Consider the following 144,179-nt stretch of genomic DNA (forward strand, 5'->3'; position numbering starts at 1 on the left):
GACAAAGAATTTGGAGGAAGGAAAATTCCAGGCAGAAGAAAACACAATACATACAGAAGACTCTGGGCAAGGAAGAACCTGGGGTGTTTGAGATACTAAAAGGAGTCTCACGTGGCTAGAGGAGAGAGGATGAGTGTGACACAAGATGAGCACGGAGAGGCAGGAAGGGGCTAGACTTGTAAGCCTTCTTAAAGGAATCTAGACTTTACCCCAAGAGCCATGGGATGCCATTGAGGGATTTAAGCGGGAGAGTGGCATGTTCAGAGTTGTGTTCTTTGAAGATCACTAAGGCTGCCTTGTAATACAAGGTAGATGTTAGGCTGTACCTCTCAAACCTGCAAACTTTGTAATAGCCCAGCTTCAAGGTCAAAAAAAGAACCTAGAGACAACGACAGAGACATTAATGATACACTGGATAGCATGTGTTCCTGTGGGTTGTTGTGTCTGGCTCTTTTGATCCCATGGACAGAAAACTGCCAGGCTCCTCTGTCCATGGGATTTTTCAGGCAAGAACACTGGAGCAAATTGCCATTTCCTACTCCAGGGGATCTTCCTGACCCAGTGATCAAACCTGCATCTCCTGCATTGGCAGGCAAATTCTTTACCACTCAGCCGCCAGGGATGCTGTATTAGAGGAAATTGTACAAGTCCAAAGTGAAATCCTGGTGTGGCGCCCCACCATGTACAGCAGACACAGGCAGGACAAAACAGCTGTCTTCTGGTTTGGGGAGGGAACCTACCAGTTACCGGAAGCTCATCAGTTGCCAGGGACACCAGCAACTGGGGTAGGGGTAAGCATCTCAGGTCATTACATTAAGCCCTAGGATTGAATGGTCATGTGAGTAGGGTGTAGGTGAACAGGGACTGGACAGCAGGGGATGTACAAAGAGCAAGACAATAGCCATCCTGGGTGGCCTGGCCACACAGTAGAACATGAGTGGGGTCTGATGTATGCCACTGTGGTCCTAAGGATGGAGAAATCCCATTATTGGGGCATCAGGAAGCCCCTTATGGAGATGGTACAGTTGCACGGCTGGATTATTCAAACACAGGAAGACAGTGTGTGTGTATGTGTCAGTAGGCAGATAATAAAGAGTCCAGGTATGGGGAGTGGCCCTCACTCAGTTACAAGCTAGATACGTGTGAGACATATTTGGAAAATGCTTAACTGTCCAGTTTGACTGGAGGATAATGGAGGATAAACCTGGAGGTATAGCTAGCAAATATTAAGGTTGGAGGGCACACACGGATATATATATGTATAACCATTCCTCATAATGTGTGGATTCTGTATTTGCGAATTCACTTACTTGCTAACATTTATTTGTAACCCCAAATCAATGCTTGCAGCACATTTGCAGTTATGTGCAAAATTTTTACCAAAATTTTGAGTCACGTTCCCAGCAGAGGTTGCAAGTTGACCCTCTGCTTTCATATTTTAGTTTCATGCTATAAGCAAGCATCCTATTTGTGATCTATTTGGTGGTACTTTTGGGCATTTTCACGCCATTTGCAGGTGATTTCAATGTTTAAGATAGAACCACAGCAGAGTGCTAAAGTGCTACCTGTATTCCTAAGCATAAGAAGACTGTTTCTTGGAGAAGATATGTGTGTTGGTAACCTTTGTTCAGGTGTGAGTTATAGCACTGTTGGCCACTAGTATAATGTTAATGAATCAGTGATACATATTCAAAATATAATGTGTGTGTATATATATATTATTTATTTATTTATTTTTCATTTATTTTTATTAGTTGGAGGCTAATTACTTCACAACACTGCAGTGGGTTTTGTCATACATTGACATGAATCAGCCATGGAGTTACATGTATTCTCCATCTGAATCCCCCCTCCCACCTCCCTCTCCACCCGACTCCTCTGGGTCTTCCCAGTGCACCAGGTCCGAGCACGTGTCTCATGCATCCCACCTGGGCTGGTGATCTGTTTCACTATAGATAATATACATGCTGTTCTCTCAAAACATCCCACCCTCGCCTTCTCCCACAGAGTCCAAAAGTCTGTTCTGTACATCTGTGTCTCTTTTTCTGTTTTGCACATAGGGTTATCATTACCATCTTTCTAAATTCCATATATATGTGTTAGTATGCTGTAATGTTCTTTATCTTTCTGACTTACTTCACTCTGTATAATGGGCTCGAGTTTCATCCATCTCATTAGAACTGATTCAAATGAATTCTTTTTAATGGCTGAGTAATATTCCATGGTGTATATGTACCACAGCTTCCTTATCCATTTGTCTGCTGATGGGCATCTAGGTTGCTTCCATGTCCTGGCTACTATAAACAGTGCTGTGATGAACATTGGGGTGCACGTGTCTCTTTCAGATCTGGTTTCCTTGGTGTGTATGCCCAGAAGTGGGATTGCTGGGTCATATGGCAGTTCTATTTCCAGTTTTTTAAGAAATCTCCACACTGTTCTCCATAGCTACTGTACTAGTTTGCATTCCCACCGACAGTGTAAGAGGGTTCCCTTTTCTCCACACCCTCTCCAGCATTTATTGCTTGTAGACTTTTGGATAGCAGCCATCCTGACTGGCGTGTAATGGTACCTCATTGTGGTTTTGATTTGCATTTCTCTGATAATAAGTGATGTTGAGCATCTTTTCATGTGTTTGTTAGCCATCTGTATGTCTTCTTTGGAGAAATGTCTGTTTAGTTCTTTGGCCCATTTTTTGATTGGGTCATTTATTTTTCTGGAATTGAGCTGCAGGAGTTGCTTATATATTTTTGAGATTAATCCTTTGTCTGTTGCTTCATTTGCTATTATTTTCTCCCATTCTGAGGGCTGTCTTTTCACCTTGCTTATAGTTTCCTTTGTTGTGCAAAAGCTTTTAAGTTTCATTAGGTCCCATTTGTTTATTTTTGCTTTTATTTCCAATATTCTGGGAGGTGGGTCATAGTGGATCCTGCTGTGATTTATGTCGGAGAGTGTTTTGCCTATGTTCTCCTCTAGGAGTTTTATAGTTTCTGGTCTTACATTTAGATCTTTAATTCATTTTGAGTTTATTTTTGTGTATGGTGTGAGAAAGTGTTCTAGTTTCATTCTTTTACAAGTGGTTGACCAGTTTTCCAAGCACCACTTGTTAAAGAGGTTGTCGTTTATCCATTGTATATTCTTGCCTCCTTTGTCAAAGATAAGGAGCCCATAGGTTCGTGGATTTATCTCTGGGCTTTCTATTTTGTTCCATTGATCTATGTTTCTGTCTTTGTGCCAGTACCATACTGTCTTGATAACTGTGGCTTTGTAGTAGAGTCTGAAGTCAGGCAGGTTGATTCCTCCAGTTCCATTCTTCTTTCTCAAGATTACTTTGGCTATTCGAGGTTTTTTGTATTTCCATACAAAATGTGAAATTATTTGTTCTAGTTCTGTGAAAAATACCGTTGGTAGCTTGATAGGGATTGCATTGAATCTATAGATTGCTTTGGGTAGAATAGCCATTTTGACAATATTGATTCTTCTAATCCATCTGTTTGTGTCCTCTTTGATTTCTTTCATCAGTGTTTTATAGTTTTCTATGTATAGGTCTTTTGTTTCTTTAGGTAGATATACTCCTAAGTATTTTATTCTTTTTGTTGCAATGGTGAAAGTTTTTTTTCCTTAATTTCTCTTTCTGTTTTCTCATTGTTAGTGTATAGGAATGAAAGGGATTTCTGTGTGTTAATTTTATATCCTGCAACTTTACTCTATTCATTGATTAGCTCTAGCAATTTTCTGGTAGAGTCTTTAGGGTTTTCTCTGTAGAGGATCATGTCATCTGCAAACAGCAAGAGTTTCACTTCTTCTTTTCCTATCTGGATTCCTTTTACTTCTTTTTCTGCTTTGATTGCTGTGGCCAAAACTTCCAATACTATGTTGAATAGTAGTGGTGAGAGTGAGCACCCTTGTCTTGTTCCTGATTTCAGGGGAAATGCTTTCAATTTTTCACCATTGAGGGTGATGCTTGCTGTGGGTTTGTCATATATAGCTTTTATTATGTTGAGGTATGTTCCTTCTATTCCTGCTTTCTGGAGAGTTTTAATCATAAATAAGTGTTGAATTTTGTCAAAGGTTTTTCCTGCATCTATTGAGATAATCATATGGTTTTTATCTTTCAATTTGTTAATGTGGTGTATTACATTGATTGATTTGCGGATATTAAAGAATCCCTGCATTCCTGGGATAAAGCCCACTTGGTCATGGTGTATGATTTTTTTTAATATGTTGTTGGATTCTGTTTGCTAGAATTTTGTTAAGGATTTTTGCATCTGTGTTCATCAGTGATATTGGCCTGTAGTTTTCTTTTTTTGTGGCATCTTTGTCTGGTTTTGGAATTAGGGTGATGGTGGCCTCATAGAATGAGTTTGGAAGTTTACCTCCATCTGCAATTTTCTGGAAGAGTTTGAGTAAGATAGGTGTTAGCTCTTCTCTAAATTTTTGGTAGAATTCAGCTGTGAAGCCATCTGGTCCTGGGCTTTTGTTTGCTGGAAGATTTCTGATTACAGTTTCGATTTCCTTGCTTGTAATGGCTCTGTTAAGATCTTCTATTTCTTCCTGGTTCAGTTTTGGAAAGTTATAGTTTTCTAAGAATTTGTCCATTTCATCCAAGTTGTCCATTTTATTGGCATAGAGCTGCTGGTAGTAGTCTCTTATGATCCTTTGTATTTCAGTGTTGTCTGTTGTGATCTCACCCTTTTCATTTCTAATTTTGTTAATTTGGTTCTTCTGTCTTTGTTTCTTAATGAGTCTTGCTAATGATTTGTCAATTTTGTTTATTTTTTCAAAAAACCAGATTTTAGCTTTGTTGATTTTTGCTATGGTCTCTTTAGTTTCTTTTGCATTTGTTTCTGCCCTAATTTTTAAGATTTCTTTCCTCCTGCTAACCCTGGGATTCTTCATTTCTTCCTTCTCTAATTGCTTTAGGTGTAGAGTTAGGTTATTTATTTGGCTTTTTTCTTGTTTCTTGATGTAAGCCTGTAATGCCTTGAACCTTCCCCTTAGCACTGCTTTTACAGTGTCCCATAGGTTTTGGGTTGTTGTGTTTTCATTTTCATTCATTTCCATGCATATTTTGATTTCTTTTTTGATTTCTTCTATGATTTGTTGGTTATTCAGAAGCATGTTATTTAGCCTCCATATGTTTGAATTTTTAACAATTTTTTTTCCTGTAATTGAGATCTACTCTTACTGCACTGTGGTCAGAAAAGATGACTGGAATGATTTCATTTTTTTTGAATTTTCCAAGACCAGATTTATGGCCCAGGATGTGATTTATTCTGGAGAAGGTTCCGTGTGCACTTGAGAAAAAGGTGAAGTTGATTGTTTTGGGGTGAAATGTCCTATAGATATCAATTAGGTCTAGCTGGTCCATTGTGTCATTTAAGGTTTGTGTTTCCTTGTTAATTTTCTGTTTAGTTGATCTATCCATAGTTGTGAGTGGGGTATTAAAGTCTCCCACTATTATTGTGTTACTATTAATTTCCTCTTTCATACTCGTTAGCGTTTGCTGTACATATTGCGGTGCTCCTATGTTGGGTGCATATATATTTATAATTGTTATATCCTCTTCTTGGATTGATCCTTTGATCATTATGTAGTGTCCTTCTTTGTCTCTTTTCACATCCTTTATTTGAAAGTCTATTTTACCTGATATGAGTATTGCGACTCCTGCTTTCTTTTGGTCTCCGTTTGCGTGAAATATTTTTTTCCAGCCCTTCACTTTTAGTCTGTATGTGTCTCTTGTTTTGAGGTGGGTCTCTTGTAGACAGCATATATAGGGGTATTGTTTTTGTATCCATTCAGCCAATCTTTGTCTTTTGGTTGGGGCATTCAACCCATTTACATTTAAGGTAATTATTGATAGGTGTGGTCCTATTGCCATTTACTTTGTTGTTTTGGGTTCATGTTTATACAACCTTTCTGCATTTCCTGTCTAGAGAAGATCCTTTAGCATTTGTTGAAGAGCTGATTTGGTGGTGCTGAATTCTCTCAGCTTTTGCTTGTCTGTAAAGCTTTTGAATTCTCCTTCATATCTGAATGAGATCCTTGCTGGGTACAGTAATCTAGGTTGTAGGTTATTCTCTTTCATTACTTTCAGTATGTCCTGCCATTCCCTTCTGGCCTGGAGGGTTTCTATTGATAGATCAGCTGTTATCCTTATGGGAATCCCTTTGTGTGTTATTTGTTGTTTCTCCCTTGCTGCTTTTAATATTTGCTCTTTGTGTTTGATCTTTGTTAATTTGATTAATATGTGTCTTGGGGTGTTTCGCCTTGGGTTTATCCTGTTTGGGACTCTCTGGGTTTCTTGGACTTGGGTGGCTATTTCCTTCCCCATTTTAGGGAAGTTTTCAGCTATTATCTCCTCGAGTATTTTCTCATGGCCTTTCTTTTTGTCTTCTTCTTCTGGGACTCCTATGATTCGAATGTTGGGGCGTTTCACATTTCCCAGAGGTCCCTGAGGTTGTCCTCATTTCTTTTGATCCTTTTTTCTTTTTTCCTCTCTGCTTCATTTATTTCCACCATTTTATCTTCTACCTCACTTATCCTATCTTCTGTCTCCGTTATTCTACTCTTGGTTCCCTCCAGAGTGTTTTTGATCTCATTTATTGCATTATTCATTTTTAATTGACTCTCTTTTATTTCTCTAGGTCTTTATTAAACATTTCTTGCATCTTTTCAATCTTTGTCTCCAGGCTATTTATCTGTAACTCCATTTTGTTTTCAAGATTTTGGATCATTTTTATTATCATTATTCTAAATTCTTTTTCAGGTAGATTCCCTATCTCCTCCTTTGTTTGACTTGGTAGGCATTTTTCATGTTCCTTTACCTGTTGGGTATTTCTCCACCTTGTCATCTTGTTTAGATTGCTGTGTCTGGAGTGGGCTTTCTGTATTCTGGAGGTCTGTGGTTCCTTTTTATTGTGGAGGTTTTACCCAGTGGGTGGGGTTGGACTATTGGCTTGTCAAGGTTTCCTGGTTAGGGAAGCATGCATTGGTGTTCTGGTGCATGGAACTAGATTTCTTCTCTCTGGAGTGCAATGGAGTGCCCAGTAATGAGTTTTGAGATGGGTCTATGTGTTAGGTGTGACCTTGGGCAGCCTGTATGTTGATGTTCAGGCCTATGTTCCTGCGTTGCTGGAGAATTTGCGAGATGTGTCTTGCTCTAAAACTTATTGGCTCTTGGGTGGTGGTTGGTTTCATTGTAGGTATGGAGGCTTTTGATGGTCTCTTATTGCTTAAAGTTCTGTGTAGTCAGGAGTTTTCTGGTGTTCTCAGGTTTTGGGCTTAAGTCTCCTTCCTCTGGATTTCAGTTTTATTCTTCCAGTAGTCTTAAGACTTCTCCAACTATACAGCACTGATAATAAAACTTCTAGGTTAATGGTGAAAAGATTCTCCCCCATGAAGGACACCCAGAGAGGTTCACAGAGTTACATGAAGAAGAGGAGAGGGAGGAGGGAGATAGAGATGAGCAGGAGGAGAAAAAGGGGGACTCAAGAGGAGAGAGACAGATCTACCAGTTGTCTGTTCCCAGAGTGTTCTCCATAGCCCAGACACCCACAAAGATTCACAGAACTGGATTGGGAAGAGAAGGGGGAAGGAGGAAATAGAGGTGTTTTGAGGTAGAAAACGGAGAGTCAAGATTGGGAGAGAATAATCAACACACTCCTGAATAAAAATGGGAACTGAATATTGGATTCTTAAATGTCCACAATTTATATCATATACTGAAAAACAAAGATTAAAAATCTAGAGTAGAGGTTAGACTCTTAAAAATACAATATTAAAAACAAAAACCAAAAGACACAAAAAAATTTTAGAAATATATATGAAGTTCGGTTTAAAAATAGGACTTCTCTCTTTTTTTTGTAAGGTTATAGTGTAATGAAAATGAAAATTAAGGAGTAGTAGAGGAGTAATAGAGGACTTTAAAAGGAAATAAGAGAAAAAGAAAAATAGAAAATAGAAGAGAAAAAGGAAAAAAAGAAGAAAAATACAATAAAAAATTTTTTTCCTAATTAAAAAAATCATAAAAATCTATGAAAATGAAAGTTAAGGAGTAATGGGGGAGTAATAGGGAATTTTAAAAGAAAATAAAAGAGAAAAAAGAAAAAAAATTTTTTTTATTAAAAAAAAAAAAGCAAAAATATATTTAGGAATTTCTCTAGAGCTATTGCAGTCAGTGTGGGTTCGGTTCAGTTTCAGATAGCTCCTTGTTCCAGCTACACTTCTCGAAATCTACAGGCCCCTTCCGGTGTAGTTGGTGTTACCTATAGGGATTTTAATCTGTTGCACCTGTCCCTTCTGAAGCGGTTCCCTTTGTTTATTTGGCTTCTGTTTGCCGGTCTCTTCAGTGCCTCATTTCTGCCCTGACATAGGCGGGTGGAGATGGTCTCTTAATCAGGTTGCTAGTTCCCTCGCGCTGCGGGGAGGGGCTGGCACTGCTTTCCCCGTCTACGCTGCTCAGGCTCCCGGGAGTTCTATATGGAGCGTGCCTTGCGCTGCGCGAGGTTCCAGCCCTCAGGTGTTCCACAAAAGCGCGGAACAAAACGTTGCGCCTGCTTTTTGTGCCTTCCCCGTCCAATCGACTCAGGCAGCCAGGAGCTTGACTGGCGCGCTCTCCCCGGGTGCGGCGCGCCTTCTCCCCTCCGCGGTCCCAGCCCCAGTCCCCGCCCGCGCCGGTCGGGTGCCTGCGCCCTGTGTCTCGACGCGACCCTCCCGGCGGATGTCGACCATCCAGAATCTCAGGTCTTTGATTAGAAACTGGAGGCCTGTTTGCAGTGCAGTAGGGGATGCGGTCCTTGGGGCCGAGCCTGCCCCCTTTCCCCTCCCCCCTGCCTCCAGCCTCCGGCGGGCAGGGCTGGGTCGGTCCGCAGCCTGCGAGCTCTTCTCTGGACTTGCTCGGTCCCTTTGTTCTGCAAACGGCTGGCAGTGTGTTCGGCCGGTTAATTTTCTCTCTTTTGCTGTCCCACAGTTTAAGTTGGTAACTCACAAAAGCTACCTCCGATTGTCCTCAGGGCACTCTGGCCCAGTCCTTACCCTAAGCAATGCTGCCCGCTCCTCTCCGTTCTGCCCCCACTTGCTGGTGGCGGATGTGGGCATGTGGGGTACTTTTCTACTGGGAGTTGCTTTTAGGCACGTAATCTGTGGGTTTTATTTATTGTTCCCTCTCAGTCAGGTTGCCCTCCAAAATTCAAAAACTTCCCCCAGACCCACCAGTGCGAGGGTTTCCTGGTGTTTGGAAACTTCCTCTATTAAGACTCCCTTCCCGGAATGGATCTCCATCCTTAGCTCTTTTATCTCTCTTTTTATCTTTTATATTTTGTCCTACCTCCTTTCGAAGACAAAGGGTTGCTTTTCTGGGCACCTGATGACCTCAGCTAGCGATCAGAAGTTGTTTTGTGAAGTTTGCTCTGCGTTCAGTTATTCTTTTGATGAATTTGTAGGAGAGAAAGTGGTCTCCCCGTTCTATTCCTCCACCTTCTTGGCTCCTCCAATATATATTATTTAAAAAGCATACAACAAGGCTGTATATTGATCAATTGATGAAAATGTGCCCTAACCTTGTATTTCCCCTGGTATCAATTGTACAATACTAGCAATTTCAGTGTTTGCTGCCACTTTACAGAACTACCTCAAATAATGAGAATTGACTGTATCTATGCACACATTTTCCCCCTGGGAGCCAGTTACTAAACATTATCAACACACCATTGACTGGGATGTCCTTTCTCAAAGAAGGATCTGAGTACCCATCGCCAGGTTGGCTGTAATTTCCCGTCCCCCACTTAGAGAGGATTTAGTCTTTGGAGTCATCAAGACCCATGTTTAAACTCCATCTCCCCATCATACTAGCTGTGTCCTCAGGCAAGTGATACTGTGCTTCAGCATCCTTGAGAGGAGAATAACATTAATAATATTAATAGCCATTTCACAGCTTATATTACCCCAGTGAGATCATGTATGTAAGATCTTCGACCCAGAGCCTTGCAAATTCAAGGTAGATGATGAATACTTGGTAATTCTCCTACTGTGTGTCTGTGTGTTAGTCCCTCAGTCATGTCTGACTCTTTGTGACCCCATGGACTGTAGCCCAACAAGCTCCTCTGTCCATGGAATTTTCCAGGCAAGAATACTGAAGTGGGTTGCCATTTCCTTCTCCAGGGGTTCTTCCCGACCCAGGGATTGAACCTATGTCTCCCACATTGCAGGAAGATTCTTTATGCTCGGAGCCATACCTCTTCAAATTCGAGCAAAAGGTGGGGGCAAGGAGGCACTCCATTCTCTGCCTGTTGCTCAGTTCCTTGATTATGGAGCTCCAGAATCCAGCAGGGTGGTGTTTTCATTCTAAATCAGATTTTCAGACTCACTATATGAAAGGCCCAGGTTGGATCTTGCAGTGGAGATGCCCAAACCTGAGATTCTAGAAAACCTGCTGTCTTCAAGGGATCCTCTCTCCCCAGGACTGCCAAGGGTCCACTTTTTAATGTAACCCTTGTTGCTTTCCTAGTCATGACAGGAAAAATAGGCCGCGCTCTAGCCAGCATCTCTGTGTCCATGGCTTCTGATTTTGTGAGGGGCTGGGGGCCGGGGATGGATTTATTTGCTTAGTTTGTTTCTCATCCTGTTTCTCAATCTACTCTGGGATTTAGAAGCTGCGGCCGTCCCAGTTCAGGCCTTGCTTTCTCTGACTCAGCTTTACCCTCAAGACACAGTTTCATCTCTGAGTCATCAGACTGAGCTTTCGAGGACAGCAGTCTGGCACTCCAGCTTCATCTTCCCAGGAAAGGTGCTATGTCTCCACATCCTAGTGCCAGTCCCATGCTGAACTTGGCTCACAATGCCTAGAAATCAGGCAGGTGGCTGGGGGAGGCTGGGGGTGGGGGAAGGGGTGGTGGTGAAAATCTTGAGATCAGAGGATGCAGAAAGAAAAGGCTTCAAGATCAGGACTCGGACTGCCTAGCTTTCACTTTCAAATCTAGCAATTAGCTTGTGCAACCTTGAGCTACTTAGGGAAACCTCCTGAACTGGGGTTTCCTCTTGCATAAAATGGAAATAGTAATCTGTGCCAGGTCCATCCTATAGGGGCCATGGGAAGCCTAAATGAAATCCTGTGAGGTGCCCAAGGGGCACCAACCCCTGCTCCATGGGCTGGATCTGTTCCATAAATTAATTTCATTTGACTTGAACCATGTTGACCTATGGGCTTCTGAGGTGGCGCTAGTGGTAAAGAACTGGCCTGCCAGTGCAGGAGACTTAAGTGAGGCGAGTTCGAACCCTGAGTCAGGAAGATTCCCCTGGAGAAGGAGATGGGAACCCACTCCACTTTTCTTGCCTAGAGAATTCCATGGACAGCGGGGCCTGTCTGTGTCCTACATGGGCTACATACAGTCCATGGGGTCGCAAAGAGATGGACACGACTGAAGAGACTTTGTATAGCACAGCACATGTTGACCTGTAAATCAAGTGCTTAGCATTTTCAAAATGTTGTTGTTCAGTCGTTTGGTCATGTCCTACTCTTTGCGACCCCATGGACTGCAGCACTGCCAGGCTTCCCTGTCTTTCGTTATCTCCTGGAGTTTGCTCAAACTCATGTCCATTGAGTCCATGATACCGTACAACCATCTCATCTTCTGTCGCCCCCTTCTCCTGCCCTCAGTCTTTCCCAGAATCAGGATCTTTTCCAATGAGTCAGCTCTTTGCATCACATGGCCCACAAGTATTGCAGCTTCAGCTTCAGCATTAGTCCTTCCAATGAATATTCAGGGTTGATTTCCTGAGTTTTCAATAAATTGGGAAACTTGACTTAGATATCTGGATTTACATCTTCTCTGTGTCCATCTGGTCATGTTAACTTGTTGCCCTGAGTGGCAAAAACTGGCAAGAGCTGGTTAGCAGCAGCTCCTTCACTTGGGAAGGAGCTTGGAGCTGCCCTCAAGTTCACCACCCCCTATCATACCCAGTACTGAGGCCAAGACTGCACCATTTACTGTGACTCCAGGGCCATGGATTTGTTTATAAGGGCACCCTAAAGGAAGCATCATTATAACCGTGCATCCATCAAAATGTGAAAAAGAAAGTCCCAGAAGTGTCCCTTGCCCTAAATTATCTCTCCCCCTTCACAATTTCAATCTCAAAAATGAAACACCTTTGGTTAGGTTTTACCTGGCACCAATGGAGCCTTTGAAAGGTGCGCACAGTGGGTCTGTGCTGGGGTCTGAAGTCCCACAGACTCATACATTCTACCCCTACCATACTTGTTTGTCCCCACCCGCAAAATGGGGCGGTGACAGCTGCTTTCTCCTGTTTGTTGTACACAGTATTGCACTTAGTGAGCAGGTCATTCAAGGTTAGTGGCTGAAATGCAAATATTTCAAACTGATAAAAGGTGCTGTGGGCAGTGCAAGTGTGAAGTGAGAGAGTGGGGCCAAAGCAACGGCTGGAAAGCAGAAAAGCCAAAGGAAAAGGAAACGACTTAGGAGAGAGAAAAGTTGGGATACGCTCACTCCCACCTTGCTTCCACTTCTGCAATGAGAAAACCCCAGAGCGATGTATATCCCCTCGCTGTACTCCATTACCCAGATTGGATTCTAGTCCTGGTTTGGTCAAATGATTACCCTGTGTGATGGTGTCTTCCCAAACCTAAGAGGATAGAAATGCCCCAACAGTTAGTTACTGTTGTAGTTTAGATGAACTAAGATAAATACACATAAAAGCACTTTGGAAATCTGCAAAGCGTTATACACAGGTTAGGAGTTTTTGGGTCTTTTTTCAAAAAGTTTTTCTTCCAAACTCCATCCAAAAGCCTTTTGAGTTTCCCAAGGATAAGACCCTCCCCTCGGTTTCGCAATGCCGCCCCTTCCTACACACCAAAGCCCGCGCCGCGTCAGGAGTCTTTTTTTCTCCCCCTGGCGAAGGCGGGGACTCGGGTGGTGCTGGCAGCCGGAGACGCCGGGCGCAGCTTGGGCTGCCCGCGCCTGGCCAGTCCCGCAGCGGCCCGGGTGGGTGTGCCCCGCGGGGTGTGCGCCCCCGTCTCAGGCCAAGCCCGCTGGCGACAGGGCGTCCGAAGTGGTGAGCGCCTCGGACGACGAGGGTGCGCCAGCCTAGGGGAGCGCGCCCGGGACGGGGACTGTGCACCCGGAGGCTGCGTGCGCCCCGAAGCCCCAGGCACAGTCGGCGCCCCCCGCAGGACTCCCCGCGGCTCAAGGTAAGGAGCTCGGCCACCCTGGCTCTGCCGGTACCGGCCCGGCGCGACCCGGGTCTTGGCCCTGGAGCTCGGCCGCCCCTCTCTGTCTCTGTCACCCGCCTAGTCCCCTGTAGGCGCCGCAGCCCCCGCTCCCCTAAAGCAGAGGCTGCGGCAGCCTGGGCCAACCAGGCGCCCCCGCCCGAGGTCCGAGACCGCGCGGGGAGGGGGCTGACCAAGGGCAGGCGCCACTCGCCTTCCGCCCCATCCGCTCCTCGCGCCCCTGTGTCGGGGACCGCGGAGATCGGTGGGGATGGGGGAGGCCGCGGTGCCCTTGCGGCTCGGATGGTGCAGCCCCCGCCCAGCGCCTTCGAGCCCGGTCCTGCGGTCAGGGATGCAGCGTGCCGGACTGGGGCGCCCTGCCGCCGGCTCCTTCTTGTACCTGGAATCGAGCTCTTAGCCTCCCTTCTTCCGCAAAAGCTGGCCCCCGTCTCCTGCCCTGGTACCCCTCGGCCCCTGGCTGAACTTTCCAGCGCTCCTGTAGGACCGCGACCTTGGGTGGAGGCAAGGGGGCCTCTTGGGGAGCCGGATGTGCTGGCCGCCGCCCCGCTGAGGTCGCTTTAACCAAGCCTGCACGCCGCTTGGTGAGATTAACTCCCTCTCACCTCTCCCTTAAGGTCAAACTTTTGACCCCAAGTACTTTGAATCTGCCGAGTGACCAGTTGCTTAGCATGGGACTTGGAAAGTCGAGTCCCATGGCCACTACACCAGGTCTGAATTTGCACTTGCCCTGAGAGTCTGCCAGGGCTACACGAACCAGAGATTTTGGTTGTCAGCCGCCCTAGGGTTCCGGCTTGGAGGGTCAAGAGGAGAGGCAGAGGAAGGAGACCGGTCCTCCTTTGGGAGGATGACCCGTTGAAGCAGGGCAAGATCTTGTTGACCAAGTAGGTTCGAGGAGGATCGGATGCATGCAGCCAGTGACCGATTGAGGCTTGGAGAGAAAGCATCTTAAACAGGGTTCCCAGGGATCCTCCTTGGTAAACCAAATGTGGGTTCTTTTAGAGTCTTTCAAGACAGGACACAGGAGGACACAGAGCTACATTTGGAACGGAGGCAACGTTCACTCTGATATTGCCTTTTCAAGTCCAACCTTCCTGCCCCTCTTCAAACCTCCTCTTCACTGGACCAAAGTGTGAGTTATGGGATATGTTAAAGGCAGTGAGAATGGGGAATGGCTCGTGGTCCACACCAGTCTATAATTCAATCAACATATACTTGCTCTGTACCAGGCACTGGCAAGGGAGTAAGATACAGAAATGTCTGGTCTCATGGAGCTTGCGGTCCAGAGCCAAGAATAAAATCACTCAAATAAATATAGAATTAGAAACTGTGCTGAATTGGTTGAAAGGAAAGGATAAGGTGCTATGAAAATCTGTGATACATACTGGAGTCACTCACTGGGAAGGCTGATACAATGTATATATACATATAGCTGATTCACTTGGTTGTAGCCCAGAAAGTAACATAACACTGTAAAGCAACTATATTCCCATGAAAAAGAAGAAGAAGAAGTAACTACTTGAAGAGGGTGGAAAGAGCCTTCTTGGCAGAAGGAGCAGCATGTGAGAGAGCCCTGAGGCAAGTAGCAGAGTCCTTTAGATGGGTTGAAAGACTGTTTACCAAGTGATGACCTGGGGCCCAAATGGGCATGTGCTTTACTTCTGAACCCCATCACCTGGGCCAGTCACTACCTTCCTTTCTCAGCTATAATCACCAGCAGTTGGAGTTGCCCAGTCTGGGAGAGAAGAGACTGACATGCCGGTGCAGAAAAGGCATGGAGGGAGTGGGGTTCTCTCTTGCCACTGGAGCTCTGGCAGCCCTGCCTCCTGCTTCCTGCAGCAAGACACGTGCTTCAGGCAGCTGGGCACACTCAGTGCCTTCTTGTCGGCAGATCAAGGTCTTCAATGATTCACTAACTCACGCATTCATCAAAACTGCATTGAGTCTCTGCGTTGTGCCAGGCACTGTGCTGATTGCCATTTATAAGGAAGGGTCATGGAGGGTGAGTCATGCATGCACTGACAACCGGCACCTTTGCAGACAGCCCATGCTCACGCAGATTGCCAAGAGGCAGCAGTTCTTTCCTCTAGCTGTTCCCTGTTATCCACTGTGCTCACAAAGGACTAAGGCTTCTGCCAAAATTCATGAAGATTCCTTCTGATCATGGTAGTTCATCCTAGACTTTTAAAACTAGAATGAACTCATTGGCTACAATGTAAAGTTTTTTAGGTTGATTTATATGGCATTTCCTAATCTGGACCCTCCTTGCCTCTCTAGCCTCATTTCTGGCTTCTATCTTTCCTTCCACCCATCCCTTCCCTCAGTGAGCATCTTCTTTGTCCTACTCACAATTATACTTCAGTTTCCGAAACAGTTGCTGCCCTTTTGATAAGATACTCTTCCTACTTCTTCACCCAGTGAACACACACTCAACTTTCAATATCAACATTTAACCTAGGATTCCCCCAGGACTCTGAAGGCCTTTTTCCGACCAGAGTCAAATGCTCCCTCTTATTTGTTTCTTAAGCTTCTGTCACATTGAGCAGTAAATGCTCTGAGCTTCGTAAAGTCAGGACTTTCCTGTCATATTTGTGTCTCAAATACTGAATACAAGGAAGGGCACATAGAAGGTGCCAAGTAACTGCTTATTGGATGAAAACCATCATCTAGCCTAGTATTTCTTAACTTTTTAATGGAAGGTGGGTGTTGAGTGTTGCATACACCTTTGAGATTCTGATGCAAATTATGGATCTGCTCTTCCAAATGCATATAACCTAAAATGTCTTGCATATAACATCATGTGATTCACAGCCCTCCTCCCCCCCTCATTGACCCCACTTTCCAGAACTTTGAACTTCGATTTTATAGGAAATGGAGGCCCAACAAGGGCCAGTAACAGCCTGAGTACCTATAGTTGGTCAGAAGTATGGACACAACCCCCCATCCAGTCTTCACGCACACCCCGTCATCCCTCCATCCCTCCACCTCCTGACTCTCAGGCCAGCGCCCCTTCCAGCTGTCTCTGCTTCTTGTAGTCAAGTAGCCTCTTTTTGTCCCTGGCCCCTTGTGAAGGCCGCTGCTCATAGCTGGAAGATGGATATCTTGGTTTTGCTTCAGTTCAGTAGCAGCCTAAGGTGTGACAGGGAGACAAATCTTGTTATGGGCAGAGTTGACAATTAGGAAGACAGATGGGCCATCTCCCCGGCCTGTTCACTGCCCTGCCTGCAATGTTATTACATCTATTTTAGCTGGAGGAGGGTCACGTGTACGCCACAGTTGTCTTCTGGGCTCTGGATTGAGCCATGTAGGCCAGGTTTGGAAACACTTTGGACAGGACTCTTGCGATCAGGGGCCCAGCTCTCCATCTTTTCAAAGGCTTCTTCTCCGTACAGCTGGCTGGGGGAAGGCATGGAGGGAGTGGGTTCTCTCTTACTGCAACTGGAGCTCTGGCCTGCCTGCCTCCTGCTTTCTGCAGCAAGACGCGTGCTTCAGGCAGCTGTGCCCATGCAATGCCTTCTTATCTGCAGATCAGGATCTTCAATGATTGCCTAATTCATGCATTCTTCAAAACTGCATCGAGTCTCTGCATTGTGCCAGGCACTGTGTTGACTGCAGTTTATAAGGAACGGTTGTGGAGGGTGAGCCAGTGACAGATGGTGCTGGGGAAAGAGGTAGCCCTCCTAATTCAACCCTTTCCTCAGGGAATGTGGTAAGGAGGACAGTTAGGGCAGCTAAGAATGTGTTCACTTTTAAAACTCTGGTCTCACGCAGGTTAGGTCGTCTCTGGGGCTACTAAGTTTTCTTAACTGTGAGATGGGTTTGATAACAATCTTTTCTTGCTAATCTCTGGGCAGCTGTGTGGATACAGTTATCACATGTTGAATGGCAGATACACTCACTTCTGTAGGTGAGACAGGAGCAGTACAATCTAATAAGAGGGTCCATGTGTGTCAAGCCTTGACACATTTCATGCATGCAGTAATCCTAGAGATAGTTGCAGTCATAATCTCAGATATATAGATGATGCAAATGAGAGCTGTTAAATGACTTGGTATTGACAGAGTTCTCTGTTTCTGGAGGTCACTTGGTGCTATTCTGTAGTAGAGTATGTGGGAAGATACAAGCTTTCTGTAGCAGAGTATGTGGGAAGCTCCAGGACTGGAGCCTCAATCTACTGCTCACCAGCTCTGTGATTTTCAACTGGCCTGATAACCTCTATGTGCTTCAGAATGCTAATCATCCAGACCCAGAGTTTAGACTGCTTAGACTAGCTTTAGATAAATAATAATAAGCCTTTCTGTGAAGTTTCCAGTCTACATGGATAATATTTCAAAGTACGATTAAATGAAAGAAGTGCCTTCCCAATGAAAATAGGATTGTCGCAATTTCCTAAGATTTCAAGTAGATGCTTAATGTGATGCGCATGCAGTTACAGACTGGTGGTGTCTGAAGAAGCTGGCTGAAGGTTCCTTCTCCAAAGGAAAGAAGTCTGTTTTCAAAAGGAATGCCTCACTACCTTGCTGGGCCTTTGGGGCCTGGGGCTTGCCCCTCACTTAGTTTTCTGGGGATAGAGGCACTGTGGGAAAACACATAAATCCTGATTTCCTGATTCTCTTTCCCCACCCCATGTTTCCCCCAAAGTAAATAAAACTTATTGGCAGGGGATTATGTATGTATATATGTCTTCTTTTATGTTACTGTGGCTTTCCCTCCATTGTGTGGAAGGATCTTTGGTGTCTCTTTTGGTATGTTTATGTATTTCTAGCTTATTGCTTTGACGTCAAGGGACAAGGGGGAGAGAATTATGGCACTGGGGAGCATTTGCTCCATGCAAAGATAAAACAGCAGCCTTTGGTGCCCGTTCTCCTTCACAGCTTGGTTTCTGCCCAGAAGCCAGAGATGCCGGCTCTCAGTGAAATCGGTTTGGATTTTCATAGCAGGGTACCAGACGGCAGGGCTGAGTGTTTCCAGGCGCTGTCTTCATTGGCTGGTCCTTAACACCCCACTGTCATCCGCCTTGGAAAATATAGCCATCCTACACCTGGGGAAAGGTTTAAAAGACAAGGAGCTTCAAGCTGGGTGGTGGCTGAGTAGGGCCTACTGGGGTCAGGGTCTGTCCTTCTTAGGGCAGTACAGATGTGTAGCAGAAGGACATTTCAGCAGTAATGGCTATGTTTTTTAAGAGATTGTTTTCATTTATCATTTGTGAGATTTTTTTTTTTTTTTTTCATTTGTGAGATTTTAAATAGAGAAATAATAAAGGCTATCACCTCTCTCTTCCTCAGAAAAGGATTACTAGCCCTGTGGGCCCAAGCAAGCGACTCCTGTTGACTGAATTTCAGCTTCCTCATCTGTATTTGCTGTTGATGATACTGACTCAGGGCTATTCTGATACGGAAAAGAGACTCCCTTAAGCTGGTTCTAATGAAAAGAGTGAGGAACCAGGAAATGCAGTATGATGTCTAAGCAGAGGCCTGGAAGGAAGTGTTGGGGGAGTGGGGCGCGGGGGGCGAGGTTCTGAGTTTGAGGTTATTCCCCTGGTGCCGTTGGTCACTGGCCTTCACTCTGAGTGCCATTGGCTCAACTCAGCCCCTGCACCGCACACGTCTCCCCCACCCTCACCTCTCTATCACCCCATCCTCTCCTTTGTCTCTGAGTTCAAGTTTCAGGGAGAACCCTATTGTCTGACCTTGATTCTCTGAAAGCGAAGGCTTTCTCTCCAGGCAAGTCTCTGGTCAACTTTGACCAATCAGCTGGGAGGGGAGGCCAGAGGAGGGTCATATGTGCATAACTTGACCTTTTGAAGTAGGAAGGGCTGTGTGGGTAAAGATCCTTTGAGAAGGAGATGAAAACGAGCAGGAACTCAGGGATATACCCAGTACAGATACCTATTGAGTTATGAAGGCTCTAATAGAGATTCTTAACTTGGGGTTAAGAGCCTCAAGGGGCCCATCTGTGGAATTCAAAAAAGTCTGTGAACTTGGATGGGGAAAAAATATGGCATCTTTATTTAGCATTTTCTTCGATGATGAATGTAGGCAACAAAGCAGAGTATTTATAGTACCTGTGACATTGTCACCAGGAGAAATCACAGATATTTTCATATCGCATTTCAGCTGCTGCAGATATCTGGAACTATGATTTATGTTCATTGCAGCTTTGAAATTATAGCAGTTATTACACCTGCCGCTAGAGCTTGTTATTTAATGCATTAATAAAGAACATATACTACTGTATTGCACGCTCATTTTGTAAAAATTAATAGTTATATTTCATTTTAATTGGTTTCTTTGTGGTCAAGCTATGTATTTTATTTTAAATATTTTAAAACGTTCTGAGAAAGGATCCAGTAGGGTTACTCAGTATGCTAATGAAGTCCGTGGCACAAAATAGGGTTAAGACCACCCCCTCATGGAAAGTCAGTAAGCTTTAGTTTCCAATTTCCCACCCTCCCCTTCCTTAATCTTTCATATACCCATCTATCTCTGTCTAATTAGTACAGGACATTCTTGAGCAGCGGTAAATTTCATTTAATAGTTTGGCAAATTTGCAAAAGCACATAATTTGTGGTTTGGGTAGGAGGTTTTAATATATATACAAAGATAAATTTACAAATTGCAAGCACACATGGGCAAGTAGTTCAGTAATTCCTATTAGCAGACCCACCAACCTGAGCTTTGATCACCAATCCCATGCAAACCTGTCCATTGAAGCAGTCACAGAATGGACAGTTGTATTCTTGAGAAGTTAAGGAGCTTGTGTAGATTAAGTGATGAATCACTCAATCAAATGCAAGCTAGGATCGTAGGAAGAAAGAGAAGCAGTGGGAAAGATAGCTTTGAAGTGGGTTCTGAAATGGCAGGAATAGAAGAAGGCTGAACGGAGGAGGGAGGGAGTCGGTGAGGATGTGGGAGGACTGACCAGATGTTGATTTTGAGGAGGAAGCCTGGAGGGAGGAGGGTCACCAAGAGCAACATTAGAATAGTGGTTGGTTTTTTTGCTATCTTTTATTGAATGCTTACCATGTGCCAGACACGATGCTAAACCCTTTAAACAGAGCAGTGATTTAATCTTTACCAACTACTCGATAAGGGATAATTGTTATCATTCCCATTGTATTGATGAGTAAAGTGAGGCTCCAAGAAGTTGAATACTTGCTCTAGATCACAGGGGTATTAACTGGTAGAACCTGGAACTTAGCACTTATCTGCCTGATTCTACAATCCTGTGCCCTTAAAAACCGCTCTAGGCAACCATAGGAGAGTCTGTTTGGGAAAACTATGGCTGCCAATTTGTTTTGGTAAGAAAGTGCTTACTATCCATTCCTGACTTCCCCACCCTTCCCTCTGGCCTCTTGCCTGTTCTCACACCTCCTTCCTTCCACTTTCCACCCTGAATCCACTCACATGCACACATGCTCAGGAGTGAGGACAGAATAAAAATTAAGAGGAAAGCTGTGGGGTCAGGCAGAACTGTGTTCTAACTCTGGCTCTGTCACCTAGCTCTGACTGTGCCAACTATTGGTTTTCCTGTCTGTGAAATGGGGGTAATGGTGTACCCTTCCTAAATTTGCATGTCTTCTCTCTAGTGCTTCTTTTTGGCTAAGTGCCTCCTCTCCCTGCTTACAGTGGGACATCGTCCCCATCTTCTTCACATATGGGCTGTTCTAGAAGGGCTTCCCTGAAACCCCCAAACCTGGTCTGTGGGCAGCAGGCATCGCTTCTCTTAGTGGAGAATTCTTGAGTGTTACTTGGGTATACGCTCCCTTCCTCATCCTTGGTGCAGCATCTGGTGCAGAGTCCTTTTCAGTAGAGCCTTGATGAAAGCTGGTGAACATTGTCCTTCAGTCCCCTTTTCAGCATCCCATTTCCCATCCGTCACACTCGTTCTGGGTCCCATCACCTAGAACTGGTCTCTAGGAAACCTCAATGGTTACCTGGCCCACGCCCCTCTGCTTGCAGAGAGGATACTGATGACTGGTGTGGGCAGGTTGCAGGCCCGGGAGTGTGGGCCTGAGCTGGAATGAGAACACAGACCTTTTACACCAGCACACTGCCTGGTCCTGACACTAATGCTGGAAGTGTCTCTTCCACGGTGGTGTGTGGGCATGCGTGCTAAGTCGCTTCAGTCATGTCTGACTCTTTGTGACCCTATGGACTGTAGCCTGCCAGGCTCCTCTGTCACTGGGATTCTCCAGGCAAGTATACTGGAGTGGGTTGCCATTCCCTTCTTCAGGGGATCTTCCCGACCCAGGGATCACCCACATCTCAAGTATCCTGCCTTGGCAGACAGATTCTTTACCACTATTGCCTCCAGGAAAGCCCTTCCACACTGTAAGCAAGCTGATATTTTGGGGGGGAGGGGACATTTCTGGAGCACCTGGAATCACTTGCTTCTGCAGTTGCTTACTTGCCCCGCACTAGTCCCTGCCTCAGGTCTGACCTTCTGACCTCATCATCTCTCCCATTCTACGCCCTTGCCCTGGGCTTTGCCAGCTGCTGAATGGAGCCCCGTGTTAGCCGAGCCTGTAGGTGGCCGCCTTCGGGTGACGCCTTGTGGTGCCAAAAGGCTTTTGCTCTAAGAACTCTGCCCACTGGCAGAGCTGAGGCCCGAAATTCCTGGCATTAGAGTCATTTCATTCCTTTGGATTACTTTGTCTTCTCCAGAGACCTATTGTTAAAATGCAAATATGTTACCCTGAAGGGTAACCAGTTACCCCACTCCTGTGGCCCCTTGGAGGAGCAGAATGTCCCAGGGCTTTGGTTAAGTCACACTCTCCTTGGCCCTCAGTTTCTTATCTGTAAAATGGAGACAATTAAGAGACTGCTTATGGAGTGAAATGAGAATGTACAAGAATGAAATGAGATAGCACAACTAAAACGCTGGACACATAATCAATAAAATTGGGAGGTTTTTTTTTTTTTTAAGCAGTTAGGATTATCTGTTTAGCTCCCTAGCTAAAGTTTCAGCTCTTATTTGTTTGGTTTTTAAAGTATTTTGTTTTAATGTAGTCTCCTTTCATTTTAAGACGTTTTCCCCCTTTCTAATTATAAGAATGGTTTTGACCTTCATTTTCTTACTTTTAAAACAGGGTAAAAGATCCTACCTTATTGGTTTATTGAGGATTTACAGAGATAAAGTGCTGCCTGTGGATGCCAGGCCTGCTCAAGGCTCTCACTTAAACTGGAGGTGGGGTTGAAAGCCCCTGAGGGCTTGGGGAACATCTGGGTGGGTCACTAGGGAGGAGATGGAGGAGAAAAGGGGAAACAGCGGGACTCTGCTTCCTCTGCCCCAGCTGCCTGGATGTGGAGTCTGGATGGGAGGGCCCCTGGGAGAGGGCGGACCCTGTGACCTTTCCCCTCCCTGGATCGGAAGATCCTTTGCCTTCTAGGCAATTTCTCTGAGGTCATGCATTCCCAGGAGGAGTGGCATCCTTGGCCTCCCTCCCTGACTTGACTTTGGTGGAGTGGTGGTGAGGAGACTGGAGTTTATTTCCTTACCCCTCTCATCTCACTGAGTGCTATAAACTTGAGTGGATGTCACTAGGAGGTATAAACTGCTTCTTTGAGGTGGGCTTCTGGTGGGCTTTGAGGTGGGTAGGTGGGCTTCTGAAAACATCAACCCAGGTGAGATTCTCTGCAGTGTCTCTGGAGAGCAGGATAGTTCTCTTCGGGCTGGGGCAGGGAGAGGATCCAGGAGCAGAAGCAGCTTTGGCCCAGCCTCCTGGCCTGTGAATGGGGAGGGGTGAATGGGTGGGGAGCACAGGAGTTTCCCAGCAACTCCCAGAGCAGGGCGCCACACTTCCAGGGTTCTGGGAACAAAGATGGCCCTCTCCCCCTTGTCTGCCCTGGGCAGTGAGGATTGTCAGCCCTTCCCCGTGCACTGGCCTTCTCCAGTGTGCTTTCCTGCCAGCTTCTGGGGAAGGCTCATCCCCACTCTCAATCCATCAAACTCATCCCCACTCTCAATCCATCAAATCCATTATCCTTCCAAAGCAGAGCCTGGCCGATGCAGAAAATCGTTTTCCCTCGAGCTGGAGGACAGGATTGAGAAGTGGAGGTGAATGCTGGTTCTTGGGACTCCGAAGCCAAGCAGCAACCTGCCCCCTTGCCACCTGCCTGCCCCACTGTGGCAGTGGGAAGGAAGGGGCTGCAATGGGAGTCTTCCGCTTTGAGGCAGAGCACAAAAGAGCCAACGTCAATTCTAGCCCAGAAAATGGGGCTTGCAGTTGTGAAGTTCCATTACGGCTCCCATGTGTTGGTAGTCTATGGGCTGTTACTATCCTTTTTATTCTCTTTCCCTTTTTCCTCCTTCCCTCCATCATTCCTTCCCTCCCCTCCTTCCAGCCATCCAATAAATACTGATTACTTGCTCTGGGCTAGGTGAAGTGAAGTGAAGTGAAGTGAAAGGCGCTCTGTCGTGTCTGACTCTTTGCGACCCCATGGGCTATAGAGTTCATAGGATTCTCCAGGCCAGAATACTGGAGTGGATAGCCTTTCCCTTCTCCAGGGGAATCTTCCCAACCCAGGGATTGAACCCAGGTCTCCTGCATTGGAGGCAGATTCTTCACCAGCTGAGTCACCAGGGAAGCCCAAGAATACTGGAGTGGGTAGCCTATCCCTTCTCCAGTGGATCTTCCCAACCCAGGAATTGAACCGGGGTCTTCTGCATTGCAGGTGGATTCTTTACCAGCTGAGTTATTAGGGAAGCCCTAAGTACCTGGGCTAGGTACTAGGCTGGATAAGAAGTTGCCCGTTCAATAGAGACAAAGAATTAGCTAATGGCAGGACAGTTTGAAGAGTGCCCTGATGGATGTTCTTACAGGATGATCTTGGTACATAGAATTTGGGGGACAGGAACCCCTCCTGACTGGTGGGTGGAGAAGGGAAGATGCTGGTAGGTAAAGCATCTTGAGGGCTGAGTAGGAGTTACCAAATAGAGAAGGAAGGAGTAAGATTTTGTGTAGAGGGAGCAGAAGGAAGTCTAGAAGATGAACAGCTAGAGGATGTACAGAGAGCTCAAGATATTCACTGATTCACTGAGTTTTGGTTCTTTCTCCTGTAAAATGAGAATAGTACCAAAGTCATAGCTGGCATACACCAAAAAAGTCCTTCCTTTCTTCCAATTTATTTTATTTTTTTACCAGAAAGATTTTACCATGTGGGGAAAATGGCAATGAGAGGCAAAACATACTAAGTGCTGGAGTCAATAGAAATAGGATGGCAGGATGTAGCATTTTGGAGGATGGGCATTATTAATTGAGATTGATATTTAAGATTGGCAACAGTTGGCACAATCTAGGCAGATCTTTGAAGAATGGGAAGGATGCTGGTAGAGAAGGCAGAGAAGGGCATGTTAATGGGTTTGTACAAGGTGAGCCAAAACACGGAGGTGTTCAGGCACAAGGTGAGGTGTGGGTGCACTTTTCAGGGCCAGAGCAGTTGAGGGTGAGGCTGGAAAAGTGGGCTGAGGCCACTTTGATCTCTAGCTGGTGGGTACATAGATGATATCTGGTTTGCATGTGAGTTTTGTTGGATCTGCACAATATTATTCCTTTTCTTTAAAAGATCAGATTTTACATAAATCCACATTCCTGACTTCTTTTGAAAAAAAAAAAAAAAAATCAGATCTGGCAACACTGGCCCCACGTGACAACACCTGGCTGGAGGGTGAGTGGTGGACATTCAGAATGACAGCCTTCAGTCACAGGTGGCATCTCCCGCTGGTCAGTTAACTTGAAATCGCCGTCATTCCAGTCTTCAAACAGTATGTTCAGAAAGCGCCTAATAAAATGCGTTACAAGGAAAGAGAAAGAAGCTAAGCCATTGTAGTTCTTTACTAGATTAGGGAATGAATTTTACTCCTCCTTGGGTAAATTTTGATTGTGGAGTAGCAGTTAGGTGGGGAAAATGCGATGCTTGATGCATGATAGCTTGAGAAGGAAGCTCTCGGACGTGAAGGGTGGAAGTGGACACCTGGAAAGATGGAGATGGTGGGGCCCTGGTGTCAGTCATGGCGAAGTCTGTCTTTGCTGGGGAAGGACACCAAAATGCTTGTCCTTGTCAAATATTTATTGCATTTTAAGACATTTGCTACCTTATTTTATTGACTTTTAATCTTAGAAAAATTAGACTCTTGAAGGACAAGGTCAAATTTGTGTGGCTTTTTCAAGAAAAAAAGTGGAAAAGAAAAAGAAAATTCTCCTATTTTTTGAATAATTTTTGGAGTGTGTGTATGTGTGTGTGTATGTGAGTGGGTGGTTTTTATAATTTGAAAGGCTCAATAAACTCTACTGTTACTGTTGTTGTTTTTCAGTTGCTCAGTCATATCTGACATTGCTTTTTAATTAATTATTTAAAATATTATACTAGTTAGTAGCAAACATTTAAAATAATGTAAAACCATATGAAGGAAAAAACTCCATAAACTGTCAAAGAATGGTGGTTAGGACATATGGGAGAATTTGGAGTGTATTGTTCTAGACTTAGATATGGCTATATATGAGGTATAAGCTTCCCTGGTGGCTTAGATGGGAAAAAATCTGCCTGCAATTCAGGACACCTAGGTTCAATCCCTGGTTTGGGAAGATCCCCTGGAGAAGGGAATGACTATCCATTCCAGTATTCTTGCCTGGAGAATTCCACAGACAGAGGAGCCTGGCAGGCTGCAGTCCATGGGGTCTATTGTTCTAGACTTGGATGTGGTTATATATGAGCTATAGGTATGTCCTTGTATATATGTAGGTAAATGCTCACACAGATATTTGGATAGAAATTTTTAGTAAAAAGGTTTTTACATACTGTCCTGCTATGTGTTTCTCTTAAACCTCTCTCTTGATCATGTTATAGGTCATCACATCACCTCCAGGCCTGTGTAAGGAGAGCTCTGCAATGGAAAAGACCACTGGATAGAATGCACTAGTTTTGAGTCCCTGCTGTGTTCCTCTGAACCTCACTACTCTCCTCTATAAAATGGGGATAGTAATTCCTTCCTTCCAAGAATCGAATGAGGGTTAAATAGAATGCTAATGTACTCAGCACAGTTTATTGGATATTGGGTCACCAGAGCCCATTACACCATTGAGAAAATGTCTTTCATTCCTTGGATTCCTCATTCTCCACCCTTCACCCCCTTGGGAGGGAAGTGATGGGGGGTTGGGAGAGATGAGGGTGAATCTGGGGCGAATTATAGCTTTTCTCAATGGAGTTTAAAATCCTCTTTTCAGTGCTGGGTAACATTAAAATCTCAAACAGTTCATTAGCAGATGCATTCCAGTTTTGTTTAGGAAGTTTTCTCTGGACTCATGTTTATTTATTCAGCTGCAGGAAAATTCCTGCAGCCAGGTATGTTGGTAGGAGGGTATGTGACAGTCACACGAAGGCTGTGACCTGCACCTGCCCTTCGTGGGGGCGTCCTTGCTAGTGGGGAAAGTCTGCCCCTCTTGGTACGAGGAGGATTCATACCTTGTCTTTGCAAATGGCATACCTGCTACTCAGTTCTCTTCCACTTCTCTCCTTCCCCTTCCAGCATTAGATGACCATATTCTCTTTCCTTTGTGTAACACATCACTAACAAAGACTTCTTACTCCTGATATCTCATGAACCCTCTGGCAAGTAATAAATTTAGGTCCGTATGATGTGACAGATGAAGCCGCGGAGGCCCAGAGGAGCTGTGACATGACTCAAGTTCACACAGCAGAAATCGGACAGATCGGGGTTTCTTGGCTTGCAATCCAAGCTAGTCGTGCAGTATCATGTTGCCTGCTTGTCTAATTGTTGGCAGGAAGCTCCTGAAAGGTGGGGGCTGCAGGAGGGGCTCTCATCCTGGCCAGTGGGGAAGACTCTTTGGAATGCATGCAGTCGTGGGCCTTAGTGTACTGGGAGGGACTGGTGAGAGCAGATGAAGGGGACAGGTTTGGAGGTCACCCCAAGGTCAGTGGAGGCCGGGAGCTGGCGGGTTGAGAATAGCCTGGTGCAGAGCCTGGATGCCGAAAGGGAGGCTGGCCGTTGTGGTCACTTGCAGGTCTGTGGGCTTTTCCAACCTGATGCAGCCTCATTTTGGGTATTTGACCCGTTTTTTTTGCCTCAGTCAGTAGCACACCATAAAATCCTCTTGCGCATCCCACAGAGGATCCCTTTTCTAATTTACCTCACATCTCCTGGGCCCTCTATTCCCATATCCAATAGATCAAAACTTATCAGTTCTGTTTCCCATTCTCTCTGAGAATAGCTGAGAGAGATCTTCAGATAACCTCATTTGCTTCAATGAGAGTACTGGCTGGTTCCATCTATATAGCTGTGTTTAGTATCAGAGTAGCCTTATAGACCAGCTCTTCCCAATAGAAATACAATGCAAGTCACATTTAAAATATGCTAGTAGCATATTAAATAAAATAAAAAGGAAACAGGTGACATTAATTTTAAAGATGTATTTTTATTTAACCTAATACATCCAAAATATCATTAATATGTAATCAATAGCAAAAATTTAATGAGATATTTTACATTTATTTTCTCATCTTAAGTGCACATTTTACCCTCACTTACTTTAATATGTAATCAATAGCAAAAAATTAATGAGATATTTACATTTGTTTTCTCATCTTAAGTGCATTTTACATTCACATCACATTTTAATTCAGTCTGTTAAATGTTAGTCGCTCAGTCATGTCCAACTCTTTGCGACCCCATGAACTGTAGCCCTACAGGCTTCTCTCTATGGGATTCTCTAAGCAAGAATACTGGAGTGGATTGCCATTCCCTTCTCCAGAGGATCTTCCCAATCCAGGGATCGAACATGGGTCTCCTTCATTGCAGGCAGATTCTTTACTGTTTGAGCTACAGGAAAGTTTTTAAATTCAGACTAGCCACATTTCAAATGCTCAGTAGCCACATGTAGTTTGTGGTTATGGTTTTGGCAGGCATAGTTATGAGGCTTCATTCACTATTAAACCAAGAAGGCTTATTTTGTGATGGGTAGTGGGGTGCTTCTGGGCACTGCCCTATCTCTCCTGCATTCCACTGAAGTAGTGAAGAGTAGCCCCACCTGCTGCTTCTACCCTCTTGTCAACTCCGGGCATCTTCCCCCTGCTTTGCTGACACTGAGCTCATGGCTTTTCTCAAGACTCAACACCTTTGGGTTTTTAGGATGCAAGCCAAACTGGTTCTTCTTGCTCCCCTGCTCCTCACTGGACTTTTCCCATATTCCTCTCCTGCACACTTTTGCTCTTCACTCCCACCGCCTCTGTAACCATCACACCAATCACACCAATACGGATAACTCTAGAATCTACACTCTCATCTTCAAGCTTCTCCCCTGCTCCAGACCCACCTTTTCTACTGTCTGCTGGGTCATCCTTGCAGGATAAACCTTTCTCTTTGGGTGAACACACTAGGCGGACACATTCATTCCTGAGGACAAATGGTCCAGCCTCCAAATGGACCATTTGGAAGTTAACAAATGGACCATTAACAAATGGTTAAGTAGCTTCAGTCATGTTGACTCTTTGCAACCCCATGGACTGTAGCCCGCCAGGCTCCTCTGTCCATGGGATTCTCCAGGCAAGAATAGTGGAGTGGGGTAGCCATTCCCTTCTCAGGTGAATCTTCCTGACCCAGGGATTGAACCAGCGTCTTCTGCATTGACAGGCAGGTTCTTTACCACTCACGCCACCTGGGAAGCCCAGGCATTTGCTATACTTCATCCCAACTCATCTGTACAACCCTGTAAGGAGGAAGTTTGGGTATTTGCTTTTGTTTTTCTGTTTCTGTTTGTGGACACTGGGGCTAGCGTAGCTTAGGGAATTTGCTGAATGTGTGCTGGTAAGTGGCAGAGCTGGGAATCGAACTCAAGCCTGCCTTATTCTAAAGCCCACATTCCTGATCTTCATACTCTCCTGCCTCTAGCAGTTCCAGCACTGGGCTATGCTGTTTTAAGAATTGAGTATGTCCTGTGTATGTAGATACTCATCCTTAGAAGAACACGTCCTTCTGTGCCTATGTTGTTTGCGTGTTGTTCTACCTGCTGTTATCCAGGCTCATCGCTGGTTTATTTCCGAGTCTGTGCCTTAACCTTTAGTGTTAGCACTTGAAAACCATCACTGAGACCAAGTCCCCTGCTGTGAAGTGTCAGAGCCTAGAAGTAGGAATGTGAAAACATCTTCCAAGAGGTTATCTGTTTCCCTTTCTGAGGTCTTAGGCTCCTCAACTGTAAAATGAGAGAGTTGCTTCGGTTAATTGCAAGAGCTTGTCCCGCTCTTACGCTCCACGAGTCTGTTTCATGGTTCTGCTTCCCAGGGGCTGACTGTGTGCTCAGCACACGATGGATGCTGTGGGCTGTGCAGAGAGAGCCCAGAGACATCGCCCCAGCTGTCAAGGAGTCGACAAAACTGTTCTGGAAGACAAGCCAACATTCAGGAAGCTGCCAGCAGTATAAGACATTATGTAATTATGCCTGCAATCTCAGATTATATACATTTGTGATGGTTCAATAAAGGAGAAGAAAAGCGGCTGTTCTCTTAAAAGAAAAAAGAATACATACATAAAAGGAGGAGTTAGTGGAAAGCATGAAGTCTGGCCAGCCTGCTTGTCACATTTGCTCCTCTCTCTTCCCTCTTGAAATCATTCTATAAATATTTACTGTCTACTCATGGGCCAGGCTCCGGGGACACACACTCTCCCTCACTAGATGGAGTTGTATCTGAAATCCAGCCTTTATCTGGTTTCTTCCCTGCAAAAGAACCTTTGCAGGTTTCCAACTCTCTAACAGAATTAAACGAGCTGGCCTCCAGCTCTGCCTTCTTCCTTCCGGGCCCCTCACACCTGCACGTTAGGCACGGGGCACTGGTCATTCCTCAAGCCCACTGTACCTGTTTTCATCTCTGCGATAGAGGGCTGCTTTCCCAGCCTGCCTGGTGAACTTCTATTCATCCTTCAAAACCCAGCTGAGATACCACACTGTGATGCTTTCGTGGTCCTCCATCATGCCTTTGCCCACTGCTGTGACACCATGTGTGTTTGTTTAGGTCTTCATCTCTTGTTTCGAACCATGAGTTCCTTAAAGGGTCTTTATCCCCTGTTTCTTCATCTGTGACTCCACAGAACCTAGCCCTGGGCCTTTAGAATAGTTTCTGATCAGTGGCTAATTGAACATCATTCATAGAGGCTGGTGTTTGAACAGGAAGCTTCCCTTTCCTTCTCTCAAGCTGCTGGGCTGTTTAACTCCATGCCTCGTGGCCTGCAAAGCAGACTGGATGGTTGAGAAAGCATCACCACTTCCTGTCTCCACACAGTAGTGGGGACACCCCACCACAAGAGCCTCACTGTAGCCCTGGAGGGGGACTTTCAAAGGCAGCAGCTGCTGACACCGCACCCAGCAGAGGGCTGCGGTGAAGGAGGCATTTGTGTTGGGCTTGGCAGGCAGGGGGCTTTGTGCTCCAGAGCACAAGTGGGTAAGTATGTCGGGCAGGCTTGAGGCTGCACACGCCCGCCCAGGGCCTGGGCCTCTAACGCCTCCTGCCCTGGGAAGAAAAGGAGGCATTGTGTGCGCTGGCTGCCCTCCAAGGGAAATATTCCTGTTGTTCTTCTATTTTGAACTGCTCCCCTTTTAAAGGGGAAAAGTCCAGAAGTGAAAATCTCTCTCCACTCTAACACATCCTGTCTACCAATTCCAAATCAATTGCTGCCTTTGAAATATTAATTCGTCCATTGATTGATTCATGTCACTGTGACATCTTCAGGGAGCACGGCGATGGGTCATCAGTGTCCTGGGCATGAGGGACACAGCCCTCATCCCTTTGAGGCTCTATTCCTGATTGAAGTGACGTGTTAGTTGCTCAGTCATGTCTAACTCCTTGTAGCCCCATGGACTGTAGCCCTCAGGCTCCTCTGTGGGCTTTCCCAGGCAAGAATACTGGAGTGGGTTGCCATTTCCTTCTCCAGGGGATCTTCCCGACCCAGAGATTGAACCTGGGTCTCATGTAATGCAGGCAGATTCTTGACTGTCTGAGCCACCCGGGAAGCAAGTTCCTGATTGCTGGGTGTCCACATCCTTGTGACGCCCGGCCCCACTCCTTCTCTGGGGCCCGATGTCCCTCTGCAGCTCATCACTCCCATCTCGAGGATTCTGTCTGCCCTGCCTGTCCGCCCCCTCTGCCACCTAGTCCTGCATAGTATCATCCCCCAGAGGTATGTGATTTCAGCTCACCACTCTTCCCTCCACTTAGGCCTTGTAGGCAGGTGTGGACAGAACCATGCCTCAGTCTGGGCATAGAAACTTAGCAGGAAGACCTGATTCAGCCTTAGCTCTGCCTCTCACTGTCTTTGTGAGTTGAACCAAGTTCCTCAAGCTCTCTGGACTTCAGCTTCCTAATCTGCAGAACAGGACAAACGACACCTGACCTTGTACACAGAGCCGTCGGGGAGGAGGAAGTGATATGGTGCTGTTGGCACAGGGCCTGTCCTGCCACATGGCAGCTCTCGTTGAATAATAACCAAACAGGGAACAACTACTGAGCACTTACTGGTCCCTTCCTTCCCTCGGACGCCACAGCAATCATGGCTTATGTTGGAGTGTTTTCTGCCTGCTAATGCTGTGTTAAGTCCAGGCATGTTGCCATCAGGCCATCAGCCTCTAAGGTGTGTGCTACTTTCTGTAGCCTTTCACAGCCGAGGAAACTGGCTCTGAGATACAGTGACGTGGCCAAGGTCACACAACTTGCAAGCATGAAGCGAAGAATGGTGCCGAGGTCTGCTGGATCCCTTTCCATCCCTTCCCAACCAGACAGACACCCATCACAGGCTGGCTTCTTGGTGCTGGGATCTGCAGCATCAACATCTTTTGAGAGCGTTTTGGAAATGCAGACTCTCAGGCCCTACCCCACCCGCACTGACTCAGCATCTGTATTTTATCAAGATCTATCGGTGTTGGATGTGCGTCATGCAGTTTGAGAATCTCTGAACTGAGTCCCAAAGTGTTTTTTTTTTAACGTAAGTTAGAGCAGGACTTCTCAAACTATAGAGTGCCTAATGATCACCTGGAGGGCTTGTAAAACATTGATTCCTGTCCCAGAGAGCCTGATTTTTGTATTCATTGTTTGTTCTAGTCTTTAAAGAAATTTTTTTTATTGGAATATAGTTGCTTGGCAATGCTATGCCAGTTTCTACTGTAGAGCACAGTGAATCAGCCACATGTACACACAAATTGCTTCCCTTTCGGATTTCCTTCCCATTTAGGTCATAGAACATTGAGTAGAGTTCACTGTGCTATACAGTAGATTCTCGCTGGTTATCTATTTTATACATAATATTGATAGTGTATATACACCAGTCCCAATATGCCAGTTCATCTCACCCCCCCCCCACCTTCTCCCTTGGGATCCATATGTTTGTTCTGTATGTCTGTGTCTCTTTTTCTTTAGAAATAAAACTATTTATACCATTTTTCTATATTCCAAATACATGTGTGTTAATATATGATACTTGTTTTTCTCTTTCTGACTTACTTCACTCTGTATGACAGACATTAGGTCCATCCGTGTCTCTACAAATGACTCAATTTCATCCCTTTTTAAGGTGGAGTAATATTCCATTGTATATATGTACCACATCTTTATCTGTTCCTCTCTGGATGAACATTTCAATTGCTTCCATGTCCTGACTATGGTAAATAGTGCTGCAGTGAAGATTGGGGTGCAAAGTGCATGAGTCTTTTTGACTTATGGGTTTCTCTGGGTATTCGTTCCATTCTTATCTATTGCCTTCACTTCGTGGGTTCCTCAGAATAGGTGTAGTGGATGTGAGTAGGATCCAGGCAAACTTCTGGCTCATGTCTTGGCCCAAGGCTGCTCCTGGTTTATATATGTGGAGCCGTTAAGGGGAATCGGGCTGGGCTTGGGTCCTGCACTGAGTCTTTGGCAGCAGCATCCCTCTGTTTTGGGGGGAGCTGTTCCACTCTCAGGAAGGGCATTTCTCTCCTGAGTTATATGAGGCAGGAGCTGTGGAGCCCTGCAGCAGCCACATCACCCCCACCCCTGTGAACAAAAAGGAAAGGAAATTAATTTGTAACCTAAAACTCTGAAAATACATGTTTGTAATGGAAATTTTGACAAAGCAATAGATATGCAAACAGCATTTTCTCTAAAATTGACATCTGTGTAACTTGACTGCTGCTATCTGATTAAATGACAATTAAATGTTTCAAGACTCCTTGGAACTTTCAAAGATTATTTGAAAAGTAATTGTATTGTATTGATTAACTAATTTTAAGTTAAGCAGAAAGTCACTGCATTTCTTAGTCTATTCCTTTGCAAATAAGTGCATCTTATTTATAGACCTATTGCATGTCCCCCAAATGTTGTTTATATGTTAATAATCATCCAATATTTAATGAGCATTAGTGGTGATGGAATTAAACTGTAAATTCATTCCTTTGCTAAATCCTGTCTTGTTCCTTCTCTTTCTATTCTGACTCCACCGGCAACTCACTTCACAGACAGCTGTAGAACTAAAACGTGAAAGGCAGAGAACGCTGTGGTTAAGAGCTTGGTCTCTAAAGTGAGACATACCTCCAATTTGAATTCCAACCTGCAGCTTACTAGCTTTATGTTCTGAGCCTATTATTTGTGAAAAGGATATAATAGTACCTACCAAATATGGTCATTGTGAAATTGAACATTATCATTGTACAACATTGGACAGTGTCTGGCTAACAATAATTTTATTATTATAACAATAGGAGTAGTGACTATTATGATGATGATGCCTCAGTTTTTGAATCTGTAAAATGGATGTGACAGGGAATTAAAAATGTAAATGCATGAGTATTCTAAACTTCTTTGCCCATAGAGACTTCAAGTAATTCCCTTCTAAGAAAACTTCTGGCATAGCTTGCTTGGCTCTTGCCCCTCCATTATTATGCCAACTGGGGTCATCCAGTGATGAGAAATCTCTGGACAAATGGAGCCAATATTAGGACTGTGACAAGGAGAGAGAGAGATGGCAGAGGATGGGAGACTGGATGCCAAAGGTGAGGGAGGGGAGAGAGGGAAGGGCCAGGTGGAGCGTTTGCTAAGGGATGCTGGGGAACAGAGCACACGGCTGCTAGAGCAGTTGCTTCGCTGGAAATAGATACTGAGAATAGCAGAGACAGGAAAGAAAAACTTTAAGACTTTGGCTTTGTGCTAAGAATGCACTTCCCCTTTCGTGTTTTCTCTAGAGACTGCAGTGAAGCTTTGGACTGCCTCCAATTCATTTTTTTCTACTTAACTGCTATTTCTTTGAATACATCCTGAGCTGAGGCCAGGCCATGAGGTGACCATCTTTACTTCATTTACAGGGGAGTTGAGTTAGTACCATTCCAGGGCTGAATGAGGATGGTTTGAGGACCCAGTACACAAGAGGTGCCTAATTGCCAGTGGCAACTATTTCCATTGCTGTGCATCACACTTTGCCTGTGCCCAGAGGCTGTAAGCAAAGGTCACCAATAGGAGTAAGAGCAGTTCACCTGCTCAATTTGCCCACATCAGTGCATTGTCCTCTGTTTAAACTGGGGACACCAGCCACATTGTTTGTTTTCAAAGAAACCATCAATGTGGTGTCCTACAATGCTACACTGCAGACCAGGGCTATCAGCACGAGGTTTATAAAGGAAAGCAGGAGGCTAGGAGGCAGAATCTGACCTTGGCCTTGCTGTATGGTATGGGCAACTCCTTGAGCTGCAGTTTCCCCACTAGTAAATGCAGATCGGTCCAAGGTCCTGTGTTGTGTTTCTCAGCTTCAGGTGCAGACAACGGTAGATCATCAGAAGGACTAATTGCACACTCCACCACCTGCATTGCTCTAAGCTAGTGCCTAAAGGAGACCCAAAAGTATAAAAGAGGGGCCTCAATTGGGAAAAAAAAAAACAAAACCTAAAATCTGACTGGAAGAAAAAATGTGAACATCTTTGTGTGTTTTTTTTTTTTTTAATTGGAGTTACCTAATCAAAGTCCAACCAGTCCATCCTAAAGGAAATCATCCTAAAGGAAATATTTGTTCGAAGGACTGATACTGAAGGTGAAACTCCAAAACTTTGGCCACCTGATGTGAAGAGCTGACTCATTTGAAAAGACCCTGATGCTGGGAAAGATTGAAGGCAAGAGGAGAAGAGGACGACAGAGGATGAGATGGTTGGGTGGCATCACTGACTCAATGGACATGAGTTTGAGTAAACTCCGGGAGTTGGTGATGAACAGGGAGGCCTGGTATGCTGCAGTCCATGCAAAGAGTCGGACATGACTGAGCGACTGAACTGACCTGAACTGAATGGAAGTCTGGGCTTCCCTGGTGGCTCAGATGGTAAAGAATTCCCTGCAATGCAGGAGACCCACACTCAATCCCTGGGCTAGGAGGATCCCTTGGAGAAGGAATGGCAACCCACTCCAGTATTCTTGCCTAGAGAATTCCTTGGACAGAGGAGCCTGGTGAACTGCAGTCCATGGGGTCTCAAAGAGTCGGACACAACTGAGTGACTAACACTTTCACTTTCAATGAAAGGCTACTTGTCATATGCTCCCAATGTGTAACCATTTTGTGACACCTTTGAGCTGCTATGGGGTGATACAAACATGGGATGTCAGTTCTGGAAACACCTTTCCTTAGTGACTTTAAAACAAAACACATCAAAACAAAACCTAAACCAGAATAGCGTAAAGCCTTCCTTTGTATCGCCGTGTGGCACACTGGCAATGAACCAATCACCAAGGAAAACTGAGGTCGATAGAAGTTTCTTGAGCCTTTCTTCTCTCACTGCCTCTCTCTGGTTCATCTTTAATGATGCCCAACCTGTCTTCAGCCACATGCTTCTGAGGTTGAATCCTCATCACCCTTGTCTGATCCACATCACAGGTGCCAGCTCCTTTTGTGACTGTGTTAGCTAGAGGGCCAGGCGGGACCTTGTGAAATAATAATAAAAAGCCTTCCAACTTGCCTGAAAAGTTTGGAAACATCGCTGGCTTCACCTGGGTATCTGGAGATGACTTATCAGGTTCAGTTTTGTTTAACGGACTTCCTTGTGCCAAGAAAAATCTTCCTCCCAACCCAGAAGGCAGATGCCGCAGCCCACACGAGCCCGAAAGTGTCTGCACCTGCAGCCGTGTTCTGAAGCCAGCCTGATGCCTGTGAAGTCTTCCGCTGGACCCTGATCAAGATCGTGATGCTGGGAGTGGGGGCTGTCCAAAGAGGGTAGTTCAGGGGCACCCCACTGCAGAGGGTGTACATGTGCTTACTCTTAAGATGCTTTCACTGAAGTGACCCAGGAGGGAGGAGATGAGGTTGAATTCCTTGATTTACTCCCAGCTGTGGTTCCAAGCTCTTTGGACTGTGGCCCAGTTTTGCCAAGCAAAAAACTCTGTGGCCCACTGAGCCCAGTGATTCTCACTTTTGGGTGAGAAAGAATTTGGTAATAAAGGACAAGTGGGAAGAGAAAAATCATCGACATGGTCATGCAGTAAATCCTCAGGACAAAACAATCAGCAGGAACTCTGAAGAGGAATTCTCCAAGCAATGTAAATTAATGGAATAGAACAATTAAAAACCCAGCCAACGCTGATGCCTCATTGTAGCAGTCAAGGGTCACAGTTGCAAACAACAGAACTGATTCTAGCAAGTTTACATCAAAGAGGAATTTATTAGAGGATGTCGAGTCACTCCGCCACCCTCCCCAGAACTGCTTATCTTCAGCCCTTGATTTTCCAGGGCACTTTCTTCTAAGCTGAGGCCTGGCCTGGGTGCCTCTGCATGTTGAGCGCAGGTCTCACAATGGGGTCCTAGCTGTAAAAGAGGCTGGCACTGTAAATTCTGTGTTCTACCTTGAAGACGTGGAACTCCTAAGGAAGGAAATAACCCAGACATAGGAAGGGTGTTCACATGGTGCTGGGTAGCCCAAAAAAACACGGCAAATATCTTTTGCAGTAATAACAAAGCACCCTTCCTGAAAATTGCAGGATTTCCAGCTCTTTGCCTGCACACGTACACCCTAGTTCTGCAGTATTGTTTACTGATGGATGGAGGTCATAATCTTTTGTAGAACAGAGAATTAATATTCTCAGTAAACTCTTCTAATAAACTAATTTTCATGTATGAATGTCAAGGTTTATTAATTCTCAATAATTCATTATGTTCCTAATTCCTTATAAAGATGAAATCCCATGTATGAAATTTCCTTTGAGGGTAATGAAAATGTTCTAAAATTTGATTGTGGACTTTTCAATAATGAGTCCTGGGAATATTTGAATATTCAAATTCCTCAGATTGAAACCTTTATCTTAAGCCTCAAAATGATTCAAAATGACCTCAGAATGGTTCAAAATCCTAAACTTAAGAGCTAAAACTATATAGCTCTTAGAAGAAAAAATTTCTATGGCAGTGAATTTGACAATAATTTCCTGGACATGATACCAAAGCACAGGCAACAAAAGAGAGTATAGATAAATTGGACTTTATAACCTTTGTGCATCAAAGAACACTGTCAAGAAAGCAAAAAGACATCCTATTTGCAAATCACATATCTGATAATGGGTTAATGATGTTAGTGATACTAACCCATTACCAGATATGTGATAAAGAACTCTGACAACAAAAACAAACAACCCAATTAAAAAATGGACAAAGGACTTGAATAGACATTTCTCCAACGAAGATATACCAATGGTCAATAAGCACATGAAAAGATGCTCAATAATCATTAGTCATTAGGGAAATACAAATCAAAACCACAATGAGTTAACACTACACACCTACTATACTTACTAGGATTCCTATAATGATTTTTTTTAGTTAAAAAAAAAAAACATGTTGGTGAAGATATGGAGAAACTGGAACCTTCATGTGTTGCTGGTGGGAATGTAAAATGGTGTAGCTGTTTTGGAAATACTTCGGCAGTTACTCAAAATTTAAACATAGAATTAACATATAACCCAGTAATTTCATTCCTAGGTATATATCCAAAATAAATGAAAGCAGGAACTTGAACAAATACTTGTATACCAGTGTTCACAGCAGCATTACTCACAATAGCCAAAAGATGGAAACAACGCAAGTGTCAACTGATAGATGAATGGATAAACAAGGTGTGGTATGTACATGTGATGGAATATTACTCGATCATCAAAAGAAATGAAATTTTGATGTATGCTGCAACTTGGATGGGCCTTGAAAGCATGCTAAATGAAATAAGCCAGATATAGAAGGAGAAATACGACATAATTCCACCTATAGAAGGTACCTAGAATAGGCAAGTTGATAGAGACAGAAAATAGAATGGGTCTTATCAGGGCTGGGAGCAAGAGGGAATGGGGAGTTATTGTTTAATAGGTTATAGATTTCATGTTGGAGATGATGAAAAAGTTTGGGTTATAGATAGTAGTGATGATTACAGAGCATTGTGAATGCCACTGAATTCTACATTTACAGATGGTTAAAACAGTATTATTTTATGGTATGTATTAACATATTTTGGGCTTTCCTGATAGCTCAGTTGGTAAAGAATCTGTCTGCAATGCAGGAGACCCCAGTTCAATTCCTGGGTCGGAAAGATCCCCTGGAGAAGGAAATGGCAACCCACTCCAGTATTCTTGCCTGGAGAATTCCATGAATAGAGGAGCGTGGGCTACATACAGTCCATGGGGTTCCAAAAGAGTCGGACATGACTTAACGACTTAACAGTATTTTATCACAATTTAAAAAATTGGGTTGTGGCAATGTTTCCACAACTCTGAGTATGCTACGGCTATTGTATAGTTTTTATCAGTAAATTGTATGGTATGTAGATTATATCTAAATAAGTCTATTAAAAAATGCTTTCCAGCTCTGGCAGTCTCTATGATGTATCCATTAATCTGTTTATTTATTCATTAATTCAACACATTTTTGTTGCATTCCTGCCATGCCAGCTGTTAGGAGTAGGGAGATAAATAAAATAAATGCAATTCCTGGCCTTTCCTTGCTTAAAACACTGTGGGTTTTAAAAAGTAATCATAGCTAACATTTATTGAGTGTTCACTAAATCTTGAGCATTGGCAAAAGCACTTAAATATACCTTGTCTCATGCGGTTCTCCCAGCTGTGTACTGAACTGGGCTCTTCTTGAATAAGGAAATTTGCTCAAGATCACACAATCAGAATTTGAACCTGGTCTATCTTACCTTGAAATCCTTGCTCTTAACCATTCACCACCACATGTGGCAGCTGGGTTCCAGCCCCCGAAATTGGGGTATTCCCTGGAGACCTGCCCATAGGCCTGTCTGACAGGCTGGCTGATCTGGGTAGCATTGCAGGGAGGGTTAAACTTAGAGATGAAATGATCTCTAGGAGGAAGTGGGTTTGGAAAATAAGGCCTAAGTCCATGGAATCTTGCACAGCCATTTACAGTAATCACTATAAATCAGGTATCACTGTATTTTCTAAATGTTACATGATAAAATTTTAAATACAAAATCAAATTCATAATTAAATTTGTATCACTATGTTAATAGATAATATATTTACTATTTATTAAACACAGACTGTATACCAGCCTCCAAGTTGTTGACCATCTTATTTAATCCTCCTGACGATCCATGATGTGTACAGCGTGTTACTATTCCTGTTTTACAAGTGAGGCGGCTAAGGCACAGAGTAGTTAGTAGTTTAGTCGCTAAGTCATGTCCGACTCTTGTGACCCCATGGACAGTAGCCTGCCAGGCTCCTGTGTCCATGGGATTCTCCAGGCAAGAATACTGGAGTGGGTTGCCATTTCCTTCTCCAGGGAAGACAGAGAGTTGAAGTAATTTGTCCAAGGTTGCACAGTCATTAGCAGAGCTGGGATTCTAGCCATGACTTCTTGACTTAGACTCCAGACTTGTAGCCACCACAGAAATTGCTCTTCAATTATGTTAAGATATGCAAAATAGATGGACATGAAACGAGCTGTATCAAGATGGGGGGATGTTGGTGATTTCCCACTCCCCCCCAACCCCAGTAATTTATCGTTTTCCAAGAATACGTCATAATAGTGATGACTTTTTTAGACCAACAAAAGAAATCGCAGGTCACCGGGACCGATTTCTTCTTCTTACTTCACGGTTTCATTTTGTTGCCTTCGACTGTGCAGTTGCCTGTGCGCATGCGCAGACTAAGCCGGCGCAGTTGCACGCACACGCCGGGGCTGGGAGAGGCTGCGCCTGCGTGGGCTGCCGCTGCCATCTTCCGGGGAGGGGAGGATCACACTCTTCTCAACACCGAGGACCTCTCTTTAAAACAAGCTTGTTTTTCTAACTTGTGAGGGAGTCTGCGTCATACTGTGGTTAAAAGCAAAACGATACCTGGATTCGAATCTCGGCGCTGGTGGTCTCAGTCTCTGGGCAACTGCTCAAAGCCTCAGCTTTGTCTTCAAATAATGGAAATAACCAGTACTACTGTATGGGGTCATTGTGGGAATTAGACTAGATGGTTTCGAGATGGACCTGGGGTGCCCGGCACAGTGTAGGGTAGATAAATAGTATGCCGTTCTGATGTTTCTCTGGCGTCTTTTTGATGATTGATTCATGTGGTTAAACATTTTTCTAACAGTAAACACTGGTATTTCTTCTTTTCTGAATTGGTTGCTTGTGCCCCTTCCTCACTTGTCTACTTTCTCATTTGTCTCGATTTTACAGTGTGTTTGAGTCAGAGGCTAAGAGCATTCTGGAAGGGTCTCAGTGAGGGGAGGGATGAGGAGTAGAAGTCTTCCCTGGGACCCTGATGCCTTTCTTTTTCTCCAAGGAGCACTGTTTACTGCAGCCTCCTCACTCCCTGCAACTGGCCCTGTTTCCTCCCTGAGAAATTTTCATCTGCCTTAAAGGGTTATCATTTGAACAGCTCATTCCCACTGGACTGCTACACCCACCGATCTCTCACGGGTGATTTCTTTCTGCGTCCAGTGAAATTGTGTTCCGTCAAAATGGCTGTAACCAGTCTGCTCTGAGGCTGTTTCAGGAGCACGTGTCCCTAAGCAGTGCGCTGCTCCCCAGCCCCGTGTAATCGCATAGACTGCCAAATAGCTGACCTCTCTGGGCAAAGTGCAAAAGCCTAAGGAACCGCTTAGATAAAAGGCACATTCTTCAGATAGTTCCACGTCTTTTCCTGCTTGCCTGGTGCCATCTTGTCTGACTTAGATGCCTACCTTTTCTTCATCTGGAGCGAAAGGGACCTGGGCCATAGAATTTGGAGCTTTCTAAATTGCAAAAGGAGTTAAACCTCCCCCCAGACAAATGATTCCTGATGGAAAGGTTTTCTTGGATAACTGTGTCTGGTCCAGGGGAATTTTCTGGGTAGCTTGGTGGTAACATGAAATTGGCTACTAGTCTTAAGATATGTGTCTGAATGAGGTGTAGGGGTAGAGACATGCCAGTATCCCTACATGGTAAAGGCCAGAGGCTATGGAGAGGAAGCTCAGATTTCCTCTCCAAAGTTGCTGGCTTTTCCCATGAAGATCTTCCCTAAATGTGAGATCACCTTCTGCCTTGAGAGCACTAGCATTGAAGCTTACATCCTGGAATCCTATGCCTCCTGAATTCACCTGCATGCCCAGTTCAGGCTGTGTGGTTTAGAGGAAAGAGTATTAGAGTGGAAGACAGAACATCTGGGTTTGAATTGAGACTTTGCCTTTTCTTAGCATTGTAACCATGGGAACCAACTTTGTTTTCTCATCTGGAAGATGGGGATAAGATTCCTGTTTCTGCGCACCTCTACACTTGGCCATGGAGTAAATTGTGTGTAGGGCAAAAGACAGAAAAGACAGAAGAATCTCCTCTCCTCTTAGAGACATAAGCAGTCAGCACTGTGCCTGAACCAGTAACTTGTGTGGAGCTCAGAGAACTGAAAGTGCTACCTGTCTTCAGGAAGAGATCTGAAGGAGGAAGGGAGACTTGGTTCGAGGTGTATGTGTGTGCGTGTATGTATTTTCCTGTGACTCTGCTGTCCTGGCACCTGAGCCAAGCTGATCTGTGGCACTGCTAGGGACTACTATTTCCTTCCCTCATTAGGCTGAGTTTTTTTTTTTTTTTTTATTCCAGTCTGATGAGAGGCCTGGCACCTGTTGGAAAGGAGAGGCACTTTCTTGGTACCTCAGGGAGTTTCTGAAGAGGTCACCTGTGTTTATAGCCATTGGTATCGTGGATAAGTTCAGTTTGGCAACCTTTATGGAATGTTGAGCTCATGATGCTGGTCTGGGAGACAGACACAGAGGCAGCAATTAGAATTCAGGTGAACGCTGCAGCAGTCGAGGGCCGACAGGAGCAGTGGGAACAGGAAGGCTGGCTACAGCACTTGGGGGGGTGGGGGGGATGCTGAAGAGGGCTGGAGGGGACAGATGGGAACTGGCTAGTGTTCCCTGAAGAATGTTGGTTGCTTCAAGAAAGGCTCAGTTCTGCGAGTAAGCCTCTCACCATTTTGTCTTGAATAAGGAAGAATTTATCTTGGGAGAGGAAATGGGAGGGCTTACCTCTGTCACATAGAGAAAGCAGAGAGGCAGAGTGGGTGGCTAGAAAGTCATGGGACCTGGGGAATGGAGCGCTCTTTTTAACTCAGCTTCCTGGTGAAATGGCTTATGCTTCTAACCTTTCTCTAGCCAGTTCTGAGGGGATGGTTGATGGTCATTTAAAATCTATCAGAGATACAGTTTGCACCTCTGTATATTTTTTCCTATAACGGCAAAGTGTATTTCTGATTTATTTTTAAGTTTTGATGATTTGGTCTGCATGCTAGTTAAATACTTTTAAGAGTTGAAACAAGTGAATGTTGGCATTTCCTAGCCTCTTGCATCACATCATCCCATGCGCTACAGTAAGTTTGTTAACCTCTGCCTTGAGCAAGATGCTCTAAAGTCTTCCAAGGAAAGTAAGAAGTGTGATCCAGTGAAGTGGGAAAAACACAGAATTCTATCCCAGGAATCTTCATTTTAATCCAGATTCACTCATGGGTGAGCCAAGGGAAGTCACTCTCTCTCACTTTCTTCACCTGTCCGGTGGGGTCACTCAGCCCTGCCCCGCTGCCTTAAGCTGGAGGTGAAATGCTTTCCCAGTGTCCTGGACTGGATGCAGTCAGCACTTCAGGGTGACACTCAGCTCTGGCATCAATTTCAGTGTCAGTTAGACAGGAATCTGCCCTGGCCTCTGAGAACACATTTTGACAGGCAGTGTCTGCAAAGGTCAGAGCTGCTTCGACATGTCTTCCTGACGGGGCTTTATTTCCAAGGACAGCCTCCTTTGGCCAGAGCCACGGAAGGTCAAGGGGATAAGGTCCTCTAATCCTTTTGCTCAGACTGTATCCGGGAGCCCAGACGCTTTCCTGGCCCCGTTTGGACTGCACCCACCCCCTGTATCCCCTTCCAGGTCCAGTGGTGGTGCGAGATTTGCAGAGCGTCTGTGCCTGCGCCTCACACCTGCCTCAGCTCCAGAGAGCTGCGGCTGCAGTGGGCTGGCCGAGCCTCTTCACGGCGCCCGCCTGGGACGCCCTGACACCTTGCTCTTGCACAGCTGCCTTCTCCCCGGCTCCTGCACCCGCCCCTCTGAAGTCGCTGGTCTGCGCTACAGTTGGAAGCCCTGCCTGGAGCTGGATCCTTACAGAAGGTACTTCCTTGCCTTTCTCTTTCTGCCAGAATTGGGTGCGTATTGGTGCTGGGGCAGCAGATTCGTAGAGCGGCAGGGAGCGGGGGCTGCCTGTCAGGCCCCAGGAGCTCACTGGTCATTGTTTCTTCCAGTCGCTGATTGATGGGGGCAGTGAGCAGTCTGGGGATTGCTCACAGAAGCCTTGCTCCGCTGTGGGATCTAGGAGGTGGGTGGGCGGGGGAGGAAGTTTCTAAGACAGAGCCTGGAAGAAAGAGATGCACCACTGGAGGGTTTCAGCTCTTTAGGATGCTGTGTTCTCATTAGGAACAGTTTTATTAATGAGCCACTCAGCTGGAGGAAGGGAGGAGGAAAAGCATAATTAATTATGACCCCTGTCCCAGTGGAGCGCCTAGCTCTGGGAGAGTCCAGGGAGAAAGGTGTGTACCATTTCAGCATCTTTAGATGCATCCCTCTAAACTGCTAGCAGCTCTGAGAATGAACTTTCTAATCGAATGATCTGTGCTTTTTCCTCTTTCTGCGAGATCTAGTATCAGCTTATTGAGCATCAAATTCCTTTCTGACCCCAGTCCCCTCTTCCTGAGAGCCAAAATGAAGTCAGTGTTTGCTTTTCCAGCAAGGTCACAGATCACCTGACCAAATCTTTAACAGCTAGGGAGCCAGTGCTGCCGTGCTGAACTCAGGAGCGATCAGCTCCGGTCCAGCAGCAGAGCCCCGGAGACGAAGTGACTTCTCTGGCTCCAGGCTGGGGTGGGGGGAGGATGCCAAGGGAAGGTACTGTGGTCACTGCTTCCCTCCTGACAGTTTTCTCTTCTTCATGAAGCTCCAGATTCAGCTGCTGCAATGCAGGCAAAAATGACAGACACGTGCAGAAAAATGTGGGAATGGAGTTAATGGGATTGTGTTAATGAGATTGTGTTAATGTGTTATTTATTGAGCGTGAGTTATCTTTTTGTTTCCTGGGTCGGTGGGAAGCGAGCCCGCTGGAGAACTCGGTTGGTGAAGCTTTTCCAGGAGTGCGTCTCACTCCCCGGGTGCCTGTGCTTCAACCCTCTTAAGCAGCTCTATCAGATGCCTCCGGATTCTTAGCACAGGGGACATTTCCACTTGGGGGCGTGGGGCCCTGGAGCGGGGAAGCGGGAAGCTCTAATCATTTGGGGAGATTGGTACCAGGTATAAGTAATATTTTTTCCTCTTTTGGAAAGAGCGTTTTTGTCTCTGCAAGAGGTCGTGCAGGGATTGACAGATCGCTGTTGGTGCACTACCTTGCTAAATATTTGACTTTGTTAGGTTGAATTCTCCAAGAATTCTCATGGCAATAAGACTGTGCTTTGAGCCAAGTTTTCTTTTTAAGGAAATCCAAGGTGCTATTTATTTTGGCATGCAGCCTGTTCTGGGATGAAATATGGCATTTTTATTATTGCAGAATAAAGAGACGTTTGAAAGGAACACAAGTACAGAGCTAGGTTTCAGTTTCAGGGCTAAATAGAGGAAGGTTTTTTTGTATTTGGATTTGGGGTTAAAAATGGTATCTTTAAAAAGAATCAATGTGGAGGGAGAGGGTGTGGGGATATACTGAGGAGTTGGATATACTGAGGGAGTTGGGCTGACCCAAGGAAATCCATGCTCCTGGGCATGGGCTGTGCTGGAACCATTTCTAGCGTGGCCTGGTAGTTACACGTGGGCCATCACTGCTGTCTGCCAGTGACTGCCTCTTTGGTCGATTTTGAGCCGAAAGCCTCAGTCCTCATCTCTTCACTGCACATTGACTTTGAGAGGCAAGGTGGACTAATGGAGTCCTGCCCCTAATTAACTGGATAAATTTGGATTGGCTGCATAGCTTTTTTGTGTCTTTGTTCCTTATCTGTAACTTGGAGATGATCTGCCACGTGTTAGGATGGAGGTGGATAGAAGGGGTGGGGAGTGTCTACAGAAATGAATTGTGTACGAGTTCTGACCTTCACAAACCTAATAGGGGAGAAAAACTAGAAAAAGATAAAGTTGTATATACTTAAAACATCTAGAATATGATGAGCTTGTGAGAGAGGTTGGGAGCTAACTGGGCATACTTGATCCTGGCATAGGCCATAAACAAATGAAAAATTACATAGCACCACTAGGTAATACAAGGTTCGAACACTGGGCAGGCAGTTTAACAGAACATGTAATAAATTGCTTCTATGTCAAAATATTAAATGCTCCAGGAGGTTGCAAAATTCCATTTTAAAGGGGAATTCTGTCCAACAAAGCTATTTTTCGTATTCTGTTGTATTGCAAACAAAGTAGCATGTGTTGATATAGCATTTAGTCTTTGATTCTACTCCCCTAACCACATCAAACATCCACTCAGTCGAAGAAAACTCCCTTAGCTAAATTCTGAGATGTTCACTGTAAGGACCCCGGGCCAAAGGGGAGAAGGCTGGGGTGGGTGGGGCTGGAAGTGGCATGATGTGGACATGACTGTCCCCCCTTTTCTTTAGAGCTTTAGAATGAAAGCTTGCTTGGCCCTTTTCTTCAGAGAGTTGGGGTATCAGCTCCATTTAATTTCTCTTGCCTTGGAATGATTAATTTTAGCGAAATTCAAGTCTAACGGAATGATTAGAGGTCTCTATAGAGTTCTTTTTTTTAATGAAATTTGACCCCAAAGGTGCTGCAAAGTTATTTGAAGCTCTATGATCTGGTATATGAAGGACTGAATTGTAACTCTAACCAAGGGCAGTGGGTGTGACTGAACTCCCTGAGGTGACGGTGAGTTTCTGCAGCTGGAGGTTCACCTGCACCCTCTTTCTTAGGAGGAGCTTTGTTACTTGGCGTCCAGCCTCAGAGAAGCAGATCGCACTTGGCCAGAAGGACTTACAAAGGGAGCCGTCCTCCTTGTGCCTGCCCAGAAGATGCATCATCTGCACTGGAGGGAGAAGCAAAGAAGCAGAGTCAGGAACTTTTTCCCTCACAAAAAAGAACTAGGGATCAGTCATCAGGCTTGCTTACATTAGTGGACAGATGTTTACAAATCACTTTCGTTCCCAGCACAGACTTGGAGTCGACTTGACTTAAGAGCAAATCCTACATCCACACTGGCTTGTTATGTAACTTGGGGCAGCCCTTCAAACTCTCTCAGCCTCAGTCTCCCATCCAAGTACTAACCGGGACCAACCCTGCTTAACTTCTGAGATCAGACGAGATCGGGCGCATTCAGGGTGGTATGGCTGTAGATAGCCTCAGTCTCCTTATCTGTAAAATGGGGACAATAATAACCCTCTTGGGGTTATGGTGAGGCTTGCATGAGGTAATTCGAGTATGCCAAGTGCTCCGAGCTCTGCCTGTTACTCAGTAATGTTATGAGGTGGGAGGAAGAGGGATACAGAGGGAGAGAAGAGGCCGTAATGATGAAGGGGCCGGGTATAGGGTTTTGTCCCCACCCTTTTCCTCCACGCTTTTCACCTTGAAGCTGCTGGGCGTCTCCTGCCCCACCCCGCCTCACTGCATCTGGGAGTCCCCATCACTGGCTGTGGACTGCAGAGCTGGGGCACTGAGGTGGGCAGCAGTGTCCTCTGCCCAGGAACCTTCTCTTTCTTTTTTCAGTTGAATTATAATAGACATCTAACACTGTGTAGTTGTATAATTGACATCTAATACGGTGTCCAGCATAATGATTTGATATTTGTATATGTCGTGAAATGACCACCATAGTAAGTTTAGTTAGCATCATTATGTCACCTAGTTTTTTTTTTTCTTGTGATAAGAACTTTTAAGATCTACTCTCTTAGCAACTTTCAAAAAATATAATACAGTGTTGTTGACTATAGTCACTATGCTATACATTATATCCCCAGGTCTTATTTATCTTAGAACTGGAAGTTTGTATCTTTGGAGCCCCTTCACCCATTTTGCCTACCCCTCACCCACCCAACCCCTGCCTCTGATAACCACCAGTCTATTCTCTGTGTCTATGAATTCTTTTTTTTTTTTTTAATGAAGTTTCACGTGTAAGTGATACCATACAGTATTTGTCCTCAGATGTACCTGAGGGCATTATGGTCAGTGGACTAAGTCAAAGACAAATACAGTACATGTTTGTGTTATCACAGATGGTAAGATTTCCTTCTATTTATGGCTAAATAATATTCCACTCTGTGTGTATATACCTGTACACACACACACACACCACATCTTCTTTACTCCTTCATCTGTTAACGGACACATAGGTTGTTTCAGAACTTCCTCTTTCTAGCAAGGCTGATCCTCCCTCACCCCTGCTTAGGACCTTCCATGACTTTCTATTGTCTGCCTCCTTAGTGGCCACTCTTAGCCTCCAGGACCGTGCACATTTATCTTTCTTCTCCCTAATTTCTCTACTCCAGCTCCATGCTGCCCCCCAGTTCAAGTACTTGTTGCCACAAGGTAAGTGGCTTAGTTTCTGTGATCGTTCTGTAAGGAGTGCCTCTGCCTACAGAAGCCCTGCCTGCCCTTCCAGGCTCCATCACTCTGCAGTGGCAGAGGCCCTCTGGCTGCTGAGTGGACTGTGGTTATGGGAAAACCAAGACAGGAGCAGGTGATGGCTTTGGAGACAGTAGCCTCGCTTACAGAGAGGGTGTACACCAAACTTTCCATCAGGCAGGCTTCAGACTTCCTTTAATTTGGCAGGTCTCATATTTCCCAGCCTTCTTCTCCAATTTGCTTGTTTGTTCCCCATTTTTTATCCCAGGTTGCTGGGGGCTTCCTGTCATCCTTCTCTCACTTCCAATTCCCCCCAGCCTTTCCCTCATCCCCAGTACGTTTTTTTGATCCAGAGGTTGTGGTCAAGCACATCGGAATTCCTAAAACAATCCTGCTTCCACTGCTGAGGTGTCACAGATTATTTATTATTCTGATGTGTGTGGAGTTAGAATCATAAAAAGTCAGTTTCCTGGGTGATTTATTGTATTGGGGGCAGGAGCCAGGTTGTTTAGCATTTGAAGAAATAGTTCTGGAAAAGGATTGAAACTTTGGGGAGAATTTATGATCAAACCTCAGGGGACTCTAATTCAGAGTCAGGAGAATATTCTGTTTTCATAGTCACCGATGTCTTCTGGCCACCTAGGTCCAATGAACGCCTCCTTGTTCTGCCCATGGTTAGAAATCACGCCGAACTATCAGCTCCTTATCAGTCCTTCCAGTTAGTTCATCTTTTGTCTTGAGTCTGATTGGGATGCCACAGATCATTTGAAGCTTCTCTGGTTCCAACTTTTCCACAAAATGGTTTAGAATTCGTTCTCTGTGATGGAAGTGAGTAGATATCAGCTCCTGATATTGTGGAAAGCGTACCTAGCTGTTTGTTGGAGCCCCGGGCCCAGTTTCTTCACTAATATGCTGAGAGGTGTTGCACAGAACAATTAACTTCTAAGTCTCAGTTCCCTCATCTTCCCAGTGAGGGAGTCGGACCAGAGATTTCCTTTGGTGTCAACCACTGCTAACATCCCATGAAGACTCACCCAAGATTGGACTCTAGGTATTGTGTAAAGGCTTTTAATCTCCCAGGGCTAAGAGCTCATGGGCACTCTGGGACAAAGGTGAGGAGGGATCCTCTATACTTATTCTAACTGTAATGAGATTCTCCACTTTTCCTTCCTTCTTCCTTTCAGAACTGTCCAACGAATTTTACAGACTTATTGGATGAAGAGTGCCTGAGAGACTGGTGGTCAACAATCCCTAAGATGGAGAAGACGGATGGTAGGCAGGCTCCTTTGTAGTCCCTGGTCTACAGTGAGCACTTGGGTTGGAAAGAGATTATTACCATAAATCCTGGATGGCTTAGGGGAAACATGGGAGACCTTCCCCATATTGGCAGTGCTGGGAAGCCCAAACCATGTATTTCAGGCATGAACAAGAGAAGGTGGTAGGGAATGAAAATGAAGCCTTATGTTTATATTGGACTTGTGTAAATTTTGTAGTGTTTCTCATCCTTTCTTGGCACCAAGAAGGGAGCAGGATGACCTCCCTCATTAACCTCATTTTAGAGATGAGGCATGATATGGTAAAAGAGCCAACATTCCTACCTGAGTGATCCTCCAAGGCATTTCACTTCTCTGAGCCTCACTTCCTTCATGTATCAGTTAGCTTTGATGCATAACAAACCACTCAAAAAAAAAATATCGACTTAAAGGTATTTATTATTTCTCAAAAGATTCTGTGGGTTGGCTGAGCCTTTGTTCTGAGCTGGGCCAACGTGACTGATCGCTGTTGGACTTGTTTGTGTGTCTGTGGTCTTCTGGGCAACTTGTCCTGACGGTTTAGGATGGCCACACTCACATGTCTGGTGGCTGACTCCACATTACCTGGGGCATTGGTGATGATTTGGCCATGTCTCTTTTGTTGTCCAGCAGGCTGGCTGAGATATGTTCACCTGTTGACAGAAGGGTTCCCAAGCACAGTAAGAATAGACAAACTCCTGTGTGCAAGCAACTTTCAAGTCTCTGCATGTGTCACATTTGCTGTTGACCCACTGGGCAAAGCAAGTCCCAGAGCCAAGCTACGATCAGTGTGGGAGGGAAGTACACAGGGTGGGTTATAATTGTGGCTATTTTTGTTAATAGTCTGCTACACCTCATCTATAAGCAGATACTAATACCTACTTCACAGGGATGGTAAAGGGCTGAATGAGATAATGCATGTAAGGTTGTTGAGTAATCACTATCTAGCCCAACAAATGTCTCAAAGAGTGTTCCTCCTTTTCCCTCTCTAGGAAATTTGCCAAATGTCATGGACTAGACCCCGATCCCCTGACTTCTAATGAAATGTTTTTTCCCAAATCACTGAATGACAGGAAACAGGAGAGCCTAGATGGCCCTTCACTGGTGCAGGGCTTAAATTCTGGACAGCAGCTCCAGCCCCTCCCTACCCTCCTTTCCAAATGCAGTTACCATCTATTTCAAAAGTCTGCCTTTCTCCCCAGAGAGCTGCCTTTTCAGTGCATCCCTGGAAGTGGTCCCACAGAACACCAGCTAATTCCCTTAATGCCCCGGGGGCCTGTCATTTCTGCTTGCCTCATTTGTCCCTGCTCAGCATCCTCGGCCCAGCTGCTTGCCACGTGATCACCCACAACCAGCTAAGAAAGGCAGCCCTCCCTTCAGGCCCACACATCTCACAAAATAAAGGCAGAAGAGGGAAAAGAGTTTCCGCTGTCTTGGCCTTTTGAGGAGGCTCATTTAATTCCTCTTCTTTCCGGTTGTAGTTTTGGCCATTTTCTCTCTTGTTTCTGTTTTTCCCATTTCCTTCAGAAACCGAGTATAGGCTTTTGGACTTGTCCGCATCATTTTAAATGCCTCTAAAGGATTCACTTACCCGCGCTGCGCTTCACTTTGTCCCTCAGGGCAATGACTGTGGCACCTCCCTCCTTTCCTTGTCTGTTTCTAATCTCCTTTCTCCTGCCTGTGTTTAACTTCCGCTCATGACTGCGTCTGCAGGTTCCTTTTCAAGGTCTGGTGATCTAGGGGCTTTCAGACCAAGACTCTAGGGACTTCTAGGTGGTTCTGAGCCTCATATTTGTTGCCATTTAGGTGCTCAGTAGTGTCCGACTCTTTTGCGACCCCATGGACTGGAGCCCACTCTGCTCCTCTGCCCATGGAATTCTCCGGGCAAGAATACTGGAGTCTCGTATATCCTGCTTTTTCCTTCTCCCCTGACTCATTTTCCCAGTTTCTTCCAAGTTGGTTTCTTGGACTCTCACTCCCTCCTGAGGCTGTCATCCTAACACAGAGTTAAATACTCCAAGAGAGAGCTCAGGCTCAGTGAATACCCGCTGCCCCATTCGGAACCAGCGCATCCTCGTTTTTTGGCCCCTTTGCTGAGTCCCTGTGTTATGTTCTCTGCTGCATCAGTGCCTACAATCACAACAACTCTTTGAGTTAGGTATCATTATTGCTGTGTTACAAATGGAGAGATTGAAGCATAGGGAATTTAAGTAATTTGCCCAGAATCGCAGAGGTAGGAGATGACAGAGGCAGGATTCAGCTCCAGCCAGTGTGGCTGTGTGTTGGTGTGTCTGATCTGAAGTTCATTTCAAGAAGACAGCCCTCCTAATTAATTCTTGCCCTGGCCCAATGCCTGGAATTCTGAGCTCCTGCATACCTATCACCAGGTAGAATTAAAAGGGGCAGAACTTAATGTGAACACAGATCTCCCAGTATATCAGATCAAGATCCTTCATTCAAGGTCCAACATTCCTCTTGCACTGGGAGAAAGAGAAGGAGCATAGAGTGGTAGGTGGCAGGCACAGCAGCGCAATGTGCTTGTGTGTGTGTGTGTGTGTGTGTGTGTGTGTGTGTGAAAGAGACAGAGAGAAATATAACCCTACCTTGGGAAGCACCTAGTAAAGCCATCATCGGGGTAACTATTCACTCTTACAGACTTCTTTGGTTCACCTCAATCTCGCTTGTGGAATACTTCTCCTTTGAATCTGCTGTCTTTCATTTGATGCCTTTTTTGTATTTGTGCTCTGGCCCTGCTCCCAGAGGCTGATGGGCAAATCACTGCATTTCTACCGAATTGAGGCAATAAGCAGATAAATAATGCAGTCTCTCCTTTGTAGTGTTCTTTGCCTTCTGGGTCGTAAATCTGCTCCCTGTTTAACTTTAGACAAATACCTCCTCTCTGATTTGGCTTGTCCCTGAAGTCCAGGAGGCTGCTAAGTTGACCAGCAGGCTTCATAGTATAGCGGAGTGCAGCTGGCGAACTAACAGAGAACAGTTGCTGTCATTTATTGAGATACCAGTGTGCCCTTTGAGGAAAAGCATGTTGGTGAAAAAATAAAATAAAATAAAATTAAGTGGGTGAATGGGAACTTAGTTGGAATTTTTTGGATATTGGAGGAGTGTTTACTCCTTTTCTGCCTGGAGTCCAGGTATTTGCACAGAAGCTCTGGACCCCAACTTGGACCCAACCCTGTAGATCAGCACCAATGCCTTGTTCTGGTCCCTGTTGTGACTTAATCGCCCACAGGCCCTGAGATTTTACTTAGCATGGAGGCTGCTAGGGTCAACTGTGTCAGTGTTCAAGGGTTCAGACTTCGTGTGTCTACTTGACTTCTTTAGTTCTTTGGAGATAATTGTACTTCCATAAGCACAGTTCCTGTGCCTCAAGCATGTGACACTGGCCAGAAGGATAGATCACACAGGCAAGTGGGAAGAGCTCAGCCCTAATATGTCATCACCTTTAGGCAAAAGCAGTCCTATGTGCCCCAGGTAATGCCATCACATGCACCTCTTCTTGAACATGCCCCGTCTCTCCATTCCCTTAGCTTGTTTCACCTGGATCATGTCAGCAGTCTCCCAACTGGTTCTTGGATTTCTGGTTTGTCCATCTTATAATCCTCTGAGGGAATGATCATTGTGAAGTCACATTTGATCAAGTCACTCCCTTGTGTAAAACTCTTTGATGGCTCCCACTGCCTAGAGAGTAAAGTCAAAGCTTGGTGGCAAGCATACAAGTGGCTTCTTGATCTGGGTCTTGCTGACCTTCCAATTTTGTCTTTTCCTACTCTTCACCCTTCTCTTCCACATTTTAAGTCCCAGCCATATGACTGCAATTACAGAACCCTGAATTACCGTGGATTTTCACACAAGGGGCTTCCCTTGTGGCTCAGAAGATAAAGCATTTGCCTGCAATTCAGGAGACCCGTGTTTGATCCCTGGGTTGGGAAGATCCCCTGGAGAAGGAAATGGCAACCTACTCCAGTATTCTTGCCTAGAAAATCCTATGGACGGAGGAGCCTGGTAGGCTATAGTCCATGGGGTTGCAAAGAATTGGACACAACTGAGCGACTTCACTTTCTTTCACTTTTTACACCTCAATGCATTTGCTCATTTTCTGACATATATCTGATCTGTCCTGGCTATCTATTGCTGCATAACTAACCATCCCAAAGTTCAGTGGAGTAAAATAATCATGCATTATTAACACAAGCTCAACTGAATGGTTCTCACTTGGAGTCCCTCCTGTCAATGAAGTCAGATGAGGGCTGAGGCTGGAGTCATCTGGAAGTTCTTTTACTTATACTGGCACCTGAGCTGGGATGTCTGGAACAGCTCAGGCTGGCTAGGCATCTCTCCCTCTCTCCACATGAACTCTCTATGGGGCTACCTGGGCTTCCTCACAGCATGGCAGTCTCAGCGATGCTGGATCCCTTTATGTGGCATCTGGCTTCCCACTGAGTGTGCATTATAAGAGACCCACATGACACTTAAGAGGCTTCTTATGAGCTAGCCTTGGGATTCTCTCAGTGTCATTTCTGCCATTTTCTTTTGGTCAAAGCACTCACAGGCCAGCTGAGATTCAAAAGGGTGAAGAAATAGATGCCACGTCTTCATATGGGATTCCCTTGCCTGTCTAGAGAAGGTAGGAATTGATAATGGCCTTCTTGGAAATATACAGCCACAATGTCCTTCACTCTCTTATTCTCCTGGCAAATTGCTGTTTATTCATTTAATACCCAATTACATGGCTTCACTCTTGTGAAGTCATCGCTCTCCAACCAAGGCAGAATTAACCTCTAAGTCCAAGAAAGTTGTTTTGGAGAAACTTGGAAAATAAGTCAGGAAGGAAGACTGACCCTTGAGCATGTATCTGTTGCCATCCATGTCACATTGCATCATACTTGTTGGTGTTTCTCCTACTTGATCATACTTTTTTTGAGAGCATTGCTATACCTGATTTATCTCTAGTGTCCTTACGATCTATCTTAGCAACCAACACAGGTGCTCAATAAATTAGTGGTTGAGATAAGTGAACTGAATTACTGCTATTTTGTCATTTTGCCCCCAGGGCCTATCATTCTTAGAGTCAAGCAACCAATTAGATACAAAAGAATTTGAGGATCCCCTCCTATGTACCCAGCAAATCAGCTTCCATTTAGAGGGCTTCAGTTCTCTATGATTTGGGATTCCACAAAGAGAGTAACTAAAATATTGAGTGTGTATTGAATGTTTATCATGTGATAGGCATTGTTCTAAGCGTGTTATATGTATTAATCAATCAGGCCACACAATCTCATCTTCCCTATTATTATTCCCATCTTATGGATGATTAGATGTAGGGAGGCTAAGTAATTTCCCCAAAGTCACAAAGCTGAGATATAGACCAGGCTCCAGGGTCCATATTCTTGACCTCTGTGCTCTTCAATAATGTTCTCTCCTGAGCTCAGCATTTCCAGAGGATGTTTAGCAGAATGTCACAGAGATAATAAGGGGTGTCACATGAGGAACATCAAAAGAACAAAGACTGTTTAACCTGAGGAAGAGGCTACTTCGAGACCAGTCCCTATGGATTCAGATAATCAAAGAACTGACTTGTTCTCAGCATCCTCTGTTGCAGTCAAGATCAGTGGTGTTTTGGTATGATAGAGAACTTTTTCATTGTGCTATTCCCTGATACTTTGGGCTGCCCTGAAAAATCACGAGTCCCACACCTCTTGGAGGATGTTTGCCAATGTCTCTTTTTACATTAATTGTCCCATATTCCGCCACCACTTTTTTTTTTCCAGTTTGTGAAAAACGTGTTATTTCCTTACCTGGCATAAGCTTTTGAAAGTAAAACTTGTTTGTTAAGCACCATGCAGTTTTCTGGTGAAGAGAGTATGTAGGCTGAGTGTAACTATATGTTCCCTTTCCTTCTGAGCTTCACATACCTAGAGGCTCAGCCATCAGAGGAAGCTTAAATAATGTAGGAGGCATGACTCCTTGATATCTCTGGCTTTAGCAAGATTTACTAGTACCTATTGAATAATGCAAGGTTCTCTTTTTAATGTTGAGAAAATTGTGTATCTCATCCTGCGAAAACATCCATATTCACAATTACCAATTAGTACCCTGATTTGGCAAATTCCTGGCTACTTCAATTCAGCAATTACATGACTCAAACCACAAAAAAATGGTATGAGACTATTTTATTTTTCTGATTTGCAGGCCGATTCCACAGTCATAGCTGAGATGACAGAGTGCAGATTGGAAACTATTCCCTTCACCTATTATGTTGCAGACAGTGACTAAGTCCACACTGATTTAATAACAGGGTTTCTCAGCACAGCCAAAAGTCCCTGAACATCTCAGCATAATTCAGAGGCTGGAACATTTAGGAGAACACTCATGCAAGAGCATTAAGTCAAAACCACACATATGAGGTCTCACCGTCCTGCATTTCTTATTAACTTTGTGCTTCTTTTTTTACGCCTTCTGCCTCCCAGCCAAAGACCAGTCCTCTCAGGGGGATGAAGAGAAAGACCCTCCAAAGAGCCACCCCTACTCCGTGGAGACCCCATATGGCTTCCACCTGGACCTGGACTTCCTCAAGTATGTGGATGACATCGAAAAGGGAAACACCATCAAAAGGATTCCTATCCACAGAAGGGCCAAGCAGGCCAAGTTCAGCACTTTGCCCCGAAACTTCAGCCTTCCCGACAGCGGGGCTCGCCCCCATGCTGTTCTTTCCCACCCGAACTGGTCCCCCATGGTGTCGAGGAAATTGCTGGGGACAGAGGCCCGGGCCCAGCCACTGTCCCTCGGGGATCACCCCCAAGCCCCACAAGCCGCCAGCGGCAGTGAGGTGAGCTACCACCGGAAGGCCCTGTTGACGGAGACGGCCAGACAGCTGGAGGCTGCTGCTGCTCCCGGGGAGGCTGAGCTCACCCCCGGGAGTGGACGGCCCCAGCTTCTGAGAGCATCCAGCATGCCAGCCACGCTGCTGCAAACCAGGGCCTCGGAGGACCCAGGGCTAAACTCAGGACCCCCCGCCCTGCCCGCCCTCACCCCACTTCAGGGCGAAGGCGTTGTCTGTGATGGTGCCTTTGGGCCCGCGGAAGGATTTGCAGGTTTTTCCAACTCCACTCCACGAGCAGCAACCCAACGGGAAGTCAGAGAGTCTGGAGACCTAGCGCCAGGGATTCCGGAGCTGATCCGGGAGGGGCCTGAGCCTCCAGAAGGCGAAGAAGACGTTCCAAATCACCTGTCTTTCCCGAGTCCACCTTTCTCGTCCCAGAATGCACTTGTAGTTCTAGAGGATGCAGAAGAGCAACAGAAAAGCAGAGAAGCCCAGGTGGCGGTCACAACCCCTAGCTCTCCAACACCAAGCCCCCCACCTCTGCCGTCACCCATGCCTGAAAATGAGCTCCCCCTGGAAGAAATCGAGCTCAACATCAGCGAAATCCCACCACCACCACCTGTAGAGGTGGACGTGAGAAGCATCGGGATCCGCGTCACGGAGGAAAGCCTGGGCCTTGCCTCCCTGGATCCTGGCAGCGTCTCCAGCCTGAAGCAGCAGATCTCGGACCTTGAAGGCGAGCTGTCTGGAAGAACTGAGGAACTGGCCCAGGTCAGAGCTGCCCTCCAGCGGCAGGAAGAGGAAATCAAGGCGAGGGGGCAGAGGATTCAAGAGCTAGAGTGCACTGTTGCTCAACTGGTAGAAAAGCTTAGCGGTGGGAACGCCAAAGATGCTCAGGGCCAGACTGATGCTGTGGTCAACACTGACCCTCTGCAGGAGCTCTTGACCAGACCGTCGTGTGACAAGAGCATTGGGGTCAGCCTTCTGGGCAGCATGGACTCTGAAAGCTGGGGAGCCAGGGGAGAGGGGAATGGCCTCCTGTGGGGGTGGGAAAGTCACAAACGAGGGGATGGGAGCCCAGCAGGACTTGTGTCACCACCCCAGCCATCACTGCCACAGGGATCTGAGACAGTCCTCATGCCTTCTTTACACAGCTGCGTCTCTACTGAGCTCAGGATAGAAGAAGGAGGTTCTGAGCAGGCAGGAGGTCCTTCGGTGGGAATTAAGGGTCTGGGCCGGGGAGCAGGAGGATCTCCAGGGAGTGGCGAGAGAAAGGCTCCCCCAGCAGGGAGGGAGGAGGCTGGCCCAGAGCTGTCGGGGAAGGAGCGCCCTGGAAGGCCACCAAGCTCCCCCACCGATGCCACTATTGGGCAGTACGTTAAGAAGATCCAAGAACTCCTGCAGGAGCAATGGAGCTGCCTGGAACATGGGTACCCTGAACTGGCCCGCGCCATCAAGCAGCCTGCCTCCAAGCTCAGCAGCATCCAGAGCCAGTTACAGAGCTCCCTCAACCTGCTTCTGTCTGCCTACTCGGCCCAGGCTCCACCCCAGAAGGAGCCCCCAGGCCCCTCCTCCTCCCCACCGATGGGTAAATACTGGTGCCTGAGACTGGGAACCATTTCTCCTTTACTTGAGGAGTCAAAGGGGAAAAAGGGTTTTAATTGCATGCATATGTTTTTTTAAAAGATTTAAACACATCTGGGAGCCCAGTGGAATAAAAACTGATCTCTGTAACAGTGGAGGCTTGCTACCCCTCCTCTTGTCCTTGCTCTAACATTGGGACTGACTGCAGGGCCACCACGTACAGCTGTTCAGATAATGCAGGGCACAAAGATACCAGAGAGTAAATGGGAGCTGAAACTCAGCCCACACTTGCCAAGCCCGCAGCACTGTGTCTGCCCAGAGGGGTGCCTCATTCTCATTTGCATTGTGTGCAGGCAGCCCTGGCCCTGGCTTTAAACCTCTGCCTTCCTTAACTGTGTCTTGGGCTCTTGCATTCCTGTGGTCCTCCCTAGCTCTTGCACATTAGAGGTTTTTTGTAGCCTTGTTTTGAAAGAACATTCTGTTGAGATCTGAAATATTTAACTGAATTTCAGTGTGTGTGTGTGAGAGAGAGAAAGAGAGACTTCCATACTCACATGTGCAAGTCGACCCTTTGGCTGAGCAGCAGTTCTTCCTGTAACAGATCACACACTCTTCCCTGTTAAGTGGAACCATATTTTGCTTTGCTTAATGGGCAGCAACGTGTTAGTCTGCTTCCTGCCGCAGAGCACAAATTGGCTTTCTCATTATTTCGGTGCTAGTTCTAGTCTTAGCCCTTGTGAATTGCCCCCTGTACCTTTGAGAAGAGCAAAATAAGATGTGTGCTCTTGCTCATGTGTTTTCCATGCCTGCCCCACATCGTAAGGATTAACCGACTTGTGAGCCAGGAAGGGCCTCTGAGGTGCAAAAGTGGGTGCTGGATCCGGGGTCGGGAGGCCTAAGTCCTGCTGCTCTTCTGTCATTCATTCAGCACATCTGAGCCTCAGATTTCCCCACGCTGAGATAGGGACAACAGTGGCACCCAGACCACATGGTTCAACAACTCTCCAATAACCCTCCTCTGTCATCTACATGTAGAGGGTTTATATACAGTAACAATTTGACTAGCATTGACCAGAAGGCCAGCGCCCCTCAAAGACCCTCAGAATATTTGATTTATATTGTCTAGTTCCTGTTCTACCCCTTCACACACCTCCAGCCTGTGTCCCCTCAAAGCAAGGGTCAACAGTTGTGTTGCACTCAGGGGTATTCCCAAGATCGTGCTAACCTGTGATGTTGTGTCTGCCTAGAGATCTCCCCGTCGACCAGCCTTAAATCCATAATGAAAAAGAAAGACTATGGCTTCCGTGCAGGAGGTAATGGGACCAAAAAGAACCTTCAGTTTGTTGGGGTTAACGGTGGGTAAGCATCACTCGTGAAGCCCAGACTGCCCTGCACACCACCTCTCCCACTGTTGTCCTGAACACTCTTTTCCTAGGGGGAAGCATCTGGTTTTCATTCTTCTTCAAGGGAATTAATCTCAACGGCCCTTTAAAACTCCCTCTCGGGTTTGCATATGTTTGGCTGCCTGCCAGACGTGGTAGTTCTGTTGGATCCTGTGTTCTTAATGTGTCTTGGCTTTGGTGTCCCGGGGCCAGGATTCAGTACCTTCTGGGAGTCGGGGGACACATGAGCCCTTGAAGGAAGACATTTAATCTGAACCACAACACTGCGTCGACAAACCCTTAATTTGTAGAATTTAAAATTTCATCCTTTTAATTTTTTCCTTCCTTTAACTAACTTAGGGCAAATCAAACTGACGTTTTTTAGGGTGAAGAAAAACAACCAATGTCTGTGGATTTAGAACTTGAACCAGACCTTATAGAGGGTAGACAGTAAACTGCTGGATTTAGAATACTTTCTCAATCAGTCATTTAGAGAATATTTATTAAATACCAGTGATGTGTTTGGTGGTAGGGATAAAAAAATTCAAATAAATCATGGTCCTTGCCCTTAACTAACAGTTTGGACCTGGGCAGAGTTGAAACAAAAGTAAAGAGAAAACTTGGACCGGCTGAGCTGAACTCTAGTTGAGAAGGAAGCAGAGGATAGTAGGAAAACCCAGAGCCGGGCACCAGGCCCAGCCATGGATGTGCCTGCAAAGTGCCCGGGAGGGATTGGAACCCTGGCTGATTTGGGTCAGACCAGAAGGAAGACTCCAGATTCAGACAAGGGTGTAGTCACTACTGTTTCAGGTTCTGTGAGGGAAACATCAGAAAAGATGAAATGGGGTCATAGGTGGGTTGCTGTTCCCACTCCTGCAGCTGTCAGATATCGTGGCCCAGGAGAAACCACTTTTTTCTTTTACCAGCTTGTATCCAGAAAGGAGAATCAGCCTAATCTCAAAGCCTAAAGCAGGTCCTGCCTCTCTCCTGCTTAAATACTTGCAAAAGTGCCAGCTTTGTACCAAAACCTGGAAGTCTGTCTTGTGACTATAGCATGCCTTGTCCACCTCCACAGGCTCTGGCCTTTCTTCACTCAAACAGGCCGGGTCAGGCTGAGCTTGGGGACTTTGCATTTGCCTTTCCCTCCACTTAAAGAGGAGGAAGTGGCAACCCACTCCAGTATTCTTGCTTGAAAAATCCCATGGACAGAGATACCTGGTGGGCTACAGTCCATGGGGTCGCAAAGAGGTGGACATGACCGAGCAACTGAGCACATACACCATTTAAAGTGCTCCTTTCTTTTTTTTAACACATATATTTAAATTATTTTTTATGCATTCTTTTTAAAATATTCTTTTACATTGTGGTTTATCCCAGGATATTGAATATTGAAAAAAAAAGTGCTCCTCTTGCAGATAACTGTCAGTACATGTCACTCTGGTGTGATGGTTCTCAACCTTGACTGAATCTAGGAAACCCTGGGGAAGCCTTGAAAAATATCAATGCCTGAGCCCCTCCCAGATGGAAGACTCTGATTTAATTAGTCTCAGTTGCAGTAAAGCTATTGGAAATTTTAAGTACCCTCAGATGGCTCTAGCATGCAGCCAATGTTAAAAAATTCTGCTCTAAATAAAGTGGCTCCTCCTCCCACCACAGTATCCCATGGCCCATTATTAGTTTATTCATTGGTCTTACGATTATCTGAATGCATTGTTCATGTGTTTAGTTTCTCCCACCCCTTACTTGGAGTTTCAGCTCAGTTAGGACAGGGATTTTGGGGTTTTCATGGAAGCAATTCTAAGATAAAGAACTGTCTGGTAAATTTAATATGTCCCCCCACTTTCTTAATCACAAAAACAAAAGGTTGTTCCAAGCACAGTAGAGGAAGAAATATCTGGGGTTTGAACAAGACAGAATGCGAGCATACCAGTGAGCAGGTTGGGTTTGCAAATCCAGTCAGCATAGGGGCCTTACATAGGGACCACTATTCAGAGAAAGAGCATGAGGGGGTTCAGTAGAAAGCATGGCACTGGTCTCACCTCATCTCTGTGGAAGTGTCCAGTGGGCCAAGAATCTGAAGTCTTCCTCTTATCTGGAACATCCTCCATCAGAGGTCTCTTGTTGACCATCAGCAGAGAGATCAATAAGTCTTTCAGAACTTTCCTCCATGGTGTCTGGTCTACCACCTCAATAGATTTGCATATAACTGAACATAAGGATTATTGCCACGAGTGACCTACACCCACACCTTTGCTATTCCAAGCTGTGGATGAAATAGCAACTGAGAAAGGCAGGTGCTGGTTTCAGGATTCCCAACTGTGGCTCAGGAGTAGACGCAGTTCTTCCCTTGCCAGGGGTGAGCTAGGCTAGAACAGGGGTCTAAAGGGAGGCTTCACTATCACCCGGAGATGTGAGGATTTGTCAGGCAATTCAGAGAATTCAGGGTAGGGGTGGGGGCTGTTTGCCTAGATCTGGTTCCCTCTCTGTACAGTACATTAGGATTCCAGAATCAAATACTTTCATGAGAACCTTGGATTGCTTGTCTGAATCATCTGATTGCATCTGAATGCATGGCCAATTAGGCCATGGGCTATTTGTATGTTTGTTGCAAAAAGCTTAATTACCTTTACTCCCCAAATGGCCTCTAGTGTTAGAGCTCTTAAAAGCATGTTCCACTGACAGTAAATTTCTTGGGAGTCCCCTTGCTGAGGCCTGCAGGTATAGACAATAAAGGACAAGGTTAGTGAGCAGACCAGTATTATCTAAAATCCACCGAGTTCTCACCTGTGTTGACACGAGCACTGGGCAGGAAGCACAGAATGAGTGACCCTGTCTCCTTCCGCAGCTATGAGACCACCTCAAGTGAGGAGACCAGTGGTGAGGACAGCTCCCCAGAAGACTTGTCTGATAGCGAGGCTGAGAAGAAATGTGATGGCCCAGAACCCAGGCGGGGCAAGGATGCCCATCTCAGCTGTAGGGTGGGCCAGGGCACCCCTGAGGGCACCCGTGACACAGACCAGGAAACTGGGCCTGGCGAAGAGCTCCCCCATCCCAAGACTGAGAGGTAAGTTAGATGGGGACCAGTGGGGCACATGATCCTTTGAGAAAGAGCAAGCATATTTATTCACCTTTTTATCCACTCATTTGTTTATTCGTTAACTCCTTTATCCCTCTCCCTGGTGGCTCAAACGGTGAATTGTCTGTCTACAATGCGGGAGACCCGGGTTTGATCCCTGGATGGGGAAGATCTGGAGAAGGAGATGGCAACCCACTCCAGTATTCTTGCCCAGAAAATCCCACAGATGGAAGAGCCTGGTAGGCTACAGTCCATGGGGTCGCAAAGATTCAGACACTACTGAGCGACTAACACTTTCACTTTCTCCATCTATTCAGCAGTATTTATTTGAGTTTCAAGTCTATGCCAGGTACTATGCACTGGTTGAATGAAACAGATCTAACTCCTGCCTTCATGGATTTTACTGTCATAGACAGAGCTCTGCCTATAAAGCTAACATGGTTCTAGCACTGAAAATGTAAAGGACTTGACATGCATTTTCTTGATGTAATCTTTTTAACAATCTGTAAGGTAGTAATTATTAGAAGACCCACTTTATAGTTGTAGAAAGAGAGGCTTAGAGAAGTTAGGTAACACAACTAGCAGAGTGAGTATTTCAACTTTGGTTCTTTCTTTTGGGCTGCTCTGGGTCTTTATTGTAGCATTGGATATTCTCTAATTGTGGTTAGGCTTCTTCTATTGTGGAGCACAGGCTCTAGAGTGCACAGGCTCAGTAGTTACATGGCATGGGATAAGTTGCTCCATGGCTTATGGGATCTTCGTTCCCTAACCGGGGATCAAACCCGAGTCCCTTGCATTGGAAGGCAGATTCTCAACCATTGCATCACCAGGGAAGTCCCTCAATTTAGGTCTTTCGTAATTCTCCCACATGTTTTTCTGCCTCTCTCATTGGCCATGCTGACATAACCTGGACTTTTAAAGTGATGGGAGGTCATTTGGCATGATGACAAGAGTACTGTCTTTGGAGTTGGATATACTTGCTTCAAATCCTACATCTGCCACAGTATTACTTTAGACAAGGTACTTAAGCTGTGGTCGCCTCAGTTTCCCCATCTGTAAAATGTGGATAGTAGCGACCTGATAGATTTGGTCTGAGGACTGGTTGAGAAAAAGTATGTAACATGCCTAGTGCAGTGCCTGCCACAAAGTAGACTCTGTGTAAATGGGAGAAATGAGAGTAGTGAGTACCATTAATTGTCATTATCACCATCCCCAGCCTGGTTGCTGAAGGAGAGACAGGAGTGAATGGCAGCTGACTGTCCAGCAGGGCCACAGGGCTGCTCCATCATAGCAGCGCTGTAAGGATTTGATGAAAGTGGAGCTTCATGGTGACCGATGCCATTGACTCCCAGCCTAGGCCTCTCAGTGCTAAGCCTGCCCTTTTGCCAGTGCAGCAATAGTGGGTATCATTGAGAGAGCCCTGGTACTATCAATTTTCACGTGATTGACTCTATTAGTGCTTACTATATCCTTCATGGAAGAATAACCTGAAGAAATTTGCTGCTGTGGAGTGGGTCCTTTGGATTTTTCAAGTCACTCAGGCAGAAAATGTTTGCTCCAAATTCAGGAAGATAACCCTCCCTTTCCCAGCATGTCAGGAATGACAGTGGGGCCCGTGGCCCCCTAAAATGCTTTGGTGATCTGACCTTGTCCCCTGAAAACAGCAGGATCCTAAGGGAAATATGCTTGGCTCATTCTTCAGAAGCGTTCAGAAGTCAGCCCTGTTCGACAGGAGGCTGTATTCACTCAGTGTTTCTGAGGAATGCCCCTGACCCTGAGAAGTTGCCTAGTTTGGATGTCTGAGTTGCTGAGGAGTAAAAAATGAGAGTGAAAGTCAAGGTAGGGGACTTTTTTTTTAAATCAAGTTGGAGACTGATATATATATATATGAATTAATTTTTTTCTTTAGATATAAACCCTCAGAAGAATTCCTTAATGCATGCCGGGCATTGAGCCAACATCTGCCAGAAACTGGGACGACCACTGACCAGCTCTTGGTACTCTGATTTGTCACCATCATGTAAAGCTTTCCGTACTGTTTAAGCTGTTAGTTCCACCCGAGCGACTTGGGTCCTGCAACTGAGGCAGCTTTGTGGGTGTGCTTGGGATCCCTCTTTGCTATGTGCTGTCTCACTTGCCCAAACTCTGCTGCCCAAGGTGATGGATTGTGTTGAGAAAGTGGAACCCGTGCATGTGCACGGGAACCAGGGCTGGGGCTCAGAGGCATTTACCAAACGTTATCAGGCATCCCACCCTGAGTATGTCATGGAATCATTTGTGGCTTAGGCTCAAAATTACCTCACAGTTTGATAGAACTGCGGGTAGAGAGGAAAAGAGCAGGTGGAATGGAAACCGGGGTTCTATTCCCTGGACTGCCACCTGTGAGATGCTGAGTGAGTCAGTTCAGTGGTGGTTTCCTCATTAATAAAATGAAGGTGGTGAACTGCATGTCTCCACTTTCTCAGGCCCTGGCATTTTGTTCTGTAGTCTTGACTGTTTTTCTTGAAGTTCACCTGTGGGTCAAGAGGCCAAAAGCAAGCAAATACATCTGTTTGCTCCCTAACACCATCATGGCCCACAGAGATTTAAACATTTAAGAATTAATTTCTGCTTGAATCAGGAGGTACTGATACAGATGCATTTTTCCATGTCGTGAGAGCCACAGATAAGCCCCAATATGTAATAGTGTGTAAGGATTTTTAAAGCCCATTTTGTTCTCCTTTGCAGAAAAGCCTTAGGAGTAAAAATGATCGGTTAGTCCATTTTCGTTAGTATTTTATCTTCGCTGATTTGGCAAATAACTTGTTCCCAGACTATTAAAGAACCAATATGTGATGCGGATATTGATTAAAACTCCTGCTACTTATTCTTCAATGAATTACAGAGCTAAGTTATTTCCTAGATCTTCAATTAAAATCTTCCACTATGTTCCTTAATATTAGGATCTTTCTCCAGATTCTCCTGAAGATCCCATGGGTAAGGGAGATATTCTGATACATAAAAACTGTTTCAGTCACAAAAGAGTCTACTGTTTCTGCGTAGAAAAGGAATTAGAGGACATGCAAACTTGACATCACACACATGTTAGGATCAAAGCAGAGAACACCCCTCCCCACCTTAGAGACAAAGCAGCGTGTGCAGGGACCTCATTTGGCAGAGCCTGCGAAGTTGGAAACCAAGCCCTTTTTTCACCCTTATTTTATAGATAGTACGAGAAGGATTCAAAATGTATTAGGACTTCCAAGGTCCTGCGGCTGAGCCAGGACTTAAGCCTGGCCCTATAAGTTTAGTGACTCCCAATCCAGTGCCCTTTCTGGAATGAATATGAATACATCTCTTACAAGCACAGGCCCATTGTTTCTCCTCCCCTTTAGGAAAATAATCTAATCACATTCCATTTAAAGCACTTAGGTCATGTCACGTGCAGAGTTGGTGTCGTTTGCTCTGGGATTCTCCTTACCTGGAATACTGCAGATGATGGGATCCTGCCATGGGCTGTTTAACCATTTTCTCTGAAGGTCCCAGCAAAGCTTCAGAGCCAAAACTATTTCAAGCACGTCTGCTTGGATTTTACTTCATGCACATGTTGGGCATGTTGTTTGTCTTAGCTTCAGTGTGCATTTTCCCCATTAATGTGACTCTCCAACTATGCCTGTTAAAAACGTGCAGGTGCCCCAGTGGAGTCTGGGCTAGAGTCAACACGGGCTGGTGTAAATGTGTGAAAGAGCAGGCCGTGGTTATTCTGTGCTTATGGGGAATGTGATCTAAATGAGCAGTGGACTCAAGCTGTCCCCAAGTAAAGTGTCAGGTTACTGGCTGTTGGGCTGCTCTCCCAGTCCTCCTGTCTACCTCACATGATGGGGGAGCCAATCCCACAGGTTCAAAGAGTGGTGCTCTGTACCCCATACGCTGCTAGCTCTGAGCCCTCCAGGAGTAAATCTCAGCAAGAGGAGGAGGGAATTAAAGGGATATACGTGGAGGGAACCTAAGCTGACCTTTCCCAGTGGAAACTGACACTCCAGCTGGAGCACCTCGGTAGGTAACCTTCTGGAATTGGAATGTGTTGGTATTTCAGAAGCAGAGCTTGAACACCATCAGTCAAGAGTGGTTCCGCATCTCCAGCCGGAAGTCATCCAGCCCTGCGGCAGTGGCCACCTACCTCCGCGGGGTCCAGCCTCACTCCCCACACTTGCTAAAGCTGCTTGTCAATCTGGCTGATGGCAATGGGAACACAGCTCTTCACTACAGCGTGTCCCACTCTAACTTCTCCATCGTGAAGCTGCTGCTGGAGACAGGTCAGGAACACTTGCACCTCTGCTGACTGGGTCCCTCTGTGAAGGGCAGTTCTTGTTACCACTTCTTTGCAGCAAGGAGCTTTTTTACTGTTCTGAATTCCTCCTGTACTCTAGGAGCTGGGCCAGACCATTTTGCCTTTTATTATATCATGTATTCATGAGATCAGCCTAGCAAGCTGCTGAGATATTTATTTTTTCTGAGATGGAAGCAAAAGGAAAGGAGGTGAGGTGGGTGAAGATCCAGAGAGATGTTGAGGAGGAGAAAAGGGAAGTGAGCATTAGGTTCTTAATTGTTCAGGGTTTAGAGAAAGGGAAGACTGTTCCCTCTGGTGGAGAATCATTGCAAATGGCCTTGACCCTCTTAGGAGCTGGAAAAGGCGGTTAAGAGTCAAATAAAGACCTTTGTGTCTGCTGATACGATACCCCAAGGCTTGTAGTGGAGTTTCAACAGATTGTGTGACAATATCAAGCAGTCTAGGAGTGGTGGTATGAGTGCAGGGTGAGAGGACTGATTGAAGGTGTGCGGGTCCCAGTCAAATGTCATCTGTGAGTTTAGGAAAGCTGTATGAAGGATATTTAGGATGGTACCTACAAGAGATATAAAACCCCAGATGATCTCCATGGATTAGGCCCTCCCTCTACTAAGCATCTGGCACCTGAGATCTCATTTAGTCTTCATAACTATCCTGTTAGTAGAATGATTATCCCCTTTTTTATAGACAATGAAAGTGACGCTCAGAAAAGTCAACAGATTTGCTCCAGATCACGCAATTACTAAGTGCACTGCTGGGGTTTGAAGTCCATACTGTGGAATCCAGGAATCAGAGCACATGCTAGATGTGTAATCCTAATTTAGAGGCCACAGGGAAAGTTTAAACAGGCATCAAGAAGTCCAAATTCCAGATCCAGCAACTTTCCTGCAATGTGGATCTTGTTCCCCTCACCCCTCCACCAGCTTACATCCCTCCCATGACTTCCCCTTGCTCTTGGAACAGAAGGTGGCTTCCTCAGCCAGGGCTTCAGGTATCCCAGGTGCCTTTCCTTTCTCTGCAGTCACCATGTACCCTCCTTCGTTCCATTCTAGCCACATGGCCTCAGAGTCACCACACTCATTCCCTCCTTGGGACTTCTGCATTTTCTTTCCATCTGGATCCTTTCACCTGAAACTCTTCTCATGACTGGTTCCTTCTCATTGTTCAAGTCACAGCTCAGATGTCACCTCAGAAGGTGATCCATCTAAAGTGGCTGCCCCATCTCTCTCTAGTGGAACATCCTGTTTCTTTCTTTAGGTGATCTCTGCTTGTCACTTCTATCTGAGTTCTAACAGAACTGAGCTAACCCAGGAGAGGCTCTGCCTGTCTCATTCCTTTCAGTATCAGCAGCACTTGGTCCACTTCCTGGCTCATGGTGGCTGTTGAGTGAAAATATTTGTTAGATGAAAGAGTGGATGGATGACCCCTGGGAGTTAGATTAAATTCCAGTAAGTTTCCCATTCTTCAAAATTCTCTTAAGTAGCCTTGAGGCTCTTTATGTGTATGGAAAGGTGATGTATATCATGATAACCTAAAGTTCTTTCTGCATCCCATGTCATCAGAGGAAGATAAATTTACATTTCTAACATTCTTCATGGATTCATGGATACCATCAAAATGGTAGCTCAGTTGAGAAAGACACCCACCTCTGCCTCTGGGTTCCATTTAGTGTGTTCAGTCTTAGGACCTTTCATTATGTATAACAGCAACACTACTGCTTAAAAGGCTTCCTGGGTGGTGCTAGTGGTAAAGAATCCTCTTGCCAATGCAGGAGACTCAAGAGACGCGTGTTCAATCCCTGGGTCAGGAAGATCACCTGGAGAAGGGAATGGCAGCCCACTCCAATATTCTTGCCTGGGAAATCCCATGGACAGAGAAGCCTGGTGGTTTACAGTCCATGGGGTCGCAAAGAACAGATCACCTTTGATTTGGTGGTTATAAATTTCTGCTGATGTTTTTTGAGATCCAGTCAATACTTATCAACCATAAAGTGGTTTGGAAGCTTTTCCCTTTAACATGCTGAAATAGCTAAACAGCCACAAGCATAAAGAATGGGGTGGGTTGGTTGGGAAGATGGTCTGAAAGTCCCATTCCTTTCCCTCACTGTAGAAGGGGTGTTGAGGAGGGCAGATCTGTCCCACTCCCAACTGGGCTCCCTTCCCAGCCATTTGTGCAGAATCTGGAAAGCACGTTACAAACTGTAAAAGGCTGCACCGAAGTGACTCATCGTTATTGAGAATAGAGTCATGGGTGTATCTCCTTTGTGAACTGTGCTCTATTTTACCACGACCCCTCTGCGGAGGAGAAGCTGGCTGACTCGGAGAATGTTCAGTCAAGAGTCTGCCCCTCACCTCTGGAGAGGGTTGGTTTGCTCAGTGGAGCTGCTCAGAAGCATTGCTTTGAAAGTGGGATGTCCTCAGTCCTTTTTCAGAGCCCCTGGGGAAGAATTAGTCATTCTGCTGAGTTATAGGTCACATTTCTGAAGAGAGCATAGAGAGTCGTAACCTGAGGCTCATTTACACATCTTAAAAGTAAGCATAAAATAGTCATGGGGTAAAAATTTTAAAGTCATTAACCAGGCAATGCAGATAGCTATTCCCATCTTTATCAGAACAGGGTTATAAGGCATTGAATGGAGCTGATATTTGCCTTTCACAGCTCAGCTGGTCATGACAGTGGTCAGAGAAGCTTCAGTAAGGAAAACTGCTGATTCATGAGCACAGCTGTATCCATTGGCATCCCGGTCCATTATGACACATTTCTGAAGAGTTGTTTGGGGTGGAGGGACTGTCAGCCAAATATTATTTTTTTCCCCTTGCACAGAACTTATGAGTAAATCTCACTGACATTTTGTCATAAACCAGATTTGTTTTAATGAATATTTGAGTCTTCAAGAGCAAGTAGCAAGGATGTGATGATAAGAATACCATTCTGGACAATAATAGCAGTAACAGTTAATGCTCATTGAGTGTTTATTATGTGCTAGCTGCTGTTCTAGTGCTCTTAATATATTAACTCATTAAATTTCACAGTAACCTACAGGTCCTTTTATTATCTCCCTTTTATAGAAGAAATGCTAAGAAAGGCTCAGACTTTTTCTACTGAGATAGTTTTATTACTGGCCTAAAGAGACACCTAGTTTTTTCTCCTGAGCAGTAGTACAGGGAAGATTTAGTTTTTCATGCTGTGTGTGTGTGTTAGTCACTTAGTTGTGTCCGACTCTTAGTGACCCCATGGACTGAAGCCCACCAGGCTCCTCTGTCCATGGGATTCTCCAGGCAAGAATACTGGAGTGAATTGGCATTTCTTTCTCCAAGCTGTTTACCCCTTAAAGGGCTTCCCTGGTGACTCAGTGGTAAAGAGTCTGCCTGCCAATGCAGGAGACGTGAGTTCGATCCCTGGGTCAGGAAGATCCCCTGGAAAAGGAAATGGCAACCCACTCCAATAGTCTTTGGCGGAAAGTTCCATGGACAGAGGCCTGGTGGGCTACAGCCCATGGGGTCACAAAAGAGTTGGACACGACTAAGCAACTAAGCAGCAACAACTGCCCTTGGAAGGTGGGAGCCTTCAGACAACAGGCTGATGATCTCCTCCATCTCCTTTGGTGGGGAAGGATGTGAATGCATATCCCCAGGGTTATGAAGCAGAAATTTCCCTTGAGTACTCATGTAATACTTCATCTTAAAAATGTGCCAGTTTTTCATTCTCTTGTGAAATGTATATTCTTACTTGCTTTAATATAAACATTTGTGAAGTGTTTTTCTATTGAGCTTCTCAAATGAATTGGTTATTCCCAGAAGATTTCTGGGTTTATCCTGGGGTGTTTTTCATGTCCTCTGATCCATTTCACAAGATATCACTAGGCCTTTGAAAGGACCTACAACCACAGCCAGTAATTTATGAGTTATACGTAGACACAGAGCAAGACCTGACATGCACACCTGAGGGTGACATGAGGCTGTGTGAGTGATGGGCTCTAGCGTCAGATAGACCTGACACTCTGAGTGAGTCCTGCCCTCGATTCTCCTTCACTGGGGCACTGATATAGTTTTACTCACCTTCAGTGTCCTCATCTGTAAAATATGAATAACAGTGCCCCACTTTAGGAAATAAAGTAAGATCATAGGCCTTGGTCATCTCTGATTCTCCTCTGTGCCTTTTTTGCTAGGTATCCTCAGAAAACTTGTAAAGAAAAGTAGCCACTGTTAAAGGCTGCTAAAAATGTAGAATACAGATTCTACCACTGGGAAAGAATTGCTCTATTCTGTGGCCGTTTAGCCAGCAGGAAGCCTCCTGTTGAACAGGCTAAAGCCTGGCTTCCGGCATTTTAAGAGCTCTTCTAGCGTCAGTGTTTCTCTTGCAGGTGTCTGCAACGTGGACCATCAGAACAAAGCTGGCTACACTGCTGTGATGATCACTCCCCTGGCTTCTGCTGAGACCGATGAAGACATGGCTGTCGTCTGGAAGCTCTTAAGAGAAGGGAATGTGAATATCCAAGCTACTCAGGTAGGAGGAGTGAACATGATCTCCTCTTTGATGAATGCAGGCTCCTCCTAGTTTTATTCTGCCAGTGGGGTGAGGAACTCCATGCAGATCCAGTTTTTAGCTTGAGAAGTCTGGGCCCTCCAAGTGGCATCTATCCAAAGATTGGACTTCTTGTTTCCTTGGAGCCTCTTGAGACCCAGACAGGCTGGGACAGAGGTTGTGAACTTGTAATCTATTCTGGGCTGAAACTGGGCAAATTCCTTCTGGGCCAGACTCCTTGAACTGAAAGTTCCCACAGATAGCATCTGGACAAGGCATTTGCTAGTTGTGATCTAGAAAGCCCCTGGAGGTGATACATAGAGGGATCATGAATCACAGAGCAGCTCAGAGGGTTGGGTTGTCTCTGTTCAGCTGCAGGGCCCTTCTACTTGAGAATATGGAACCAAGGTGTAACCCTTAGCCAGTAGGGCTTTGAGTCAGAGGGAGCTCCATATGGAACAGTGGGAACTCTTCAAAAGGCCACTTGCCCATCTTTGACCAAGAGGAGAATAAGTGGAGTGCATTCCACTCTCCTTTCCCCCTAGAATGATCATGGGTGTAGCCCCACTGTCAAGAACTATGAAGGGTCTGAGATTGTACTCTCCCTTAAAGCTAACAAGTTAGCTGCCACAGTGTCATGGATGCTGGCAGAAGACACAGGACTCCTATGCCAAAGGCCAGTGTGGTACTCACAGTGGTAACAGTAGTCAGAGCATCGCTATTTATACCTGTTCCTGGAGTCCCACTAGCTACAGGGCGGTGTGAGGAGGAGCAGACCCCTGTGCACAGAGGGGGTGTGTTACTAGAGAGAAACCCTGAGCTTAGGGGAACCTGAATCTTCCATACTGGATAGTGAGCATGACTGCCCTCTGTTCTGAAGGAGACACTACCTCTGTCTTCCAATGCTGTTCACTGTACATTCTTCCTTAAAAAGACAGTGAAATAAAAGGCCAGATAGTGCCTCACTCACCGGATTGCAGCAAACCAAGACACCATAGACAACGGTCTCCCAACAATCCATTTAACTGCTATCCACCCCAGCCCAAAGTGATTGCAGCTAAACCTGATGGCAAAGTCATTTTGTCTGCTTCGCATAATAGCAATCCTATTGGTGGCAAGAATCAGGCATTTATAGCTTACTTTCTGGTTTTTAAAGTGTTTTCACTCACCTATAGCTTACACCATAGGACTCAGTAAAGCTGTTTTCACTTCAAATAATGTTTTCCATAAACATAGTAAATCTTTTTTTCTCAATCGGCCCTCTTGAAGGCAGAATGCTCACTAATGATCAAAATATATGCCCTTCTTGTAGAGGAGAAACCGATGCTCTAGGAGGGTAAGGGACCCATGCCACGTTGCCAAGGGAAGGAAGGGATTACACAGCGTGGCCGTGCTCTTCAGCGCCCCCTCGGGGTTTTAGGAATTAAGGGAGCCACAGGCATCAGGGGAGATAGGAGTGAGCTGGGAGGCCAGGAGTCTCTTGGGCTAAGGTACCTATTTCTCTCTTTATCTCCAGGGTTGGCACTGCACCGCAATGATAACAGTATTCTGTAAATGTTTGTTGAATTACATTGTATGGAACCAGACCAGGAGGGAAGTGAGGAAGGAAAGGGTCCCAAGTCAGGCAGTGGGCAGACAGGAAGACATCTGTATATGACATCTGGCTTTCATATCACTCGGAGAGAGGGGCCTGGAGGAAAACTGTGGTCTGGTTAGTACACTCAACTCAACAATTACCTCAGGACTAGGTATAAGCAAACCAAAGAGCAAAGAGTCTTCTCTGGAAAGATCTGCATTCCAGAGAAATGGGGAACCAGGACACCTAACGGTACATTCCCATGGTGGTCAGACATTATCTCTAACACTCATAAAGACAATAATAGCTAAAATGTATACAACATTTGGGCTTCTCTAGTGGCTCAGATGGTAAAGAATCTGTCTGCAATGCAGGAGACCTGGGTTTGATCCCTGGATTGGGATAATCCCCTGGAGAAGGGAATGGCTACCCACTTCAGTATTTTTGCTTGGGAAATCCCATGACAGAGGAGCCTGGAGGGCTACAGTTACAAAGAGTGGAACACAACTGTGTGACTAACACTTTCACACACATAACATTTGGGCCTCATGCAGGTCCCACAACAGCCCCAGGGGGTAGGTAATATCCTTAAGCATTCCTGTTTTACCAGACCAGCAAAAATCAACAAGAGGTTAACTTATCCAGACTCACATAAGCAGTATGTGACAGGGCCAGCCTTTTTCTGATTGCAGCCCCCTTACTTTTCTCTAAGCCCCAGCCTTCTGGGCAGGGAAACATAATCTATCAGTGACTGCACTTTGGAGCCTTAATCAGTGAACACATCAGCCAACATGTTTTACTTGTAAAACACTGCGCTCAGAGCCACAGGGGATCTGAAGGGAGAGAAAACAGAGCCCTTACCTCATTCTTACAACCTTACAAAGCCTGACATTCAGTCAGAGAGACCCGCCTGACCTGCCTGGAACCCAGGAGAGAATCATGAGTGCAAAATATATAATCAAGCTGTATAAGAGTACTGGTATATACAGGAAAATCCAGGGGAAATGATGATCAATTTGTTATCAGAAAAAATATCTGCCACACATTTTTATATTTATATCCTTTATTTCATTTGACTTTCACAAATACTCCGACCAAGACTGACCAAGATTCTGGGACACCAAGTGACGTGGCCAGGGTCACGCACTGGGAGACAGCAGACCCAGAGCTTTGTCTCACTCTCTGACTCTGATCCATTGCTATGTGCGCTGATTATTACAAGCAAGTGAGAGATTGTTGTCAATGGCTGTGGGCTAGCGATGACCATAGTACCACGCAGAGAGCTTGGTGAGAAAAGAGCGTTCTGGGTATCATTCAGCTGAAAATATCAGAGGCGTTCAGAGCAACCCCGGGCTTCCTAGAGGAAGTTAGGCTGGGGCAGGCAGTCAGATGCTATGCTCCTGACTTTTAAGCCCCTCGTTTATTCCATCATTCAACATTTATCAGCACGTACTTGGTACATGGTGCTGGAGAGAGAGATGACAAAGACTTAGTCCCTGCCATCAAAGGTGTCACAGCCCATGAGAAAGACAGAGGTTGACATGTTGCAGAACCAAATGGTAAGTGCTGTGTTACGAAAGCTGTGCTTGGAGTGTAAGTCGAGGGCTTTACAGAGGATGTACATTTGACTAGTGTCTTGGAAGAGGAGTAGAAGTTTGCCAGGCTAAGGAAGATGCGTCCCATACCACGGAGATTCAGATCAACTATCATTTTCCAGAGAAGTCTTTCCTGCTTGCATGTAGGCTATAGAGGGGGTCCTTCCCATCAGCCACAACCTGACCACACCCCTGCTGTCTGTGTGCAGGGGGGCCAGACGGCGCTGATGCTGGGAGTCAGCCACGACAGGGAGGACATGGTCCAGGCGCTGCTGAGCTGCCAGGCAGATGTCAACCTACAGGACCATGATGGATCGTCAGCCCTCATGCTGGCCTGTCGCCATGGCAACACTGACATGGTACGGCTGCTCCTGGCACATCCAGCCTGCGACAGCAGCCTGACTGACAAGGTGAGACTTACAGGCAATTAACAAGTGGGTGTTTCACTTTTCTTCCTGAAAAGTACCTTGCCAGCCAGCAGGATTCAAGGAAGCATATGGCAGTAGCAACAGAATTAATCTCATAAGGCTGTTCTTGGGTTTAAGTGAGATGACCCATGTAAAAAAATGGCTTGGGTTTTTGCAAGTCCCTGAGAGGCTTGGGGCTGGGAAACCCAAAACTCTAGCCTTTTACACCATTCTGAGGGGTTATGTCCAGGCCTGCTCTCAGCCCTGAAGCACATCTGATCATGGCAATAAGTGTGTGTCCTTTGAGGCAGCAGCTTGAGCAGGGAAGCTCTGCTGTCCCTGGGGCTCCCAAAAGGCAGGAGGAAGGAACCATGTGCAAATCATGTCCCCTCTTGGAAGTGGCCCACCTTACAGAGTGGCCCGTTTCATGGAGACAGCCTGCCTGAAGCTGCATCGCCAGACACAGTTTTCTTGTGAGGCAATGGTGATGGCAGTGGTGGTGACCATAATGAGATAAGAGTAGTGAAGAGTTAACCCATACCAAGCAGTTACCTCAGACCATCTTGTTTAAATCCCATAACTACGTTATGAGGTTGACCCTGTTGACTCTGTTGATGCCACCCATTCGCTTATGAGGAAACCGAGGCACCAGGTGATGAAGTAACATATTCAAGGTCACACAGCTAGCTAGTAGAACCAGCTCCATCAGACTCCTAAGAACACTCATAGAAACTAACTCTTTCTGTGCATTACCTCATGAATCATCTCAATAATCCAGTCTGGGGACTTCAGTGATCCCTGGTGATCCTGTAGCTAAGACACCATGCTCCCAATGCAGGGGGCCTGGGTTTGATCCCTGGTTAAAGAATCAGATCTCGCATGCTGCCGCTAAGAGTTTTCCTGCCACAATTGAAGATCCTGTGTGCCAAATGAATAAATAAATGAATAAATCAATCAATAAATATCCAGCAGATCCAGTGAGGTAGAGCCTGCCATCCCTGTTTTGTACCGACAAGGATGCAGAGGTCTTGAGCACTTATGTAGCAGTCATAGGTCACAAGCTTCTTATTCTTGGAGTGAAAATTCAAGCCCAGGTCTGACTCCAGTGTCCTTAATGCTGGCATTATAATTTAATGCTTTAAACAGACTTCTCTGTATTTTCTTAGCATCCACAGTTCAAAAGGGACAAAGGCCTGGGGAGGGAAAGAGCGCCCCCTTCCCACCCAGGGACAGCCTCTCTTACTAGGCCACCTCTGAACTCCCCACCATTATTCCATCAGTGACTCAAGCTGCCAGGTCCTTCCCACCACACTCAGGCAGCAGGCAGACCCACCCCTTGTCTTCAGGTCCCCTGAACCCCAGCTCCGTCCAAAGTCATTTCTGTGATCAGTGGAGAGCACAGACCCTCTTGAAATGCATGTGGAAACAGTGGTGGGCTCTGAAAATAAGAGCCTCCTTTTCTAGATGGGATACAGTCAGACTAAGGCTCTGTGTCAATGAGCTCCCTGCAGGGTTGGCCTGGGGCTGAAGGAGGTGGCCCCTTAACCTGGAACAGGTCCAGGACCCTTTCACAGGGTAACCACGGCAGTGCAGGAGGCCTGAGAGGGCAGGCCTGCAGGACGGGGGACAGAAGCTTTGCAAGTCCCTGGTTAGCGGGCATCATCAGGCAGTGAGACTGAGGGTCTCTTGCGGAGTCTGCCACAGACTAGAGAGCTCAGTGGCTGCTTTCAGGAGGTGGAGGAAGAGCCATGGCAGGAAGACTCCATGGTTCTTCCAACAAATTGAGTGATGGTTAGAAGCATGGACTTTTAAACACCCATGAGTTTGAAACTGGGCTGTGTAACTGTGCCTTTGGGCAGGTCACCTAACCACTCTGAGCCTCTGTATGCTTGTCTGTAAATGAGGATAGTAATAGACCAGACCTTAATATGGTAACATTTGTAAACCTATTAGATAGCTAAGAAATATTTAGTTAATGGCAACTGTTATTGTTGTGAATAGGTGAACCGTGTTAGCAAATACAAAACAGCCACTGCATGAATGAGTAGGAACCAGGGCATTTGCGGGCCGTGTCTGGAGGGAATAGGGAGGATGAAGGTCTGGAGTTAGGAGGGGCCAATCAGAGAAGACTGGTCCTCAAAGGGAGACACGGTTCTCATTCGGAAGTGATTTTTCCCTCCGGGGAAGATCCCACAGTGTCTGAAGACATTTTTATCTGTTATAAGTATGTGCAGGGGTCAGTCCTGGCATCTAGTGGGTAGAGGCCAGTGATGTTGCTGGACATCCTACAATGTACGGCAGCAGTGAAGAATTACAAATTATCTGGCCCAACATGTCAGTGGTGCCAAGGCTGAGAAACTCTGGTATAGGTTAATACTGAAGGACTGAACTTCTTGGATGAGAAGCCATCCAAGTCAAGTGCTGGATCGGGAAGAGCCTGACCAGGGTTGAGGACCAGGCTGGCTGCAGTTTGGGGGAGGGCTGGAAGCTGGGGAAGTAGGAACGGGGCAGCTAAACCAGAGATGGTGACGGAAACCCATCTTAGGGGAGGGTGGAGAGGGTTAGGTGATGCCCAGCAAGTACAGGATTGCCCAGGCAGTCAGTCAGCAGGCCCACAGAAGGTTCTAGACCCCAGCTCACAGAGGTCAATCAATCACTGACTGCCTGCTGAGGTTTCCCAGCAGGAATTTCCCAAATTGACTTGGGTGAGAAATGTCAGTGGGAGATAGGGACAGCTGATTGGGGACCCAGCAGGCACCAAGCCCTGTGCCTCCTGCTGTGCATCGAGGGGTGGAGTCCAGCCTTTATCATGATCACCATCTCGTTTCAATGTTCAGTTTCCTATGGAGACTTAGGTATGCCAAGTTGGAAAACTGAGAGAGAAATCGTGTCTTGAAATTGGGTTCTCTCATCCTGCCAACATTTAAAGGTTGCTGTGAATGCAGAACCCCCAGAACAGCCAGCGAGGTGTCTTCCCCAAGTTTGGAAGGTAATTGGAGAAATTGATCACCCAACCTCTTAGGGCAGCCAGAGTGATAAGGATGCAGAGGTGGTGGTGAGGGTGGAGGCCTGCCCCCAACCCCGAGGCTCACCCTTGGAAGGGCTTGTTTGGGCAATGCCTCCAAAACACTTATTAAATTGAGAGCTTTTAGAAAGCAGAGACTATGCCTTGCTCATCTTTGCCTGATATGCAGTGGCTTCTTGCTGAGTTCTTGTCATATTGAAAGATAACCCCCCACCAGACACACACACACACACACACACACACACACACACAGGTGTGCTGGCTGCCCGAGCCCCTGCCATCTCTCTGGGCCTGCAGTGATGCTGAACAGGGACCTGCCATTCCTGACTCCCACCAGAGCTGTGTGCCATGGACTTGTTCCCAGTGCTCGGGCAGAGGCATCTCAGGGACACGCCCTCCCCAGGTGGTCTCTCTGGCCACCCCTTCTGAACTGAATGGGGCCCTCCACTTTCTATGTCTGCAGTTGAAGAGCTCCTAGATGTAGGCTGTCATCTCCAGGTGGGCCCTGTCAAAGCTGCACGTCTCCCCTGGGACTGGCTCTGTGACTCTTGCCCGGTCAATCACACTGTGTTTGTGTTATGTGGAGCCTTCGTGTTGATGAAGTGCGGCAGGGGACAGGCCTAAATAAACCCCGGATGCCTCTGTGGGGCTTTCACAAGATGCCTCTGAGGAACATCTTTGCTTTCTTCCAGACTTGTCCAGTCTAGGAGCATATTCATTAGGATTCAGGTGGCTCAAGTTATTGATCAACTTGAATACTCTCTGTTATAATGTCACTGGCATCCCCTCTTTCAACAGTGCATATTAGGACCGACCAGACCACAGGCATGGGGCCAGGGGCTGGGCCAGCAGAACAGGCCAAATCCAGTGTCTGACCTCGTGGGGACTGAGATTTGTCAAATAACCCCACAAATATCAAGTTACAAAGACTGATAAAAGCAGGGCACAAGGAGTCACGAGGCCTTTTCAGGGAAAACTTCATCTTTGTCTGTTTGGGGAAGCCTGTTTGCTGAAACACCACTTCCTCTGCTTGTCCCCCGCCCTTCCCCCATACACACAAGGTGATCATCCTCTCTGGAGCTCACTCTGCTTCTCTGCTGCTTGTTTGACCTCTGGCCATGCGTTATAGTTATTTACGTGTGTGTGGGGCCCTGGTGGCAGCTAGACTCCGTCCTGAAGCTCAGAGAAGAGACTGAAGGGGTTTTAGCTGAGTGTGAACACTTCCCACCTGCTCCTGTGGAATTTCCACATTTTAGGAAGTAGTTTCCCCCATCCGCAGTAGAGAGTACTCTACTGAATCTTGGGTGGCCCCCATGTGTCAACCTATTAATGTTTATGCCACAAGATGTAAAAATATTCACACATTTAAATGGGCTAAGTAAGGACCGGAGATAACCTTTGGTTGGATTTTGCCTCTAAACGAGTTGCCAAAAAAGTGGGTTTTGGAGCTGTTTTGGTTTCATAATTCTGGGTATGGGCTGGAGCCCTCATGGAGCTCAGCGTTTACTGCATCATGGCAGCCCTTCACCTCATCTCTGTGCAGAGAAGGGCTGGTGCTGCCTACTGAGAGTTGCTCTGCCTGCAGCTTCTTTAGATAGCAGGATGCAGCTCCTTGCACTGCAACTGTCACGAGAAAAGTTAGCGTGGTATTGAATATCAAGAGGTAAAAATGAGTGTGCCCTTCCTAGTTGCAAGCCCATTTCGAAGAATTGATCCTTAGGAAATAATTAGGAATGGGAGCATGCTTTCTGCGCTAAGTTTATGATGGTGAAGACTTGGAAACAACCTAAATCTCCAGTAGAAGGAAAATAGTTCAGTAAATAATGGAATATTATACAGTGGATAAGAAAAACGATATGTTCTGATGGCTGTGTAAGAGCAGGGAAAGTCTCATAGCATTTTATGGTGAGTTAAAAATAAAGGCAACATTCAAAATTGATACACATGATCATTCCTCTACATCGAAACCAACAACACATTTGCACAAAAGAAAAGATTGGAGGGAAATTCACCAAAAGGCTGACTCTCATTTAGGTGTGTGTAATGAAATAATGGAAGAGTTGTTTTCATCCCTGTGTTTTCCGATTTTAAAAGAAAAAGTGTTAAAAACCAAGTGACACTTCTTTATTTTCATCGGAACAGATTTCCCAGGAGTGAATGCTGTTTCCACAGAAGGGAGCCCGTTTCTCTGACCCTCATGTCATTGGAGTCTCCTCCTCTCTCTGAGAATGCTTGAAACAGACTTCCATGCCCTGTATATATCTGTGGTTCCCAACTGACCCTTCCTTTCTGCGGTGGGAAGCAGATGGGATAAAAATTTGTTTTTCCTTTTCTTTCTCTCTTGTAGGCTGGCCGAACAGCTTTGTCCATCGCTCTGAAATCGCCCGCCCATGTGGAAATTGCAGGGCTGCTTCGGGCCCACTCAAAGCAGGGCAGGTCCCTGGGGCCATAGGGGCTGTGGAAGAGCTGGCAGCTATGAACAGAAGAAGCATTGTTTGGACTCTTCCCTCGCCCTTGGAGAGGGCATGGGTCATAGCCAGAGGGCTGCGCCTGAAAAGAAGAAACAATGTCAAATATGCACATACATTCCTGTTGTATAATTTTGCTCATTAGGATGCTTTGTAGTTTTTGCCTTAGGCCAAGCCCCAAAACTCTGGGCTATAGAGGGGTGCAAGGTGCAGGGTGCATTGGTGTCGGCTAAAAAAATTCCCAAACATCTTCAGCCTCGAATTCCTCATGACTCTACCCTTTGCCGCACCGTGTAGTGAGCAAGCAGGCAGGAGCACAGTAGCAAAGCAATACTTTTTACATGGAATTTTAAAGTGTACCGTCTTTTTGTTTTTTAATCAATTATATATGAAGATGTCCCATTGGACATGCATGTCTAGAGAGGAGGGGTGGGGAAGGGGTGGGATTTAAGCAGCTGCCCTGGCAGTCATTCTCTGGAGGACCTAAGGAGAATCACCGTGCAGGCAGGTGAAACTGAACAAATCCCACTGAGGCCTTTGTTTAGTTGGGGTTGACAGAGAAATCTTAAATTCAGATGAGGTAGGAAGAAGCACATTGGTGTCAGTGTCAGATACACAGTCTTGACCATTTCCAAGTCATCAGGTGGCTCCACTTTGCTCCAGGGAAATTGAAATTAAATAGAAAATTATCCAAACTAATGAAGCACATCACGTGTGTTTAGGCAGAGCCCAGTTACATAAGCTCTTTTAAATCTGTGAAAGAAACAAATGAATCAGAGTGAGCATCCTTCTCAGGGTAGGTTCATGTCATCTAGAAGCCACCTTTTCCTTCGTAGTAGTATCCTTGCTGGTTTAGTTGCTAAGTCCTGTCCGACTCTTGTGACCCCATGGGCTGTAGCCCACCAGGCTCCTCTGTCCTTGGTCCATGGGATTTCCTAGGCAAGAATACTGGAGTGGGTAGCCATTTCTTTCTCCAAGGGATCTTCCTTACCCAGAGATCGAACTGAGGTCTCCTGCGTTGCAGGCAGATTCTTCACCCACTGAGCTACCTGGGAAGCAGCAGTACCCATGGCCCTCACAGTAATCCTGGATCATTTCCACTCCACCTTTATGAGCAGGCTATGAGCTCTCATGAGTTTCTGAGGTTTCCAAGGCTCCTGGATGCAGAACCTGCCAATGTGGGCTGCAGCAGGAATGTGGAGGCTGGGCCCAGTAGGGCCTGTTCTGCACAGACATATATCTCTTCTGAAAAGCTCCTTCTTAGACTTCCACAATCCCAGGGGCCACCATGTGCATGGCTTTAGCTATGAATTTGTTCTTTTTAAAAAAATCTCTCACGCAAAAAAACCCCTCTTGTATAAAAAGGAAAGACATCATAGTTGGGTGAGCCTCGCACTGGCAACTCAAAAGCTTGAGTTCTCATCTGATTCAGATACAAATTTGCTTAATGCCCCTTGAGTGAGTCATGGTCCCACTTTCATCATCTCTAAAAACGGAAGTTATCATACAACCTAACTCCTGGGGGTGCTGGGCAAGGAACAGCTGATGGAAGTCTTAGAGTCCAATTTGTAATCCATGAAGACTGTCTACAAAAATGGCACAGCAAACGTCAGTACAACTTGTGATTCAAAAGAGAGGCTCAGAAGTCCTAGGGCAGGACTCTGATGTGTGACAGTGTTGCTCAGAGAGAATGAAGCAAAGTATGATCTAAAATGCTTTAAATGGGTTTGTTTTGACCTCAAAGCGCATTTTAAGAGCAGAACCCTACATTAATAATGTGCTAGCCCAGTTCTTCTCAAACTTTGATGTGTGTACAAATCACCTGGAGATCTTATTAGAGCTCAGTCAGTCTGGGAGGGAAGGGGGCTGGAGAGTCTACATTTCTAACCAGTTCTCAGGGGACGCTGACACTGCTGGGCCACACCACACCTGGGACAGCAAGACTCTGGCCTATCCTGACTGTTTATATATTAAAATGCTGCCTCTCAATCTTTTGTCTCAAAATTTCTTTGCATTTCTTTGCTCTCAGCCTTTGGGAACTTGCAGTGTGAGTCTTATCTTCTGTTGTGGTTCTACAGAGAACAGTAAGGGGTCCGTGTCTCATGTTGCCAATTTAGAGTCTGTTTCTGCATCTCATGTTGGGTGGCAACTTGCATTTGGTCACATTTTAAAAAATTATCTCATTTGAGTCCAGCTATTATATTAAGTATAGCGTATTTACCAGAGAAGTCAAACTGGTTTTCTTAGTTTGAAGCCACTGAAACATTATCGAAAAAATCTTGTCCACCCTTTCTGAGATTTTAAATGTTTCTTTCCCTCTTGGGTCTGGAATGTGAATACATGACCTCAGCCCTTATAACCATGCCCTTCCGTTGAAATGTCTGAGCCCAGAACATGGTGAGATGAACAAGCACAGCTTGCCTCTTTACATTGTCACTGCTCTAAAATTCATTCCTCAAATATCTGCAGAAACTGACCAGGTGCCTGGTCTGTTTCCAGTATGAGCTGTTAGAAAGCAGCTGTGGTCCCCTGTTGAAAACCACTGTCTAAGGTTACCATGATCCCAGTCTCAGGTTTTGGAGGACTTTAAGCCATGGATCCACTGATTAATATAATTATCAAGTATCTGATGGCACAACCTCCAAGCAGCATAAATCAGGCTCCCTGGAGACAGATATTAACCTCCGGCCTAGGGAGAGACCCACAGGTACTTCGGCTTCCCTCACTGCAATGCAGGAAATTCTTGCAGTCTACTTTTGAAAGACAAGACATACTTGCTAATAGTTCGTTTCACAAATAATTCTGGAGTGCCTACTGTGGACAGGAGCTGGGCTCAAGTTAGAGACACTGGGGACACAATTCAGATGGTCATTGCATCTACTTGGGGAAACAGTGGTGAGAAGGAAGCCCAGAACACTACAGGGTACCCATGAAGTGCACCAGAGCTGGTCTTAGGAAGTCAAAGGAGGCTGCTAGAGAAAGAGGAGTCTAATTGAAAATAAATTAGTGAATATTAGTTAGAAAAGGAAGAGGAGTGAGTGAGAGGTGAGGAGAAAACCGAGCCTGGCAGTTAGACTAGGGTTGCCAGGGCTGAAAGATTTGAGAGCCAGCATCAAGGACCTTCATTCAATTTGATCGAACTGCTGTGTAGAGTTTGAGAGAGACCCTGAGACCAAAGGGTGGATTTGGAAGAGATGAAACGGAAAATACATGGTAACCGGATCATAAAGGATCCTAAAGCTGTGATTTCTTTGTACATAAATCATGGAGAAATTAATTTGTCTAACTTTCATTTGACACAGATTTCTCAGGTACTTACTCCCTTCCAAGCCTGTGTTTGGGGTTAGGGACATGCTGGTAGGCAAGTTAGGCACAGGAACTTATAGATTAGTAGGCAAGAGAGACAAGTCATTTTGACCCAGAATGATGCATGTTGACACTTGGAAAGTACAAGGTGTGATGGGGACACAGGTGGGACCCTCAGCCTAGTCCGCGGGTGAGGAGGGGATCAAGGAAGCCTTCGTGAGGACTGTGTAAGCACTCTGAAGAATGATTAGGCATTAGTCTGGCAAAGAAGAGCTGAGGAAGCGTGCATTAAAGGCTCAAGACAAGGGAGAACACATTTGGGGCATTAGAAGAACTCCAGTGTTCCTGGAGTAGAAAAAAGGAGGGATCGCAAGATGAGACCAGAGAGAAAGCCACTATAACAAGACGTGAAGGAAATAGGGACATAATACACAATGCTCAGATTTACATTTTAGAAAAAATATTCCAGGCTTGAGGGCATGAGTGACATTGTCTCAACAAACATTTGTGGACTATTTATGCTGGGTCCTAGGCTCCAGAGTTCATGGTTTGGTGGAGGAGAAAGACATAGGCTGACAGCAACTAGGATGAATACAATGGAAGTCTAAATAGTGCTGGGGTGACTGACTTGACCAGACCAGAGGGAGTGGAGAAGACTTCAGAAGGGTCAACTTTTAAGCTAAGACATAAGGATGTGTAGGAGTTTGCCCAGGCATTCCAGTTAGAATAGTAGGCACAAAGACGTGGAGTGTGAAAGAGCATGATCTGCTCTTTCAGAGTCATTTCAGGGGGTCTTGGGTTTAGGTTGCACAGGACAAGTGTCCAAAGAGGAGAAGTGAGAAGAAGATTGGTGGACACATCTCACTTTTTCATTGATTAGGGATTTAAACTTGAGGCTATAACTTGAGGGGTAATCATGGACTCCTTGAATCTGAAGCTTTTTTTGGAAAAATGCACATGTGTGCCAAATATGTATATAATTTCAGGGGTTCAGAAATCTGCAGTTAAAATCTCACTTCTCTGAGCAATGGAGCCTTTAAAGACCTTATCACCAGTGGAGCCACACAATCAGATTTTCTCTTTAGAAAGATCACTGGAGGAGGATGGAACGAGACTGGAGGCAAAAAGATCTGCTAAAAAATTCTCTTAAGACAAAAGTTATGAAGCTGTAAGGGCCATTCCGTTGTGGTATCAGCAGGGATAAAGACTAGGGAAAGGCATCAGGACTGGTCATGGGCCAGGATGTGATGACAAATGGATTGTGGAGAAAGGTCAAAAATGAGTTACAGGGAAATGTTGGTGCCTCTGTCCCCAATATCTATTCTTCCCATCATTCTTAGTAGTAGAATCCCCAACTTTTAGCTGGACACATCACTATCTAGAACAGACTCCATCTCCCAGTAATCCTCACAGCTTGATGTGGCCACATAACTGTTAGTTGTTCAGTCATGTCCAACTCTTTCCAACGCCATGGATCGTAGCCTGCCAGGTTTCTCTGTCCACAGATTTTTCCAGACAAGAATACTGGAGTGGGTAGCCATTTTCTTCTCCCGGGGTTCTTCCTGACCCAGGAATCAAACTGGGGTTTCCTCCATTGCAGGAAGATCTTTACCATCTGAGCTACCAGGGAGCCCCTGCAAACCCTGGCTCCTGCATTTAAAGAAGAGTGGGAATGCATTTCTCCCTTCTCACTGGCTGGAATGTGGTAGCGATATATGTTGATCCATGAAGGTGAGGCCAACAATCTAGGGATCATAGAATAACAAGTCAGAAAAAACTTAGGCCCCCAACACTATAAAGCCATTGGATGTGCTCCTGACTATTTATTCCCCATCTGCTATGTGAGTAACAAATAATTCTCTAACTTGTTTACACCATTGCACATTTCTAATCTGTTTCAGGAGAAATAGGACAAGTCCACTCAGCATCCCAGGGCAGACTAAAGGGTCTAAAATGAAACAGGCTGGGAAGAAATATTTGCAAGTGATACTATCAACCAGGGCTTAATTTCCAACAAACAGCTCATACAACTCAAAGAGTCAGACACTACTAAGCTATTAAGCACACATGTATACAACTCAATAACAAAAAAATTAAAAATTGGCAGAAGACTTAAACAGACATTTCCCCAAAGAAGACATGCAGATGCCCAATAGGCACATGAAGAAACATTCATCATCACTAACTGTTAGAGAAATCCAAATCAAAGCTACAATGAGGTACCACCTTACACTGATCAGAAAGGCCATCATAAAAAAGTCTACAAATAACAAATGCTGGAGTGTGTGGAGAAAAGGAAACTTTTATGCACTTTTGGTAATTATATAAATTGGTACAGTCACTGTGAAGAACAGTATGGAAGTTCCTCAAAAAGCTAAAAATAGATTTGCCATGTTATAAAGCAATCCCACTATCCAGACCAAACTATAATTAAAAAATACTGAACCTCTATGTTCATAGCAACTCTATTTATACTAACCAAAAAATGAAATCAACCTAAATGAGCATTGACAGATGAATGGATAAAGACAAATGAGAGATAAAGAATATATATGAGTGTGTATATATATATATATATATATATATATATATATATATATATATTTATTTATTTATTTATTTATTTACATACACAAAATGGAATAACTCTCACTCAGCCTAAAAAAGAATGAAATAATGTGATTTAAAGCAACATGAATGGACTTAGAAATTATCATACTAAACAAAGTAGGTCAGAAAGAGAAAGACAAATATCATTTATCACTTGTATGTGGAATATAAATTATGACACAAATGAACTTATCTACAAAACAGAAACACAACACTATATGATATCACATTTGTGGAATCTAAAATATGACACAAATGAATTTATCTATGAAACAGAAACACAACACATATGATATCACTTACATGTTGAATCTAAAATATGACACAAATGAACTTGTCTATGAAACAGACTCACAGACATAGAGAACAGATATGTGGTTGCAAGGGGGTAAAGGAGGAAAGGATTGGGACTTTGGGATTAGCAGATGCAAACTATTATTTGTAGGATGGATAAACAACAAGGTCCTATGTGTAGCATAGGGGACTGTAGATCCAGAAGAGGGTGGGAGCAAAGGCCAGGACCTGTCTCTGCTCTGCCTTCCCATAGAGAGGATGCACACAGGTCTGCTTTCCATCCACTGCTGGCTCAGCAGGATAGGCCCAGCTATGCCTCACTAAGGGAATAAGTTTCTGTTAACCAGTTCCAGTGTGTGGGATGTTCCCCTCATCCAAACCATTCTTGGGCACCAGTGGGTGTCCTACCTTTCAACTTATCTGATACTATGTACCTGGAAATGGAACCAGATATCAAAAATTAAGGGTTCAGTCCCACAAGACTGCCCTGCCCTTCAGATGCCAATCACAAACTCAGGTTGTCACCTGTGCTTTTGATTGAGCGGTTGTAGCTTAGGGGCTCTCATGACCTCCTCTTGGGTTCTATTAATTTGTTACAGGATCTCACAGAACTCAGAGAAACATTTACTTCCTAGATCACAGGTTTATCATTAAAGGATATGACTCAGGAACAACCAGATGGTAGAGATGCATAGGGTAAGGAGGGGGAAAAGGGCATAGAGCTTCTTTATCTTCTCAAAGTATGCTACTCTTTGTATCTCCATGAATTCACAAACCTGGAAGCTCTACCAAGTCTGATCCTTGGATTGTTATGGAGGTTTCAACATAGGCATGACTGATTGAATCATTGGCCAATGGTGATTGATCTCAATCTTCAGCCCCTCTCATCTCCTCGGAAGTCAGGAGGTCAGAGGAGTATGATTGAAAAGTCCCAACCCTTTAATCACAATGTGGGTTCTCCTGGCAATCAGTCCCCATCCTTAGCTGCCATCCAGAAGTTGTTCATTAGCATACAGAAGACCCCTTTATGGCTCTCATCACTTAAGAGATTCCAATGGTTTTAGGAACTCTGTGCCAGAAATGGGACAAAGTCCTATATATATTTCTATTATAAAGGACAATATCATGGGAACACTAGACACTGAGGTCTCTGCCTGTGACCAGAGTGAACATGGGATTCTGGGTTCAAGTGTGAGGTACTCACTGTGTACATTTAAGTCATGTCCTTCTTTCTAGCTGTGATCAGTAATAAAGTTGACATCTCTGCTGTCTCATCTCCAAGTCATTTCCCTAACTCCTGCCCCATGTACCCCACACTCACTGGTCAGCACATTGGTCTTGTGGATGGGTCCAGTCTCATCCAGCTGGTGAAGTGGGGTGGAAAAGAAGGGCAGGGGTCCAGGAGCAGAGAAGGAATCTTGTCTGAAGGAGGCACTGCCACACTCAAAGGATGTTTGAGCCTACAGTGACATAGTCACTTCTCTTGCACAACTCCAGGGGGTGTCATCTCAGTGTCCTAGTAACCAACACTTTCTGCCCCTGTGTGCCAGGAGCTACCATTCACAGAAGGCACAATGTTTTCCTGGATGGCTGGATCACGGTGCTTTGAGTCAGGGAAAGGCAGAGCAGAGCCTCACTGGTGGGTAATTTGGGGTGTCTGGGTCTCAGGGTTCAGAGGTCTGGTCAGGATGTGGCAGAACTGAGATATAAGTAATGAAGACTCTACCAAGGAGCAAGGTTTGCACACCAGAAGCCCATCCAGGACTCTGGAGGAGACAGTCAGCAGTCCAAGGGAGGGCTCAGCCAGGGAGCAAGGAGGGTGAGAATTCAGGCTGGCACAATTATAAAGCTACCTGGGTGCGACCCCCCAGTCAACACAATCTAGATTTAAAAGCAGTAACAGCCCAGCAAGGAAGAGACATGTGACCCAAGGGATCAGGTCAGCCAGGGCTTCTCTCCCAGGTTCTGAGGGCCCCAGGCACTTCTTGGCATCTGACAGCATGACTCCAATCTCTGCCTCCTCCTTTATGGGGCTGCCTTCTCTCTGTCATCTCATTATCTTCTTTCTATGCATGTCTATTTCTGTGTCCAAATATCTGTTTTGTTTTGTTTTTTATAAGGATGCCAATCATACTGGATTAGGGCCTATCCTCATTACCTTATTTTAATGAACTGTTATATGAAGACCTACAATCCTTCTAGAACTAACACCCCCAAAAGATGTTCTTTTCATTTTACAGGATTGGAATGCAAAAGTAGGAAGTCAAGAGATACCTGGAGCAACAGGCAAATTTGGCCTTGGTGTACAAAATGAAGCAGGGCAAAGGCTAACAGAGTTTTGCCAAGAGAACACACTGGTCATAGCAAACACCCTCTTCCAGCAACACAAGAGAAGACTCTACACATGGACATCACCAGATGGTCAACACCAAAATCAGATTGATTATATTCTTTACAACCAAAGATGGAAAAGCTCTATACAGTCAGCAAATACTGGACCAGGAGCTGACTGTGGTTCAGGTCACAAACTCCTTACTGCCAAATTTAGGCTTAAATTGAAGAAAGTAGGAAAAACCACAAGACCATTCAGGTATGACTTAAATCAAATCCCTTACGATTATACAGTGGAAGTGACAAATAAATTTAAGGGATTAGATCTGATAGACAGAGTGCCTGAAGAACTATGGATGGAGCTTAGTGACACTGTACAGGAGGCAGTGATCAAGACCATCCCCAAGATGGTCCACTGTATAATCGTACGGTCAGCTCCCAGTCCAGTTTTTGCTGACTTTATAGAGCTTCTCCATCTTTGGTTGCAAAGAATATAATCAATCTGATTTCACAGTTGACCATCTGGTGATGTCCATGTGTAGAGTCTTCTCTTGTGTTGCTGGAAAAGGGTGTTTGCTATGACCAGGACTTTCTCTTGACAAAACTCTATTAACTTTTGCCCTGCTTTGTTCTGTATTCCAAGGCCAATTTTGCCTGTTATTCCATGTATCTCTTCCTACTTTTGCATTCCAGTCCCCTATAATGAAAAGGACATCTTTTGGGGGTGTTAGTTCTAGAAGGTCTTGTAGATCTTCATTGAAGTGTTCAACTTCAGCTTCTTCAGCATTACTGGTCAGGGCGTAGACTTGGATTACTATGATATTGAATGGTTTGCCTTGGAAACGAACAGAGATCATTGTGTTGTTTTTGAGATTGCACCGAAGTACTGCATTTCGGACTCTTTTGTTGACTATAATGGCTACCCCATTTCTTCTAAGGGATTCTTGCCCACAGTCATAAATATAATGGTCATCTGAGTTAAATTCACTTGTCCCAGTCCATTTTAGTTCACTGATTCCTAAAACGTTGATATTTACTCTTGCCATCTCCTGTTTGACCACTTTCAATTTGCCTTGATTCATGGACCTAACATTCCTGGTTCCTATGCAGTATTGCTCTTTACAGCACTGGACCTTGCTTCCATCACCAGTCACATCCAAAACTGGGTATTGTGTTTACTTTGGCTCCATTTCATCATTATTTCTGGAGTTATTTCTCCACTGATCTTCAGTAGCATATTGGGCACCTACCAACCTGGGGAATTCATCTTTCAGTGTCCTATCTTTTTGCCTTTTCATACTGTTCATGGGGTTCTCAAGGCAAGAATGCTGAAGTGGTTTGCCATTCCCTTCTCCACATTTTGGACCACATTTTGTCAGAACTCTCCACCATGACCTGTCAATCTTGGGTGGCCCTATACAGCATGGCTCATCATTTCATTGATTGAGTTAGACAAGGCTGTGGTCCATGTGATCAGATTGGTTAGTTTTCTGTGACTGTGGTTTTCATTCTGTCTGCCCTCTGATGGAGAAGGATAAGAGGCTGATGGAAGCTTCCTGATGGGAGAGACTGACTGAGGGGGAAAACTGGGTCTTGTTCTGGTGGGCGGGGCCATGCTCAGTAAATCTTTAATCCAATTTTCCGTTGATGGGTGGAGCTGTGTTCCCTCCCTGTTGTTTACCTGGGACCAAACTATGGTGGAGGTAATGAAGGTAATGGTGACCTTCTTCAACAGATCCCATGCATGTACTGCTACACTCACTGCCCCCAACCCTGCAGCAGGCCACCACCGACCCACGCCTCCACTGGAGACTCTTGGCCCCTCCCGGGCAAGTCTGGGTCAGTCTCTTATGGGGTCACTGCTCCTTTCTCCTGAGTCCTGGTGCACACAAAGTTGTGTTTGTGCCTAAGAGTCTATTTCCCAGTCCTGTGTAAGTTCTGGCAACTCTATGGTGGGGTTAATGGTGACCTCCTCCAAGAGGGCTTATGTCATACCCAGGTCTGCTGCACCCAGAGCCCCTGTCCCTGCGGCAGTCCACTGCTGACCCGCACCTCCACAGGAGATGCTCAGACACAGCTCTGTCTCAGTCTCTGTGGGGTCCCTGGGTCCTGGTGCGCGCAAGGTTTGTTTGAGCCCTCTGAGTGTCTCTGGCAGGTATGGAGTTTGATTCTAAATGCGAATTTGCCCCTCCTACTGTCTTGCTGGGACTTCTCCTTTGCCCTTAGGAGTGGGATATCTCCTCACAGCCGCTCCAGCACCGAGCAGTCACCGGTCCAGTGCCTACCATCTTGCTGGGGTTTCTCTGACCTTGGACATGGAGTATCTCCTCATGCTGCTCCAGCGAAGTGCTGCCACAGCTCCTGACCTTGGACATGGGGAATCTCCTCACGGCCACTCCAGTGAAGCACAGTCGCCATTCCTGACCTTGAACATGTGGTATGGGGCAATGTCAAAAATGTTCAAACTACCACACAATTTCATTCATCTCACATGCTAGCAGAGTAATGTTCAAAATTCTCCAAGCAAGGCTTCAACGGTACATGAACCACAAATTTCCAGATGTTCAAGCTGGATTTACAAAAGGCAGAGGAACCAGAGATCAAATTGGCAATATCCGTTGGATCATTGAAAAGGCAAGGGAGTCCCAGAAAAACAACTCCTACTTTATTGAATACCCCAAAGCCTTTGACTGTGTGGATTGCCACAAACTGGGGAAAATTCTTCATGAGATGGGAATACCAGACCACCTGACCTGCCTCCCGAGAAATCTGTATGCAGGTCAAGAAGAAACACTTAGAACTGGACATGGAACAACAGACTGGCTCCACACAGGGAAAGGGGTATGACAAGGTTGTATATTGTTATCCTGCTTCTTTAACGTATATGCAGAGTTTATCATGCAAAATGCTGGACTGGATGTAGCACAAGCTGGAGTCAAGACTGCCAGGAGAAATATCAATAACCTCAGATGTGCAGATGACACCACACTTATGGCAGAAAGTGAAGAAGAACTAAAGAGCCTCTTGATGAAAGTGAAAGAGGAGAGTGACAATGTTGACTTAAAACTCAACATTCAGAAAACTAAGATCATGACTTCCAGTCCCAACACTTCATGGTTGATAGATGGGTAAATAATGGAAACAGTGAGAGGGCTTTTTGGGGGGCTCCAAAATCACTACAGATGGTGGCTAGAGCCAGGAAATTAAAAGACGCTTGCTCCTTGGAAGATAAGCTATGACCAAACTAGACAGCATATAAAAAAGCAGAGACATTACTTTGCCAACAAAGGTCTGTCCAGCCAAATCAATGTTTTTTTCAGTAGTCACATATGGATGTGAGAGTTGGACTATAAAGAAAGCTGAGCACCAAAGAATTGATGCTTTTGAACTGTGGTGTTGGAGAAGACTCTTGAGAGTCCCTTGGACTGCAAGGAGATCCAAGCAGTCCATCCTAAAGGAAATCAGTCCTGAATATTCATTGGAAGTACAGATGTTGAAGCTGAAACTCCAGTACTTTGGCCACCTGATTCAAAGAATTGACTCATTGGAAAAGACCCTGATGTTGGGAAAGATTGAAGGCAGGAAGACAGAGGATGAGATGGTTGGATGGCACTGCTGACTCAATTGACATGAGTTTGAGCATGCTTCAGTAGTTGGTGATGGACAGGGAACCCTGCCGTGCTGTATTCCATGGTGTCGTGAAATGCTGGACATGACTAAGTGACTGATCGGAAATGAACCGACCTCTGTAAGAAACCTATTTCCAATAAGGTCACATTGTAAGGTACTAGGGGTTAGGACTTCCATATGTGTTTTGAGGGGGGAAGGGATAACACAATTCAAAATATAACATACTTTTTTCCCTCTCTTCTGAAGATGCTCTTACTTTAACTCTCACTCTTCCTCACAGCTAATGCCTACCATTTCTTAAAACTATGCCTCAGTGTAACCTCCTCTGGGAAACCTCAATGACTTCTGTGACCTCCTGGTGGCTGCTGGATCCCCATAGATACTCACAAGTCTGGAGGGATGATGTGCATCTCTCATGAGCTCCACATCAGTGCCATTCAAAATGTGGCTAGAAACTTTACAACAATTTAATATTGTGCATTCTGTGGGCTCCTATTGAGTTTGTCTTTAATTTCATTTTCCTATGTATTCATGTTTTTGGATAGTGCGGATTGAATGGTAGTCCTCAAAGGGGTTGAATGGTAGTCCTCAAAGGGGTGTTCCTGTCCTCTTTCTTCTAACCTGTGAATGTGAACTTTTTTGGAAAAAATCTTGCTGATGTGATTAAATTAAGCATGGCAAGATGAGATCATCCTGGATTTTTCAGGTGAGCCCTAAATGAAATGTTTAGAGTTCTTAAGAGAGTTACACATATTGGAGGCAGAGGTTAAAGTAATGCAACCACAAGACAAGATGATGCTGAAACTGAAGTTCCAATACTTTGGCCACCTAATGGAAGGAGCCAACTCATTGGAAAAAACCCTCATGGTGGGAAAAATGGAGGGCAGTAGGACCAGGGGGTGACAGAGGATGAAATAGTTGGATGGCATCACTGACTCCATGGACATGAGTTTGAGCAAACTTTGGGATATAGAGAAGGACAGGGAAGCCTGGCGTGCTGCAGCACATGGGGTCCCAAAGAGTCAGACACGATTTAGTGATTGAAAAACAACCACAAGCAAAGGAGCACTTGGAGCCACAAGAAGCTGGGAGGAGCAAGAACTGATCCTCCCGTAAAACTTCCAAAGGAGTATAGCCCTTCCAACAACTTGGTTTCAGATGTCTGGTCTCTAGAACTGCCAGAGAATGCATTTCTGTTGATTTAAGCCACTCAATTTGTGCTAATGTGTTATAGCAGCCGTAGATAATGAACACAATGGCATTTTATAATAGCACTGATCCACAATGGATTTGGAGGTGGAGAGGGATTTCTTCTTAAATACACATTGTTTAAGAAGCATCATTCTCATAATATCATTGCACATAATACAATGTACTTTGTGTTAATTTCTCTTTTCTCACTAAGAAGATGTGGACTGAAGGCAGTCAGGGAAACTCCATGTAAATTCAGCTTTTAAGTTCCATTGCCTAGCCTCTGACCTGACAAACAGCAGACAATAATACATTGACTAGAACTTTGCAGGTGGTTCTGGTAAAAAAAAAAAAAAAAAAAAAACCCGCCAGCCAATGCAGGAGACACAAGAGACCCAGGTTTGATCCCTAGGTTAGGAAGATCCCCTGAATAGGAAATGGCAACTCCCTCCAGTATTCCTGCCTGGAAAATTCCATGGACAGAGTAGCACGGAGAGTTATAGTCCTTGGTGCGCAAAGAGTCAGACATAACTGAGCGACTGAGCAGTAACAAGAGCAGCAATACATTGAATACACATGTAGGGCCAGGCATATCACCCTGGGCTATGTATGTTGAAGGCAAGACTAAGATCTTTGTACTGCTTGAACTGAGCACCTCTAACCCATATCCCCTTTGAGAGAATTCTGGATGGGTTCCAGAACTTGTGGGGAGGTGGAGATGACAGATGAAATTGTCAAATGCTGCCTTTCCCCCAAATAGCACCAGGACAACCTGTTGTTAAGACAAGCCTGAGTTCATTCTTTTCTCAGTGAGACAGAATCTTAGTAGTGTCTTGGAGAGGAGACGGCAAAGTCAGGATGTCTATATGATGTTCTGGAGTCTGTTTCAGAAGCTCTTTCAAGGAAGGGTTTGGTTAGGATTGGGTAAAAATCACAAAATAAGAGTTTAAGATGGCCTCAGCAGGAAAAGCAGCAAGGATTCAAAGAATTTTGGAAAGTAAATTATCAGTTGATGTTTTCTGTTGAAAAGTTGAATAACTGAGTGTTCCTTTAAATCTTTTTTTTTTTTTTTAACTTGCAGGAAAAAGCAATAGTTTCAACTTTCATCTTCTGGGCAAGAGTTCTCTGAAATAATCAACTCTTGAGGCAGAAAGTAGAATAGGAAAATTCCGTTACTGTAGATAGTCTCTGGGTGGTTGTAGATGGTTTCAGTTCTCTTGAATCAGGTGACCCACCTGAGAGAGAAGACAGTAGGGGATGCTCAGAGCTGGAGGGCCCAGACATGATCAACTGCTTATCAGGATGCTAAAAAAAAATCTTGCAATGGGAAACCTTTGTCCTCGTAGCCATGTAACACAATAATGTGATTTGAATGTATGCTCACTGTTCTCTTGGCATTGACTTTTCATCACTGACTCCAGAGGAACCGCTTTGTTCTCTCTCCTCCACCTTCCCTCTCCTTCTGAACAAGGTGTAACCTTGACTCAATTATGGGGCTAGATAGGTGTCTAAAATCTGGTTAGGCTTCCCCTTTTTGTCCCAGAGCCCACCATGGCCAGTGTGAACATTTGCTGGTAGGTAAGTCACAAAAGACTGTATGGGTGACCTTTTCCATCTCTCTCCAGGGGCAGGAGATCTTCTCAGAAGCTTCCAATGTGATTATCCTGTGGCAGACATCAGGCAAAATGAGCAGGCCTAGAAGGGGTAAATGCTGTGTCTGGCCCCAGACAAGAAGATCTAATCTGATTTGTAAGCAGGGAGAAAATAGCTCCTCTGAAGAAACACCAGGCCTGATTTGTCTAGATTTGTATTGGGAGGGGGACATGGGGCGGGTGGGGGGTGGGTGGTGGTTGTAGATAACCAACATTGATTGAGGGCTTGCAAGCCATTTTTATACACAGCACATCATGGAAAACTCAGCATATCCACAATCTTTGAAATCAAATAATATTTTAGTATACTGCGAGACCTCTGTTTAAAAGAAATTTGTAGCAAATCTTTTCTAAAATTAGAACGTCTGCTTGGTTTTATTTTATTTTTTTCTAATTGACTTCTCTTTGACAAAAGACATCGGTTAATATCTTCCACTGAACACATGCTACCCAGATAGGTAAGGTGAAGTTTGACCTCCTAGTCTCAATAATAGCAACAACAATTCTCTAATATTTTGTTTGTTAATTGTGAATAAAGTGAAATTATCTGAAGGGTGAAGAGTACATTCTCTTCAGAATTTACTTCCCATCAGTGCTTCCATTTGGCTCTCTAACCCTCGCTAGTTTAGTATTAGCAGTGAGGGCATCCTCTAGAAAGGGGTGTCTTCACCTCCACCCCACCCTCCTCCACCAGTGTTCAGGCTTGCTTCCTCGTAGCTCAATGCAGCTCTGGCCCTTGGCTTCTGTGACTGCTCTCATGGTCTCCTCCTCCAGATCCCTTTCTTGGGCTCCTCTGTTTAAATCCCTTTATATACAATTTCAACCTCAACACCTCCTCTCTTCCCTTCTCTCCCTTAGAACATCAGGACTCCTGTGATTACTTTCATGCAAACCACCTCAGTCCTGCTTCTCTGTCCTGACCCTCTGAGCTCTGTTCACCCATTCATCTCACCTGACTTGAGTTCTGATCATGCAGGTGTCCCTGGCATCTTGCCCCATCCACTGCATCTGGCATCCTAGTCCTCGTATCTCCAGAACCCCTTCTGAGCTTGTGGCATACTACACTAAAAAAACCTACCATCAAGGACTTCCCTCAGACTACAGAAATTCTATAGCCTTGTAGTCAACTTTAGCCTTGTATTCAAGATCCAGTTGGTCTGGCTTCCAAATGTCTACATGCGTGCTAAGTTGCTTCAGTCCTATGTAGCTCTTTGTGACTCTGTGGACTGTGACTTACCAGGCTCCTCTGTCTGTGGGATTCTCCAGGTGAAAATACTGAAGTGGGTTGCCATGCCCTACTCCCCCTACTCCAGGGGATCTTCCTGGCCCAGGGATGGAACCTGCCTCTCCATCAGCATTTGCATTGCAGATGGGTTCTTTACCACTGAACCACCTGGGGAGCCCCTCCAAAGGTCTACCACTACCCTATTGCCATACATTCCAGCTAGACAATACCCCTAATCTTTCCCTATATCTGAGAATTTCTTACAATTTTCCCTCAGTTATTACAGTCTTTCATGTCCAATTTCTGCATGCTCAGATCTCACCCAGCATTCTTATCTAGTCCTTTGTGTTTAAAGTCTCCTGGAAAGTACTTATAATAAATATAATAGACATGCACAATAAATTCCAAAAGCTATCTCCAGTGAGTGTAATATCTTGGAAGTTAAACTGAAGATGCATATCCACTACTTCACTGGAAAGCCCCATTATATTAATTGCCACTAAAGAGAAAAAATACATGAAGGGACCTCTCATGGGAGTCCAGTGGTTAAGATCCTGCACTCCTAATACAGGGAGCATGGGTTTGACACCTGGTTGGAGAACAAAGGTCTTGCACACCCCATTGTGTGACCAAAACAAACAAAATAAAGTATAAAAGGACTCACCTATTACTATTTCAAGAAGTTAGAAAAAATAAAATAAATTCCAAAGAAAGTAGAATAAGGAGACAGTAAAGTAAAATCAGAAACTAATGATTAAGAAAACAAACAAGAAAATGTAACTCTAAAAGCTATAACTTTGTAACTCTAAAACTTGAATAGCTGAAAAATATGGATGGTGTTACTACCTGTAAAGAAGAAACAGGAGGGGAAAAGCACAGCAACACAAAATAATGACAAAGAGAACCTTGCCCACATGCAGAGGAAGGATAGATAGATGTGAGACTATTATATACTAATATAATTAGTATATTTGAAAATGCAAATAAAACTGATGTTCTTCTATGAAAACATCCCTTACCAAAATTAGATTAGAAAGACATGGAAATCCTAAAAAAGTTAATGACATAGAAGAAATTAAGAAAATTCTCTATGACCCACCTTCCAGAGTAATGGAAATAAAAACAAAACTAAAGAAGTGGGACCTAATTAAACTTAAAAGCTTTTGCACAACGAAGGAAACTAAGCAAGGTGAGAAGACAGCCTTCAGAATGGGAGAAAATAATAGTAAACAACTGATGAAGAATTAATCTCCAAAATATACAAGCAACTCATGCAACTCAATACCAGAAAAGTAAATGACCCAATCAAAAAATGGGTCAAAGAACTAAACAGACATTTCTCCAAAGAAGACATACAGATGGCTAACAAACACATGAAAAGATGCTCAACATCACTCATTATCAGAGAAATGCAAATCAAAATCACAATGAGATACCATCTCATGCTGGTCAGAATGGCTGCCATGAAAAAGTCTACAAACAATTAATGCTGGAGAGGATGTGGAGAAAAGGGAACCCTCTTACACTGTCGGTGGGAATGCAAACTAGTACAGCCACTATGGAGAACAGTGTGGGGATTCCTTAAAAAACTGGAACTAGAACTGCCATATGACCCAGCAATCCCACTACTGGGCATACACACCAAGGAAACCAGAATTGAAAGAGAAAAGTGTACCCCAATGTTCATCGCAGCACTGTTTACAATATCTAGGACAGGGAAGCAACCTAGATGTCCATCAGCAGATGAATGGATAAGAAAGCTGTGGTACATATACACAATGGACTATTACCCAGCCATTAAAAAGAACACATTTGAGTCAGTTCTAATGAGGTAGATGAAACTAGAGCTATTATACAGAGTGAAGTAAGTCAGAAAGAAAAACACCAATACAGTATATTAACACATATATATGGAATTTAGGAAGATGGTAACAATGACCCTATATGCAAGGCAGCAAGAGACACAGAGGTGAAGAACAGACTTTTGGACTCTGTGGGAGAAGGTGAGGGTGGGATGGTTTGAGAGAATAGCATTGAAACATGTATATTACCATATGTGAAAGGAGAAAAAAAAAAACAAGAACCAACTCCAGATAACCACAACTTGGGACCACATCAAGTACCTTGGAGCAACTGTGCAATACTTGACAATCCTAGACTTGTGTGCTTATCTGTGTGTGATGGTCCTGATAACCTAGCTAGGAAGTAGTAAAATCATAGTTCAAAGAAGGTCCTGGCATAGGGTCAAATTTGGTCCTAGAAACTGTAAGTTGAAATAAGTCTACATGAGCAGACAAAACAAAGTAGAATAAGCAAATGCAGGAATAGATAAGATTCAAAAGCACCAAGCTTTGTGGTGCTTAATTTTAAATAATGAAACATTTTAATTTTAGCCATAAGGAAAAAGACAACATTTCCCAAGATGGAATGATGATCTACTATGGAGTCTATTACTGGAAATTGAGGTGAGGAGCACCTTGGATTACCACCTGAGCAAATGTCTAGAGTTTATCAGCCCATTGCACCAAAAAGCTGGTTGAAGCCAGTAAGTCAAACATGCAACAAATAAAAAATAGATAAAAACCAATGTTTTTAGTTATTGGCACCTAGAGAATGTTTAAGTATTATTTAAGGTAAAATAATGGTGCCACAAAAAGAAGAGACATTTTAACTTTGAACTTTAATAAAAGAGTAAATTCAACAAGGACCTACTGTACAGCACATAGAACTCAATGTTATGTGTGAGCCTGGTTGGGAGGGGGGTTTGAGGAAGAATGGATACATGTATATGTACGGCTGAGTCCCTTCACTATTCACCTGAAACTACCACAACACTGTTAATTGGCTATACCCCATAACAAAATAAAAAGTTTAAAGTTTGGGGAAAAAAACGTCACCTTCCAGTGCAGAGGACCTGGGTTTAATTCCTGGTCAGGAAACTAGGATCCCACATTCTTCCCTAAGCCTGCTCCCCTCAACTAGAGAGAAGCCCAAGGGCCACAATGCAAGATCTTGAGTGCTGCAACTGAGACCAAAAGTAAGGAAATAATAATAATTTTTAAAAAGGCAAGAAGAGGGGATTCTCTAGGTGTTGGATATAGAGCAGTAGCTGAGGTTATGTAGCCCTCAAGAGGGCCAGTGATGGGCTGTAGAGGCTGAAGTTTAAAAGCCCTGGCATTTAATAAGGTCTGGCATTTAATAAGGACTTGGAGCTGGAGCCAGGACCAAGCTGCTATCCGCAAACAGGAATCTGAGTGTCCTTACACCCTCTTAGGTTCTCAGTAAGAAAAGAGTTAGTTCTTCAAGACTGGAATCATATAATAGGAATCTTGGATCTGTACCACATACATGTGGGACCTACATTCTCAAAGTAGCAAAATCCAAGCCAATCTACAAACATAAAAAACGGTCTTATCTGAATCAGGGGACTCAAAATGGTACCTCAGCAGAGGCAACCAAATGGAGCTTCCCCAAATGGAGACCCTCCCTACAAGCCAAGTCACATGAGTAGAAATCCCTTGAGCAAGAATTATACCTGGGAGGAAACCCAATGCCATTTAAGTACAATCTATACACTCCTGAAGAAGTAAATCTACTAGAACAATCTAAAAGAGAAATTAAAATAAATACAAAGGAGATGTGAGGATAAAGAAAGAATAGCATCATTAAGCATAAATAGGAGGCAATGTTCTACGTCCTGGTAGCTCAACTAGTAAAGAATCCGCCTGCACTGCAGAAGACTGAGGTTTGATACCTGGGTCAGGAAGATCCCCTGGAGAAGTGATAGACTACCTGTTCCAATATTCATGGGCTTCCCTGGTAGCTCAGATGGTAAAGAATCTGCCTGTTATGCGGGAGACCTGGTTTGATCCCTGGGTTGGAAAGATCCCCCGGAGGAGGGCAAAGCAACCCACTCCAGTATTCTAGCCTGGAAAATCCCTATGGACAGAGGAACCTGGTGGACTACAGTCCATGACATTGCAAAGAGTCAGACAGGAATGAGCAAATAAGCATGATTCTACTGTTGTAGTCACTCACTCAGAAAGACAATGCAGATAGTGGAATGCAGTTTATTACACCAGCGGGCCCAAGGAAGAGTCTCCTCTTAGCCAAGGACCTTGACCAGTTTTTCTGAAAACCTTATATACCTTAAGTATACATGCCCAAACCCATCTCTCCAAATTCCCTGAAACTAGTCTGAACAAAGGAAAAGAAAGATACAATCAAAGTTAACCCGTGATTCATATGCCTTAAACCTAGGTAGATAACAGTGGACAATTATCAATAGGCCTGTGGTCATACCCGAATAAGCATAATAGAATGTATGATTCTATACAGTTACACAGATAATTAGGGTATTCTTTTAGGCAACAGAGAGTCTAGCTACAAGTCCTGGGGCTCTTCCATCCAGGGGGCCTGGTTTTCCAGTTGGTATGTCGTTTCCATAGATACTGGGCATATAGCTCAAAGTCCACAGTCTGGTCCAAGATGGAGTCCTGATTTCAAGATGGAGCCTGTTCTGTCCGTTTCCTCCTTCATTCCCCGCTCTTGATGCTGTTAACTCATAGTATGAGCATCATTCATAGAGATATATTGCACCCTGACTCTCCGACCTCCAATTTGGGATAACGACATCAACCTTTGGGTTACAAAGTTCACAATACACTGTAAAATAAAGGACCCACAAAGCAGAACTATCAAGGCAACTATAACAATGGTAAATATAGTTTTCCACCAATCACCCTTCACCCAAGATAGGACTGAAGTCCAAAAAGGAAGATTATCATCAGACATAACTTTTACCTGACCTTTCATGTCATCTAGGGTGGCTGATATATAGCCAGATAAATCAGGAATATATACACAACATTCAACTTTAATTATAGCACAGGTCCCTCTTTGTACTGAAACAATGGTTAGTCTCAAGATGATACCAGCAAGTCCTTGTAGCAGCAGTTGATTGTAGAGCTTCATCTCTTTTTCTTCTTTAAGATGATCTTGGTTTCCCGGGGATCAGTGGGGTCCTTTGTGTAGTCCACTCGGCGTCCTCCAGGTCTGCGTGGTATGCTGTCTTCACCCTCATGTGGTGGATCCAGGGGAGACACCTGCAACTGTAACTGCAGTAGGACAGGTTAGAACAACAGTATCCGGACCCATCCAACATGGGGCCAAGGAGTCGTGTTTCTAGTCCTTGACCACACCTGATCCCCGGGCACACATTCATGAATCTATTCCCCAAGGGGGAATGGCAGCCTTTCTTGTACAAACTTAGTTACCTGATTTATTACCTTACACAGTTGCTCCATCTGCTGTGAGATCTCATCTCCCCTTACTTGAGGCAAATTTGTTGACACCTGTTTTACTATGGGAGGGGGGCCCCCATACACAATTTTGTACGGAGAAGAGCCATGGGACAGAGGGGTCATCCTGAGTCTGAGCAGAGCCGTCGGAAACAAGTCCGTCCAGGAACAGTCAGTCTCTAAGACCCACTTGGAGAATGTCTCTTTAAGTGTCTGGTTGGTTTCTCCCATCATCCCAGAACTCTGAGGCCTATATGCTGTATGTAATTTCCACTTGATGTTTAAAGTTTTGCTTACTTGTTATACTAAACCAGCTACAAAAGCTGGGCCATTGTCCGATCCAATGCTGGTAGGAAATCCAAATCTGGGAACTATCTCTCTAAGCAAGCCCCAGGCTACTTTTGATGCTTTTTCAGTCCAGGTAGGAAAAGCTTCTACCCATCCTGAGAATGTACATACTATGACTAGCAGGTAATGGTAGTGTCAGTGAGGTTTCATTTCAGGGAAGTCTACTTCCAGGTGTTCAAAGGGCAGCGTGCCTTTTAGCTGAAGCCCTGGAGGTTTCTGTCTGTGACAAGAGGCAGCATCAACCTGTGAGCAGGCAGTGCAGTTCTGAGATTTTCTCCTTTTGACAGCTGGAGGGCCTGGATTAGAACATATATTTCAGCCTGTTGAGCGGACCAGTGTGATGTCAGAGAGCTAGCCTCAACGATGGTTTATTCCATGACTACTGCATATCCCGACAGTCATTGTCCTTGTTTCATCCAGCTGGTGCCATTGGTGTGCAGGAACAAATCTGTGTCTGGGATTGGCTGATCTCTCAAGTCAGGTCTGCTGGCATATTTCCTTGCAAACATGTGAGGGCCCACCTTCTCCCACAAGAAAGAGAGTGGCCAGATTCAGGGCCTGACAAAGCTCAGTAGTAACATGGGGGTTCTCACATAACAGTCTCTGGTATTGAGTAATCCGGGATGTTGACAGCCATTTATGGGGGTCCTCTCGCAGGAGAGTGTTGACCTCATGCAGGATTTTTACGAACAAATCTTGGCCCAAAGTCAGCTTGGTTGCCTCCCGGACCAGTAAGGCAACTGCAGCAACTGCCCGTAAGCATCCCAGCCACCCAGTGGCAACGTTGTCCAGCTGATTCGAGAAATAAGCCACAGGTCTGTCCCATGTCCCCATAATCTGGGACAACACTCCCATAGCCTCCTTGTCCTTTTCAGTCAAGTAAAGAGCAAACGGCTTAGCAAGGTCTGGCAGGCCCAAGGCGGGTGCTGACGTAATTGTACCAGGTTTGAGTTCTATTGCCGTGGGACTTGTTTTGCAAGCCTGGGGCGGAGGGGGGGAAGTGGGTCGTCTTCCACCCAGACCTCAGGGAATTGTTGTTAACTCTCTCTGTCGACTATTTAGCCCATCTGGTTTCCTTTCCGGGAGATTGTGCAACCTCCATTCATCTTGAGGGGTTACTGAGAGGAAGAGTAAATAGGTGGTTGAGCCCACTCGAACAGTGGGTCTTTAGTGGGGAAAGGTCACTTGTGCCCCCAATTTAGACAGCAAGTCTCTTCCTAACAAAGGTACTGGGCATGTATAAAAATTCATGAGTCACTTGGTGTCCCCCCATCTGACATTTTCAGGGTAGGCTAGAGACACAAAGGTTGCATTTATCACCATCTGAGACCCAGCAGTCTCTGTCTGGGTCTATTGGCGTATAAAGTCTATAGGCCTCGTACAGTCTTTCCCAGACCTCAGAGGGTGATTTAATGCTTTCCCTTTGAATCACTTTGGAGGGTTTTGCGATACTCATAGCTTTTTGGACCCACCTCTTGAGACCTTGTAAAGTAGCCGCCCGATATCTCTCCAGGTGGCCCCGCCCTTCCTCTGTGTTACAGCCCCAATTGGGCCCCTCTTCACGGGTGGCTGGTTCTGCCCACTGCTGCGGGTTTGCAGTACCCTCAGGCGCCATTTCTCTGAACCATTTTCTGGCCTCAGTTAGGATCCTATGTCTTTCCTCAGTGCTGAAAAGGGAGACTAGTAGTTGGACTGTGTCATCCCATGTAGGGCTGTGGGTTTGAAAAATAGTCACCATTAGCCTAATCACAGCTTGTGGCTCCCCCGAGTATGGTGGATCGTGTCTCTGCCAGTTTGATACATCCTAGAGGAAAATGGCTGGTAATAATAGGTTACAGGGGCTGATGCTACTGCCCCATGCGTCCTGAACTGGAGGCTGTTGTAGCTCTCTGAGGGGCATCTGTTGTGGGGTTCTTTCCCCCTGTTTCTTGGTGGAGCGCCGCCTCTGTCTAATTGTTCACTTTTCTTCCCCCTTCCCATCAGTACTCACCGGGAGAGGTGGATACAATCTAGGAGGTCCAGCTGAGGTGGAATTCTGGGGGCGCTGACCAGAGGTCTCCATTGCTGGGATTGGAGCCTGCCGAAATGGCGGCTCTATGAACTCCCAGAAAGCTGGCGGAAGAGCAGTGGCTGCTGCAGGAACTTCACCTGGCCCTGGATTGGGCATTAAGGCAGCCTCTGGTCCTGGTAGAGCACTGGGAGGCAGGCGCGTCATTATCCAGTATGGGGGAGGGGTCAGGTCATCCCCATCCAAATCCTGTAGAATTTTCTTTTTTATCATCAGTCAATTTTTGTGCCATTAATATTTTCCCCTTTCCTTTCTAGATACAGAACCTTGTCCAAGTAGGAGGCTCTTGAGCTAACCCTAGCCATGAGTCAATATATGGATATTGATCCAGGTGTCCTGGTTCTCCTGTGACTGCTGTATAGACTACTTCCACAATTTTTTTTTAATTAAAATACTGAGCTTATTTCACATGTATATTTTTGTCTCCCCATCATTTCCATCTGTCTGACCACCACTATTACTATTTGTATCATAACATTCCATACATACTTAAAACCAAGCAAAGGGTGGAGTTCCATCTTTAAAAACTAAACAGGCAATTTGGACAACACATTCTTGGCAATGGAACGTGGACTACATTTATCAGACACCGTAGGGAAAGTTCTCATTCTGCATTATAAAAAGGACAGCCAGATATCAACTGTTACAGAAATGAAATAAGATGGAAAATTTTTAACTGTTAAACTATTTTCTTAAAGAGACTTCCTCCACTGCCAGAGATCTTGAATAGCCTCCTGGTCAGTCATTCGGAAACAATTCTTCACATAATTGATAAACGTGGCTTCCACTTTGGGAAGGGAACCACTTTTTCCTATACTTGCTTGCATTTTTGCTTTAATGTCTTCTACAGAGCTAGGTCCTTTTGGTGTTTTAGGTGTTTTTCCTGTTTTTTGAAGGATTCTTGACCTTTTGTTTGATCTTGGTGTTGATGGTTTTGAGTCTTTTCCATTTTGGTTCGATATTTGTGCATTTTTGGCTGGAGTATCTTGTACAGATTTCTTTACTGGAACTTTTTCTTCAACTTCGTCATCAAAATAGTCATCATCATCATCATTGTCATCTTCATCATCATCGTCATCTTCATCAGCAGCAAGCTTTACTTTTTTCTGGGGAAACTTGCTACCACTTCCAGGGGCAGAACGCTTTCCAGATATACTTAGGAGTTTCACATCCTCCTCTTCATCTTCTGACTCTGCATCTTCCTCCACAGCTACTAAATGCTGCTCACTGATATGCACAGGCCCTGAACCACACTTCAACTGTAAGACCACAGGTCTTAATTTCAAAGCCCCCAAGAGAAACCGTTGGCTGTACATTTATAAAGTTGCCAGTGTTACTTTGCTTGGACTGCCTTCATAATCCATCGCCTCTGATTCAACGACGTGTAACTCATCCTTTGCTCCAGCCCCTAAACTGACCGTTCTTAAAGATAACTGGTACTCATTTTCATCATTATCCACCTTGAAGTGATAATCTCTGTCAGCTTTTAGTTCACAACTGAAAAGATAGTTCTGGGGCCTCAAGGGGCTCATGTCCATGTCCATTGAATCCTCCATGGTTGGCGGCACGAACTTATGTAGGAGAGAAGCCGGGCGGAATTAAACGACTAATAGTCGAATAAGCAGCCGTGCAGGACGGAATCACACCAGGGGGCTTCCACTATTTTTAAGTTCATGGTGTGGCCATCCTACTCTCTGGTGGCCATCCTACTCTCATAGGGGGCCATTTGACCTCACAGAGTATGTGGAGGCGGTTAGGCTTCATCTTCACCCCATAGTCTCCTCCAAATCCCTTCTTTAAATTTTTAATCATGCACTCCAATATAGTTGCTTAGATTCACTTCCCCCTATCTTGCTTACCTCCTCGGACCTTCTTCTACTTTTCCTTTTCGTTCTGTCTATGAAGTTCTCAGTACCCTATGTACTTCTGATATTTCCTCTCAATGACACTTAAATTGCCATTCTGCCTCCTTCCTAACTGGGATGAGAAGAGCCTTACCTGCCAGATCCCAGAGGGAGAAGGGGGATCAGCCTGTCTTCACCTGCCAGTCAGCACAGTCGAACCAGAACACCACGCAATCCAAGACTATTTCTCCCTTAACTTTTAAAGTCCATTCTGCCTTGGTGGGCTTGATCAGGTGCAGATGAATATACAGATGGGTTAAATATCCCATGTCCCATTCTGTCTCTGGAAAAGCCAATTGGTACTCACTTATGTATCCCCTTCCTTCTAACCTGACAATTCTGAGGGGGGTCAAGAATTTCATAGCAGATGGGACACCTCCTTGGGAAGGGCAGAATACGAGCACACAAAACCCAAGTTTATTCTCCTAAAAATCCCCTGGCAATTGCTTGGTAATAATTTTCCCCAAGATGGCATGGACACTACCTCCTAAATGCCCTTCACAAATTTCCTTCCTAAGCCCTAACACGCTCGTCAACCTGTGTACCAAGCAATTATTGCCACTTGCTTATTCCAGGCTCCTGTGGGTCTGTGCCCCTTCTAATCTCTCCCAGGGGGGTGATTAGGCCCCCTCTTCCACCCTACCAGGTGGGTTCCTCCTCACCTGAGCGCTCAGTTCCCCTGCTGCCGTCCACTACCTGCTAACGTGAAAGGTCCGGGCATTGAGAAGCAGACTCCTTCCAGAAGGGTGAAGTGCCTTCCCCCCTCTAGAAGATTCGAGCCACAAGGCCTCAGAGTAGTCCCAAATGGGACTTGTCTCCTCAAAGTGAGGAGTTTCCTGGCCAATGTACTAAATGTTGTAGCCACGCATTCTGGGAAACAAACTCACTCAGAAGGACAATGCAGATAGTGGAATGCAGTTTATTACACCAGCGGGCCCAAGGCAGAGTCTCCTCTTAGCCAAGGACCCTGACCAGTTTTTCTGAAGACCTTATATACCCTAAGTATACATGCCCAAACCCATCTCTCCAAATTCCCTGAAACTAGTCTGAACAAAGGAAAAGAAAGATACAATCAAAGTTAACCCGTGATTCATATGCCTTAAGCCTAGGTAGTTAACAGTGGACAATTATCAATAGGCCTGTGGTCATACTCAAATAAGCATAATAGAATGTATGATTCTATACAGTTACACAGATAATTAGGGTATTCTTTTAGGCAGCAGAGAGTCTAGCTACAAGCCCTGGGGCTCTTCCATCCAGGGGGCCTGGTTTTCCAGTTGGTATGTCATTTCCATAGAAACTGGGCATATAGCTCAAAGTCCAGGGTCTGGTCCAAGATGGAGTCCTGCTTTCAAGATGGAGACTGTTCTGTCTGTTTCCTCCTTCATTACCAGAATGACTCAGGCCAATAAGGCTTCCACCTTTAGTCACTTGCACTGCCAGAATCTTTTCTATCTGAGAGTTTTCTATTATATTTTGTCCAACCTCCTTTCGAAGACAATGGGCTACTTTTCTGGGTGTCTGGTGTCCTCTGCTAGCGATCAGAAGTTGTTTTGTGGAGTTTGCTCAGCATTCAAATGATCTTCCAATGAATTTGTGGGGGAGAAGGTAGTCTCCCCGTCCTATTCCTCCGCCATTTTCTCTGACAGTTTTCTAAACCAGATCCCCATGGACTCACATGCCTGGTCCCAACTCCTTCCCTGGTGGCTCAGTGGTAAAGAGTCCACCTGCCAATGCAGGAGACGTGGGTTAGATACCTGGGTACTGGGTACCAGGCTCCTTTGTCCACGGAATTTTCCAGGCAGGAGTACTGGAGTGGGTTCGCCATTACCTTCTTCAGGGAACCTTTCCAACTCAGGGATTGAACCCGTCTGAGCCACCAGGGAAGCTCATATAACAGTAAACGTACTGCCTAAAAGCTGAGTCTGCCTTACAAAATCAAGAAGAGTGGCGTGGTGTTATCTGCTGACTTGAGGAAGCCACAGTTCTATTCCCAGGACTGGCACGAGGATTCAGCTCTGCAAGCTGAGACCAGACCCACACTGACTCAGCACTTTCCATTTCCTGGGAACCGTGGCTGGCAAAACCTTCCTCACTCTAATTTTATTAAATTCAGTCTTTTTTGATAGAAAATTGTCTCATTGGTTTCATCCAAGCCCAAGATGTCCAGTGCCCTCTGATTTGGTATGTGTTCTGCTGGGTCAGCTTGATTTTTCCAGCATTCATTAGCACTCACCCTAGCCAGTCCTGCTCGTTTCCCAGACAAGTGGCAGGTTTGGAAAACGTTACCAGTGTCCTCTCTACAACTGCCTCCTCAGGCACACAAAGGGTACACAGACTCTACTGTGACACTTTACTTGGTGCTAGTCTGATTTTTGTTTCTAGCTTTGGTTCTGTGAGTTCTGTGAGATGGAATTAAGGCTAAGCCGGGAGGTGTAGAAGCTGCGAAGGGACCATATAGTCTTACAGTTCAGCACAAAGTCATTGCTCAAGAAAATTAAGCACTCCCCAAAACACCTCTGATTGTGTGTGTGTGTGTGTGTGTGTGTGTGTGTGTGTGTGTGTGTGTGTGTGTGTGTGTGTGTTTTCTTGTGGAAATTAGAGAAATCAGATTGGGAGTGCAGATGAGAGTGTGGACTTTCGGTTTTCAGGAAGTACTTTTTAAAAGTGCTTCTCTAGGAAATTGATAGCTTGTCACTAATCAGACCCTACTTGGCTGGCAGGCTTCTGATGGGGCCAACTGGCTCTCAACTGCCATCTCAGCAACTTGCCTGGTTGGGGCCTATCCTGACCTCAGACAGTAGTAAGAAATTCCAGCCGAGTACCCTGCTGTCTATAAGGGACCTTCAATCTTTCAGGTCTCTTACCACGGCCCTTCAGTTACTGGTGTCAGGGAAGGGGAAAAATTCCCTTTCCTCTCTTCTTGAGTTCTTACAGATAGGCTAATAATAAAATTGACAGAACATATATTCACAGGAGAGAAGGAAACAAATTTTAATTCACATGAATGGAATCTCATGGAAATAAGAACTAAGAAGTGGCCAAATTAGGCAACTTTCACAATATTTAGCCAAAGAAACAATAAATTTGTGAGGAATGTTAGTACAAAGAAATTTAGGCTTTGGGTGTTTAATTATTAATAATAATGAATCTGAACAGTTTTGCTTTGTTGTTGTTTAGTTGCTTAGTTGTGTCCAACTCTTTGCAAACCCATGGACTGAAGCCCACCAGGCTCCTCTGTCCATGGGATTTCCCAGGCAAGAACATTGAAAGGGTTGCCATTTCCTTCTTCAGGGGATCTTCCCAGCTCAGGGATTGAACCTACATCTCCAGCATATCCTGAATTGTCAGGCAGATTCTTTACCACTGAGCCACCTGGGAAGCCTGAGCAGAGTTTGGGCTTGGGTTAGTAAATTTAAATAAGTAACAAGATTTGTCTACACAGGCTTCTCAGCTATGAATTCCCTGTCTCTGATGATAAGGGTTTCCTCCTACCTCCAGATGGAGGGAGTGCACCTTTCCCAGGAGAGATTCATTTCTTGCTTTTCAGGGAGACAGCAGTCAGAACTTCCTACTTGCATTATCTGCTTCTCAAGCAAGTCCAATTAGAAATGATCAATATGCCATTGTGACAGATTTGGGGATGGCCCACCCTGAACCCCAACCTGTGTACTTGCTTCCAGCCTGAGGCTTAAAGAAAATGGAAGGGCCCTATGATCTTAGGCCTCGGGTATCAGGTACAGCTTCCTGGAGGAGGTGAAGCTGGCTACTTTATAGAACTAATTTCCAGGTAATGGGAACAGTTTTTCAGGAGTAGAAATAACTTATAAACCAGGCAGAGGAAAAGAGAATACAGCACATTCAGAGAATTGCTGGTTCTGAGAGGCTGTGAGACAGAAAGTGGGCAGGGAGCAACTTTTAAAAAAATGATTTAGACATTGAAGACACAACACAAACTGACTAGAACCAGCTGGGTCCAAAATGGTGGACAAGTCAGCTTCCACTAGACCTTGAGCCACAGTATACACTCATTGTAATACATCATCTGGTAAATGACATACCCACAGGCACCATGACAGTTTCAAGGGTGAACAAGAGGGTCAAAGAGTGGGCATTGGCCCCAATTCATGGCAATCTCTGCCCCTTCCTAAAATAACTGGAATACTCCTCTCACTCATTAACCTATGAATTTATCCACCCTATAAAAAACTGACAACTTTGCCCCCTGGTACCTCTTACATCTGAGATGGCCCACACTCTGTCTATGGGGTGTGTATCTCCCTGAATAAACCTTTTGCTTTACTATGGCTTATTCTTGAATTCTATCCTACATGATACTAGGAACACACACTTGAGATGTGTTCAGGGATGTGCCTGAGATCTGGGATGTGACTACCCTCTCACACCCTGCTTTGTTTGCTTCTGCAAACAGTTGGATGGAGAAGGACAGGGAAGAAACAAAGAGGTCAAGTAGTCTCTTTTAAAGTCTCTGTTGTCTTAAGTTTTACAGTTGTTTTAGCTGTCTCATCAGCACATATAATTTTTTAAAGACCCTGTTGGTTAGAAAGATTGAAGGTAGGAGGAAAAGGGGATGGCAGAGGATGAGATGGTTGCATGGCATCACTGACTCAATGGACATGAGTTTGAATAAGCTCTGGAGATGATGAAGGACAGACAACTCTGGCATGTTGTGGTCCATGGGGTTGTAAAGAGTCTGACACGACTGAGTGACTGAACAACAATTCAGCCTACAGCATCCATAAACATGAATACATAGGAAAATGAAATTAAAAACAAACACAATAGAAGCCTACTGACTGCACAATGTCAAATCACTGTGAAGTTTCTAGCCACATTCTGAGTGGCACTGATGTGGAGCTTATGAGAGCTGTTGGTCATCCCTCCAGGTTTGTGAGTATCTGTGGTGGTCCTGGGGGCAGAGGTAATGGAGGCTTCCAAGAGGAGGTTACACTGAGATGCAATTTTAAGAAATGGTAGGCATTAACTGAGGAAGAGTGAGAGCTAGAGGGAAGAGCATCTTTAGAAGAGAGGAATAAAAATATGTGTTATATGATTAATTGTGTCCCCTCTTCTCCCCCAAACAGATACATTGAAGTCCTAACAATTAGTACCTCACCATATGACCTTTTTGAAAATAGGTTCTTTACAGAGGTAGTCCAGTTAAAGTATGGTACTTAGGGTGGGCCCCAGTCCAGTATGACTGGCGTCCTTTAAAAACAAACATTTGGACACAGAGATAGACATGCACAGAGGAGGCTGATATGAAGACACAGGAGAAGACGGCCTGGCCTTTGTTTCCACCCTGTTCTGGATCTACAGTTCCCTGTTCTACACATAGGACCTTGTTGTTTATCCATCCTACAAATAATTGCATCTGCTAATCCCAAACTCCCAGTCTTTTCCTCCCCTACTCCCTTGCAACCACATATCCGTTCTCTATGTCTGTGAGCCTGCTTCTGTTTTGTAGATAAGTTCATTGTGTCATATTTTAGATTCCACATGTAAGTGATATCATATGGCATTGTGTTTCTGTTTTGTAGATAAGATCATTTGTGTCATGTTTTAGATTCCACATATAAGTGACATCATATGATATTTGTCTTTCTCTTTCTGACTTTCTTTGCTTAGTATGGTAATCTCTAGTTCCATCCATGTTGCTACAAATGACATTATTTCATTCTTATGACTGAGCAGTGTTACTATATATATATACTATATATATATTATATATATACACCACATTTTCTTTATCCTTTCATCTGTCATTGTTTCCATATCTTTTGTAAACAATGCTGCTATGAACAAGAGGTGGATATATCTTTTCAAATTATAGTTTTGTCTGGATATACTCCCAGGAGTGGAGTTGCTTGATAACATGCCAACTCTCAGGTGGTGCTAGCGGTAAAGAACCTGTCTGCCAATGTGGGAGACGTAAGAGATGTGGGTTCAATCCCTGGGTCATTACAATCCCCTGGAGGAGGGCTTGGTATCCACTCCAGTATTCTTGCCTGGAGAATCCCATGGACAGAGGAGCCTGGTGGGCTACAGTACACAGGGTTGTATGCAGTTGGAGATGACTGAAGTGACTTAGCATGAATGCATGCCAACACTATTTTTAGTTTTTTGAGGAACCTCCTGCTCTATACTGTTCTCCATAGAGGCTGTACCAAGTTATAGTCCCACCAACAGTTTAGGAGAGTTCCCCTTTCTCCACACTCTCTCCAGCATTTATTATCTGTAGATTTTTTTTGAAGATGATCATTCTGACTGGTGTGAGGTGGTACTTCATTGTAGTTTTGAATTGCATTTCTCCAGTGATTAGTGATGATGAGCATTTGTTCATGTACCTATTGGCCACCTGTATGTCTTCTGTGGAGAAATGTCTATTTAGATCTTCTGCCCATTTTTCAAAAGGGATTTGGGGATTTTTGTTGCTGACTTGTATGAACTGTTTGTATATTTTGGAAATGAAGCCCTTGTTGGTCACATAATTTGCAAATATTTTCTCCCACTTGGTATAGTCTCAACTTTAGACTGTTGAGACTGCCATGGGATGCTGAGTGCATTTTTCCAGTTCCTCCTGCAATAGAGTTCCCAAACATGCAGTGGAGTAAACAAGCTAAAGAATTATTTCTTGTTCACATATCAAATGGGGAATAAACAGTCAGAAGCAGAATCAATGGCTTTACAATGTTGAGGGTCTAAGCTCTATCTGACTTGTCATTCTATGATCCCTAAACTGTTGACCTAATCTTCATGATCAAGATTCATTACTACTACATCCCAGCCAGTGGGTAGGGAGAAATGCATTTTCCTTCTTCTTTAAATGCAGGAGCTAGGGTTAACATGCATATATATCACTTCACTCATATTTTATTAGCAGGAGCTTAGTTACACGGCCATGTCAAGCCGTGAAGGAGGCTGGGAGATGGAGTCTCTGTTCTGCGTGGTGATGTGTCCAGCTAAAAGATGGGGATTCTATTACTAAGAATGATGGGAAGAGCAGATATTGGGAACAGTAGCACCACCATTTTTTACCCTTCTCCATATCCATTTGCCATCACATCCTGGCCCATGCCCACTCCTGATGCCTTTCCTTTTCTTTATACCTGCTGACACCATGATGGAACGGCCCTTACAGCTTCATACCTCTTGTCTTATGAGAACCTTTTAGCAGAACTTTTGCCTCCAGTCTCTTTCCACCCTCGCCCAGTGGCCATTCTATTGTGCAAATCTGATCATGTGGCTCCACTGTTTGGAAATTCTTCAAAGGCTCCTTTGCCCAGAGCAGTGAGATTGTAACTGCAGATTTCTGGTTCCCTGAAATTATATGCATATTCAGCACACATGTGCATTTGTCCAAAAATAGCTTCAGATTCTTCAAGGGGTCGGTGATTCTCCCTCAAGTTATAGGCTCAAGTCCAAATCCTTAATAAATGTACAAATGAGAATGTGTCTACCAACCTTCTTCTTAAATCTCCTCTCCAGTCACTTGCCCTGTGCAACCGAAACCCAAGACCACCTGAAATGACTCTGAAAGAGTGGGCCATACTCTTTCACATGACACGTCTTTATGCCTGCTGTTCTAACTGGAATACCTGGGCAAACTCCAATGCATCCTTATGTGTGTGTGTGTGTGTGTGTATGTGTGCTCAGTCACTTCCATTGTGTCTGACTCTTTGTGACCCTATGGGCTACAGCCTGCCCGTATCCTCTGTCCATGGACTTCTCCAGGCAAGAATACTGGAGTGAGTTGCCATGCCCTCCTCCAGGGGATCTTCCCAACCCAGGGATTGAACCCATGCCTCCTGCATTGCAGGAAGATATTCTTTACCCCTGAGCCACCAGCTAAGGCGCTTGCATCATTAGGTGTGTGTGCTAAGTCACTTTAGTTGTGTCTGACTCTGCAACCCCGTGGACTGTAGCCCACCAGGCTCCTCTGACCACAAGATTCTCCAGCCAGGAATACTGGAGTGGGTTATCATGCCTTTCTCCAGGGGAGCATGCCAACCCAGGGATCAAACCCGTGTCTCCTGCATTGACAAACGGGTTCTTTACCAAGTGCCACCTGGGAAGCCCCTTATGCATCTTTATGGCTTAGCTCAAAAGCCACTCCCTCTGGAGGTTTCTCTGACTCCCTCTTGTTAAGTCAGTCTGTAGTGTAATTCAGACTTCTATTATTTAATTATTCCACTATTGCTGTCAGCTTTTCTGTCTCCTCCACCAAACCATGAACTTTGGTGCCTAGGACCCAGAATTGATAGTCCACAAATGTTTACTGAATAAATGTCATTAGTACTCCCAAAACCTGGAGTGTTCTTTCTAAGATGTAAATCTGAGAATTGCTTCCTATATTTCTATTTCCTTCAATCCAAACTTGTTATATAGTGGCTTTCTCTCTGGTCTCATCTAACAATTCCTCCTTTTTTCTACTGCAGAAACAGCTGAGTTCTTCTAATGCTCCAAGTGAGCGTTCTCCCTTATCTTGAGTCTTTAATGCACACTTCCTCAGCTCCTCTTTGCCAGCTAATGCCTAGCCATCCTTCATATAGCTTACACATCCCTCTTGAAGCCTTCCTTGGCTCCTCCTCACCCACAGTCTAGGCTGATGGTCTCACCTATGTGTCTTCATCATACCTTGCAACTTCCAAGTTGCTACATGCATCATTCTGGGCTAAAATGACTTCTTTGTCTCTCTTGTCTGCTAACCTGTAAGTTCTGTGCCTAACTTGCCTACCACCAAGTACACCCCCAGCCCCAAACACAGTGCTTGGAAGGGAGTAAATACCTGACAGATCTGTGTCAAATGAAGGTTAGATAAATGAGTTTCTCAATCATGAATCAAAACCTTTTCATTGCCTTTACAACAAAGACATCACAGATCTAGGGTCCTTTATGATCTGGTTCCCATGTATTTTCAGTCTCACCTCTTCCAAATCTACCTTTTGATCTCAGGGTCTCTCTCAAACTCTACATGGCAGTTCTATCAAATTGAATAAAGATCTCCAAACGCCGGCTCTCAAATTTTCAGCCTTGGCAACACTGGTCTCTCTAACTGCCACACTCCCTTTTCCCTTCACCTCGCACTCCTCTTCCTTTTCTGGCTAACAACCCTTGTCTTTGCCTTTTCAATTAGACCCCCTTTCTCTAGCATGATCCCTTGACTATGATGAGCTCTGGTGCACTTTGTTGATATCCCTATCTGGACTTCCCACTAACTGTTCTGTTTCCCCTAGTACACGAAGTGGCTGTCTGAACTATTTCACTGTGATGTCTGTAATTTGAGCCCAGCAACTGCACACAGTGGGCACCCTAAAAATATTTGTGAAATGAACTATAATTATCAGGTCTTAAGTGTTTACTATTAGCAAGTGTGTTTTGTCATCTTAAAGCAGATTGCGAGCTCCATGAAGGCAGTGAGGGAAGTTGAAATACCTGTGAGTCTCTCCCAGGCCTGAGCCTAATACCTGTCTCCAGGCAGCCAGATTTATGCTGCTTGGAAGCTGTCAGGCACTTGACACATGTCTTAATCAGTGGAACCTTGACCCAATGTTCTGGTTAACCTGGAATTCAGATCATGGTAACATTAGACGTTGGTTTTCTAGAGGGAACCACAACTCCTTTCTTCCTTTGTTTTTTTTTTTTTTTTTTTTTTAATTTTTTTCATTTATTCTTATTAGTTGGAGGCCAACAATTTCACAACATTGCAGTGGGTTTTGTCATACATTGACATGAATCAGCCATGGAGTTACATGTATACCCCATCCCGATCCCCCCTCCCACCTCCCTCTCTTCCCGATCCCTCTGGGTCTTCCCAGTGCACCAGGCCCGAGCACTTGTCTCATGCACCCAGCCTGGGCTGGTGATCTGTTTCACTATAGATAATGTTCATGCTGTTCTCTCAAAACATCCCACCTTCGCCTTCTCCCACAGAGTCCAAAAGTCTGTTCTGTACATCTGTGTCTCTTTTTCTGTTTTGCATATAGGGTTATCATTACCATCTTTCTAAAGTCCATATTTATTTGTTAGTATGCTGTAATGTTCTTTATCTTTCTGGCTTACTTCACTCTGTATAATGGGCTCCAGTTTCATCCATCTCATTAGAACTGATTCAAATGAACTCTTTTTAATGGCTGAGTAATATTCCATGGTGTATGTGTACCACAGCTTCCTTATCCATTCGTCTGCTGATGGGCATCTAGGTTGCTTCCATGTCCTGGCTATTATAAACAGTGCTGTGATGAACATTGGGGTGCACGTGTCTCTTTCAGATCTGGATTCCTCAGTGTGTATGCCCAGAAGTGGGATTGCTGGGTCATATGGCAGTTCTATTTCCAGTTTTTTAAGACATCTCCACACTGTTCTCCATAGTGGCTGTACTAGTTTGCATTCCCACCAACAGTGTAAGAGGGTTCCCTTTTCTCCACATCCTCTCCAGCATTTATTGCTTGTAGACTTTTGGATAGCAGCCATCCTGACTGGCGTGTAATGGTACCTCATTGTGGTTTTGATTTGCCTTTCTCTGATAATGAGTGATGTTGAGCATCTTTTCATGTGTTTGTTAGCCATCTGTATGTCTTCTTTGGAGAAATGTCTGTTTAGTTCTTTGACCCATTTTTTGATTGGGTCATTTATTTTTCTGGAATTGAGCTTCAGGAGTTGCTTGTATATTTTTGAGATTAATCCTTTGTCTGTTGCTTCATTTGCTATTACTTTCTCCCAATCTGAGGGCTGTCTTTTCACCTTACTTATAGTTTCCTTTGTTGTGCAAAAGCTTTTAAGTTTCATTAGGTCTCATTTGTTTATTTTTGCTTTTATTTCCAATATTCTGGGAGGTGGGTCATAGAGGATCCTGCTGTGATTTATGTCGGAGAGTGTTTTGCCTATGTTCTCCTCTAGGAGTTTTATAGTTTCTGGTCTTACATTTAGATCTTTAATTCATTTTGAGTTTATTTTTGTGTATGGTGTTAGGAAGTGCTCTAGTTTCATTCTTTTACAAGTGGTTGACCAGTTGCAGTGACAATGTAGAGAGGCAGGCTGTTCTTGTTCATCTCACCTTGTTCTAGGCTCAGACATTCCAATGGAATGGCATGGTTATAAGGACTGAGATCATATATTTATGTTCCAGAGTCAAGATAAAAAGAAAACTAATTTAAAATCCCAGAAAGGGTGGGAAAAGTCTTTCTGGTACTTCCTCAATGGCTTCACATTCTAGAAAAATAGTTCCCTTCTATAGTAAATAATCTATATTTAATAACTGGACTCAAATGAGATAATTTTTAAAAAATGTGACCAAAAACAAGTTACCATCCAATGAGATGCAGAGTAGTTCTAGTTCAGTCACTCAGTCGTGTCTGACTCTGTGATTATATGAACTGCAGCACGTCAGGCTTGCCTTTCCATCACCAACACCAAGTCCATTACTCAAACTCACGTCCATTAAGTTGTCGGTGCCATCCAATAGTCTCATCCTCTGTCATCCCCTTCTCCCGCCCTCAATCCTTCCTAGCATCAGGGTATTTTCCATTGAGTTAGCTTTTCACATCAGGTGGCCAAAGTATTGGAGCTTCAGCTTCAGCATCAATCCTTCCAATGAATATTCAGGACTGATATCCTTCAGGATGGACTGCTTGATCTCCTTGAAGTCCAAGGGACTCTCAAGAGTCTTCTCCAACACCACAGCTCAAAAGTATCAATTTTTTGGTGCTCAGCTTTCTTTATAGCCCAACTCTCACATCCATACATGACTACTAGAAAAATCATAGCCTTGACTAGAAGGACATTTGTTGGTAAAGTAATGTCTCTGATTTTGAATATGCTGTCTAGGTTGGTCATACCTTCTGTTGCAAGGAGCAAGTGTTTTTTAATTTCAAGGCTACATTAACCATCTGCAGTGATTTCTGAGCCCCCCAAAATAAAGTCTCTCACTGTTTCCATTGTTTCCCCACCTATTCGGCGTGAAGCGATGGGACTGGAAGCCATGATCTTAGCTTTCTGAATGTTGAGTTGTAAGCCAACTTTTCCACACTCCTCTTTCATTTTCATCAGGAGACTCTTTAGTTCTTCTTCACTTTCTGCCATAAGGGTGGTGTCATCTGCATATCTGAGGTTACTGATATTTCCCCAGGCAATCCTGATTCCAGTTTGTGCTTCATCCAGCCTGGCATTTCTCATGATGTACTCTGCATATAAGTTAAATAAGCAGGGTGACAAGATACAGCTTTGATGTACTTCTTTCCTGATTTGGAACCAGACTGTTTTTCCATGTCCACTCCTAACTGTTGCTTCTTGACCTGCATACAGATTTCTCAGGAGTCAGGTCAGGTGGTCTGGTATTCCCATCTCTTGAAGAATTTTCCACAGTTTGTTGTGAGTCACACAGTCAAAGACTATTGTGTAGTCAATAAAACAGAAGCAGATGTTTTTCTAGAACTCTCTTGCTTTTTCAGTGATCCAACGGATATTGGTAATTTTGTCTCTGGTTCCTCTATCTTTTCCAAGTCCAGTTTGAACATCTGGAAGTTCATGGTTCACATACTGTTGAAGCCTGGTTTGGAGGATTTTGAGCATTACTTTGCTAGCATGTGAGATGAGTGCAATTGTGTGGTGGTTTGAGCATTCTTTGGCATTGCCTTTTTTTTGGGTTTGGAGTGAAAACTGACCTTTTCCAGTCCTGTGGCCACTGCTGAGTTTTCCAGATTTGCTGACACATTGTGTATAGCACTTTCACAGAATCATCTATCAGGATTTGAAATAGCTCAACTGGAATTCCATCACCTCCACTAACTTTATTCATTGTGATGTTTCTTAAGGCCCACTTGAATTCCTAGGATGTCTGGCTCTAGGTGAGTGATTACACCATCATGGTTATCTAGGTCGCAAGATCTTTTCTGTGTAGTTCTTCTGTGTATTCTTACCACCTCTTCTTAATATCTTCTGCTTCTGTTAGGTCCATATCATTTCTGTCCTTTATTGTGCCCATCTTTGCATGAAATATTCCTTTGGTTTCTCTAATTTTCTTGAAGCGATCTCTAGTCTTTCTCATTCTATTGCTTTCCTCTATTTCTTTTCATTGATCACTGAAGAAGGCTTTCCTATCTCTCCTTGCTATTCTTTGGAACTCTGCATTCAAATGGACATCTTTCATTTTCTCCTTTGCCTTTAGCGTCTCTTTTTTCCACAGCTATTTGTAAGGCCTCCTCAGGCAGCCATTTTGCTTTTTTGCATTTCTTTTCCATGGGGATGGTCTTGATTCCTGTCTCCTGTACAATGTCCCGAACCTCCATCCATTGTTCATCAGGCACTCTGTTTATCAAATCTAATCCCTTGAATCTACTTCTCACTTCCACTGTATAATCATAAGAGATTTGATTTAGGTCACACTTGAATGGTCTAGTGGTTTTCTCTACTTTCTTCAATTTAGGTCTGAATTTGGCAAGAAGGAGTTCATGATCTGAGCCATAGTCAGCTCCTGGTCTTGTTTTTGCTGACTGTATGCAGAAACAGACTCTAATTTGGCAATGTGGGACATGACCCCCTACGGCTCTCTTCAGAACCACAACAGAAAATAGGACCCACCTTGCAAATTCCCAAGAACCAAGAGCACAGAAAGGCAAAGAAACTTTTGCAGAAAAGATTGAGAGGCAACATTTTATTACATAAATGACCAGGTTAGGCCAGAGTCTTGCTCTCCAGGTGTGCTATGGCCTAGCAGGACCAACTTCTCCTGAAAAATGATTAGAAACAGAGACTGTCCAGTCCCCTTCACTTTCAGATTGACTGAGCTCTAACAAGATCTTCAGGTGATTCATATGCACATCGAAGTTTCAGAAGCACTGGACCAGCACATTATAAATGTGGGGTTCTGCTCTTAAAATGCACTTTGAGATCAAAATGAACCCATTTAAGTATTTTAGATCATTCTTTGCTCCATTCTTTCTGAGCAACACTGTCACCTGTCAGTATCCTGCTCTGGAATTTTGAGCCTCTCTTACGAACCATAGAGTTGTGCTGACATTTGCTGTGCCATTTGTGTAGACAGTATTCATGGATTACAAATTGGAATCCAAGACTTCCATTGGCTGTTCTTTACCTAACACCTCCAGGAGATAGGTTGTATAATGGTTTCCATTTTGAGAGATGATAAAACTGGGGCCCAGGGAGTTTCCATGACTCACCCAAGGGGCATCAAGCAAAGTGGTATCTGAGTCAGTTGAGAAACCAAGGTTTTGAGTTGCCAGTGTGAGGTTTGCTCAACTTTGATGTCTTTCCTTTGTTTATAAGAGAATAGATGTTTAAGAAATTCGTAGGTAAAGTCATGCATATGTGAGCCCCTGGGACTGTAGAAGTTTTAGAACAAATTTCTGAGTGAGAGATATGTCAGTCCAGAGTGGGCCCTGCCCAGCCCAGCTTCCACATTCCTGCTACAGCCCAGGAATGCTCTGTCTCCAGAACCACCAGCCTAGTCCAAGGCACCATCATGTCCTGCCTGGAGCTATTTTTAATTGCTCTTTCAGTTTTCAGTCTCTCAAACTTCAATTCATATTCCATTGAATTGAATAACTTTTTGAAATGTTCATAGACTCTAGTAACTTCTTCCCCATCCCTGCTTCAAACCCTTCATTGACCTTAGGATAAATTCAGTTTCTTTTAATGTGACCTAGAATGATTTGTTCTCATCAACATTTTCCTTGCTGTTGCAACCACTCTTTCAGTTCCTCTTGTCCAGAATTCCTGACTCAGGACCTGCATTCAAGGTCTTCTTCCCACTTTTGAGCCTGACTAACTTCTCTTCTTCCCTCAGCTCTAGATGTCATGTCTCTTCAGTGGGATCATTCATAACACCAGCATAACATCCTTACCCTGGTATTATTATTTTAATATTAATCCTTGGCTCTTTGTCATTACTACGTGCATGCATACTCAGTTGCTTCAGTCATGTCTGACTATGGACTGTGGCCTGTTAGGCTCCTCTGTCCATGGGATTTTCCAGGCAAGAATACTGGGGCTGATTGTCATGCCCTCCTCTAGGAGATCTTCCTGACCCAGGGATCAAACTCGTGTCTCCTGTGTCTCTGGTGTTGCAGGCTTACCACTGAGTTATCCGGGAAGCTTCTTTTTGTCTTCAGTACACTCAAGCAGTTGTGTATTATTTAGTGTTTTTGTTTGTTTACTGTATGGCTCCCCTGCTAGATTGCAAGTGTGGTGGGTGTGGCTTAGTCGCTGTCATGTCTGATTCTTGCGACCCCATGGACTGTAGCCCACCAGGCTCCTCTGTCCATGGAATTCTCCAGGCAAGAATACTGGAGTAGGTTTCCATTTCCTTCTCCAAAGGATCTTTACAACCAGGGATTGAACCTGGGTCTCCTGCATTGCAGGAGGATTCTTTACCGACTGAGTCACTAGGGAAGTCCATATTTATACTGGCCTCTAGCCCTTCTTCTTTGGAGAAGCTCCTCAGAGCTATCTGAGGTGAGGAAACAAAGTAAAAAGACCATCTCATTCTTCCAAATATCTCCTAAAGTGGCAAGTCTCAGGCAGGCAGGAGAATGAGTTCCTTACAATCCTTCACAGGTGGGCAAAGTCAGGCTCTCTCCCTGAAGCAGGCCATTATGTGTGCCTACAATAAAAAAAGGGGCAAGATAAAGGATAAATTCACAGAAGCAGATCTGGTATGAATTCAAAATTACCCTTCCCTCATTACACCATCCTTGATATTATAGAGGGACATTACTGTGTAGTTGTTATGTGCAGGGACTCTGGAGCAGGAACACTTAGATTAACATCCTGGCTCTTACATCTTTGAGCAAATTCCTCTGCCTAGTGTTTCCATCTGTATATTTGGGAAGATGATGATGATAATAATAACTACCTTATAAGATAACATAGGTGCTAGTGGTAAAGAACTCGCCTGCCAGTGCAGGAGATCTAAGAGATGTAGGTGCAATCCCTGGGTAGGGAAGATCCTCTGGAGAAGGGCACAGCAACTCACTGCATTATTCTTGGCTAGAGATTTCCATCCATGTACAGAGGAGCCTGGGGGTGGGAGTGGGGGCAGGGGCTATGGTCCCTATGGTTGCAAAGAGTTGGACACAACTGAAATGACTTTGCACACACAACACAGGATAACATAATAGAGAATAATTAAATGAGTTGATATAGATGTAAAAGTAGCTGTGCTTGGTGTATAGTAAAATTAACTATTATTACTACATCTGTACCTTTGCATTGCTTTACTAGTGTGTGCATCACTTTGTAATTATTTTCATACCTATGTCATTCTCTAGGTCATGAATTAGATTGCTGCTCACTTCATACTCATGATGTCTAACACAGTGCCTGGTCAAGTCAGCACTCAATAAAACTGAATTTAACTTGGTATATTATATAACATTCAGTTATTAAAAATGAACATTATATCTTTTTCTCATTATACTCTCCTATTACTAAACCTCTTCATTAAGATTAGGCTTATAATGAATAACAAATCTTCAAAATGCAAGATTATTTTTACCTTGTGGAAAAGAAAAAGGGAAAACAAAGAACACAAATAAAAAGTATACATGGAGAGAAAATAGCTCTTGGGTCACTAAATTCCGCTAAACATTTGGAAGGACAGGCTTTATGATTCTAATTAGAAATTGCGGTGTTTGTACAGGAATTGACTCCTTTCATCTGTGCAATTCCATGTTTTTGACATTCTGCCTAATATATTAGATCAGGAAACAATGCACTGACAATATTATTAAGAGTCCATCTGTACCACAGTCATTCCTAGTGCACCCTAAAGAAATGATCAAATTATACACAGAGATTAATGTAAATGGAAGGTCATACAAATACCATGCTATGATTTCTAACAGTGAAACCAGCCTAATGGTCTTCCATAACTCAAGTAGGAGCAGTTAAACATTACATGGCACATAGTCACCAGCAGAAAATGATGCAGTTAGTTCAAGCCATATTTTCAAAGGAGTTTTTGTTGGAGACACAAAGTAAAAGGCAGAAAAAGGCAGAAAAATTAAATTAGAAAGTGATAATTTTATCTGGTGTTACATGTGATTTTAATTTTCATCTATAATACTGCTGTACTTTCCAAACTTAAACATTTTAATGAAAAAGTGTGAGATTTTTTGTTTGTTTGTCTTGCCATGCTAAGCGACTTGTGGGATACTGGTTGCCCCACCAGGGAACAAACCCAGGCCCAGAGCGATGTAAACACTAAGTCGTAACCACTGGACCACCAAGGAATTCCACAAAAAGTGTTTCTTTTAAAAATCATAAAATGATTTGAAAGAGAACCCATTATTAATTTACATTTGGCATTCGTCCCATTATTTTTACTGTTTCTCAAGAGTGTTGTCCATGAACAGTTTACATGAGGATCCTGGTGAAGGCAGGTGCACACTTAGGAATCAGAATCTGACTTTTCACCTAATTCCACAGGTGAGCCGTCATTGAATACATGTTGAAGGTCACAAAACTTTAGATTTAGCAACTAGAAAAGAAGAGAAAAACCTGTATTTAATATTCAGTTCAGTTCAGTCGCTCAGTCATGTCTGACTCTTTGCGACCCCATGAATCACAGCATGCCAGGCCTCCCTGTCCATCACAAACTCCCAGAGTCTACCCAAACCCATGTCCACCGCGTTGGTGATGCCATCCAGCCATCTCACCCTCTGTTGTCCTCTTCTCATCTTGCCCCCAATCCTTCCCAGCATTAGGGCCTTTTCCAATGAGTCAACTCTTTGCATGAGATGGTCAAAGTACTGGAGTTTCAACTTCAACATCAGTCCTTCCAATGAACACCCAGGACTGATCTCCTTTAGGATGGACTGGTTGGATCTCCTTGCAGTCCAAGGGACTCTCAAGAGTTTTCTCCAACACCACAGTTCAAAAGCATCAATTCTTCAGCTCTCAGTTTTCTTCACAGTCCAACTCTCACATTCATACATGACTACTGGAAAAACCATAACCGTGACTAGATAGACCTTTGTTGGCAAAGTAATGTCTCTGCTTTTAAATATGCTATCTAGGTTGGTCATAACTTTCCTTCCAAGGGGTAAGCATCTTTTAATTTCATGGCTGCAATCACCATCTGCAATGATTTTGGAGCCCCCCCAAAATAAAGTCTGACACCGTTTCCACTGTTTCCCCATCTATTTCCCAGGAAGTGATGGGACCAGATGCCATGATCTTAGTTTTCAGAATGTTGAGCTTTAAGTCAACTTTTTCACTCTCCTCTTTCACTTTCATCAAGAGGCTTTTTAGTTCCTCTTCACTTTTTGCCATAAGGGTGGTGTCATCTGCATATCTGAGGTTATTGATATTTCTCCCAGCATTCTTGATTCCAGCTTGTGCTTCTTCCAGCCCAGCGATTCTCATGATGTAATCTGCATATAAGTTAAATAAACAGGGTGACAATATACAGCCTTGATATACTCCTCTTCCTATCTGGAACCAGTCTGTTGTTCCATGTCTGGTTCTAACTGTTGCTTCCTGACCTGCATACAGGTTTCTAACGAGGCAGGTCAGGTGGTCTGTTATTCCCATCTCTTTCAGAATTTTCCACAGTTGATTGTGATCCACACAGTCAAAGGCTTTGGCATAGTCAATAAAGCAGAAATAGATGCTTCTCTGGAACTCTCTTGCTTTTTCAATGATCCAGTGGATGTTGGCAATTTGATCTCTGGTTCCTCTGCCTTTTCTAAAACCAGCTTGAACATCTAGAAGTTCATGGTTCACGTATTGCTGAAGCCTGGCTTGGGGAATTTTGAGCATTACTTTACTAGCATGTGAGATGAATGCAATTGTGCAGTAGTTTGAGCATTCTTTGAGATTGGAATGAAAACTGACCTTTTCCAGTCCTATGACCACTGCTGAGTTTTCCAAATTTGCTGGCATACTGAGTGCATCACTTTCACAGTGTCATCGTTAAGGATTTGAAATAGCTCAACTGGAATTCCATCACCTCCACTAACTTTGTTCATAGTGATGCTTTCTAAGGCCCACTTGACTTCACATTCCAGGATGTCTGGCTCTAGGCGAGTGATCACACCATCGTGATTGTCAGGGTCATGAAGATCTTTTTTGTACAGTTCTTCTGTGTATTCTTACCATCTCTTCCTAATATCTTCTGCTTCTGTTAGGGCCATACCATTTCTGTCCTTTATCGAGCCCATCTTTGCATGAAATGTTCCCTTGGTATCCCTAATTTTCTTGAAGAGACCTCTAGTCTTTCCCATTGTATTGTTTTCCTCTATTTCTTTGCATCGATCATCGATGAAGGCTTTTTAAAAATCTCTCCTTGCTATTCTTTGGAACTCTGCATTCAAATGGAAATATCTTTCCTTTTCTCCTTTGCTTTTCACAGCTATTTGTAAGGCCCCCTCAGACAGCCATTTTGCTTCTTTGCATTTCTTTTCCATGGGGATGGTCTTGATTCCTGTCTCCTGTACAATGTCACGAACCTCCATCCATAGTTCAGCAGGCACTCTGTCTATCAGATCTAGTCCCTTAAATCTATTTCTCACTTCCACTGTATAATCATAAGGGATTTGATTTAGGTCATACCTGAATAGTCTAGTGGTTTTCCCTACTTTCTTCAATTTAGGTCTGAATTTGGCAAGATGGAGTTCATGATCTGAGCCACAGTCAGCCCCTGGTGTTGTTTTTGCTGACTGTATAGAGCTCCATTTTTGGCTGCAAAGAATATAATCAATTTGATTTCACTGTTGACCATCTAGTGATGTCCATGCGTAGAGTCTTCTCTTGTATTGTTGGAAGAGGGTGTTTGCTATGATCAGTGCGTTCTCTTGGCAAAACTCTGTTAGCCTTTGCCCTGCTTCATTCTGTACTCCAAGGCCAAATTTACCTGTTACTCCAGGTGTTTCCTGACTACCTACTTTTGCATTCCAGTCTCCTATAATGAAAAGGACATCTTTTTTGGGTGTTAGTTCTAAAGGTCTTCTAGGTCTTCATAGAACCGTTCAACTTCAGCTTCTTCAGCGTTACTGGTTGGGGCATAGGCTTGGATTACCGTGATATTGAACGGCTTGCCTTGAAAACAAACAGAGATGAATCTGTCGTTTTTGAGATTGCATCCAAGTACCACATTTCAGACTCTTTTAATATTAAAGAACCATAAATGGAGCATAAACTGTAAAACTGTGAGTCACTATACTGTACACCTGTAACTTACATAATATTGTACATCAAATATATTTCAATAAACAGTGTTTTTAAAAGAAAGTTTCAAGTAAGCTACTCACACTCATGACCAGAAGATGGTGCAGATTTTCCATTACCTGATTCATGTCATCAGAATGAAATCTCCTTCCAAAGAAATTGCTTGATCTAACTACATAAATACAGGAGAGCAGCCTCACCCTGAAATGAGAAACTAGAATATTTAATACAATATGGAATTAGGCGTCCTTTCTTCAGAGAAACCACGTTCCTCTAGAGAAAGATTACTAGGTTAGAATATGTCCACTATGCTAAAACAGTGCTATACCCCAAAAGAAAGCTCTGGGTTAGCAGCAAAGTTAGGTGGATTAGGATAGGGTGGGTCTCTGTGGAATTTTGGAGCAACAGGAGTTAAATGCAAGGGACAGGGTCTCTAGATAGACTAGACTCTCTGCCCAGTCCCCGGAAGATAGAGATGGATGCAACAGACTCTCTAACCTGTTCTCTTCTTTTGCCTCCACTTTGACTCCTGGCATCAGTGGTATAAACCACCACCTTGGCACCTCCACTGAACAGGAGTTAGGCAGTGATGGGAGCACAGTTCCAACAACAGGTGCAAAATGCTTTTCCTTGAGGACCCAGCCCCCTATGACCACTTCCAAGAAACTTGCCCAGACACTCTCTGCAAGTATGGCTGGCAGCCTTCTCTGCCATTCACAGAACCCATGTTTGCCTTTACTTTTTCAATTAAGGTGTTATGTCAATTTAGTCTGTTTACAAGATCTGTCTTTCCCAGGAGATGCTAAACTATGAGATACTAGCCAAGGGTGTCAGCTATTTCTCTCCAATTTATCAGCCATAGATTGGGGTGTGGGAAATATCATTCACATTGCAGTGAAAATAATATTTACCTGGTAATAATATTAACTGAAAAAGAAAGAAAATATGTGAGACCTACTTGAGAAAAAAAGTGGCCAAGTTTAAACAAATGATATTAATGAGACTAATAGATGATTATAGGAGGCTTACATAGCACTATTCTAGCACTTTTTCATATTTCACTTCTTTTAATCAACAATCGATGAGGTAGGTACCACAATGTTTCTCATTGTATAGGAAACAGAAGTATGAAGAGCTTAAATAACTTGCTTGATGAGATTTCATCTTCACTGTTGAAAAGCTTGAATAATATCTAACTATTCCTCAATTGTTTTTTTAATATTTAACTCAAGTCTCATGAAAATCCCTAAAGAAGGAGAGTTCACTGTTATAAGAGGTTCATATTTTATGCAAGTACAAGTCCTAGAAAAAAATCTGAAAGAACATGCGTCAAATGTTGAGGGTACCTTTGATTCTTTATACTTTCACATATTAACGAATGTTGCAATATCCATGTATTACTGAATTCTAAGCATCATGAAGGGCACTTTACCTGAATTATGTCAAGTTCTCCCAACACCATGAGGTAGGTACTATTTTGGCTACTTCATACATTTTAGAAATGGAAGCACAGAAAGGTTTGTTAACTTACTTCGGGTCACAGAGCTGGTACAGTGGTGGTCTCAGCCCAACAGCCTGAATAAGGAAGGATGAGTGCCTTAATAGCAGAAGCCCAGGGTGCTGGGGCTCAGAAGAATTGGAACATATGGAACCTAAATCCTGGAAACTGAGCCTCTTAAACTCTTTGGGGGCCATAGCACAGGGGTGGGGGCCATAGCATTGGGTGGGGGGGGGGCATAGTATAGGGGTGGGGGGCCTTGGCTTCACATTCTTTCCCTTAGTTTTCCTCCCTCATGCTCTCGCACAGACTCAGAACTGAGAATGTACAAAGCCAAGGAGAAAGTGGGAGAAAATTCACTATGTCTGTTACTAGAAAGGGCAATTCATAAATGCTCTGTTCCTTTTTTAACCTTCCAGTTTGGCACCATACTTTATCTTGTGTAGGCTTTTTGTTCTTGAATGATGGATAAACTTCATAGACTTAACCTACAGGCCTCAAAAATAATGGGCAGTTGCAATACCTGTCTACCTGTCTATTATTATAATTATAATAATTTGCTTGTGCATTAAAAAAAAAATTGACATGAGAAACCCACCACTCATATAATTCATATATATATATATATATGTGTATATAACTCATTCCATTCATATAATCACAGAAGAAATACCTAGAAGAAGCCAACTCAGCCTTAAGAGCAAATTCTTATCAATGGCATGGACTAAATGTTCTTTTTTATAGTCAAGGAACTTTACAATGAAAACTGAATGCAGACATATGAACATTAAATATTTATAAATTTTTGGCATTATACTTTTGACCACAATTAATTTGACTCTCTTTTTGAGATGCATTGGGATGTAAAACAAAATGCAAATTGAACTTTATATTCAGTTCAATTCAGTTTAGATTCAGTTCAGTTCAGTCACTCAGTCATGTCCGACTCTTTGCGACCCCATGGTGTGCAGCACACCAGGCCTCCCTGTTCATCACCAACTCCCAGAATTTACTCAAACTCATGTCCAAGTCGGTGATGCCATCCAACCATCTCATCCTCTGTCATCCCCTTCTCCTCCTGCCTTCCATCTTTCACAGCATCAGGGTCTTTTCCAATGAGTCAGTTCTTTGCATGAGGTGGTCAAAGTACTGGAGTTTCAGCTTCAACATCAGTCCCTCTAACGAATACTCAGGACTGATTTCCCTTAGGATGGACTGGTTGAATCTTCTTGTAGTCCAAGAGACTCTCAAGAGTCTTCTCTAACACTACAAAAGCATCAATTCTTCAGCTCTCAGCTTTCTTTGTAGTCCAACTCTCACATCTATACATGGCTACTGGAAAAACCATTGCCTTGATTAGATGGACCTTTGTTGACAAAGTAATGTCTCTGCTTTTGAATATGCTGTCTAGGTTGCTCATAACTTTTCTTCCAAGGAGTAAGTGTCTTAATTTCATGGCTCTAGTCACCATCTGCAGTGATTTTGGAGCCCCCTCAAAATAAAGCCTGTCACTATTTCCACTGTTTCCCCATCTATTTGCCATGAAGTGATGGGACCAGATGCCATGATCTTAGTTTTCAGAATGTTGAGCTTTAAGTCAACTTTTTCACTCTCCTCTTTCACTTTCATCAAGAGGCTTTTTAATTCTTCTTCACTCTCTGCAATAAGGATAGTGTCATCTGCATATCTGAGGTTATTGATATTTCTCCTGGCAATCTTGATTCCAGTTTGTGCTTCATCCAGCCCAGCATTTCACATGATGTTCTCTGCATATAAGTTAAACAAGCAAGTGATACAGCCTTGACATAGTCCTTCCCCAATTTGGAACCAGACTGTTGTTCCATGTCCAATTCTAACTGTTGCTTCCTGACCTGCATACATATTTCTCAAGAAGCAGGTCAGGTGGTCTGGGATTGCCATCTCTTTAAAAATTTTCTAGTTTGTAGTGATCACCCAGTTTGTGGTGATCCGCACAGTCAAAGGCTTTGGCATAGTCAATAAAGCAGAAATAGATTTTTTTCTGGAACTCTCTTGCTTTTATATTGCTTATAAATTATGTTATGATGTAATTTCTTTTGTGCTATATTTCCTATTCATCTTGTGTGAAACTTGTAGGAATTTAGGCTATGTTAAGGACCTTACCATCACTTCATGGGAAATAGATGGGGAAACAGTGGAAACAGGGTCAGACTTTATTTTTTGGGGCTCCAAAATCACTGCAGATTGTGATTGCGGCCATGAAATTAAAAGACACTTACGCATTTGAAGGAAAGTTATGACCAACCTAGACAGCATATTAAAAAGCAGCGACATTACTTTGCCAACAAAGGTTCGTCTGGTCAAGGCTATGGTTTTTCCAGTGGTCATGTATGGATGTGAGAGTTGGACTGTGAAGAAAGCTGAGAGCCAAAGAATTGATGCTTTTGAACTGTGGTGTTGGAGAAGACTCTTGTGAGTCCCTTGGACTGCAAGGAGATCCAACCAGTCCATTCTAAAGGAGATCAGTCCTGGGTATTCATTGGAAGGACTGATGTTGAAGTTGAAACTCCAATACTTTGGCCACCTCATGCAAAGAGTTGACTCATTGGAAAAGATCCTGATTCTGGGAGGGATTGGGGGCAGGAGGAGAAGGGGATGACAGAGGACGAGATGGTTGGATGGCATCACCGACTTGATGAACATGAGTTTGAGTAAACTCTGGGAGTTGGTGATGGACAGGGAGGTCTGGCGTGCTGTGATTCATGGGGTCACCAAGAGCCGGACTCAACTGAGCAACTGAACTGAACTGAAGGACTTTAAATCTCAGGGACAAGGGTGAAATAAAATGTTCATATTTTTATATGAATTTTTACTTCCATATTTTTGCTCTTGAAAAGGCCAAGGTGCCTTGGATATGTTAGTTGCTTAGTCGTGCCTGACTGTCTGTGACCCCATGGACTGTAGCTCACCAGGCTCCTCTGTTCATGGGATTCTCCAAGCAAGAATACTGGAGTGGGTTGCTACTTCCTTCTCCAAAGGGTGTCTTACAGGAATAAATGAGAGAATTTTGATGGGTGACACAAGTTACAGGAACAGAAGAAGCAACTGATGAGTCAAGGTCCCCTCCCCAGGGGTAAATGTTATTCCTTAAAATGAGATGTTTCACTGAGGACCTTACTCCACCTGTTGGGAGCTGCTGCACAGGGACACTGCCAGTGGCCCTGTCAGAGCAGAGGGCCACTTCCCACTCACACTTGTCTGGAGACCCACTGCAGACAGCAGACCGCTCCTGCTGACCTGTCTCCTGCCCAGACTTCTCCTTGGAGAGGTTCCTTACCCTCTTTTCTATATTCTCTGCTTCAGTTAATGTGTCCTGAATGCTAATTGCTTGCAATAAACTGAGTGATTTGTGAACTGAATATTTGCCATATTTCATTTATCTCCAACCCATGATGTGTATTTGTCCTTACTGCTAGGCCTTGTGACAAATTTTGGGAGCTTTTACTGAACTAAACTTGGGCCTGCTTGTCTGCATGCAGTAAACCCAATTTACTAACACTGGGTTGTAGTGAAGGAAAGTGTAGGTCATCAAGCAAGGAGTTCAAGGAAGCTAGTGCTCAAAATACTTGAATGCCCTGGTGGGTTTCAGGAAAGGTTTTTTTTTTTTTCCCTTTTTGAACAGCATTTCTAAAGGCCAGTGAGGTAGTGGAGTCACAAGGCATGTGATCAGTTTGTGTGTATAAGACTCTGATTTCTTGATGGTGAGGTAACACGACTGTATCATTTTATCAGTCCTCAGGCACCAGTAGGTTTGGGAAGGCTATGTGTTCATGGTCATCAAATAGTTAACTTTATCAGCTACGAATTGGTACTTGCCTACTACCTCTACAAGGATTAAGTCATGTGGTGCTGCAGCTGCTGGCTTTCAACACTCTGGGAAAGGAGTGTAGGGTGGAGAGCTGAAATGAGGTACACTAGTCAGGGAAAAATTTGTAGGTTTTCAAACAGATATTTTCAGTAACTGATTTTATGAGGCAAATTCTTGCATCTTCTGATAATCTAGAAACTTTCATAAGACTTGCAGAAACCTCCTGCAAAAATGATGTGCTTGATTGCATGAACTCCCCCTTCACCAAAATCTCAACTATGCTACCTTCCCCCATACCTCTGTGGAGCAGTTTCTCAGAGGTATCTGAGGTGCTGTCTCCCAGGCTATAGTTCTCAGTTTGCTCCCAATAAAATTTAACTCACAACTCTTATGCTGTGGATTTCTTAAAGCCAATAACTTCTTCCGTTGTGGGGGGTGGATTTTAGCACCTGTACAACAGTTCAGGAAATGTACATCAAATATTGTTTTCTGGGGACCTCAGAGAAGAGTTAAAATGGAAGACATGGTGGGAGTACTCTGTCCCAGAAAGGCTGCATAGAATCCCATGTGATTACAGAGCCAAAGAGAGAGATAAAAAAGTGGACAATTCAAATGGCTTGGGAATGACTAAATGTGGGGATTGAAGAAAAGAGGGAAGTCAGGTTTGACTCCTGGGGTCAATTATAGCTGAATAACTTGGTAATTAGTGTTCCCTTTATTGCCTTGAGGCAGCTTCCCTGGTGGCTCAGATCATAAAAAATTCACCTGCAATGCAGGAGATCCAGGTTCAATCCCTGGGTCAGGAAAGTTCCAAGGAGAATGGAACAACCACCCACTCCATTATTCTTGCCAGAATTCCATGGACAGAGGAGCCTGATGGGTTATAGTCCATGAGATCACAAAGAGTCAAACAGGACTGAGAGACTAACTCTCTCTCTCTCTCTTTTTTTAAATTGCCTTGAGAGCCTGGAACCCTGGTAGATGTGGGGTGGGAGAGAACAGGCGCAGCCAGAGGTGCCCAAGAATTGGAGCTGAAGATGGAGTTTGGTAATTATACTTTGAAAGTCAATATTGGAAGTCAGCAGTGCCTTCAGGGCTGCATGAGATGTCAGGAAAGACAGGGAAGGGGTGGGATTGGAAAAGGATTGGGCCTAGAGATTTGCAAACTCTGCAGGGGGAGGGAGGAGCCAAGAAAAGACTGTGTCAGCCCTCCAGGCTCCTTCCTCACTCTGCTCAGGGCTGTGTCTTTGGCCTGTATCTCTTCTCCAGGTAAGGCTGGCAGAAGTGGGAGGCATGGGGTGGGCATTGTCCTGGGGTCCCAAAACTACACAATCTGCTCTATCATTGGCCCATGAGTAGGCACCTTCCTAGGTGTCTCTTACCCTGAAACTGGGGATATTAAAACAGTACTGCCATGAGAGGAGAAAATGAAAACTGGGAGGGAATGTGGAAGGACTAAACTGCTGGCTTTACAAAGAGTCAGAAGGTGAAATTGGCAGTGTCTTTGGAGGCAATGGCATAATTGAGAGCTTTGGAGCTTAGCAGACCCAGGCTTTGATTCTGTCTCCTCCATTCCCTCAACGTGAGGCCTGAACTTTATCTTCAACCTATTTCTTCAGAGTATTTCTGGATGAGGATAGATTTGGAAGTAGTAAACTTTTCTACATTTCCTTCATTGTTAGAAAATGGAATTCTTTTTTCTAAAAACAAAAGGAATAACATGTTTACTGTTACAATCATATAAATTTAAGTAAACATATACCTAGAAAAGTATCTTTTTCTTTCCTAAGTAGAAATGGAGTACTTGTCTACATACTAAACCTAAACTGTGAAATATGTATTAATGGCTTTGCTTTAATTCTAGGCCCTGAGACAGCTGCACAGGAGACCAAGTCCTGCTCTGCAGAGTACTCATCTTCCTTCCTGGACAAGGACCTCTGTGGGTGAGCAGTGGTAAAAAACATAATTCAGCCAATTTGAAGGTGAAATTGGGGGGGGGCATCCCCTCTAGCAACCAGAAGTGTGCGCCCAGAGATTCCATATATTAGTTCAGTTCAGTCACTTAGTCATGTCCGACTCTTTGCTACTCCATGGACTGTAGCACATCAGGCCTCCCTGTCCATCACCAACTCCCAGAGTTTACTCAAACTCATGTCCATTGAGTCGGTGATGCCATCCAACCAGCTCATCCTCTGTCGTCCCCTTCTCCTCCTATCTTCAATCTTTCCCAGCATCAAGGTCTTTTCCAGTGAGTCAATTCCTAACATCAGGTGGCCAAAGTATTGGAGTTTCAGCTTCAGCATCAGTCCTTCCAATGAATATTCAGGTCTGATCTCCTTTAGGATGTACTGGTTGGATCTCCTTGCAGTCCAAGGGACTCTCAAGAGTTTTCTCCAACACCACAGTTCAAAAGCATCAGTTCTTTGGTGCTCAGTTTTCTTTATAGTCCAACTCACATCCATACATGACTACTGGAAAAACCATAGCTTTGACTAGACAGACCTTTGTAGGCAAAGTAATATCTCTGTTTTTGAATATGCTGTCTAGATTGGCCATAAGTTCCATAAAGGGAAGGTTTTTAATAAGAAGGGAAAGAAAGGATTATTTTAGGGCAGAACATCTTTTGGGGAAAAAGAATTGGCAGTTGTATCAGGTAGACTGCTTCTTCCTTTGAGGGCAGGCTATGGAGAGGGCACGCATGAGAGATTACCTCCTTGGAGCCAATTGGAAAATCCCAAACTGGTTGTCTAAAATTAGATCTCTGGGGAAGGTGGAAACTTCAAGTAGTTCAAGTATGAAGTCTAGGTCTGGTGTCCTGGGCTTTACCATGAGTGATGCCATTTTGGGCTTGTGATTTTTCTTTAGCAGCAGCTAACACTAGGTAGTTGAGTGGCTTGGTAAGTGGACAAGTGGAGGGGGTATGGGAGCACACATATTTTAATGAATGGGGGAACGGGACCTTTTGGACTGATGAGAAATGAGTCAGGATGGGGATCCTTAATCTGGAGCTTTGGTGGTCTGATATTATTAGCAGAACCCATGAGTTTGTCACCACTAGAAATCATAGCTTTTTTCATTTCATGTTACAGTTTTGTGGGTATTGTGAAACACAGCTTTATATTAAGTCAAAATTCAAAACTAGTTCAGATCTACCACTTTAATCTTGTTAAATAATAGGTTAATAAGCTCACATATTCTATATCTCAAATTACCATTTTGAGAATTATATCATGCTAAATTCCACTCAGATATGTACGAAAACAGGTGTGGTCTTTCTTGCCCAAGATCTTAGGTACCTTTGAGATTCTGTCCACTCTGGGTTCAGAATCCCTAAATTTTGATGGAAAGCAAAGTTTAAACACCCAGGGTGGGGCAAACTTAGCAAATTTCGGGTCAGGTTTGGAGGATCATTAAAGGAATTTAGTATATAGAAAGATTCCAGAGTGTTGACTTTAAAAAAATGCACAATGTAAGATGTTCCAAGCTCAGTTTTATTTGGAGCAAAATGAGGACTGTAGCCTGGGAGATGGTATTTCAGATATCTCAGAGAAACTGCTCCAAAGAAGTAAGGGAGAGATCTGTATATATGATTTTGGTGAATCATGCAATCATGCAATCAAGCACATAATTTTTGCCAAAGGCTTCTGCTTGTCTGGCTTCCATGGTGGCTCAGTGGTAAAGAATCCGTGTGCCAATGCAGGAGACTTGGGGACTCAGATTCACTCTCTGGATGGGGAAGATCCCCTGGAGAAGGAGCTAGCAACCCACTCCAGGATTCTTCCCTAGGAAATCCCATGTACAGAGGAGCATGTCAGGCCGTAGTCCTTGGAGTCACAAAGAATTGGACACAACTTAGTTTGTAATTAGGACATATACTTTAGTTTGTTGACTAAAAACAACAAATAACAACTTCTGCTAGGCAGGAAGAGCAGACATCACCATGAAGGACTTTGGTGCTTTCCTAGTTATCTGGAGATGCAAGAATTGGGCTCATAAAATCAGCTCCTGAAGGTATCCATCTGAAGAACTGTTTTGCCAGTTTTTCCAGTGTACACAGTGCCTCAGCTCTCCACAGTGAACTCCTTTCAGGGACTGTTGAAATTCAGCAGCTGCAGCAGCATATGATTTAATCCTTGTAGAGGTAGATGCCAAGTGCCAATTTGTAGTTGACACAGGCTTTTATTCAGCGTGGTGATGAGTGCTATTTTATGTTCTAAAGGACTTGCTCTAACAATATGCAACAGGAGGGTGAAATTTGGAGAAATCAATCAGATAGAAAGGATGAGAAATATATAGCAATTCACATCCCAAGGCTTTGTCAGGGGTCGGGAGGTGAGGGGTGGTGAATGTTTAATGTGACTTTTAATCATGTGATTCCTACTCGTCTTGTATGACTTTAGGCTATGTTAAGTAGTTCGAAATGGAGTCACAGTGACCAATGTGAGCTTGCATGATGATTGTTTTTAAATATCCTGCGTTAGACTGTGCGTGTTTAAGTGTGGCATATTACAAGTGTTAATATGGATATGTTAATTTGTTTGGTAAGGTCCAGGGATGACATCACTGGAACAAGAGCACCGATATAGATAAGAATTCTCCAAGACGTCACTGGTACTCCGTATTGGAGGCTCCTGAAAAATGAGACCACTGAGTAGCTTGAAGTTCCTTGTCTGGGCGCTGAGTCCAGCTGGAGACTGTGACTTCCTGCTCACCTACTCTTTACAGCCGAGGCAGTGGGGTGCCGCTCCTGTTGGGTCACCTTCTTCCTGATAGCTCTTCTTTCTTCCCAGCGAGTCTAACTTAGAGTGCATGTGTGACTGTGTGCCATAAATGGAGCAAATCATAAAATGAATTTGGATATGTTTCATTTTCTCCAATTCTAGGATTCACCTGGCCTTCCTGTAAGACTTCCCCACCTTAATCCAGTCTCCCCTTAACTGGGGATGGAAAACAGCTTGTTTGGATTTGCATTTTCTTAGCTTATACTGACGTCTATTTATATGTTTATTATCTACTTCATTTTCTCTATACTGAATTAACTTTTCAAAATAGGCAGCCTGTTCTTAGTGTGTTTTTTTGGTTCCTTTGTTTATTTTGTATTATCTGTCCATTTTGTGGACTCCCTTTTCATGAGAGAAAGAATAATTCATATTCCTACACCATCCTCTGGAGCACCCAGAGTTAGGCATTACTGTATACTTTTTACAGTTTAATTACTCAAAATGTCTAATAGTGCCTGTTGCCCCTTTCCAGGTGGAGAGGGAGGATATTTAACCCTGCACTAGCCATCATCAACTTTTTCCAACACTGGAAACAGTTGTGTTAACATTCTCCTGACTAATAATTATGGAGCATGTTTTTATCTGTTTACAGTCCATTCTCATTTCTATGACTTTGTGCGTATTTATATTTATCTATATTACCTGCAGCTTGTTTTTTCCTGTAATGTATCAAGGACATCCTTAATCAGTACATTGCATCTCTGGTGTAGTGTCTAGTAGTCACCTGTGATTCCACAGTGGGCATTGAGCTTCTTTGGCTCAATGCTTCTCTTATTAAAGGATATTTGTTTTCCAAGTTTTTGTCGTGTCTCAGTACTAAACATTTTGTTCATATATTATTAAGTTCATGTGGTTTTAATCCTTGTGTAGATTATCAAAGGGAGAGTATTATTTCTAATTTTAATAGGCGTTCCAAGTTCCTGAAAAACTATAACTATTCCCACTTCAGATATGTAATACTGATCCTATTTTTTTATTGTTGTTGTTATAGCCACAACTTCTGGGCTTGAACAACTTTTCTTGTTTAGTACTCATTGTTTTGTAATTCCCTCTTTTTAAAATTTTAGTTTAACAATTTCCTTAAACTTTTAATATAAGAAACATTAATTATTTTTTGTGGTGGTTTAGAATTTGTTCTTCTATCTTCTGTGAAGTATTTCCCTATTTTATCTTTTGTGCAGTTTAGAACTCTTTAATGAAATCGTCTGCTCTATATTATTAAATGGAAAGTTCTGGATGTGGAACTTTTTAAAAAATATTGAACATTTTATTGACTTTTCTTTATACTCCTCTAATGAGGATTCTGTGTTTGTTTTTATTCCTTGGATTAATATTTGATTATTTATTGTCTCACTACAACATCATGTATTCCATTAATTTTTCTCTTTATTACTATACATTTGCAAATGTATCTTTTAAAATCATCACACTAGGTCCTATTTTATGCTTAATTTTGCACATGGTGATTCTTTAAAGAAAATTCTTACTTGTTTTTTTATTTTATTCTTTACAGTTTTCTCTTACATTTCTACTTTCACTCAGCATTTTGTCTTTTCTTGGTTTTGTCTTAGCCATGTTGTTTGGAGCACAAAGATATTTATATTTGTGGATTATAGTAACTGAAAAATTTTCTTTGCTTAATTACTTGCTTTTGACCTGAATTATGCTATATTAGTCAGTGCTACCTTCTTTGTGCTTTAATTTTGTCAGCCTTTATATGTACAACTTTGCCTTTTTTTTCAGTTTTCTTTGATATTTGCTTTAATAGTATTTGTAGGCCATATAGAGCAGTTTTGTTACTGAACTGAATGTTCATTCCCTGATGCATAGCAGTCAATTTGCTGACACTGAGACATGCCTGATAAAGGAAAGCAAAACATTATTGTCAGGGCACCAAGCAAGGAGAATAGGCACCTAGTGCTCAAAGGACCTGAACTCTTTGGTTGGTGCCCTGAAGATCAACACTGTACTTTTCCTTCACAACATCCTGTGTCAATAGATTTACTTAGCTGCAAGTGAACCTGAGTTCAACTATGTAACAATTTTGGTGACCATGAAAGGACCACCATCCCAACCGGGTGTCTTTGTGGTGCGTGATTGCCTGGGAGGGACTGGCTCTAAGATTCTGTCTAGCAGATTCCTGAGCACCTTTGTCTCAGTTCAGTTCCGTACAGTCACACAGTCGTGTCCAACTCTTTGCGACCCCATGGACTGCAGCTCGCCAGGCGTCACTGTCCATCACCAACTCCTGGAGCCTACCCAAAGTCGTGTCCATTGCATCGGAGATGCTGTCCAACCATTTCATCCTCTGTTGGCCCCTTCTCCTGCCTTCCATCTTTCCCAGCATCAGGGTCTTTTCAAATGAGTCAGCTCTTCGCATCAGGTGGCCAAAGTATTGGAGTTTCAGCTTCAGCATCGGTCCTTCCAGTGAAGATTCAGGACTGATTTCCTTTAGGATGGGCTGGTTGGATATTCTTGCAATCCAAGGGACTTTCAAGTTTGTTCTCTAACACCACAGTTCAAAAGCATCAATTTTTCAGTGCTCAGCTTTCTTTATAGTCCAACTCTCACATCCATACATGACTACTAGAAAAACCATTGCTTTGACTGGATGGACCTTTGTTGACAAAGTAATGCCTCTGCTTTTTAATATGGTGTCTAGGTTGGTCACACCTTATCTTCTAAGGAGCAAGTGTCTTTTAATTTCATGGCTGCAATCACTGTCTGCAGTGCTTTTTGAGCCCCCCAAATAAAAGTATTTCACTGTTTCCATTGTTTCTCCATCTATTTGCCATGAAGTGATGATTCTGGATGCCATGATCTTAGTATTCTGAATGCTGTTTTAAGCCAACTTTTTCACTCTCCTCTTTCACTTTCATCAAGAGGCTCTTTAATTCTTTGCTTTCTGCCATAAGGGTGGTGTCATCTGCATATCTGAGGTTTTTGATATTTCTCCTGGCAATCTTGATTCCAATTTGTGCTTCATCCAGCCTGGCATTTCACATGATGTACTCTGTATAAAGTTAAGTAAGCAGGGTGACAAGATACAGCCTTGATGTACTCCATTCCTGATTTGGAGCCAGACTGTTTTTCCATGTCCACTTCTAACTGTTGTTTCTTGACCCACATACAGATTTCTCAGAAGGCAGGTCAGGTAGTCTGGAATTTCCATCTCTTGAAGAATTTTCCACAGTTTGTTGTGATCCATACAGTCAAAGGCTTTTGCATAGTCAATAAAAAGGAAGTAGAAGTTTTTCTAGAACTCTCTTGCTTTTTCGATGATACAACGATGTTGGTAATTTGATCTCTGGTTCCTCTGTCTTTTCCAAATCCAGTTTGAACATCTGGAAGTTCATGGTTCATGTACTGTTGAAGTCTGGCTTGGAGGATTTTGAGAATTGCTTTGCTAGCGTGTGAGATGAGTGCAATTGTGCAGTAGTTTGAACATTCTTTGACATTGCCTTTCTTTGGGATTGGAATGAAAACTGACCTTTTCCAGTCCTATGGCCAACGCTGAGTTTTCCAGATTTGCTGACATATGGAGTGCAGCGCTTTCACAGCATCATCTTTTAAGGTTTGAAATAGCTCAACTGGAATCCCATCACCTCCACTAGCTTTGTTTGTAGTAATGTTTCCTAAGGCCCACTTGACTTCACATTCCAGGATGTCTGGCTCTAGGTGAGAGGTGAGAGGTGAGTGATCACACCATCATGGTTATCTAGGTCATGAAGATCTTTTTTGTATAGTTCTTTGGTATATTCTTGCCACCTCTTCTTAATATCTTCTCCTTCTGTTAGGTCCATAAAATGTCTGTAGTGCTCACTTTTGCATAAAATATTCCCTTAGTATCTCTAATTTTCTTGAAGAGATCTCTAGTGTTTCCCATTCTATTGTTTTCCTCTATTTCTTTAGATTGATAGAAGATAGAGGGTCTTTTCCCCCTGCTGATATCTCATTTGATGCAATAGAAACTGCTTTCAGTTTTTCACAGTCAAGAAGGCATACAAGACCAAAAAGAGACCCCTTGAATGAAGCAGCAGATGCCACTTTTGGCAGCGATACTCACTGACCAGAGAAATGGGGAGACAAAAATCTGAGCAGAGGGTAAGATTCTAGGGACTCAAGAGAGTGAAGTGTAGCCCACATAAAAGAAACTGGAAGGGAACATGTTATAGTGGGTGCCCAGCAGTGCTTACTGTAAGACAAGAAGGTCATTGAAAAAAAATTTGTCCCAGCATAAAAAAAGGAAGCAGAAGAGGAGGAGAAGTCATTCTTCATGCAAACAAGAGAGAGTGATAGAGCAAAGAAGGCTGGGGAGTTCACTTGGGGAAACATGCTCCATCCCAATTCCCACCAGGAGTGCCAGGTCGCCCTTTTGGGGGAAACAAACAAGTTGACTTTATTATTGGTACTGGAGCTACTTGTTCTTTTCTGAACACAAGTTAACTATTAATCCATAAAAGAACCATGGCAAGAGGAGTTTCCAGAAAACCTCTCCAAAAACTGTTTTTGCAACCCCTAGAATGTCAGATTGAGGTTCTTAACTTAAAACACAATTGTATATACATGCCACAGAGCCCAGTCTCATTGGGGTGAGACTTATTATGCTAAAATGACTTTCATTTCTGGAAGACTGGATAAAGAGGTACCAGTGAAACAAGGCTGTGCCTTGCAGGCAGCCATCCTGTCAAGGGATGGAGCCACCAGCATCCCTGAAGACATCCTGCATCAGGGAAGCCTGAGAGCGTAGGCTGATTAGAGGGCAGGTACAGCAAGGAAGGCCAGACACTCAGGCTCTGAGCTTAGGCAGTACCCTTTAAAGGAGCAAGCAAACCAGGGATGTAGACTTTGATAAATTGGCTTTTTGAAATACCAGCTTATTTGCTTCCCTCAGTCACCATATGGACTTCCCATTTGGCACTAGTGGTTAGAATCTGCCTGCCAATGCAGGTAACATAAGAGACATAACTTGGATTCTTGGGTCGGGAAGATCCCATAGAGGCAGGCATGGCAACCCACTCCAGTATTCTTGTTTGGAGAATCCAATGGACAGAGGAGTCTGGCAGACTATAGTCCCTAGGGTTGCAAAGAATCAGACATGACTGAAAGCAACTTAGCCTGAAGTCACCATTTAGTACTCCCATCCCGCCTTGGGCCTGATTAATGTTTCCTTGGGAGAACCAGACATCAAGGTCTTCACAGATGGAAGTAGTTTCATGAACCTTGAAAAATGAAAGAGCAGATACATGCTGATAACCTTGCAGGAGATTCTAGGAGTGGTACCTTTGTCTTCATGTACTTGGCCCAAAAAGTTAAACTATTGCTCTCACTTGACTTTTACATGTCTGTAAAGATAAGATAGGTAATACCTTTAACGATTCAAAATGTCTTTTCAGTTGTGAATGCATATGGGGCAATGTGGAAAGATAGATCACTCACTTCTGAAGAAAAGAAATCAAACATGCCCCCAGGAAGTTTTGAAACTGCTAGACACAGTGCTCAAGCCAAAGGAGATGGGAGTTGTGCTTTGCCCAGGACAGTCAGGATAAAAACACCCTTGGTTACAGCTCTGATGCTAAGTATATACCTGACCCAGTTTAACCTGACACACTCACCTGAGAACCTCAAAAGGTCACAAGAATGGGTATTTAATCTTATGTATCTAGGATCGAATTGTAAATGACCAAGGAGTGTTTTAATTCATGAATATCTCATGGAAGAAGTAATTGGATCTGTATACCTGAGCACCCATTCGGGCAACCAGTGGATACAAGACTACATTAAAAGTCCAAATATGCAAAGGACAATTGAAAGAATATTATGAAAATGTATGATCTGTGCCAAAAATAATTCTTAGACTGGGACTCCTCCACCCTGCATAGAGTCTAAGCTAGAGAGGAGAGTCTGAGTGAAGATTTTACAGTTGTGCCCAAAGTAAAAGGAAACTTTTGCTACCTACAATGATGGCTGACACCTTAACAGGGTGCTTAGAAGCATTCCCTTGCTGGATTGAAAAAGCTTCAAAAGTAGTAAACATTTGAAGTACTACTTCAAAAGTAGTAAATATTTCCTATTGCTCTAGGAAATAACCCCTAGATTTGGGCTACCCAGATCAATTTAGAGTGATACTGGATGTGCCTTTATTGCTAATGTGATTCAGGAGGAATCTAAAATATGTGGAATAAAATGGAGCTTACAGGCATCTTGGAAGCCATGATCAATCAGAACTACACTTTGAAAGGATGATAGCTAAAATCTGTCAAGAAATTGACTTAACCTGGGATAAATTGCCAGTTGCAATGCTTAGAATTAGAATATGTCCTAGAACACTCCCATTTAGTCCTTATGAAATATTGTATAGGAGACTCTTCCTCTATCCTTAGCAGTTAATTGGCCTGACACGTGACTGAAAGGTAAAAGAATTGGGACACTGTAAGGTATGTGCAAATAGTGGGGTAAGTTGTAAATACTGTTTCCAAATTTGGGACTGATAAAGTGATGTTTCCCATAGATCCTCTTCCAGTGATTTAGACATGGAGACTGGGTGCTCCTATAATGTGGAAGGATAAACATCCAAAGAACCAACTCCAGAGTCAGAGGGTGGGGGCTTACCAGGTTCTACTGCTAACTAGCAGTGAATAATGTGAATAATGCTGCCGGGACATGATTGTATAAATAAATACCGCTTGTACCTGTTTTTAGTTCTTGTGTATATATTCCCAGAAGTGAAAGGCTGCACTATATGGTAATTCTACAGTTAATTTTTTAGGATTCTCCTTGTTTTTCACAGTGACTCTCCTTACACTCTTGACTAAACCAAGTTGATCTTGATGAATCCCTTTAAGTAGCTGTGTAATTTGATTTGCTACTATTATCTTTAAGGTGGTTGCATTTCTATATATTTAGGAGTTTGAGGAAATATTTTTTTTTTCTCATTGTTCTCTGCTTTGTTATTGAAGTTATCTAGTCTCCTGAAGCATATTGAAATACTTTCTTTTTTGCTGTTGTCTAGAAGAGTCTGGGTACTACTAAGATAAATGTTGTGTCTCAGTTTTCAAATTTAACTGAGAAAGTTCAACAATATTCCTGTTTTATCTGTGATTGTACCCGCTTTTTGTTCATCATGTTATTTATTTGTACCTTTTTTCTAGCTAAGTCCATGCTACCCAGAGTTTCAATGTTGTCAGCTTTCTGAGTCCATTTTTTTTTATCTTGCAATTTAGTTCAATTTTCACCTATTTTACTTTTCTACTATTTTAAGTCTGTAAATTTCCCTCAATTCTCCACTTTTACCACAAGCAGTTATTATTATTGATATCCAATATTTTCAAATTTCCCTTAAGTTTTGGCTGATGGGTGTTTTTTGATTTAAATATCTTTTAGTATTTAAAAGGCAAACATAGAAGTCTTTCTCTTTTAATTTTATGCCATCTTAATTTTTCTTGGTTTAGTTGACATGTATAATGAAAAAATTTTAATTTCTTGACTGTAAATATGCTTCTTTCCTTGGCCTTTGCATTAATGTTGTGTTAGCTATTCATGTGAGTCTTCCATCACAGTCTTTAAAAAAATAATTTTCAAAAATTTATTTTTAGCTGC

At 44.2% G+C, this 144,179-nt stretch overlaps 1 protein-coding gene and 1 pseudogene across 3 annotated transcripts; one reads left to right on the plus strand and one right to left on the minus strand.

Annotated features, from left to right (window-relative positions):
• Positions 1-12,919: 12,919 nt before the first annotated feature.
• On the plus strand, positions 12,920-82,341 carry KANK4 (KN motif and ankyrin repeat domains 4). 3 transcript variants are annotated; one of them, XM_065911821.1, is made up of 11 exons: positions 12,920-13,201; positions 43,623-43,859; positions 49,478-49,565; positions 56,071-58,011; positions 59,255-59,366; positions 62,235-62,453; positions 64,375-64,462; positions 66,541-66,760; positions 71,156-71,298; positions 74,697-74,897; positions 80,267-82,341. In XM_065911821.1, exons 3-11 carry the CDS (start codon positions 49,550-49,552, stop codon positions 80,369-80,371), a joined length of 3,045 nt encoding a protein of 1,014 aa, XP_065767893.1. In that variant the 5' UTR covers positions 12,920-13,201; positions 43,623-43,859; positions 49,478-49,549; the 3' UTR covers positions 80,372-82,341. The 3 variants fall into 3 exon arrangements, with proteins under 3 accessions (XP_065767893.1, XP_065767896.1, XP_065767899.1); XM_065911824.1 differs by lacking the exon at positions 43,623-43,859; XM_065911827.1 differs by lacking the exons at positions 12,920-13,201; positions 43,623-43,859; positions 49,478-49,565 and having other exon boundaries at positions 56,095-56,176.
• Positions 82,342-105,026: 22,685 nt separating this feature from the next.
• LOC136163951 (nucleophosmin pseudogene) lies at positions 105,027-105,898 on the minus strand (annotated as a pseudogene).
• Positions 105,899-144,179: the final 38,281 nt, after the last annotated feature.

This window comes from Muntiacus reevesi, chromosome 1 (genome assembly GCF_963930625.1).
Source record: "Muntiacus reevesi chromosome 1, mMunRee1.1, whole genome shotgun sequence".
Classification (NCBI taxonomy): Eukaryota; Metazoa; Chordata; class Mammalia; order Artiodactyla; family Cervidae; genus Muntiacus; species Muntiacus reevesi.

Coding starts and splice junctions, on each gene's coding strand:
- KANK4 (XM_065911821.1), top strand. Junction 59,367..62,234: donor TTTGTTGGGGTTAACGGTGG/GTAAGCATCACT, acceptor CTCCTTCCGCAG/CTATGAGACCACCTCAAGTG. Junction 71,299..74,696: donor TGAATATCCAAGCTACTCAG/GTAGGAGGAGTG, acceptor GTCTGTGTGCAG/GGGGGCCAGACGGCGCTGAT.